At 34.3% G+C, this 144,179-nt stretch overlaps 1 long non-coding RNA gene across 2 annotated transcripts; it reads right to left on the bottom strand.

Moving 5' to 3' along the window:
- Positions 1-56,868: 56,868 nt before the first annotated feature.
- Positions 56,869-134,189, bottom strand: LOC141516068 (uncharacterized). 2 transcript variants are annotated; one of them, XR_012476601.1, is made up of 3 exons: positions 133,713-134,189; positions 82,312-82,467; positions 56,869-56,969 (listed from the first exon to the last, which is right to left on the bottom strand). It is a non-coding gene; the product is annotated as an uncharacterized LOC141516068 (long non-coding RNA). The 2 variants fall into 2 exon arrangements; XR_012476602.1 differs by lacking the exon at positions 56,869-56,969 and adding an exon at positions 78,900-78,982.
- Positions 134,190-144,179: the final 9,990 nt, after the last annotated feature.

Genomic DNA, 144,179 nt, shown 5'->3' with positions numbered 1-144,179 from the left:
ACACTGTGAGTTGATCAACCTCAATAGTTGCAGCTCTTCTCAGCAGTTCAGAGATCTAGGATAGACCAAAGAAATGAGACAATGCTATCCCCATCCAGAGACAGAAAAGCTAAACAAAACAACACAAACTTCTTAAAAATTTTATGAATTTCTTTCTTTTTCCTTAATCCTAATCCCTCATACCAAAAATGACTAATCTCTAAACTTGTTAAACATAAATATGTATGTACAATATTCTCCTGACTATTTTGCTGCTGAAGGGAGGATGGAAGGAAATCATGTAATGTAAAAATATGCATATGTATGTGAATGAATGTTAGAAAACTTTCATAATATGTAATTGAAAAAATAAAACAATATCAATTGAAAAAATAGTTGTCAGAAAGAATTAGCAGGAAAAGGGGAACCAGGAGTGAATTGTGGCAACAAAAGGAGAGATTGAGGAGAACCATTGATTCTACAGACATTTTGCATTTCTATTAACACACTAATACTTTACTCTGTTTTTTATCTTTACATGCATGTTTCTTGTTATCTGAATTTTTGACTTAGCCACAAATAAACCAGCAATGAAAGCAAATAAATACAGATAATAGAATTTCAGAATGCAACTTAATTAGTCAACATTTATTAAAGAAATACTATGTGCCACACACTATGCTGAGCACTGGGGATTGAAAGAAAGCCAAAAGCTAGTCAAGAGCACAGTTCTTCAGGAAGGGAAATGACATGCCAACAACTATAGTCAAATAAGTTAAATTCAGGGTAAAATTGGAAGAATCAAAAGAGTGAAGGCATTAGAATTTAGAATATTGAGAGAAACTTCCTGTATTATGTAGAATTTTTGTGAGGTCTTGAGGGAGGAAGCAGAGATGAGAAGGAACACTGTTTCATCATTGAGGACAGCTGGGGAAAAAGAGCAGAGTCAGAGGATGGAGTAACTTGTTCAAGGAAGGAAAGGAGATCAAAGAGTGCATGGAGGTGAGTTATAAAGTATAAGAAGACTGGAAAGTTAAGGAGGGGGTTATCCATGAGATAGGAAAGAAATACATAAGAGAATTTTTTTTTAAAATTGAGTATAGTTAGGAAGGGTCAAACAGATGATTTTTCTATTTAACTTGGAGATGATAGGGAACCAGGGTAGTGTATTGTATTGGGTAGTGAGGTAATGTGGTCAGACCTGTGCTTTAACAAGATCTCTAGTTGACTAGAAAGACTAGAGTTAGGAGAACCTTTAGACAGGGAGGTCAAACAACAGGCTATTGTATAAGGTAATGAGGTATAAGTTATAAGGTATAAGGTAAAGAGGACTGGGATCAGGGTGATAGAAGTATCATAGGCAAGAAAAGAGTTTATACAAGAAATGGTATAAATATAAATCAGCAAGTCATGTAAGACTGGATTTGATAGGTGAGAAAGAATGAAGAGCTGTGGATGGTGGTATCTTCAACAGTAATGGGAGAATTAGAAGGAAGAAGTTGGGGAGAAAAATAAAGAGGTCAGTTGAGTCTATGAAACATCTAGGTAGTTGAAGAAGTGAGACTAGAGTTTAGCAGAGAATATGGGGCTGTATAAGTAGATTTGAGAGCCACCATCATAGATATGATCATTGAATTCAGGGAAGCTCATAAGACCATAAAGAGAAATAATACAGAGAGCAGAGAAGGCAAAAGAATTTCAATGGATGGAATCAAAGAAACATCAGAGAAAATATTAGATGGTCTGGTCATGTGATGAGAGAGGGAGTTCTAAATTTTATTTCTTTTCCAAAAAGGCATAGAACAATTATGATTTTACCCATAACTTTCTATTAAACAAAGACTTTCCAGAACAGAAGAGGGAACATGTAGAACTGAGGTATCATTATTACCTTTATTGCTAAATTGAGTTAATTATTGTGAAGAAGGGTATTCTTTCTACCACTTAAAATAGTGGAAATTTTGTTCCTTCTATGTTCATTCTCTAAGCATTCCTTCTTGGCATAATGAGTCAGTGCAATGACTAAGTGACTAACAAAGTAGGGGAAAATTTTCCCAATTCTAACTGTAATTCCCAACAAAAAGAAAGTAATACTTAGCAGAAATTACAACAAATCTGTGGACATGGGAATTTCTACCTCACCAAATGTATTCCTATCTTTTGCCCCATTTTTGTTATTTTTATTTTTTTAGCAATAATATTTTTCAAGAATTAGTTTCCAAATTCTCTTCCTCCCTCATGCCCCTCCTCTCTCCATTTAGAAAGCAAAGAATATAATACCATATACATGTGAAGTTATACAAAACTTAAAATGTATATTAGCTATATTGCAAAAAAAGCAAAATCACAAAACAAGAAGATAAAATGAAAAACTACTTCATTCTGCTCTCAGAATACACTTAAATCTATTAAAAGGTGGACAGTATTTTTCATCATGAGTTCCATCTTTTCCTTTAAATGAGATAATTCAGTGGAATATTTCTTAGACTTAAGATGCATTTTTAATGTCTTCTAACAATTTGTTGTATTAACCTTGTAGGTGTTGAACTCATTCATCATCAGCTTCTATTAATGTTGTACCTTTTTCAGTAGTATGCCTCATGCTTTCCCAAAAGAATTTTAATAATACTAAAATATTAGGTGAGATCTAATGTAAAATAGGTGGGAAGTCAGAGGAAAAATATAACAATGATAAACTTGAATTCAAAGAGTTGTTAAAGAGGCATCTGGGTGGCGTGGTGGATAAAGCAATGGCCCTGGAGTCAGGAGGTCCTGAGTTCAAATCCAGCCTCAGAGATTCAATAATTATCTAGCTGTGTGACCTTGGGAAAGTCACTTAATCCCATTGACTTACAAGAAACAACAAAAAAGAGTTGTTATATGAAATATATTGATGAATAATTTTATTTTATTGAGGAAAAGAGCAGCAAGATAAAAAATACTAACTACTTCTGTGATAGGGATAAACAAAAGCAGAAAGAATAAACATTTATATGAGTCACTGTGCCAAAATATTTTATTTAAATCATTTAATAATTCACAGTTTATCTGGGAGAAAGGTAAGTTAATAGAGGTATACTTAGACCTTTGATATGCAAGTGATAATTTCAAGGTGAACTTTAGAGAAAAAAAAGTTATAGAATAAGATCATAGATCTAGAGTTTAAAGGGAGCATAGGGTTCATCTACCTCATTATTATATATTAAAACATATTAGCAAGGTGGGATTGTAGTACATTTTCTAAAGATTTTTCCACATGGTTATCCTACAAGAATGGTTTAAGTGGGATCATGCCTGGCAAATTTCCAGATTAGAAGACAGCTCAAGGTTTCTTGAGACTTAATATTTGATATCTTAGTGGCATTAAACCCTGGGTCAACATTTAAGTATGAAATACTTTTCTGAGACCAACAGTTGGCAATACCTATGAGACATGAATCAATCTCCCTAGTTTTTATTAGCAATTAGACTCATCTGCCTCTTGTTGCAATACTACTTATTGATACAAGTCAGAGTTTATCAGCAGCCTTGCAATCTTCTCCAATGGTTAATTTTTCATAGTTGTAAGGTTCTATCAATAAGAACACTGACATATGAAACACACAAGAAATTTGGTTTTTGTTTTTTTGCTTTCTCCTTACTGTTCTCCCTTTTCAGAACTTTGCATGTAGAACATTTTGAGTCCTTCTATCTCTTCCTTGAATATTTCTAATCTAAAGTCCAGTGATTACATCTTGGCAAAATGTCTAAGCACAGGTCAAAATCTTAGATTTTTTTTTCCCTGGGAAAGCTGAAAATGATGGTCATGTTGAAGATTCTACCAATATTTTATCTTAAAGACCACCTCAGAATTTAGCAGAAAGTATTCAGAACTTTCAAAATAGTCTGATACAGGAGTAAAGCCTGCATTTTCTTTAAAAACTAAATTAATGGACAACAGCAAAGGGAAAACTGTACTAGAACTTCCCTGATCTGAATTAATTCAGAAGTTCTGTCTAATGAAAATTATGAATCATTGGCAATTTTTAAGAAATTTTTAAGAAATACTTTATTTCCTTCAGATATCTATGTTTATACTTTGTAGATTCTTTCTATAGCAGATAATAAATAATTATGAACTTTTGACAGATTGAATGACAGCATGACTTATTGAATGAATGAAGCTAGGTAGGCAAAGATAAATACAAGTCCTTAGAAAGCTGCTTAACTAAATGAGAATAATTTATTTAGCATACTAATGACACATAAATTGGTGTTTCTGAAGTGCTAACTATGCTTTTGTTGAAGAGGAAAAAGAACAAATCAAAAAAAATTTTGAATAACCACAAAAAAATCCTTTCAACTAGCTAATGAAATAGGAATATGGAAAATCAAAGAAGAGGTTAATAAAATTTGGAGCAAAAAATATCCTCAAACAGTGAACTGATAAATAAAGCACCATGCAATTTACCCTCTATTTTTCTTATTTTACTCATCTGTAAAATGGGAATAATAAAAGCTTTTAGCTACCGGGCTATTAAATAATGAGATATTATATGTCAAGGATGGAGCATAGCTCTTGGATTATAGTAAACACTACAAATAAAACTAGTGATTAATATTATGAATGTTATAACTAGGAGTAAAATAAATACCTAAAATTATTTTAGAGAGAAAAATGAAATTGTTTATGGTTAATTTTTTTTTTTAGGTTTTTGCAAGGCAAATGAGGTTAAGTGGCTTGGCGAAGGCCACACAGCTAGGTAATTATTAAGTGTCTGAGGCCAGATTTGAACTCAGGTCCTCCTGACTCCAGAGCCAGTGCTCTATCCACTGTGCCACCTAGCTATCCCTGGTTAAATTTTTTTAAAGATTCAAAATAACTGTAGAGGAAATAATGAGAATATAAAAAACCATTTACATGCTAACAAAACTGATAAATTAGAGGAAAATAAATACTTATAAAATATAAATAAATTAAATTGACAAAAGGAGAAATAGACTATTTAAATGATCAGATATAAGGAAAAGGCATTTCTCAAGCTATAAATGGAATCTCAGATGGGGGAGAGGGAAGAGAGAGAACTCTAGGTTCAGATGAATTTACATGTGAGTGTTAAAAATAGTAATTAATTCCAATATTACATAAATGTCTTGCAAAAGAATAAAATGGGGAGGCAGAGTCAAGATGGCACTATGAGGACAAGAATTTGCAGAAACCCTTTCCCAACAAGCTCCAAAAGCTGTAAAATTATGACTCTAACCGCATTTTAGAGGGACGAATCTCTAAAGAACCCTAAGACAGAGCGAGTGAAACAATTTTCCAGTCCAAGACAACTTGGTAGATCCATAGGAAATGTCTGTTCCACCAGGACAGGGGGTCGAAAAAACCTGCAGTGCAGTTATGCTGGAGCAAACTAGTTCCAGCCTTCCAGGAATAGGCTAAGGGGTACCTGGGTCCCTGGGGGCTCCTGGGTTCCTGGCAGCGGGAATGGTTTGCAAACCTCTTGACCCATGGATTGCTGGGGATGACTTGGAGGTTCTTCAGGAGAGCTCTGCTGCATGAAGCCTAGGCTAGCACTGGCCTCAAGGTAGGCCACAGGAACCTACAAATCCACTAGCTGTTTCCAGAGCACTCATCCCACAGATGATAAGGGGAAAGGGACAGACTGCAGAAGTCTCTATCCTATCCCTGGGGCAGGACTCTATTGCTTTGCCCATACTCATATCAGGTCTAAGTCTGAACCTCCATGGAGCAGGGACCCTCCTTACAGCTCCAGAGCAGAGGGGATTGCTTGTGGTCATCTAAAGACTAGAGCACAGACCAGGAGAGCAGTCAAAACATTTCATAAGAACTTGAAGGAATTAAGGTCTCAGGGTGCCCCCCAAAATCCCCCCAAAACTTTGGAAATGTGTAAATCAGTTATAGAGTAAGGAAATGAGTAAAAAAACAGAAAAAAAGAATCCAACCCTAGAAAATTACTTTGGTACCATCGAAGATCAAAATATACACTCAAAAGATGACCAAGTCAAAGTTTCTATATTCAAAGTCTCCAAGAGAAATAGGAATTGGTCTCAGGCTATGGAAGAGCTCAAAAAAAGACTTTGAAAAGCAAATAAGGGAGGTAGGGAAAAACTTGGGAAGAGAAATGAGAGAGATGCAGAAAAATCATAAAACCAACTCAGCAGCTTGGTGAAGGGATACAAAAACTAGTAAAGAAAATAACATGTTAAAACCAGTTTAGGTCAAATGAAAAAGCAGAACAAAAGACAAATGAGGAAAAGAATATCTTAACATACAGAATTGGCCAGATGGAAAAGGAGATAAAAAAGGTCCCTGAAAAAAATAACTCCTTCAAATATAGAATGGAAGTAAAGGAAGCTGATGACTTTTTGAGAAATTAAAAAGCAACAAAACAAAACCAAAAGAATGAAAAATTAGAAGAAAATGTGAAATATCTCATTGGAATAAACAACTGACCTGAAAAACAGATCAGAAGAGATAGTTTAAAAATTATTGGGCTACCTGGAAATCATGACCAGGAAAAGGACCTATGCTTCATTTTTCAAGAAATAATCTAGCAAAATTGCCCTTAGATCCTAGAAGCAGAGGGTAAATAGAAATTGAGGGAATCCACTGATCACCTCCTGAAAGAGATCCCCCCCAATTTTTCTTATGGACTCATGATTAAGAATGCAGCCCATCCCAGCAACAGAGTATATGATATCTGAACACAGACAGAAATACACTTTTTTTCCTCTCACTTTATTTCTCTTTAGGTTTGTCTATCTTTTTTTGGTGGTGATGTGGGGGGGGGTTATGTTTATTTTCACAACAAGATTATTCTAATAGTGTGAAAATAAAAAATAAATCATTAAAATTTTAAAAAAGAAAATGTAAATTACAAATATAATCTTAGTAACTAAACCAGAGAGAGATGAAGAAGAACAAGAAAACTAGAGATTTCCTCCCAGGAATATTATAGTCAAATTCCAAAACTCCCAAGTCAAAGAGAAAATACTACAAGCATCTAAAAAGAAACAATTCAACTACTATGGCACTAAGAATGAACTTTTGAAAGTTCATAAAGGATTCAATAAGTATAAAAAGTAATAATATATATAATAAACCACATTTTATATATATATCAATATATGCTTAAATGTTTTTGACAAAATTAAACACACATTTCTTTTTTAAAAAAGAATTAAATGATATATGTAAAAGGTTTACATTTTGAAACATTTTAATAAGGTTATAGAGAAAGCAAAGATGTGCAGCATTATCATTATTAGCAGTAAGACAAAAAAGAATTCAAGGGAATAAACATAGGAAAAGAAAATAAGATTATCATATTTTACAGATAAATTTACTTAGAAAATTCTAACAAATCAATTAAAATAGAAGCCATTAATTGAAGCACTAATAAATTTAGCAAATGTCTAGATAAAAAGTAAAACAATATTAATATCAGTATTCCTGAATATGATCAAGAAAATATAAAAGAAAGAACTATAAAGAGAAATTAAATTTAAAAGGCTATAGAACTTATAACATAGTTGGCAGAATCAACACTTTTATTAATCCAATTTCAAAACAATCTTTGAAGAAATACAAATTGAAATAATTATATAAATATATTTATGGGTAAATTGGGTCAAAATGATAAAAATATTTTAACAAAATTAATTAATTTATTCATTGCTTGCCAGCTAAATTACAAATAGATTTATATTTCAAATATAATAATGAAAAATGGGAAGGAAAAGGACATAAGAGGTCTCAAGTTCTACTACAAAGTAATAATAATTAATAAAATTTGTCATTTAAAAATCAGTAGGCTATGTCCTTTTGTTTGCAAAATTAGAATTTTAAGAAGTAGCAACTTTGAATAACTTGAGAACATTGATTATACTGTAACCAATATGATTCCAGAGTACTAAAGGTCAAGAATTTTAAATGTAATAATGAAATATAGAGAAGGAAAGGGATTTAGTCAATGAAACATGTTACTTATATTCTGTCAAGTGATGAAAATATAGAGCAGAATAAGTTAAAAAAGTTTTAGAAATGACTAATGTGAGAATCTGCTGGATTGTTATGAAGATTTTAAAATTTTAACTGGGAAATTAGAATAGTAGGATAAATGCTTTAAAATAAGTAAATAGATACATTTTTAAGATACATGTTCAAACATTGATTTAAATAGTTTCTTTTTCCTCTTCTGATTTGCTTTAACATTTACAACACTTCTGTCAGATCATGATGCATTCTAGATAAGATCTCATTTCTCCACATTGCTTAGCACACAGGAATCTCTTAAAACAATGCTTTTAAAAGCAGTGTTTTAAGAGAATCTTGTGTGGAAGTGTTGACTTCCCATCTTAAGATGGACTTTCAAATAAAAAAAAAGTCTTATAGAAGATCATAGTCCTAGAGTTAAGAAGGACTCTAGAGATTATCTTCATTTAAAAATGAGGAAATCAAGTAGCTTTCCATTTTATTGTGTTAGCCAGAGCAGTGAAAAGACTGTTACACTTAAGAGTTAGAAGCCCTGCATTACAATTCTGGCAAGCTCTTACTTCTATAGACCTTGGACAAATCAATTAAGCTTTCTGGGACTCAGTTTCCTCATATATACACATACATACATGCATATATCTATCTATCTATCTATCTAGATATCAGAGTAAATAACACTTAAGATCTTTTCCATCCCCAAATATATAATTCCTTGATATTATGTCCTTCTGAGACCCCACTCCATCAACTGATGAATAAGGTTTCCATGAATTATATATTTTCCAAAATTAATCCCTACTCTTTCTTCATTTCCTCTCTCTCTCTCTCTCTCTCTCTCTCTCTCTCTCTCTCTCACAGTTGAATTAAAAAATGATGGACTAGAGTTCAGGAGGTTAAGATTCTGATCTTCATCCTTTCATTCTGGGCCAGTATTTTCAGGGAATCAGGAAACTGAGCAAGATAACCTTTTATAATTTTAAGTTTTTATAATTTTGTGATCTGGTAAGTTCAAGAAGCATCAAATATAACCTTGCAAGATGAGTAGGGTAAAATGGTTAATTCCACTTATTTCTGCATACTTGTGACTTAAGTATAATAATTATAAAATCACTACTGGAAGGAACTTTAGGAGGCTCTCTAATCTAAATTCAGCTCTGAATCAAAGATGGATACCTTTGTTTTAAGGCTACATGAAGCAATTCCAAGAATTTCTCTAGTCTACTCAATAGTAGCACCCATGATGTAAAACCATTCCTGACAGGTGAACTATCTGCACTTGTATCCCCTGAAGCTAGTGAAATAACACCAGAAAATGTGCACTTCCACGAACAAAATTATGTGTACATTAGGGAACCGCCGCAGTTTTCCTAACTGTAAAGGCTTTTAGGCAATGTAGCAATGAAATATGTCTTTGACATTTTTAAAAATCCTTTTAAGTAGCAGTCTTCCTCCAATTCCCTTCCCCCAGGACCTCTCCTCAACCTCCCCCTTCCACTCTCACTCTCTAGCTTAATACTATTAAGCAATTCACAGGTATCAATCGTCAAGGGACAAGGAGGAACTGCACTTTAAAAGGATTTTAAATAATGTCTCTAAGAAATATAGCTGCAGTTTGTTTGACAGGGATTACTAGCCAAGTGTGTGCTAAAGGGGGAAGGTTCTCTTTAAGAGATCTTTAAATAATGTTGCAATATTTCTTGGCCACTCAGATATGTTTAAAGAGACTATTTTTTTGCTCAAATTCTGTTCACCATTCTATTCTACATGGCCATGTAGCCACAAAAGAGATATTAATAGATACCTGGGAAATTATTTCTTCATCTTCCTCTAATGAAGGTGGTGCTCATGGAGGTTATAGGCCTTCTCTAAAGTATATGTAAACTAGTACATGGAAATCCTTCTGCACAGAAAGTCAGATAGTCCTTAGAGAGACAGTCTCATTTGCCAGTCACCTCTTGGACAAGTTTTACATTTGATCCATGGATTGATTAGGGACAGCAGTGGTAAAAAATGTTAATCTAATAAGTGGATAAGAATCTTATCCACTATGAAAATTCCCTTGATAGGTATCAGATTCATTGGACTTATTTCTAGTAAAGTCATTGCATTCTTTATCTATTTTACCTGCAAAGGCTTTTGATGAGGTGGCTAGGTTGCTCAGTGGATAGTGCACCGGCCCTGGAGTCAGGAAGACCTCAGTTCAAATGTGATCTCAGACACTTAATAATTATCTGGGTATTTGACCTTGGGCAAATCACTTAACCCCACTGCCTTGAAAAAACAAAAAAAGCAAAGCAAAACAAAAAGGCTTTTGAAAGAGATCTCTCTACAAATATAGGTCATAGCTCTCAACCATACTCAAAAATTATCTCATATTTGTCTTTGACTCTCCAGAATCTGCTCCAATGTTCTACATATAGTTGGGGCATAACAAATCCTGAAGAAAGAATAATTGTTTTTCTTGGTCCATTTTATATCATGATTGGTTAGATACTGCATTCTACTCTCACATATCTTCTATCTTTCCAACCACAGTATTGTTAAAATTGTATTGTTCATGATGATCTAACTTCCCTGCTGAAACTGCTAGGTCAGAACCACATCTTGTAAGACATATGACTGTATTCTGCCATATCAGTAATGAATAAAGCATGGCATTGAAGAAAAGACATTGCCTCTTTTCTTATTAAGGAGATATCACTTGCAGAGATTACTTACAGAGGAGGGCACATGGAGAAAATCAAAGTTTTATTCCTATACTTTAAGAAGAAAAACTTATTCGTAAGAGCAATTCAGCCAAAATATATTAAATCCTTAACTTGTGCTTTAAGTGCTAGGAACAGAGAACTCAGCAAAGGGGAAAAGCTTGTCTTCTAAAAGAGAGGTAAAAATCCGGAAAAAAGAGAAAGTCATGAGTGAAACTGGGAGAAGAGTAAAGGAAAGCTGGACTAGGCAGTTCCTCAAAAAGAAAATTCCAGGAGGAATTCATCAATGGGAGATAGCAGCCACTGAGATTTTGGCCTATACTTATTTTCTTCTAGTTAGCTTTCCAGTTTTTCCAGTATATTTTTTTTCAAATAAGGAGATCTGACATGAGGAGGTAAAATTTGGGGGTTTAATGAAGATAAGTCATAGTGAATTTGCTTCTTTAGGTTGTATTTCTAATCTGTTCTACTGATTTAACTTTGTATTTTAAAATAGTACCAAACTGCTTTAATGATTATGTCTTTGCAGTACAGTTTGACATTTGTTACTCCTAGTTTTTTCTTCCTCTACACACTCCACTAATTTTCATTACTTCCCTTGAAATTCTTGACCTTTTGTTCTTTCATATGAATTTCATTGTTATTTTTCTTAGTTCTATAGCTTTAAAAAGCAATCATTTAGTAATTTAATTGGTATGGTACTGAATAAGTAAATTCATTTAGGTGGCATTGTCATTTTTATTATATTGGCTCAATCTGCCAATGAGCAATTAATATTTCTCCAATGATTTAGGTTTCTTTTTTCTGTAAATCCTGTTTTTATTCAGAATGATTTGGAAATGGAGAGGTGATTGCCTTACCATCATATCCTAGGCATCTGTCTTATCTGGTCACCAGCCTCCTATAGGAAGAAAAGCACCAATATATCATACCAGTTTCCTGCCTCTGAAAGAAGGGGAAAGAATGGTATTCCATCAGGTTTCTAGTTTGTTCTGCCTTAGAGAAAAGAAAGCATCACTATTCTTTCCACTCCAAATTCTTATTCCCTTGCCTGAACTGTCCAAAGCTTTGAGAAGATTCTTCTCTTGGGTCATGTTATTGATGTGGAAAATCTAAAATTTGGATTTCTGACCAGGTTGACAGAGAGAAGTCAGGCACTATTTTAAGCTCTCCTGACTCTCCTTCAGAACTGATATGAATCAAGCCTCTTAATGGCTTCTGGATCCACAGAACCCACAGAAGAGCAAAGCAGAACATCTCCCAGCAAAATCTGTCACAGGAGAGTGTGGACCTGCCCAGAGCAGACAGCAGAGACCCCGTGCAGGGGCAGCAGGATGAGGCTGAGGACTAACCTGAGAACCTTGGCAGAAGTCTTTACTATGTGTGTGACTGGCAGACTGGGGAGGTCTAACACTGTTGCCCAGACATCTAGCTAGCTAGCTCAGCTGGTCTGGAAGACCCGACTGGGAGCCCCTGTGTTGCCAGCAGAGGAGTCCCAGTGCTTCCAGTTTAACCTCCCCCCCCACCATTGTTCCTGTGGGAGGGTCTGACTTTCTCCACCACAGATACAGAAACAGCCCCAGGTGTTTGCACCTTGTTCCAAGGCCCAGTTATGGGCTGCAGCTCTACCCCAGAACTGATTGCTTAGAGAGAGCCTGTGGCTTTTTTAACCTGAGGGCCCAGCCCACATTGTGGGATCCAACCCTAGGTCTACAGAGTGAGCCACTGACATGACCAATATAGACAATACAGAGAAAGCTTCTGGCAATCCTTACTGGTGGGTCCACTGAGTCCCTGGTATTCCTAACAATAGTGAGGATGGCCTCTAGGAATCTCAATACTGAAGGTATGCAAACCATTCCCTTGTAACAAGAAAATAAAAGCCTTTGAAAATACAATCGGACATGCACACACACACACACACACACACACACACAGAAAAACAGTCTCTCAAAAATACAATTGGGCAAATAGAAAAAGGTAAGAACTCCTCCAAAAATAGAATTGACCATTTGGAAAAGGAGATAAAAAAGAAAATGAAGAAAAAGATTGGTAACTGTGGAAACTAATGATTTCAGAGACACCAAGAATCTGTTAAATAAAATTAAAAAAATAAAAAAATAGAAAATGCCTCGTTGAGGGGTTGGCTAGGTGGTGCAGTGGATAGAGCACTGACCCTGGAATCAGGAGGACCTGAGTTCAAATCCAACCTCAGACACTTAATTGCCTAGCTGTGTGACCTTGGGCAAGTCATTTAATCCCATTGCCTTAAATAAAAATTTTACAAAATTTAAAAACTATCTCATTGGCAAAACAACTCACCTGGAAAGCAGAGCCAGGAGAAACAATTTAAGAATCATAGGACTATATGAAAATCTTGAAGAGAGAAAAAAATGCCTGGACTCTGATACTTCAAGATACAATGAGGGAGAACTGCCCTGATATCCTGGAACCAGAGGACAAAATACTCATTGAAAGAATTCATTGATCTCTTCCTGAAAGGGAACCAAAATGAAAACACCAATCTCAGAACTATCAGATTAGGGAAAAAAAAAATCTTGCAATTGGTCAGAAAGAAACAATTCAAATTATAAGGAATTGCAGTCAGGATTACACAGCACATGACTGCATCAAATTAAGGAATTGAAGGACCTGGAATATGATATTCCAGAGTGCAAGGGAGCTTGTATTGCAACCAAAAATTCACTATTTGGAAAACTGAGCCTTCTCTTTCATGGGAAAAGATGTACATTCAGTAAAATAGGAGACTTTCAATCTTTCCCAGAGCTAAACAGAAAATTTGATCTCCAAACAAGAGAATAAAGATATACATGAAAAGGTAAAGAAGGAGGAAGAAAAAAACTGTTATCCAATATTATCAACCTGGTTAAATCCTCACATGGGAGGAAGATTCTCCTAATGGTTGAGAATTTAGCTCTATTAGAGGCAATGCACTTAGGCAGAAGGAATAGATATTTGTGATATGTCCATGACTTTGATGGAATGATTTAAAAGTATATTTCCTTGAAAAGTGGAGACAGTAAAGAGATGGGAGGAAAGGGAAGATTGATTGGGGGTAAATTACATTACATGAAGATGTGCAAAGGAACTATTGCAGGAGAGGGGAAGAAGGGAGAGGAGAACTGCCTGAATCTTACTTTCATCAGATTTGACTCAAAAAAGGATTATCACACACTCAATTGAATTTAGAAACTTATATTACCTTTCAAATATTAAGAGGGAAAAGGGGGGAGGAGGGAAGGAGAGACTGATAGAAGGAAGAAGGGGAAAAGAAATAGGAGAAAGAAAAGGGAGGAGTTTGGAAAGAAGGGGCTAAACACACCGAAGAAGGTTGTATTCAGAAGCAAAATACTGGGAAGTAGAGATAAGTTGAAAAGGGGGGGAAATACAAACTAAGGGGGATAGCATCAAGGACAAAAGTAATTATAATTTTGAATGTGAATGGGATGAACTCTCCTGTAAAATAGAAGTGGATAGAAGAGTGGATTACAAACTAAAATCCCACAACATGCAACTTATACGAAGTAAACAAGTGGAGAAGTACATATAGAATAAAGGTAAAAGCCTGGAGAAGAATAAATTGTACTTGAATAAATTGTACTTCAACTGAAGTGAAAAAAACAGGGAGAATAATCCTTATCTCAAACAAAGTAGCTGCAAAAACAGATCTCACTAAAAGAGATAAGGAAAGAAACACTATCCTCCTAAAAGATGCCCAGAAAATCAAGTAATTTCAATACTAAAGATGTATTCACTAAGCAGTATAGCATCAAGATTCTTAGAGGAGAAACTGAATGAGTTACAGGAAAACAGACAGCAAAATTCTCCAGGTGGAAGATCTCAATCACCTTCTCCCAGAATTAGATAAATCTAGATATAAAATAGACAAGAAAGAAGTTAAGGAGGTGAATACAATGATAGAAACATAAGATATGATAGACCTCTAGAGAAAATTGAATGGAGATAGAAAGGAATATACCTTTTTTTTCTTCAGTACCTGGCACCTACACACAAACACTGACCATGTGTTAGGGTATAAAATCCTCATAATCAAAAGCAGAAAGGAAGAAATATTGAATGCATCCTTTTCAGACCATAAGGCAATAAAGGGCCATTAGAGATAGACCTAAAACTAATTGAAAACTAAATAACCTAATTTTAAATAAGTAAGTCAAACAACAAATCATAGAAAGGATTAATGATTTCAGCCAAGACAATTTCAATAATGTGACAACATACCAAAATTTATGCCAAAACAGTTGTTAGAGGATATATTATATCTCTTAATGTGTTTATGAATAAAATAAAGAAAAAGGAAATCAATGAACCAAGCATGCAACTAAAAAAGTTAGGGAAAGAACAAATTTAAAATTCCCAATTAAATTCCAAATTAGAAATTCTGAAAATTAAATCTGAGATAGATAAAATTGAAGGCAAGAAAACTATTGAACTAATAAATAAACTTTTGGCTAATTAGATTAAAAAAAGAAAGAAGAAAGTCAAATTACTAGTATCAAAAATGAAAAAGGTATATTTACCATCAATGAGGAGGAAATTAAAGTACTAATTCAAAACTATTTTGCCCAACTGTATGCCAATAAATTTGATAATCTAAGTGAAATAAATGTTTACAAAAATATAAATTGCCCAGTTTAAAAGAAGAGGAAATTAAATACTTAAATAACTCCATCTCAAAAAAAAAAAAGAAATTCAACAAGCCATCAATGAACTCTCTAAGAAAAAATCTCCAAGGTCAGATGGATTCGCAAGTAAATTCTATCAAACATTCAAGGAGGAATTGGTTCCAATTCTAGATGAACTATTTGAAAAAATAGATGGACAGAACTCTGCCTAATTCTTCTTTGACACCAGTATGGTAATGATAGCTAAACCAGGATTAGTCAAAAATAGAGAAAGAAAATTAGAACAATTTCCCTAATAAATATGGATGCAAAAATTTTAAATAAAATATTAGCATATAATTAAGCAAGTTATCCCTAGGATAATACACTAAAAGCAAGCAGGATTTATACCAGGAATGCAAGGTTGGTTTAATATTAGGAAAACGGTCAGCATATTTGGCTATATCAATATAACCTAACAAATCTTATGATTATCTCAATAGATGCAGAAAAAACTTTTGACAAAATGCAGCACCCATTCCTACTAAAAGCACTAGAGAGTCTAGGAATAAATGTATTGCTCCTTAAAATAATAAGCAGTATCTATTTGAAACCATCAACAAGCATTTTAGGCAATGGAGATTAGCATTGCTAATAAGATCAGGGTGAAACAAAGATGTCCTGTATCACCACTGTTATTCAATATTGTATTAGAAAAGTTAGTTTAAGCAATAAGAGAAGAAAAAGAAATTGAAGGAATTACAATTGGGAAGGAAAAAACAAAACTCTCACTCTTTGCAGATGACATGATGGCATACCTAGAGAATCCTAGAAAATCATCTTAAAAAACCACTGAAAACAATTAGCAACTGTAGCAAAGTTACAGGACACAAAATAAACTCACATAAATCTTGAGAATTTCTATTTATTGCTAACAAGATATAGAAGCAAGAGAAAGAAAGAGAAATTATATTTAAAATGACCTCAGACAACATAAAATAATTGGGAGTCTGCCTTTGCAGGCAGACTCAGAAACTTTGTGAAAACAACTATAAAACACTTTTCACAAGTAAAATCAGATCTAAATAACTGCATAAATATCAATTGCTCATGGGTATGCAGAGCTAATATTATAAAAATAACAATTCTGCCTAAATTAGATTACTTATTTAGTGTCATACCAATCAAACTTTCAAAAAATTTACTTTGATTGAGCTTGAAAAAATAGTAACTAAATTCATATGGAGGAACAAAAGGTCTAGAATATCAAGGGAATTAACAAAAAAATTGTGAAAGATGGCATCCTAGCCACACCAGAACTAAAATTCTATTATAAAGCATAAGTTATCAAAGCCATCTAATGATGGTTTAAAAATAGAGTGGTGGATCAGTAGAATAGATTAGGTACAAAAGATACAGCAGGAATGATTATAGTAATCTACTGTTTGATAAACTCAAAAAATCCAGCTTCTGGGATAAGAAATCACTATTTAATAAAAAAGGTCAAAATGAGTACAGGATTTATGCATAAAAGACTATTTGATAAGCAATTTAGAAGAATGAGGAATAGCAGGGAGCAGTTTATGACCAAAGAAGTGACAGAGAACATTATAAAAAACAAACAATAATCTCAAATGCATTCAATTAAAAAGGTTTTGCACAAACAAAATCAATGTAAGGAAAGTCAAAAGGAATGTAGTAAATTGGAAAACCATTTTTACAACTAGTGTTTTGTCAAATGACTCATTTTTTAAAATTTTTTATGTATTTCTTTATTCATTCTTATTTTGTACAACTAATGTTTTTATACATTAAAAAAATATTCTTGTTTAAAAGTAAACATAATACACCCACCCCCCCACCCCAAAATATAGACCCCGCAAGTGAGTAAGTAAAGGGGAGAGAAAAAATTAAAATTAAAGCTAAAAAATTAAAAATAATAATAATAATGATCTTAGGTATGGCCAGGTGGTGCATGGACAGAGCACCAGCCCTGGAGCCAGGTGCACCCAAGCCCAAGTCTGGCTCCATACACCCAACAATCACCCAACTGTGTGACCCCATACATGTCACCACAACCCCATTGCCCTGCAAAAAAAAGACCCAAAATAAAATAAAATAAAATAAAATAGTAATAATGGTGGACAGAGCACTGGCCCTTGAACCAGGAGCACCCAGGTCCAAATCCGGCCTCAGACACCCAATAATCACCCAGCTATGCGACCCCAGAGAGGCCACCCAGCCCCATTTGCCCTACAAGCCACCAAAAAAAAGAATAATAATAATAAACATGTGCTTCAGTCTGTGTTCTAACACCACCAGCTCTGTCATGGGTGGATCACATTCTTTATGATAAGTCCATCACAAAAGTTACTTCCATATTTTTCCACTGTTGCTATTGTTGACCGCAACTTCCTCCTTTCATATTTCTCCACTACTATGTACTATATTTTCTCTCTCCTTTCATTCTGACTCTGCTGTAGGGTAGCTGAGTGGTGCAACAGACAGATCCCTGGCCCTGGGGCCAAGAGGCCCCGAGCCCACCTACCACCCCTTAGGCCCAGCATCCACCTGGCCCTATGGTCCCAGAGAGGCCATCCAATCCCAGCCGCTTGCAAGAAGTAAAAAAGAAAATGTGTTATATCTGACCACTCTTCCTCCATGGTCCATCCTCTCCTCCATCACTCCATACCCCCCTTCCCCATCCCCCTTCTCTGCTTCTTACTCCAGATGTCTATACCCCATTAAGTATATGTGCTGTTTCCTCTCCTAGCCACCTCTGATGAGAGCAAAGATTCCCTCATTCCCCCTTGCCTTCCCCCCATTCCATATCATTGCAATAGCTCATTGTAATAAAGAAAAATCTTATTATATGAAATATCTTAGCCTATTTGTCCTCTCCTTTTTCTTTCTCCCATTACATTTCCCTTTTTTCTGTTGACTACATTTTTACACCACATTATAACTTCAAAGTCAGCTCTCCCCTGTGCTTCATCTATAAAAGCTCCTCCTACCTGCTCTACCAAATGAGGAGGTTCATATGAGTATTATCAGTATCATTTTTCTATACAGGAATACATGCAGTTCATCATCATTAAGTCCCTCATATTTCCCCCTTCTCCTCCAATTCTCTATGCTTTACCTGAGTCCTGTATTTGAAGATCAAACCTTTTGTTCAGCTCTGGCCATTCCAACAGGAACATTTGAAATTCCCCTGGTCCATTGAAAGTCCATCTTTTTTTCCCTGGAAAAGGACATTCAGTTTTGCTGGGTAGTTGATTCTCGGTTGCATTCTAAGCTCTTTTGCCTTCCAGAATATTATATTCCAAGCCCTATGAGCTTTTAATGTAGTTGCTGCTAAGTCCTGTGTGATCCTGACTGCAGCTCCACGATATTTGAATTGTGTCCTTCTGGCTGCTTGTAATATTTTCTCTTTGATTTGGGAGTTCTGGAACTTAGTTATAATATACCTGGGGGGTGGTTTTTTTGGATCTCTTTCTTGGGGAGATCAATGGATTCTCTTCATTTCTAGTTTGCCCTCTGCTTCTAAGACATCAGGGCAATTTTCCTGAAGTAATTCTTTGAAAATGATGTCAAGGCTCTTTTCCTGCTCATGACTTTCAGGGATTCCAATAATTTTTAAATTATCTTTCTTAAATCTCTTTTCCATATCAGTTGTTTTTTCAATGAGATGTTTCACATTTTCTGCTAATTTTTCATTCTTTGGGTTTTGAAGTATTGTGTCCTGATTTCTCATAAAATCAGCAATCTCCCTCAGTTCTATTCTTTGTCTGAAGGATTGTTTTCCTTGGAGAGCTTTCTTATCTCATTTTCTATCTGGCCAATTCTGCTTTTTAAAGCATTCTTCTCTTCAATACCTTTTTGAACTGTTTTATCCATTTGACCTAAGCTGGTTTTTAGCATGTTATTTTCTTCAGCATTTTTTTGAATCTCCTTGACTAAGCTGCTGACTTCATTTTCATGTTTTTCCTGCATCTCTCTCATTTCTTTTCCCAATTTTAATTCTATCTCCCTCACTTGATTTTCAAAGTCTTTTTTGAGCTCTGTCATAGCCTGAGCCCACTTTCTGTTTTTCTTAGAGTCTTTAGATGCAGGAGCTTGTGCTTCCTCATATTCAGATTGAGTGTTTTGATCCTTCTTGGGATCACAGGCAAAATATTTCTCAATGGTGTTCCTCTTTTTTCTCTGCCTACTCATTTCCCCAGCCTGTGCCTGGTTTTGGGGTGCTTCCTGAGCTTTTGAGTGTGTGAGGCTCTGTCTTCCCTCCTGGTCTGTGAATGACCACAAGTACACCCCTCTGCCACGGGGCTGAGGCGGAGAGGCCCTGCTGTTCTATGGGGGGCCTAGACTGTGATCAGGATCTGAATGTGGCCAGAGCCCCAGAGTCCTGTTCCAGGGACAGAGGACAGAGCTGGGCAGTCTCTCTCTCTCCACATCCCTCCCTAGGCTCAAGGAGCTCATGCCCTGGGGGTTTCTGCTTACTGGCTTCTCCTTCCTGTTCCTGGATCTGGGCCACTGAGGCCATGCTGCTCTCTGTGTGCCCTGAGGGCTGGGCTTCACATGCTCTCTCTGGCAGAGGTTTCCCCGCTGTTCCCCCAAGTTGTTCCTGATGCTCCCCGGAGTGTAGCTCAGGAAACTCCCCTGCTCCTGTGAGTTGTGGCTCTCAGTGCCCTGGAGCTGCCTCCAGGAGGTTGAAGTTCCTTCGCTCTGGTGGGCCAACCTTCTGACCGGCCACCCCCCTACCCTGTGGAGCCGAGCCTTTCTACTCTTTTCCAGGTTACCTTGGGTTGGAGAACTGCCTCACTGGATCCCTCTGTGGATTTTGTCTCTCAAAAATGTAGTTAGAGTCATTAGCTTAGAAGTTTTAAGAGAGAGTGCCTAAGAGACAATCCTCTCTTGTCACCATCTTGGCTCCACCCTCAAAGGATTCATTTCTAAAATAAAGAACTGAGTCAAATTTATGAAAAAACAAGTCATTCCCTAATTTACAAATGGTCAAAGGACATAAGACAATTCTCAAATGTAGAAATCAAATCTATCTATAATCCTATGAAAAATTATTCCAAATCATTATTGATTGGAGAAATGCAAATTAAAACATCTCTGTGGTAGTGCATCACACTTCTCAGATTAGCCAGTATGACCAGAAATGATAATGATCAATCTTGGAGGGCATATGGGAAATCTGGGCCACTAATGCATTACTACTGAATTTGTGAGTTGATTCAATTTTTTCTGGAGAACAATGTAGAATTAAGCCCAAAGGGCAATAAAAATGTGCAGACTCTTTGATCCAGCAATACCACTACTGGGTCTGCATCCTGAAGAGATCAAGAAAAAAGGGTAAAAATTCCACATGTAAAAAAAAATTTGTAGAAACTTTTTATTGTGGCAAAGAATTGGAAATCAAGGGCATGCCCATCAATTGGGGAATGACTTAACAAATTGTGGCATAGTATATGTGATGGAACACTATTTTTCTAAAAGAAATAATGAGGGATGGGATTTCAGAAAAGCCCAGAAATGGCTTGATGCTGAGTGAGATGAGCAGAGTGAGCAGAACATTATAGAATGGCAAAAACTAGGACTAGACCAACATCTCACACTCTATACCAAGATAAGGTCAAAATGAGTACAGGATTTAGACATGAAAGACAATATGGCAAGCAATTTAGAAATAACTAATAACATGGGGTGATGACCAACTATGATTGACTTACTCTTTCCATAAGTGCAATAATCAGGGAAAATTTTAGGAGATTTATAATGGAGAAGACCCCCTGTATCCAGAGACGGAACTGTGGAATTTAAATGAAGACCAAAGCTTATTATCTTCAATTTTTAAAAGTTGTTTTGTGTATTATGTAACTTTGCTATCTCTAAAGTTTTATTTCTTCATTTTGGATCTGATTCTTCTCTCACAACATGTTTAATTTCAATATATGCTTATCATGGATGCAAATGAAAGACCTATATCTGATTGCCTTCTGTTGGGGGGAAAGAAGGGAAGGAAAGGAGGGTGGGGAAAAATTATAAAACTCAAAATCTTGCAAAAAATGATTGGTAGAAATTACCATTTTATGTAATTGGAAAACAAAATATTTATATAATAAAAATCAAGTGAGGGAAAAATAATAGAAATAAGAATATTTTATTCTCAAATAAAAAAGAAAATATGAAATTTGAAAATTAAATGTTTCACTTAAGCAAATTTTCCCTTAGTGATACCCTCCCTATCCCAATGATTCTGAAACCTCTGAAGGCCATCATTCAACCCTATTCCCAATCCTCCAATCTCCAGTTCCTTATTCCCATTCCTCTCTCTCATTCCCATCCAGTTAAAATCTCAAATAAAAGTTGCCCTTTGGAATACTTGCTTCATAAGCAACACATTTGCTTTCATCTTAAATCGTTGTCTTTCCCACTTTCTTCACCTAGATTCTCTGGCCATTTTTTCTAGCACTAGTTTTTATTTTCACTCATTCCTCTAAACTCATTTGATTGAGGGAGAGGAATTGGAATATTCCTTGCTCCCCATTGCCTTTTTTCATGTTCTCCACCTAATACCGTTATTCAATAACATCTCTTTTTGAGGTTCTTGAAATCCATCCACATCTAACATCTAATCAAAATCCTGGAAACTCTTGTCTACAATCTCCAGGACACTCCCCTTTCTTTCTTAATGAATTCAGTTCACAATCTTTCTCCCTTCTGCAACTCTTGTCCTCATGCTAAGAATCTTCACCATAAGAATAATTCTCTCAAACAACTTAATTTCCTAGTTTTAAAACTTATCCATTTCCCATGATTCTACCCTACCTCAATCACATCCAAAGATCAAAATATGTTGATTATTGCCAACACACACACAAATTCACCATCTCCAAGTTCATGCTCTCTGAAATTCCCTTATCTTATCAAATCTCTTTGTTTTCTACCTCTCCCTCTGTTTTCTAAATATGAAACCCTGATCTTCCAAATCTTGACTACCAATCCCTCAGTTCTCTCCCAAGCCACCACTTGGGGGGCTTTTCTGCCTGACTTCTCCACAATGCCTCAGAAAGTTCATTCCTAGAATAACTCCATCATCAGGCTTGATACTCAACCTCTTCACAAGTCTTCGCTTCTCTGATTGGTGAGTGGGGCCATGAACCCCTAAGTCTGTTATCTTAGGAGTATTTAAGGAGAGAGTTCAGCCCAGACACCTTTCTTGCAATTCTTGAAATTGCATTTCTTCAGTTGGAAGGTCAGTTTCACCCTTGTCACTTCCCTCAAATACATTCCCTTTTCTGCTAGCATTTTGCCATCATTTTGGTACAGCAGTCCCAGTTGCTGAGTCCTAAACTATTATAATTTTCTACTGGTTGATCTTCCTGTTACAAGTATCTTCCCCCCCTTCAATTCATTTTCTTTGACTTGGAAACTCTGAGTTTAAGGAATTCCTTTAGGAGGCGACCAGTATATTCTTTCCATTTTCACTTTTCCTAGTGATTCTAAAAGAGTTGGGCAGTTTCTATTTGTTTTCTTTTAATATGATATAAAAATGTTTAATCATAATTTTCTGATAATTATCTCTTCTTAATCTGATTTTCAAGTCAGTTTTTTGTGATTATGATAAAATTTACAATTTCTTATTTTTCCATACTTTTGATTATGTTTGGATATTTCTTGGTATTTTCTTGTTGGTTACTGTTTTGAGTTTTTTGTGTTTGAAAGAGTGTGTTTTTAAAAAAAGACTTATTGATTTCTGTTTGGTTCACTCTAATTTTCAGGGACTGGTATTTTTCCTCCTCTTATCTAACACATTAGCTGCTTGCCATTTTTTTCATTCCTATATATTCCATTTTATTTTTATTGTTCATTCCTTCCAGGTACTATTATATTATTTTCCCTGAACTAACTCTTTTCAAGATCTCACAACCTAGCTTGACAAACATTTCATTAAATGCATATTGTGTAATGAAGCTAGTTGGAAAGACATTCGCTTGCAAAAAGATCAAAAATAAAACAAGATAATGTGATTAAGTGACAAAATATTTGTCCTTCATTTTTTGAAGAAGATGACAATATCAGGCAGGACATGCCATGACAAGCACATGATTTGGATTTGAGTGAGGGAGTGCTGTTTCTAAGTTATCAGCCTACTTTCTCCTCCAAAGCCATCTGGGACCAGTGGTCAGATATAAATGAGGATGACTGGAGATGGCCTTGCATGCAATCAGGGTTAAGTGCCTTGTCCAAGATCACACAGCTAGTACTACCTAGCTCTACCTAGCTGCCCTACCAAAATGAGATGTACAAATAATAAGCATATTGTTTTTGACAACACAGAAATAGAATTGAATTTGTAAGTCATGTATCCCAGAGGATAGTCAACCTAAACCCCTTTATTTACTAGTCATTTTCATTAAAGGGTTGTTGCCTCTTAGAATAAAATAGATACAGTGATTAGACTATCTATATGTTCAGACAACTTAAAAAAAGAAAAAACTAACAAATTGTAGGTGATTTTTTCTACAAATCATATTGCTTCATTAAAATCATACTGAGGTTAATAATAAAGGGCTATTTGAAGGGAGATTTTAAGAAAAAATAGATGACATCAAAATTAAATAAGTATATGGTTAATTTGAGTAGTATTATAATTTTTATTAGATTAATTTGACCTACCAATGAGCAATGAATACTTCTCCAATTAATTTTAACCTATTTTTATAAAGTATTTTGTAATTACCTTCATATGATTTCCATATTTGTATCTTATTAGTTCCCAAGTTTTTTCATTTATTTTGTAGCTATTTCATATGAAATATTTCCTGTTGAATTTTGTTAGAATTATAAATAAAATGGTGCTTTTGGTAAATTCATTTTATATTCTATCTTTGCCAAATTTTAACTATTGTAATTCATATTTACTTGATCTCTTCTAGCATTCTATTAGTAAACTTTGTATTATCTTCAAAAAGTGATAGTTTGGGGAGTTTTTTTGCTTGAGTTTATTTCTTCATTTTCTTTTTCTTACCTTACAACTATCAGCAGCATTTCTAGCATCAGATCCAAAAGAAATGATGATAATGGAATTCCTTGGTTTTTCCCTTTTTAATCTTATTAAAAGTGCCTCTATTATGTCTTTATTATCTATATTGAAGAAAAATTTTTATTCTTATACTCTGCATTTTGGGCACTGTAAGAAAAAATTTTGATGTAACATTATTCTATAGCTAAGTATTTCTGGCTTGAAATGAGAAATTTATGAACTGGCATAGTCCCATTATACCCTTGGACATTTCTCTAAAAAAATTTTGATATTGCATTTAGAGAAATTTTGAATAAGGAGAAGTTAATAATATTACTAAAATAGGATTAGAGAATAGCATCCCAGAGTAAGAATCATTGCTCATTTATTTATGAGACAGATTTAATTGTCACTACTATTTAACAGTGAAAATTACATTTTAAAAGCTATATTACCATCTGCTTTACTATTATGTCCTATAATTCATGGGACCTTTCCAACTGATATGAAGCTGAAAATTATAAATGTATACACATATATATACACACACACACACACATATATATATATATATATGTATATATTGCTTCCCCCAATAGAATGAAAGCTTTTTGAGAACAAGAACATTCAATTATACATTATTTAGTGCAGGACTTGGTAAATAGTAAATATTTAATAAATTCCTTCCTTGTCCACTCCCCAAAAAGATTCCCCTGTAGCATGAGGATAAAAATTATAATCTTTTCTTTTCTTATTTAAGGCAATAGGGTTAAGTTGCTTGCCCAAGGTCACACAGCTAGGCAATTATTAAGTGTCTGAGGATAGATTTGAACTCAGATCCTCCTGACTCTAGGGCCAGCATTCTATCTACTGTACCACCTAGATGCCCCTAATCTTTCCTGAATAACAGAAAAGGGCTCTTCCCTTGGTAGAGTTATTGGTCAAGTGTTTCAAGGAATAACAAAATTTAAAGAAACTTATATGTGTGTATATATATATATATATATATATATATATATATATATATATATATATTTGTTAGACCTTTTGTGCTTTAATTTCTATACATTTTCTTTAAGGGAAAATATGGAATGTGTTTTAGACTGAAGAAGTATTTATTTCTCAATAATTCTAGAGAAATTTCAAAGAAAGTTTTAAATATGGTTTCTATAATATCTCATTCTTTACTATTTTGAGTATAAATCCATATTTTATCAAACACAGAATCTCAGTATTGAAATATTTAAATCAATGAATGTAGCAAAACAGTATTCTTATTTTTTCCTTGCTTCTTTCTTTTCTTTCTCTTTTACTTGTGGGTGCTCTGCCCAAAGGAATGTAATTTCCATTTGATCACTGAAACCTAGCAAGATATCATGGGATTTAGAACCCAAAATCATATTGGCTCTCATTGATTGGTTAACAATAAGTTCCAGATCAAGCCCCAATTAGTCATTGTTTTAACCCTGATTGATGCAGACTGAATGTAAATAGCAAGTGTTTCTGTTTTGGTCAGAGAACTGAGGGTCTTCCCCACCCAGGACATTGTTTACTTTATTTCTTTCTGATCTAGCCTAATAGTAGGGCAGTTAGATGGTATAGTAGGTAGAATATGGCCCTGAAGTCAGGAGGGCTTGTGTTTAAAATTTGACCTCAGACACTTGTGTGACACTGAGCAAGTTTTTTTTTCTTTCTTCCTTTTCTTTCTTTCTTTCTTTCTTTCTTTCTTTCTTTCTTTCTTTCTTTCTTTCTTTCTTTCTTTCTTTCTTTCTTTCTTTCTTTTTCTTTCTTTTCTTTCTCTCTTTCTTTCTTCCTCTCTCTCTTTCTTTCTTTTTCTTTCTCTTTCCTTCTTTCCTTCCTTCCTTCCTTCCTTCCTTCCTTCCTTCCTTCCTTCCTTCCTTCCTTCTTTTCCAATCACATGCAAAGGTAGTTTTCATCATTCATCTTTTAGCAAGTTCCACACTTTTATATCACCCTCCTTCCCCTCTCCCATCCCCTTGGCAGGAAACAATTTATTTTAATATAGGTTGCGCATATACAGCTGTTTTTGACATATTCCCATATTAAAGGGGAAATCCATGAGAAAACAGAAAATCAAAAAAGAAGTTTTAAAATGTGCTTTGCTGTGCATTCAAAATCCATGGTTTCCTCTTTGGATGTGGAGGGTACTCTCCTTAACAGGCCTCTCAGGATTGTCCTTGATTACTGAACTGCTGAGAGCAGTTACTTCCATCACCAGTCAGACCTTTTCCTGAACTTCTTCCAAGATATCTCCCTGAACAGTTGTTTCACATTTTTTTGTGGATTCTTTCACTTTAGAGACTTTATTCAAAGTTCTTGGGGAAGTCACTTAACCCAGATTGCCTTGCAATCTCCAATTGGCCTAATTCGTATCTGCCCACTGGACCCAGATGACTGGAGAAGAAAGTAAGACTAGTGACTTAGCACAGCACCCCTCACTCAAATCCAATTCACATGCATGTCATGGAATCACTTCCCTGATGTCATGGTCTTCTTTGAAAATAAAGGACAAGCATTATCAAAATTATCATCAAAAAAATCAAGCCTAGTCAAAGAATGGTTCTTGCCTCAGTCAAATAGACCACTTAAAAATTTTAACTTAAAAAAGGTCCTTTGGTACCTGAACTCTTTTTTTCTTGCTACTTAATAGTATTTTTCATGGACCTTTTAGTTCTGTAGTTTGGCTGCAATGTTTAATATGTAGGTTCCTTTCAGGTAGTGATCTGTGTATTTCTGTTTTGACTTATCCTTCTTGTTGTAAGAGAACCAGTTTTTCCTCATTGTTTTAATTTTAGGCTTGGTCTCTATTTCTGACTTTAAGAGCAGAAGTCCAATGTCTATAGTATTTCTCTTGGAAGCTTCAAACTATTTCATTTTTTCTGAACTAAGTTGCTTCACCTCTCCTTATGCAGCCTGAAGATGCTCAACTCTTACTGAAGTATTTAGCACAATGACGCCAGACTTAATGTAGATATCTGATCAGGTTTTAGCCCAATTCTGACTCAGAACTTCCAAACTCATTTGATCAAAAGTTGCAACCTCCCTAGTTGCAAGTAATTCAGTATGATACACCATGTTTGGCTATGATTTGTTGGAAAACAGTATCTGAGCTCTTATTTTCATGGTCATAGGTTTCAAGTAGTCAATTGATTCTTAAATTAACTCTACTGATTTTCTAAGGCAGCTATTTTTTTTGTTTTGATATTTTATTTTTTCAATTATATGTTATGAACATTTTTCACCATTCATCTATTTGCATACTTATAAGCCACACAACTTTATTCCATCTGCCCTTCACCCCTTCCCCTCAATAAAGAATAGTCAAGTGAACATTTTAGATGTTCATTTGTGTTTAACCTATTAACATAATAGTCATTTTGTATATGAGGAATTAGTACTAAGGGAAAAGGAAGAAACCCATGGTATAGGAAGGAAAAGCAAGAGAATTTTTTTAAAAGTGGGCAATGTTCATTCAGATTCTGTGATATTGTTTATTTCGTTTATTTTTGTCATCTGCATGTGAATGGCATTGTCCATAGTTGGTATCCCAAGGTTGTCCTAGCTCTCTGGATTCCCGAGAAGAATTGCATTCGTAATGGTTGATCAACTCACAATGTTATTGTTAATATGTATTAAGTTCTTATGGTTCTGCTCCCTTTGCTAGGCATCAGTTCCTGAAATTCTTTCCATGCTCCTCTAGAGTCTGAACATTAATGGTTTCTTACAGAACACTATACTCCATAACATTCATATACCATAACTTGCTCAGCCATTCCTCAATTGATGGGCATCCCCTCAATTTCCGATTTTTGCCATTATAAAAAGAGCTGTTATGAATATTTTGAAAAATGTGGAACTTTTCCCACTTGTTATGATTTCTTCTGAATATATACCTAATATTGGTACTCTGCCAACTTTGCATTAATGTCACAATCCTCCTACAACCTCTCCAATATTGATCATTTTCCCTTTTTGTCATCTTAGTCAATCTGATCAGTGTGAGGTTGAACCTCATAGTTGTTTTAATTTGCATTTCTCTAATTAATAATGATTTATAGCATTTTTTCAAAAGATTATATATATAGCTTTAATTTCTTCATTTGTAAACTGCCTCTTCATATCCTTTGACAAGGCAGTTAATTTTCAAAATAAGATATATGAAGTAGTGCCCCCAAATGAGGAGCAGTCCTCACTGAGTTTTGTCCTGTTAAAAATAAATATTTATTAACACTTTCCCAGAGTTTGTCCTAATCAGGGTAAATGTTAAACCTAGAGTTTGACCTAATCGGGGGCCAATGCTGCCATCGTATTGACCTTAAGATATAGCAAAACAGAATTAGATTAACATAAATATTTATTGATATTTTCCTAAAACTCAGATTATGCAGGCATGCATAGGAAGGGGGAGTCTAGCTAAAAAGCCAGAGTCCCAAAAATCGGACCCTGTGATGGGGTTTATGTAGTTTTGACTATCAAAAAGTGGGATTTGAAATGTCGCTTCTGGCTAGTTCAATCGAAGAAGGGTATGGTTCCCAACTCAGAAAGAGTCTGGATGGACTCTGGATGAGGTGGGGAACTCAGAATGGGATGGAGTGAATTTAGGACATCAGACATTCTAGTAAAAGGAGTGCCTTATCAATTGTCCTAAAGATCTTCAAAGAAATGGAGTCAGCTTTAGGAGATTTTGATGGTTAAGAGGACGAATCTTTGGTTTATAATTGCGAGAGTTTTCTGTAAGCAACTTTTACCATTGCTAATTAACCTGATTTCCAGGAATCTTTAATATCTATGTGAAAGATGACCTCAACCCACTAACTCTGTTTTTAAAGACCCAGAAAATATATATATATATATATGTATATATATATATATATACATATATATATTTACCAATATATTTGAATATGTTTTATTCATTTATACATATGTATAATACACACATGCTTATATGGACAAATGAAAAGCATATATGAAGGGCAAAATTCACTATTCACAAATAACTTTTTTCCTATTTTTTCCATTCTTTTGATTTTGTTTCAGTACTCCTGGATTTTTCATGAATTGGTAACCTCTTTCTAAATTATTCTAGGATTTCAAGGAATCTGTAACTTGGAAATATTTTGAATGTCTTCTAGCTCTACCATTTCTAAATTTTTCCTCCTGAGTTCTCATTTCATTTCTAATTCTTTCCTCTTTAACTGAATTTGTTTCTTGGATATTCTTGATTCTATAATAGATCATTAATATAAATTTCTTTGTGTTGCTGTTTGATAATTCTTCCTTACTTATTTTTTGATCAACTATGTCCAATCTCTGAGCATTTCTGCTTACAATGTGGAAGACCCAATAATCCTGATGTATATTATATGGTACTGTTGTTATGTTTTCCAGGCATGCTATTGTTTTTCCACTGACTATAGGATGAGCATTTCTTAATGACTTCAGCAGATGCCTAGGCCAGGTCTCTACAAATTCTTTGTGAGCCCTGAGCATATGATCTAGGAAATGGTATGATCAATAACTATTTCTCTGAGATTTAAAGGCTTTTAATTCCAACCTAAATTTTGATAACACAATTTCTTGTTTATTTCTGGTTGGAATTCTAGTAGAATACTTCTGACCCCACAGTCTGTCTGCTTCCTAAAAGGCTTTAATAGTTCAGAATTATAGAGTAAAAACTCTTATCCACTTGGCCTGATCACTGACCTGTAGATTGTTTACATAATCCTACTGTGAGATTTATATATTTACAGCTTCTTCATATCTAAGTGAACCCTTTCCCCACCTCATAATAAATTGTAGTTGCATTGCTTCCACTTATGTGGAATCTCACATAAAAGAGAGAAGTATAAATATCAAACTCTAAGGAAAACACAGGCATGCTATATTCTAACCTCTAAAATATGATTTCTATCTATCTGAAACCTTCAACAAGCATTATATTCAATGGGGAGAGGCTAGAGGCATTCCCAATAAGATCAGGGGTGAAACAAGGATGCCCATTATCACTACTACTATTCAATGTCGTATTAGAAATGTTAGCCTCAGCAAAAAGAGAAGAAAAAGAAATTGAAGGAATTAGAATTGGGAAGGAAGAGACTAAACTGATCTTGTTATCTCTTATACTTTATGTTTCTTCCTTAAGGATATGATTTCTCTCTCATCACACTCAATTTGGATCAATGTACAACATGGAAACAATGTAAAGACTGACAAATTGCTTTCTGCAGAGGGGTAGGGGGAGGGAAGTGAGATTGGGGGAAATTGTAAAACTCAAAATAAATAAACTCTTTAAAATATGATTACTTAATAAATAAGACCAGTTCCTTCCCCACCCAGGATCTTCTTTCCACCAATGTGTAAAGTAACTCATAGTCTTAGGGAGTTCTGTGTATCCCTGACTTAACTAGCATATTGAAGAGACAGAATTCAAACTCTTGTCCTAGGGATTTTGAAGCCAGCACTCCCTTCATACTCTCTCTTATCACATAGAATTGCATAAAAGGGAAAATGTGGGGAAGCTATCTTAAGAATAAGACTAAATAGAATTACTGATTAAAGCTCTTAGAGAACATTAAGTAAATTACTAAACTGGTGGAAGGATGACAACAGTAGAGCAAGTAATATTGAAAATCTTTTCTCTATTGATTGCTCTACCTGATATTCCAGTTACCTTGGACATAAGAATTTTGTCTGGTGACCATCTGTTGCAAAAAAAGAAAGAAAAAAGAGGGGTAGAGATATTAAAATTGCACTGACCAATGTATATCACTTCCCAATAAGTCAAATCCCCACCACCCATCCATAAGCTTTGCCTACAGTACTTGATCATCACCCCCATGTTGCTGTTAGGATGTACAATGTTCTTGTAGTTTTGCTCATCTTGCTCAGCATCAGTTCATGCAAATCGTTCCAGGATTCTTTGAATTCTCATCCCTCCTGGTTTCTAGTAGAACAATAGTATTCCAGAACACATACAATTTATTCAGCCATTCCCCAATGGATGGACATTCACTCAATTTCCAATTTTTTTTTGCCACCACAAACAAAGCTGCTATGAATATTTTTGTACAAGTGATGTTTGTACCCCTTTTTATGATCTCTTCAGGGTATAGACCCAGTAGTGCTACTGCTGGATCAAAGGGTATATACATTTCTATTTCCCTATGGGTATAATTCCAAATTGCTCTCTAGAAAGTTTGGATGAGTTTACAGCTCCACCAACAATGCATTAGTGTCTCAGATTTCCCATATCCCTTCCAACATTGATCATTGTCTTTTCTGGTCATATTGGCCAGTCTGAGAGGTGTGAGGTGGTACCTCAGAGATGCTTGAATTTGGATTTCTCTAATCAGTAATGATTTAGAGCAATTTTTCATATCACTATGGATTGCTTTGATTTCCTCATCTATAAATTGCTATAGTAGGCCTTTATAATAGACTTCAAACTTCAATGTAACATTGACTACTTGTTTATCTTATGAAGCTCACTTGTATAACTATAAGAATGCTGATAAAGATAATTTCATCCTATTTACTCAAATTTCATTTCCAAACCTAACATGGCTGGGATGTCTTGATACTTTCTAAAATTTCCTAACTATATTTTGTACCTCTGTACCATCCTCTCTTGTCCAACATAAGCAGATGACCATATTTTGACCATCTCATGACCATTTTGTCACCAGGATGACTCTTACCTTGCTCATCTTAATTTTTAGCTCTTAAGTCAAATCTCAACCCATGAGATTCTGTATTTTGCCATGCTTCTTTTACATATTTGGGTATCAAACCTGAGAAAAGTAAGGTTCAACAGACCTGGGGTATGTCAGATTGTGAGGAATAGTTGAGATCCACATTATTAAAGGGAATTATAGATTCTTTAATAGGGTACCACTCACTCAGAGCTCTGCCTCAATTTCTTTTATTGTAAATTGGGAAAATGTCAAGAGATAAATTTGAGTCTGTGTAATACCTTTGATTTTTGTATGTATGGATGCCTTAAATTAGTAAATTTTAAAAGTTATAGATCTATATTTTTGTTTTTGCTGTTGGGCTCTATTTTATAAGTCTATGGGCAAAGTGACACAAATAATCCACAAAGGAAAAATCCTCAAATTTTAAGCTATTTCCATATTGCTTCAAAAATTCACTAAAGCTAGAAGGTTTCAGCTAGTGAAAGTTCTTTTGACTTTTTCCATTTAATTTGTCCTCTACAATTTTATAGTTACATATAAATGAGTTGTGGGGCTCAAATGAGATGACATAAAAATGTTAGTGATTATAACTGAGACACAGGAAAACCCAGTCACTAAATTTAGGGAAATGAACTTGGAGTCACAGTATATCAGTTCAAATGCCAGCAACCCTGGTTTCCTCATGCGAAACTAGATTCTAAGCTCATGATCCTGTTTCACTGTGCATAACATTTTAGGCACCTTAATTGAACAGAACTAGAGACACATTTCACTCAGTTGCCTGAGGCTAGGAATTCTTACCCTGTGTTATAATTTCACTCTAAACTGTGTTGGAAGCGTAGTTATCATATATTTGGACAAAAGCAATACTTTCTGTGATGTATGTAAATGGCTTGAAAGTGGGAGTAGAGCAAGAAAAAGACAAGTTAAATTGTACAGTCTTGCCACAAGTTCAAAAGCAGCAGAGGAAGCCACTTTTCCTATTATATTTTGGAGGGGATAAACTTTACAATATGATGTCAGAAAGAGAGAAACATAATTCATCCATATTAGGTGAGAAGATCCGTCTTCTGATATTGTTTGTATCCCATGACTCATATGAATAACATTTTGGATTCATTCTGGAGACTCTTGATAATCCAGTTGGCATAAGACCAGCCAATGCTTTAAATAGATAAGTAAAATACAAAAACTTAAGTCAGTCCTTTCTTGTTATATTAGTTAGTCTGAGTTTCCATGTTCAACTTTCAGTTTGACCTTATTCAACTTCACTAGTGTTGGGAAGCCAAATTGTAGAAGGGTGGATAGTACTATCTCTTAAAATATCTCTGTTGTGTCCTGATGATTAATTCAGAAGCTTGAGCTAGTCTGAATGGTGTTGGCTTGTCTGTTGAAAAAAATAAATACATTAGGTGTGAGTGATGACCTGTAATGGAAAGCCAGACAGTATGCTCAACCTGTTTTCTGTGAGTTGAACAACTTTCCAAAATCAGTTTTTTTCCCATTTCCAGATGTTCCCTGAGTAGATACAAATGAACATTTTTTTAATGTCCATCCTTTCCAAAGAATACTGTTAAGCCATGATATTCTAGCAACTCTACTTCCTCTGGGATATCAACTATGGTCAAACATATATGTCCAAAATAAAGTTATATTTTTATATTGTTTTAAAGATTATAAACATTTCACAAATATTATCTTAAATTATCCATCTCTTAAATATATATATATATGTATGTATATATATATATATAATCAGATTGAGTGAAAAATTGAATTCCATCATGCATATGAGAAAACTGAAACACAGCTTGCTAGCATCATAGAAGTCAGAATGGTGCAAGAAAATTTAATCTATCTCATTTCCTTCATGTCTATCTACTCGGATGGTTTTATGGTCTGTCTCTGTCACCCAATGGTCAATTGATTACTATTGAATTCTAAAGATATATCTGAAGAACATAAAGTAAATGACCTGCAATTAGTATAATCTATGTTCAGAGATGCTCTTCTTTCTTTCCAGACAGAAAAACCAGATACAATAAAGATCAGATCTGACCATAGTAGAGTTATAGGAATTAATAAATTATTCCTAAATAATTGATGAATCTTACTTAATGAAATTATCTGCTGAAAGGCTCTGATAATATTGACAATGAGGTATTCATGTGTCATGCCTTTCAGAATTAGAATGGTCATGAAATTTTGAATGACATATCTTGTGTAGCCATTTTGAATTCCATAAAAGATAAACACCTAGGAAAGACTCATTCTCACATGGAAAGGGTTCAGCCCTCTCAGGCTTTTGTTGGTCAGTACAATTAAAATATAAAGAAGTATGCTCCTTTAGTAAAAAAGGAGTTCTTCAATGAACTTGATGGAATTATAGGGTAGTCTAAAGTAACAACAATAATTTTAGTAGCTCTGAAATGTATTAAGCAAAGCGTTTTTAAGATGAAGTGAAAGGTCATAGCAAAGCTCATTTTCTCCAACATACACTGAGCCTTAGGAATATCAATGTAAAGAAAGAAGAAACAAAATAGAAATAGACTAAGCCAATCAATCTAGAAACTTCACAATAAGACAGAAGAGGGAGACATTACTAAAGGGATCAAAATAGGGTAGTTAATGCCAGTTTAGATAAACTTGGAGGCACCAGAAACTTAAAGAAAACCAATATGAACTCTAACAATCAACCAAAACTCAGCTAACAGACCTCAAGATGACACCATCTCCGGTTATTTTACTGGGTCAAGATATTAGGAGACATCCTGTATTCCAGAGCTAAGGTCCAGTAAGCAAGCTGTGCCCTGAGCTTGTCATAACAATAATCCCTTGTACTAACCTTCTGAATGATCTTATTCTCTGGCAAAATCATAAAATTTTCGTATCATTTTGACATCCTAATTATCCTCATTTGTTGGAACTAACCTATTTCCCAGGAACCTGAAAACTGATACTGCATCTGACATCAAATCAGTCAATACTTAAAGAAATTAATTTATATTATTCACTGGAAGGTCAACTGAACCTGAAGTTTAAATACTTTGATTATATAATGGGAAGACATGACTGATTGGAAATGAACATGATGTTGGAAAAGATTGAAAGAAAAAGGAAAAGGGAATGGCAGAGGATGAGATGAAAATATCATGTCTTGTGAACAATGAACATGAAGCTTCCATAGACTTGAAGATATAAGGAAGGATAGAAAGGGCTGACATGCTTTGGTCCATAGGATTAGGAGTAGTCAGATATGACTAAATTGATAAAACAATGCAAACAAATGTACAAATAAGATAACATACTGGACTTATGCTTGAATGTAAACAAGTGATCCCAGAAGTTCTGTCATCAGGAGGGAGCCATATCTTAGTGAGTACAAGAAGATGGAGTAAGAAAGGAAAAGTTTTAAGGCTAAAAAGCAATTTTATTTCCTATGGAGCAAGCATTCCAGAGTGCAGAGGTTGGACCAATGCCCAACTTGAAAAAGTGCAAAGAAAAGAAAGAAGAGACCACCTGTTATTGGAATCTAAAGTCTATCACCCAGAAACTAAGATAGACATCAAGAATTGAGGCAAATGTATACCAGGCACTCTATCTAGATCAGCAGAGGGCAGAAACCTCCAAACTAAAGAGACAACAGGATGAAATAAAGTACACACAAACCCTCTAAAAGTATATGACAAGACTGGCCAGAACCAAAAATAAAAATCTCAATTCAGGAATTGAAGATGAAAATATAAATGAATAGAAGAAGGAATTGAACATAATGAAGAATTATTATGAGATGAAAAGTATAAGACAAAAATCAATCAATAAGCATTCATTAAGTAGTTATGTAAAACTTGCTGCTAAAGTACCAGTAGTACATGTAGGAAAAAGTCCTTCCTTAAATGATTATTACTGTACAATAAATACAGTGTCTCAGAGGGAGAAAAATGCCTTGGCTACAAGGCTGAACAAGAAGACATGGGGAAAATGAAATCAAGCAAGGGATAAAAATTAAATGAAAGTCCAGTAGTGGGGGAAAGCTTTCAAAAAAAAGTATTATTTTTTACCCAAATGGAAGACTCCTTGAAAAAATAATAGGGCAAATGGAATTCATTGACTTCAGGAGACAATAAAGAATATAAAAAGAAATTCCCAAATTACAAAGGATAAAAAACAATTTAAACATATACAATCAAAATAAGTGATCTTGAAAAGTAATTTGAGAAGATAAAAGAGTAATCAAACCAAATCATAAGAAAGTTATCAAAAATCTATGACCAAAAAGAAAAAAATGCCTGTACATTCTGTTAAAATACAAAAACAAAAATGTAACAAATCTTATATTCTTATAGAATCACAGGGCATCCATTAATCAACTCTTAAAAGAAATCCCAAACTGAAAACAGACAGAAATGATATAAGCACCAACCAGGGCCTCTAAATCAAAAGAAAAAAATATTCTAGATAGCCAGAAAGGTAGAGTACAAGTACCAAAATCAAGGTAACAAAAGTCTTTTTTTATAGAAAGATTTTATTTATTTTGAATTTTACAATTTTTCCCCTAATCTTACTTCCCTCCCCACACCCCTCCACAGAAAGCAATTTGCCAGTCTTTACATTGTTTCCATGGTATACATTAATCCAAATTGAGGTGATGAGAGAGAAATAATATCCTTAAGGAAGAAACATAAAGTATGATATATAGCAGAATCACATAATAAGATAACACTTTTTTTAAAAAATTGAAGGTAATAGTCCTTGGTCTTTGTTCAAACTCCACAATTCTTTCTCTGGATCCAGATGCTATTTTCCATCACAGATAGCCTAAAACTGTACCTGATGGGTGCCCTGTTGATATGAGCAAGTAACAAAAGTCTTAGCAGATATTACTCTAAAGAAGAGAAAATCAAAAAGAAGAGAAAATACAATATTACAAAGGTTTACAACAAAAAAATACCCTGAAAAAAACTATGTATAATCTTGCATGAGGGGGAAAATGGAATTTTAATTAAAGAATGTCCTTGAGTATTTCTGATAAAAATATTGAAATTGAGCAAAAATATTTGAAATGCAAATACAGGAGTCAATGAAATCTGGAAAGGTAAATCTATTTGAGCAAATGGAAGGGATAAAATGATGATAAAATGTTTATATTTTTCTACTTACAATTAATTGTTCCTAAGTAGAGATTTCTCTCTCTCTCTCTCTCTCTCTCTCTCTCTCTCTCTCTCTCTCTCTCTCTCTCTCTCTCTTTCTTCCCTTCTCTCTGTGTTTCTTCCTTCCTTCCCTCCCTCCCTCCCTTCTTTCCTTCCTTTCTTCCTTCCCTCCCTATATCTTTTGTGCTGTATAGTCAAAGAAGCAGCTGATGGTGAAGTGAATAGAAATCTGGTTAGGTATTCCAGCCTTTAATACTTTTTAGCTGTGTGACCTGGACAAGTCATTTAATCACTTCTTAAACTGAAAAAAAATGGCAATAATAATAGTTCCTATCTCATAGTTTATTATGAGGATAAAATGAGATAATAATGCTATAATAATCACCTAGCACTTGGGAGGCATTGTGCTTTCCTGCCACCTTCCTTCAAAGGGAGGTGACTTCTAACTGACTGAAAGAAGGCTAAGTATGACCCTGTGAAGGTTCATAAAGAAGTTGGAATGAAGGTTTGGAGCAGGACATTGCTTTGAGGTGGCTATGAGAAAAACAAAGATGAATGTTTAGATGGCTAAGGGGAATCCCCAGAGCTACAGTCATGTGAAGAAGCTAGTTCTATCCTGAACCTTGACTTAAAGAAACTGATCCTAAACAACAGATTGTCCTTGGAATATTGTCCTCTTTATCCTTAGTTGAATTAACATCTTATTTTACTTTCAGCTAAAGAACTCATTTGTTCCTGTATTTTTTAGTATATTCTCCTCTTGTAGAGGGTTTCCAATGTCTATTTGCTGCTTACTTTGATAATGAGATTACTGATTATTTGTGGTGACCTTTTGTGTGACCAGCACTTAGTGGATCGTTTAAGCTGGTGGTTATCCCAATCCCTTAAGAAAAATTAAAGAATCAAAGGTAACAATCATCAACTCAGACATTCCAACAATAAAAATTGCCATAGTTAAAAGAGATAAACAGAGCTAAACCAACTCTTGGGTAGGTAGTGAATAGAGTAAAATAGCATAGTGGATAGAATTCAAATCTGACCTCAGAGACTTACTAGCTTTGTAATGCTGGGCAAGTTGCTTAAAACTGTTCATCTCAGTTTCCTCATCTATAAAATGAATTGGAGAAGTAACTGACAAATCACCCCAGTGTCTTTGCCAAGAAAACACTAAATTGGGTAACAGAGTCAGACACAACTGAAAAATGACTGAGTCTGAGACCAATTCTAAAGGTCTCTATGGAGAACAGATCTGTGTGTACTTCATCCTTCCCCAATCAGAAAGGGGAGAGAAGGGAAATCACTCCAACTCAGTTGGTACAGATTCTTTTCTCATAGACATCTTCCTCCATCATTTCTCCAAGTCTATCTCTAGCATCTGGGAAGGGGAAATTGGTAAAACTACTTTGATTTAAGCTATGTGGTCTCTTGTTGAACTCCATCCTTGTTTCCAATGATTATGGAAATTTCTGATACTTTCTTTGCAGAGGATGTGAAAAAGAATGTCTTATGATTGCTATTTGAGGCTCTCTATCTAGATTTAGGGGTTGCTAATAAAAGTAAAACTGAAATCAACATCAGTTCAATATTGTGGTTTCCTTGACTACTTAGACAGAATACTGGGTCATAACATATATACTCTGAAATAAAAAATCAACTGAAATCACTCCCATTGCAAACTTTGAACAACATACTTCAAAAGACAATGCAAAAAAAATTCTTTTGCCTACACTTAAGTTTCTTGTTGCTAAAGCTAACATTTCTAATACAATATTGAATAAAAGTTGTGATAATGGGCATCTTTGTTGCATCCCTGACTTTATTAGGAATGCCATTACATATAATGCCTTTCAATGGTTTTAGATAGATACTGCTGATCATTTTAAAAAACAAATCAAGTTTAACAAAAAAAGAAAAATTAAAAGAACACAAACCACACTACAAAGGTGAGATCAGTGTAAAGTATGCAGAACGCTCTGGGTTTACATATTTAGATGGATGGAGTGAGAAAAGATTGAATGAGGAAGGATGAATTGGAGCAAGAAGAATGAGATAGAAGTCTTTTCTCAGGCTCTTTCTTCATTGTCAAGATGTGGTAGGAATGGGAAGTCCAGAATTTTCTCACATTTTGTGTTGATTATTAAAGTCAGATGAAGCTTAACATCATTTGGGAAAAAAACCTCTGAACTGCTCTATCATCTCTGTAGTCTCAGCTACTTTTTAGATATGAGCCTCATTACAATTACAAAATCTCATTCTCTTCCCGACTCTAATCCTTCAATGCAACTACATTTCCTGGAGGGCTATGCAATTAGACCCTGGAAGTTAGCCCTGGGCATCCTTCAGCCTTGCCTCCTGCCCATCAAGTAAAAGGGCTATGCTATATTGTGCTTAAAAGAATCATACATAATGAAATAAAATATATATCTAATATGTATGTGATGAATTGCATAACAACCGAATGTATAGTTGATGATTAAAAAATTAATTAAATCATCAGGGGAAATACAAGCAACACTAGAGAACCTCACATTTCTTTCAGAAATGGGCAAACCATCAACAAAACAAAGGAGACAGAGGAGTCTTCAAACTCATATGAGAAAGTTGGATCACAAAAACCAAAAGAGAAAAGAGCGTAGTATCAAGGAGAAGAAAATAATAATTTGTTAAAGGTTGCAAAGGAATAAAGGATAAGAATTAGAGGGAAAAGCCAGAATTATATGGTGATCAATAGATCATTGGTAAGATTGGAGATAAAATTTATTTATTGGGATAAAGGAGGCAGACTGCAGATACTTAAAAATATAGTAAAAGAAAAGATGTGCAGGCATTAATTGTAGATAATCTTCTTGATCAATTTAGTCCCACACACATACATACTTATATATCCACACAAACACAAACAAAATTGAAAGATGGGATAAAAACTAGTACAGATAGATCAAATGAGGGCTTTTTTAAGCATGGAGGAGATATGACATGTTTGTAGAAGTAGGGAAAAAACATTAGATGGGAAGAAATTTAAGACTAGGGAGAGGGGCGGCCAGGTGGTGTAGTGGATAAAGCACTGGCCTTGGATTCAGGAGTACCTGGGTTCAAATCTGATCTCAGACACTTAATAATTGCCTAGCTGTGTGGCCTTAGGCAAGCCACTTAACCCTGTTTGACTTACAAAAACCTAAAAAAAAAAAGACTAGGGAGAGTGGGCAAGATAGCTGCTAGAGGAGACAAGATAGAATAGGGAATAAATAGACGTTCTAAAAAATCAAACAATAGATTAAATAAAATGATTTACATTAAATGAAAATTTGAATTTTTAAACTAATAAAATATGAAAAACTATTTATTTGATCAAAAAGAGAGGTAAGATAAGTTGCATATATTAAAAATGGAACTAAAACATTTACAATAATGTATTGGAAATAAAAGAAAGGAGCTTTTTTACCCAATTACCCAATGACCAATAAAATGATAAATGGATGAAAATTTACAAATATATAGATCATAAAAAGTACAAAACTGAAAGGTATCTTCTGACCTAAATGCTTCATTTCTTTTAGACTTTGATGGAGCAAATAAAAAGAAATTTTACTTCTCCAAGTAGTGTGCAAAAATTCCTCTCAATGAAATTATAGTGAAACTAAGAAATCATTAACTGACAGAAGAATCAGTCAATACCCGGCAGTCCTAAAATGCATGAAATAAATTCTAACTAATAAAAGACATAGATACATGGCAATAAACACTTTAAATTAAAAAAAATAGTAAACAGTTTCAGAGAGGAAAGAAGAGAAAAACATACCTAGTCAAGGAGATATGGTGATAATACTAGGAAAAAACTTCAACGAAAACTTTGCCAGTACTCTGAGGTTATAGTTCTATAATACAAAATGTCCATTGTACATATATTCAGTTTTCATGTTGATTTTTTCCAAATATTTGGATATTTAACATCACGGCAAACTATATATTTGATTTAATTTCTCCATTTTTATCCATCTTTTTTGCATAAGGTATATGAATGCTGTCAAAAGAAATATATCCTTGGATACCTATGGACTATGTATTACCTGAGAAAACTACAAATTAACATTATATATTGTATTATGCTTTATTTATTTTGTTAAAGATTTCCTAGTTACATTTTAATCTGGTTTGGTCTTGGGAGTTTTGCTCTGTAAGTCTAATGTTTCTGTTTTAGAAACATCCAGATAAAAAATTCTGTCCACAAAGAATGAATAACAAATATTAGATTGAAAGAAATTAAAAACTATTGAGAATGGGCATGATGAAGTATTACCAACAATCATTGTTTTTAAACAACCTAGGACTTGTGATGTAGCAATGCACAAATTTGTACCATCTTTATTACATGATTACATAGTTGAAGAGGTGTGATTATAGAGTAACTGAGTTCAGTGAAGTAGTTACCCTGGAGTAATGTTTAGAAATTATAGTACATGAATCTGACAATCAATTAGGAATCAGTTTATATGCCAATATTGGAATTTTGTAGCAGTTTGGAAACAATTTGATATCAAGTTGAGAAACTACAAGCAAAGTTTGATGTAATTTGCAACATGATCACAAAAATCATTGTACTTACGATCATCATGGTTTTGACTTGTTGCAGAGACGAACATAAAATGCTTTTAGACATGCACATGCTTATTGTAACAGAGGAAAAATATAAATAGTTGGGCAATTGTTTACTGCTCAAGACAATGTAAAAGAATTTTCTATAATTGTCTTGAATCCTTAAAGGGCTAAGGAACTATGACATGAGAACCACTGATCTAATACAAACTATACCTTGTCTCAAATAATAAACTCTTCTCAACTAATACTGCTCAACAAATAGGATGTCATAAATACATCAATAATATAAGGGACAACTTTGTCCCTATTAGTCTAACCACATCAGGACTAACTGTTTTATTTAATGTTTCTTCTATAAAAGAAATGAGAAAAGTTAGAGAAGGTATATTTGGAATTACCATCTCTAAATTTTACTTTGCACTTTTATTTTGTGACAACACAAAATAGTCAGATAAAATGATGGTGTTTACAGAAGATTAAAGTAAAAATATATCAGTGATGACTCTGTAGTTTTAACAAAGTAATCAATAATCTGTTTTTGTTTTGGTATGCAAGCCTACATTTGAGAAAGGTGAATAGTTAGTAACCCAGTTTGACTTACTTGCCTTTTCCATTTTTTAAATCTATGTATTTGTTCCTGATATATGCACTCTCTCTTCCTTCTCTACCACTATCTTATATATTTATATCTTCTATATTTTTGAGGGACAACCCAAATGTCATCTCTACTTTATAGCCTTCTCTGATACCCAGCCTAAAGTCATTTCGAACTCATATGATCCCCATTGTACCTTATTTCCTCTTATCCAGTCAGCATTTTTTCCACTCATATTATATTTATCAATATACATGGTAACATACAGTCTTACAAGGTCATCAGAAAAAATTTGACTTTTTAAAATTAGGTTATTTCAGGGAAATGTTTGGGATCATTAAAGATACTACACACTCTCTTGAAATGCAGTCGTCTACTATCTTCCAGCTCAATTCTAGTCTCAGTTCATTGTTCATTTTCAGTGACTTCTCAAGATATACATATATATATATATATATATATATTATATATGTTTATATTATATATACATATATACATTATATAAGAATATACACATATGTACATAGAAATGAATCAACTCTAAAGACTGTCATTTACTGTAGCATATCAATATTTAAGACTGTGGGTCATTCAAAGGACAAAGGAGTGAACACATAGTAGATGTTGGTAGGTCATAGCCAGGATTTTTTTTTTACTTAAATTGGCGTTTTTATTGGTATAGAGACTTTTCATTGTGGGAAAAAACCAAACTTTCTTCTGTCCTTTCTGACATATTTCCTCTACCACTTTTATCTGCACTTTCTATCTATAATTACTAAATTCACAAATTTACTTTTTCTATGATAGCCATTTAAATGTTATAAAACTGTTAATAAAAGCTAGAGGAAACTAATATTTACAATATTTGTGCTATCTCTGCCAAGCTCTAGAGTTACTTATCAAATTAATTCTGCAAAGTGAATAGAAGAGGGGCTGCTAATACAATGGACAGAGCACTGGCCCTGGAGTTAGGAGTTTAAATCAAGCCTCAGATACTTGACACTTACTAGCTGGATGACCCTGGGCAAATCATCTAACCCCAATTGCCTTGCCAAAACATAAGTGAATTGGGGCAGAGAAGGGGCATCCTATTTAAGCCTAAAAGCACCGAACTCTTATAGCTGGCTTTTAAATCACCAAAAGCTCTCCCCTTCCCTTTTTCTTTCTCAACTTCAACCACAAAATCATTTAATCCAATCATGCTAACTTTGCTAAATATTCTGGGTCCTAATTGAGGCATGTTCAATGACTCAAGGCTTCAATTAGGTTAAATGAAATAGTCATGAACCCCAAAATGCAAAACTAAAACAAAACAGAACAAAAAAACCAATACCCTTATCTGTAACATGGATTAAAATTCATGAATATGATTTAAAGAGATTCCTCAGGACTTTCTCAGAGCCTATTCACTTTTATGTCACACAAATTTCTAACAAGTATTATCCCTAAGTTTTCAAGTGCACAATAGATTATAAGTGGAAGAACTACACTAGAAGAAGACTACTATAGAGAGAGAGATAATTACGAACAAAACATACTGGAATTTATAAAGTTTATCCAGTCAGGACTATTTAACTTAGGGGAAAATAACCCCCTAATAGTTCCTGAGAGTGACACTGTATTAAATTGCAATACCACTTCTGATCTTCCCAGTCATCAAAAAGTGAAGAAAAGGCTAAAATGTATACATTTTTAAAATCTATGTTTTTGTTATATAATGTTACATAATGTTATATAATAGGTATATATACATATATATATATATATATATATATATATTACTTAAAGAAAGAAATATGCCTAATTCATTTTAGGGAGAAGCCTATCCAAAAGGTTCTTTTATAAACTTTAATAATGGCTTTTGTTTTTTATATCATGGTAATTTCTGAATACAATACTAATCAATAATCTTTTCCTTGTACCAATGATAAAATTAAAACAAAACAAAACAACTATACAACCCTTATAGAAATGGCATCTCAGCATAGGTAACATTCTATATATCTTAAACTATGTGTTTTTAAAAGGTTAAAGCCTTAATTATCTATAATATTCCAAAGCAATCATTCCTCCACCCAGGCTTCCAATTAGCCAAAGTTGTATTCTGTATGTACTATTGAGTTCTATATGATGCTGTGGAGTTATCCGCAGTGGAATCATCAACCTGTTGAATACATCTCACTTTGTTAGGCATTCCTAGCTACTTATGAACAGTTAGATTGATTAACTGCGACTCCACTATTTTTTGATGGTTTGCAATGAGACTAGACCTCAATTCATCTTTCTACTATCAATACAAATAGAAATAGGAAGGATGGAAATAATGTCTGAGTGTCCATCAGCCTATAACCCTCTTCCCCGACCCATGATGCTGACTAATATGACTGAAAGTGAGCCTGAGAAGTAAATTAATAGAAAATTAAATTGAAAATGAGAAAAGAAAAAACATAGTAAGTAACATCCATTGGCTCAGTGCTCTATCCTTCAATAAATATATCAGGCTATCAACATATAGGAAGAAAAGAAAGGGTTACATAAAAATACAGTGAGGGAATAAGATCTTAAACAAAGCATACAGGCTGAGTGGATTGTTCAATATTAAACAGCTTTTCAAGTTGCCAGACAAGAATGAAGACTTTGTCACTTTGTTCCAGATGACACGTTGACAGATAGCATGCCTTTGATAGCTCAGTGGAGGAAGAAGGTTTTATATGTCTATAATAAAGACATAAAAAGGTTTTGACAGTAGACAGCATCTTGTACAAACTGCTGTACTAATACCATTATCTGTCCAAATTTGACAACTAATGATAATGATAAAAATTAAGTAAAGGGGGTGAAATCAGTCAGGTTGGAACAACAGTGGAAAATAGAATATAGCTCGAAAGCTTCTATGCCTCAGAGACCTCTGAAAATGCCAATATTTCAGATGTATTGTTGTTAACAACATGTAGAATGTACTAGGCTAAGGACTGTTTCTCCATTCTTCATTCTTTACTGTACTTGCCTTCTCTTTTCCTTCCCTTCCACACAGCTAAAGCTAGGAAGCTTTAAGGTTGTTTTTAGAAAGGTTGGAAAAAAGCTTTAGGAACATGCTGTTAGAGACCATGAAGCAAGACAATTGATTCACATAATGGGAGCCTGTCAGATATTATCAGGAATGAAAGATGGAAGACTAGACAGATGCAATTTTGCTCCCTCCAGCAACCAAACAGACTGAAGTGTTACGTCCATGATTACAGAGTCCTTGAGTTCTGAAATGGACTTGAGAAGCTAGAATGCAATGAAAAGAATGCTCAACTTGGGCTCAGGATCTGGATTTGAATCATAGCTCTAACATAAGTTGTGTAATTTTGGACTAGTCATTTTATTTCTAATAAATTCATCTCTAAAATGATGGCAATAATATGAGAGCTACCTGGTCATTGAGAGAAAAGTTCTTTGCTATCCTCAAAATGCTATATAACTGTGATTCATCACTATATATATATATATATATATATATATATATATATATATATATAATATATATATATATAAAACCTACAAACCAACCCAGTGAACATTTATCATTTGATATAGAAGACTAGAATCTTTACAATCCCCTAATGTATTCTCCCTCAAATGCAAGGATACAGACTTGGCATGTCTTATTGGGTCACCCTGTATTACATGTCCTCGTCCTGACAATTGATGGATAAATATTTGTAAAGAGCCTGCAGTGTGTCATGTCCTTTGCTGATCTCTGGGAGAAAAAGTACAAAAAATAGAAAAAATGCTTATTCCCTGATTTTGTAATCTAAAAGGGAGATGAGAACATAGAAAAGTATATAAAGCATAAATATAAGACTAATAAATCCATTCAAATACATGGTGTATATCTATGTATCTAGACACATGTATGCATATACTCTCAGGTACACACACAAGTGTATGATCATATCCATACCACAATCTACCTACAAGTTGTCCCAAATATGTTAGTACAGTTTAAGCTTTCATTAAAACTTTTGGACTATCTTGTAGATAGATTGTGTGTTTACATATACCTATACCTATACCTATACCTATACCTATACCTATACCTATACCTATACCTATACCTATACCTATACCTATACCTATACCTATACCTATACATATACATATACATATACATATACATATACACATACATATACATATACATATACATATACACATATAGACATCTATACATATCTGGTTTTATATGTATGCACATACAATCTATAAGTAATTGAATATAATTTTAGAAGGAAGGGCACTTTCCACTTGTACTTGTGGAAATTAGAAAAGCTTATACAGAAAATGAAGAGAGGGACTCTATTAAATTCTAAGGGGGTAGCCTATTCCATAGGCATTAGGAATGGTCTTCTCAAAGACTTGGAAACTAAAAAAGTGCTAACTTATGTGAATAATAGAAAGAAGTTGAATTTCCCTGGTTTACTGAATACAGATTAGGGAGTAAGTTCAATGATCCTGGAAAAGTAGACGAGGGCTAAGTTATATATGTTATTTAAAAAGTTAAATATAGGAGTTAATTTATTTTTCATCTTAGAGATTGTGTGAAGCCAATGGAATTGGTTGAAAAGGGAAATTACATGATCAGATCTAGGTAGTGAGTGAGATATCAATACTAATTAAGAGACTATTGCAGGGGTGGCTAGGTGGCACAGTGGATAGAGCACTGGCCCTGGAGTCAGGAGTACCTGAGTTCAAATCCAGTCTCATACACTTAATAACGACCTAGCTGTGTGGCCTTGGGCTAGCCATTTAACCCCATTGCCTTGCAAAAACCTAAAATAAAGAGAGAGAGAGAGAGAGAGAGAGAGAGAGAGAGAGAGAGAGAGACTATTACAATAATCTAGGTAAGAGGTGATTCAGACCTGAAATAAAGTCTTAACCAATAAGAGGAGACAGATATGAAAACTAAAACTACCAAAATTTGTTAACTGTGGAACAAGAGCGAATAGCATAGAAACATTGGAAGATTATGAACCTGAGATGCTATAAGGATAAAAGTAACATCAATACAGAGAATTTTGAAGAAGAAACATTTTAGAGGAAAATATGAGTTCATTTTAAACACTTTGCACTTAAGTGATTTTCTAGATATAAAGGATGTCATATTAGATGATTGGTAATATAGAACTAAAGTCTGGTGCAAGAGACAGAAAGAGAGAGAAAAAGAGAAAGAGAGGAAGAGATAGAGAAACTGAGAGGGACAGATCCAAAGACAGAGAGAGACAGAGACAAGCAGACAGACAAAGAAAGAAAAAGACATAACCTTGGGGAAGACTCACAGGCAAAGAACATGGTGTGGATGATCAACTAGCTAAGAAGACTGAGTGCAGTTTGACAGGTAAGAGGACACAAAGAGGGCAATATCAGTAGAAAACAAAACCTAAAGTCTCAAGAGAATCCAGGAGGGCAGGGGAATCAACACTTCCAGTGCAGAGGAAAGGATGTAAATGATTAGAAAAGATACCAAAAATATGGCAGAGATCATTGGCAGAGAAATTTCAGTAGGGCAATGATGCTGAATGCCAGATTGCAAAAAGTTAAGGAGTGAGAAAAGAGGAAATAGAAAAAACAAATATTAAAAAAATTCTTTTTAATTTTACTTTTGATGTTTTACAATTTTCCTCCCATCTACCTCACATTGGGGGAAAAAAGGGAAAATATTCATGGTCAAGTAAAATCAAACCCCACATAAGTCATCTCTTATTATCAATCTTGAATGCATTACCTTTCTGTCAGAAGATGGCTGCATGTTTTATCATCAGTGCTCTAGCGCCATGTTTTTGGTCAGCACATTGATTAGAATTCCTCAGTTATACAAATTTGTTTCTCTTTTATAGTCTTGTTATTTTATAAATTGTTCTTCCACTTCTGCCTATTGTACTTTCTCCACCAAGGTCCCTGATCCCTGGACAAGTCAGAATGAATAAAGTTCATATGTCTTTCCTGTCTCAGATTCTAGGTGGGAGTGGCTCCTGCTGGATCAATGACTCCTGCAAAGTCTATCTGGTTTAGAAAAGTATACATGCTCTCTTTCTATTTGCCTTTCTACTTCATATTCGCTTCCTGACTGAGTCAGGCAATTCAAATTAATCCCCTCCCAAGACTTCTCTGATCCACTAGGGAGATGTTCAAAAGAATTTGACTTTGATTACTGGTGAGACTAGAAAATATTGTTAAGAAGATGTCAATACCTAGAATGAGAAGAATCTGAGTCTAAACCATATCTGAGACTTAGAAGGATGAAGAACCTTACTATAATAGCAATGTCATTCCCTCTTAAAAAAGGGGAATCATATGATACTAGATATAAGAGTATTTGCAGGGTAAATTATCATCTACAGGGAACAAAATAGAATAATCCCAGGAAGTCATATTTTGTATATTAAATAGGTGAACAATGGGAAGGGATCTGCTATCTTGATCAATTTAATGTCAGATTATTTTCTTGGCATCAAGAATATTATTGTACACGTAAAGAAATATTTTTGATATCTTAAGAAAAATTGGAGAGAAATAAGATGTACAAACTTACCAAATTTTAGAATTAGAAGGAATTTCCAATAATGCAGTTATTCAAGTAGAGACTACCATTTTTTTCTACTTAAGCTGTAGGCTTACCTTTCAGTTATCTATGTCACTGAAATTCATTTATGTCATTTAGCCATTTTCCTCAATTGAAAAGTGAGGACAATAACAACATCCCACTTGGTGGGATTACTACAAGAATTAAATGAAATATTATTTGTAAAATACTTATTCTCTTCCATTCCTCTATAATTGTGACAAACTTTATTAAATCAATTTTTCAATAAACATGTACTATCTTGTAATGTTGAAAAAGATTTTTAAAAACTCAAATGTAAGGTTTTGCATTTATTCCTTTCACTTACATCTTATATGGTTCAATGGATCAGTCAGCCAAGATCTTTTTAGATCCAAACTCTATCAGGAAATGTCCTTCTCAACTTCATATCACCTAGGCTTCATCCAAGTTTTGAGAAAAATGCTAAATAATTTATAGTCAATCATTGAGGCAATTCACTGGAGAACTCTCACTAACTTGATGCTGAACCATTAGCAACCACTCCTTGACTTTGATCATTCGATATCTTCCAAATCCATTCAAATATACTATTGCCCTGATCTATTTTTTCATAATTTCTATAGGAATGGCAAATGATACTTTATAAAATGCTTCACCAAAATATGTCAAATACACACACACACACACACACACACACACACACACACACACACACGCAGACATGAAACATTTTTTGGATCTCCCATCTCAGCAACCCCATCACAAAAGAAAACAAAATTACCTGGCATGAGTTGTTCTTGATTTAAAAAAAAAAACATACCCTTTCTTTGCGATCTGTTTTCCTTTCTTGATGTCAATATCTTCTTAATAATATTTTCTGGTCGCACCAGCACAGAAAGTCAAGCTTATTGGCTTGTAACTTGTCACAGGAGATTCAATAGATAGAGGACTGGCCCAGAGTTAGGAAGACCTTTATTCAAATTTGGACAAAGAAATTTACTGGTTCTTTTACCCTGGAAAAGCATTTAACTTCTGTCTGTCTCAGTTTCTCAATTTAACAATTTAACAATTTCTCAGTTTAACAATAATACCTCCCTCTCATATTTGTTGTGAGGATAAAATAGATAATATTTATAAAGAAATCTGCAAATCTTAAAGCCAATTCCATTCCATCTTCTCCAGCAGATTGCCTCTGACATCATTCTTACTCTCTCACTTATCTTCAATCTCTCTTGACATAGAACATTTAAAGATGAAAAGTGGCTGTTCTCAAGGAGCTTATAAATCTGCTCCTTCAGGTTCCTTTCTCTCCTTTCTGCAGTTAAGGACTTAGTCAACTATCCTTATTGCATTTTTATCCTCAAATTTAAGGTTCCTTGAATACAAAGACCTTGTTCATTATAATTCTATATAGTACCTAATGATTTACTTAATCAATTCTTTTTGTTATAGTGATGTCTTTTACACAATTCTTAGGAGAAATCACAGATGAAAAAGAGTTCTGAAATAGACTCAATAGCTCAAAAATAGTTTGCCTGTAGTTTCTATTATTTTTGTCATTCTGTCTAGAGTACAATGTCAATAAAAAACAAAATAATTTGTTCAGTGGCCTAATTAGATGTTAGCTTTTTGAAGAGCAAAACTGAATTTCATGATTATAGAATACACCCGTTACCCAATTCAGTCAATACATATCTTGATTTTCAAGTGAGTTTTCACTTTTTCTTCACCTTATTAGGATATCTACCAAAATTTCTCTAAAATATTGGTAGTGACCATGTTTCCTCCCTCAGTTCTGTGACAGGGATTAATTTTGCCTAACAGGAATCAAAGATTTCCCTAGATTTGAGTGATCCATGCTCATCATGGAATCTTATTTTTTTTATTTGTTATTTTTAAATTTTTTAAATTTTATTTATTTTGAGTTTTACAATTTTTCCCCTAATCTTCCTTCACCCCACCCAGATGGCAGCTTGTTAGTCTTCACAAAGTTTCCATGGTATACACTGATCTAAGTTGAATGTGATGAGAGAGAAATCATATCCTTAAGGAAGAAAATAAAGTATAAGAGATAGCAGAATTACATAGTAAGATAATGGGGTTTCCCCCCTAAATTAAAGGTAATAGGCTTTGATCTTTTTTTCAAATTTCATGATTCTCTGGATACAGATAGTATTCTCGCTCACATATACCCCAGAATTTGCACTGATGGAATGAGCAAATCCATCAGGGTTTGTCATCACCCCCATGTTGCTGTTAGGCTGTACAATGTTTCTGGTTCTGCTCATATCGCTCAGCATCAATTTATGCAAATCCTTCTGGGCTGCGCTGAATTGCTATCCCTCCTGGTTTCTAATAGAACAATTGTGTTGCATGACATACATATACCATAGTTTGTTAAGCCATTCCCCAATTTAAGGACATTTACTTAATTTCCAATTCAAACCACAAACAGGACCACTTTGAATATTTTTGTACAAGAGATGTTTTTACCCATTTTCCATAATCTCTTCAAGGTATAGACCTAGTAGTGGTATTGCTGGATCAAAGGGTATGTACATTTTTGTTGGGAATATACATGGGAAGATGGCCAGTATACATGGCTAGCTTCTACACCAGCATGGCCCATATAGGCTTGACTGCAAGACACTGAGCCTGGCATTGGGATTTGGAGGAGAAGACAATAAAGGCATGTGACAAGTCCTTTAGGGAAATACAGTACAGGAAGTTTCCCTCTCCTAATCAATTCAAAATAATTTTGTCATTGATATGGCTGTCTAGGTAGGAGATTTTTTTGCTTCTGGGTCTGGACCATTCTGAAGTAGACTGGCCTCTCTGTATCTGGAGAGTAACATGTGTCTTCTATTGATTCCTAATCTATTTGTATCTATGGAGGTAGCAACAACTCCTGCTATTGTTCTCAACCCTCAATCTGTCAGGCAAGCAGTGGCAATGATCTAGCTTTGTGACAATTTCCTGGTGACACTTATCTTTGGGAAGTCTTTCAGAGTTGTCCTTGAACACTCAACTTCTGAGTCCTTCAAAGTTGATCATCCTACAATGTTAAAGTCAATGTGTATTGGTTCTGCTCACTTTTCTCAGCATCAGTTCATGAAAGTCTTTCCAGACTTTTCTGGAGTTTACCTGCTTATGATTTCTTAAATAACAATAATACTCCACCACATTCATATACCATAATTTGTTCAGCCATTCCCAACTGATGGGCACTCCATTAATTTTCAATTCTGTGCCACTATTAAAAGAGCTGATATATATATATATATATATATATATGCTGATATATATAGATATATGTATATATGCATGTGTGTAAACACATATATATACATACATGACAATTTTTCTATCTTTGTGCTTATCACTCTACAACCAAATCCTCCAACGTTGACTATTGCTTATTTTGTCAACTTTGCTAATTTATAAAGTATGATGTGAAATCTCAAGAATTGTTTTGATATACACTTCTTTTATTATTAGTGATTTGAAACATTTTTTCATGATTCTTGAATAGTTTTTAATTCTTTTGAAAACTGTTCATATCCTTTCCTATTCTGAGGATGGATTGTTACTGTGACATATATGATCTATTTCTCATCTAATTTTATATAGTCTTAATATTTAATATTAAGGTCATGTATACATTCAGAAAATACTTTAAGGCATGGCATAAGGTGTTGATCTAAGCTTAATTTCTTCCAGACTGCTTTCCAATTTTCTAGCAGTTTTGATAAAATAAGGAGTTGTTTCCTAGGTAATTTATATTTCCACTTTATCAAACACTGGATTATTGAGTTTCCTTGTTTCTAATTCCCCCTTATTTAGTCTCTTCCATTGATTTCTCTTTTTTTTTTAACCAATACCAGATGGTTTTGATGACAACTATTTTATAATATAGTTTGGAATCTGGAAGTACTATTCCCCTTTTAGTCATTTTCCTTTTCATCATTTCACTTGAAAATCCAGATCTTTTGTTTTTCCAAATGAATTTTATGAGGAAGGAAGAAAAAAAGGAAGGCATGATTAACTGGAAAAAACTATTTGCAGAAACATTTTTATACAATTTACATTTCTAATAGTGTAAGGAATTGATTCAGTTTTATAAGAATAAACTATTACTCAATTGAAAAATAGTCAAATAGTTTGAATAGAGCCTAAAAACAAAATTCAAATCACTAATAATTAGAAAAATGTAAATTAAAGTAGCTCTGAAAGTCTACCTGATACCCATTAGAATGATAAAGTTTGGTGGAGAAAAAAGTCATTGGGGCTGTGGGAAAAGATGACCATTGATGTACTGTTGATGCAGCTGTCAATTGGTTCAGTTCTTCTAGAAAGCAATTTGGAATTATGTCCAGTTACTAAATAGTGCATTCTTTGATGTACTACTAAGCCTATAACCCAACATGTATGAAAATATGTAACACAAGATGTCAGTTGAAAAGAACATTATATTTATAGTCATAGGACCTGCATGTGAATCCTGACTCAAGGGCCTCTGTAACATTTTAACATAGTTGAGTTTTAATCTCCTCATGAGAAGAAGAAAAAAATATATAAACTATTTAAAAAAAATGAAAATGTATGTTTTGGTCTCCATAGTTTTTTTCTCTGGATATGGATAGTATGTTTTATCATAAGTCTTTCAGAGTTGTCCTTGATCACTCAACTTCTGAGTCCTTCAAAGTTGATCATCCTACAATGTTAAAGTCAATGTGTATTGGTTCTGCTCACTTTTCTCAGCATCAGTTCATGAAAGTCTTTCCAGACTTTTCTGGAGTTTACCTGCTTATGATTTCTTAAATAACAATAATACTCCACCACATTCATATACCATAATTTGTTCAGCCATTCCCAACTGATGGGCACTCCATTAATTTTCAATTCTGTGCCACTACTAAAAGAGCTGATATATATATATATATATATATATATATATATATATATATGTATATATATATATATGCTGATATATATATAGATATATGTATATGCATGTGTGTGTAAACACATATATATATATATAACTAAATGATATTTAACACAACCTTCACCTCTGAATCTTTGATTCTATGAGTCTATGAACTTGCAATCAAAGCTTTCAGCTGTACTCAGCCTCCCCCTTTATTTTACTTATTGCTGTAGCCTACAATTAATTTATTCCAGAAGGAAGGAAAAAATGTACACATTTTATAGGCAGAAGGGTGGAGGGGGCAGTGTGCAAAAAAGTAGCAGTAAGAAAAGGCACTGTATATTAGCTTCTGGGAGATCCCAAATGCCCGAAGTAGAAATCAGGGAGACATCTGCCTTGCTTATCTGTTTGCATGTCTACATATTCATGGCCATCTTCCCATACTCTCCAGAGACTCTTGAGTATATAGGAAGAAGAGTTTCAATGTGCAGCCGCCTGCTTTTGCTGATAGGATAGGAAAACTGACTTCTCTGCTGCAGTTTGAGGTACAAATATCTTTCCATCCTTTGCTGACAGAGGTGGGTTTTGTCTACACATGCAAAGTGAAGCAAAAAAAAAAAAGCAAACCCACAAAACCCCAAAACAACCAACCCTAACTACCAGAATAATTTTGATCAAGGCAAAGAAATAATATGTAAACAGATTGCAACAAGAAATGCAACAGTAGATAAAGACATAGTCACTTAGAATTCCTCTATCCTTGGTTTCATTCCCACATCTCCTTGAAAATTTTTTTTTCTTAATTTATCCACAATTGCCAAATAGCCCTGACTCTGCAATTAAACAGTTTAATTAGATAGAAGGAAGGTGATACAATATCAAATGTCCATAAGAATTGACTTAAACTCTTTAATCATCCACTTTGGTTAATCACAAACCACTATCTCCTAAGCACAAGCCCTTCCCTCAGTGAAGTCCCGGGGGGGAGTCCCTGAGGCCCTTTCTCAATATTATGTGAGACTATAACAAGAGGTTAAGAGTGCCCAAAGATAAGTGTCACCAGGAAATTGTCACAAAGCTAGATCATTGCCACTGCTTGCCTGACAGATTGAGGGTTGAGAACAATAGCAGGAGTTGTTGCTACCTCCATAGATACAAATAGATTAGGAATCAATAGAAGACACATGTTACTCTCCAGATACAGAGAGGCCAGTCTACTTCAGAATGGTCCAGGCCCAGAAGCAAAAATCTCCTACCTAGACAGCCATATCAATGACAAAATTATTTTGAATTGATTAGGAGAGGGAAACTTCCTGTACTGTATTTCCCTAAAGGACTTGTCACATGCCTTTATTGTCTTCTCCTCCAAATCCCAATGCCAGGCTCAGTGTCTTGCAGTCAAGCCTATATGGGCCATGCTGGTGTAGAAGCAAGCCAAAAATTGCCCTGATATTGGCAATCCTCTGTGGAAATAAAGGGTTCCAGGACTATTTACCCTATATGAAGTCAAGACAAGTCAATAGAAAATTACTGGCATATAAATAATTCAAGTCACATCTGAGATGTTTGATCAATAACAGGATATTTAGAATATATTTTCCTCTAATCACCTGGATAACTGGGTTGATTCTATACCTCTCTTTTGCAGACACATTCACAATTTTTTTCACTGAACTGAGGAGTCACCATCAAATACTTGCAAAATTCAAGGTCTGTCTAGCCTGTAGCAGTTGAATTGTTCATTCCTATACGTGTGAGTTCCATCCATTTCAGCTTATTGAGATTTCTAAGAACACTTAACTCTTATGCTTGATAGAAAAATTGATTCAAAACAGATCCTACACACACATTTCTCCTCTATAACAATGTCAGATAACATGAAACTGTCTTGAGGAAAGCCTGGTTCAAAAATTGTTGCCTCCATTCAATTGCTGCCAGTTAATGGAGTCAGTCTGATAAACACTGCTTAATTGCTTGTCTCTGATAGTTATCCTATCTAGTTTGTAGCACTGAGAAAAGATGGTAAGCAGAGAGGTATGTTCTTTCTCATTTCTACCTTTCTACCTTTCAGGATCTCTTCAAAGTTATTTGTGAAAATCATCACCAAAGTATGGCCTCTCTTAATTCCTGCTTCCAGAGGGATAACCATGTTGAAACCAATTCTTGCCATTATCATGAATTAATTTGATATAATATATTTTGTAGATTCTTAATATTTACATAAATTGTCTTCTCAAAAGAGAATAAACTCCTTGAGGGAACGGTTATTAAATATTTGTCTTTATATTATATAATATTTTGCATATTAACAGTGGCTAACACATGATTGTTGATTGATATGTGAAATATGTCCAATATTCTACCCAAGCAACTAGAATGTTGGGCTGAAGTCAGGAAGACTCATCATTCCTAAATTCAATCTGGCCTCAGACACTTACTAGCTCAGAGAGCCTTAAGTGAGTCACTTAAGCCTGTTTGCCTCAGTTTCCTCATTTGTTATATGAGTTGGAGAAGGAAATGGAAAACCACTTTAGTATCATTGCCAAGAAAAGCCTCAATGGGGCCATTAATAGTCAGAAACAACTGAACAATAACAATAAACATTTCATTATATTCAGTCTTCTTCTACATTATCTCAAGAATATAGTAATCAATTAAAGAGTTTTTTAAAGTATCACTCATGGAGACCAAGAATTAGAAGCAATTTGAAAGAACCATCTTTCTTCCAGCTAAAGTATTCAAGGTGCCTAGTTATCTTTCTTGCTTTAAAATCTATATCAACTCTTATATTCATCAAATTCTATGTTGCATCTAAGCCACAGTACCATAGGAACATAAATTTAAAGTTGGAAGAGATCAAGTTTAATATGACCTTAGCCAGAAGAGAAGCTGGTATTCTAGAGGTTATTTTTATCCTTGCTTGATATTTCTTTTCTGTTGTTCGGTCATCTTCAGATTGGATGTAATGTCATTCATTCTTTTCTCTCATGAGCTACAGGTTTGATAGATTTTATACATATCACACCTGTATGGGTGGGAAGATGAATAATTATTATTCTAAAAAAATACCAACCAATCTCAGAAATCCTAGTGAACCTCAAAAGAAGGGAGAGCTGATGACCCCTATCAAATTGATGATAAACAAATTTTCATGACTTTTTTCCCCCTCTTTATTTTCCAATTACATTCAAAGATAGTTTTTCAATGTTCATTGTCTTTAAAATTTTTGAGTTACATATTTTTCTACCACCTTCCTTTCTCTTCCCCCCGCCATAACAGCAAACTATCTGATATAGGTTGTACCTTTAAATTATTAACATATTTCCATATTAGTCCTGTTGTAAAAAAAGAATTAAATGTAAGGGGGGAAAGCCATGAGAAATAAAGAAAAAAGCATAAAAGAAGTTTTAAGAAGTGAACATAATATGAGGGCTGTAATTCTATTGGGTCAGTTAAAGGAAGGGTACTTGGAAACAGGGTATGGGTACAAATTGATTATAATTTGATGATGTTTATGGGTCTTGAGAATTGTATTTGTAATGGGAAAATTGGGGGAAAGGTACTTGACCCAGGGTGTCAATATGAATTTATTGTGATATGATGCAGCTAATAAATCAATGAATCAAGTATTGAGAATTGTACTTCTATCTGGACAGATAAAAGGAGCATACTTTTTTTTAGGTTTTTTTTTTTTGCAAGTCAAATGGGGTCAAGTGGCTTGCCCAAGGCCACACAACTAGGTAATTTTTAAGTGTCTGAGACTGGATTTGAACCCAGGTACTCCTGACTCCAAGGCCAGTGCTTTATCCACTGTGCCACCTAGTCGTCCCTAAAAGGAGTATACTTTGACAGAGGGTGTGGATATAAGATAATAATAAGTGGATATAAATAATTGACATGAAAGAGATTAGACCAGGAGAAGAAAACATTAAAGAACTAAAAAAAAAACAGATGAGGTACAAAAAACCTATTATAGTAAGAGAAAGAAGAAAGGATATGAGTACTGAGTAAATCTTAGTCAACAGATTTGACCCAAAGAGGGAATATCAAACATTCCCAAAATGGTTTAGAAATTTATCCTACCCACATGGAAGTGGGGTGAGGAGGGGAAAGAAAAAAGAAGGGAAGGTAGTTGATAAAAGGCAAAGGGAAAGTAAAGAGAAAGTAAAATTTTAAAAAGTGAAATAAAAGGAGAAATGAGAAAGGAGAGAGGGCTGACAGAAGGGAAGGAAGATTGAGAGAGGAAGCAGAAGCAAAACATTGGTGAGGATGGATAAGGGGACAGGAGAGAGAAAAGAACAGAAAGGGGGAGGATAGGATGGAGGGAAATACAGAATTAAGTAATTAATTAACTGCAAATATTAAGAGGATGAACTCACCCATAAAATGGAAGCAGATAGAAGAGTGGATTAAAAACACAGAATCCTATAATATATTATTTAAAAAGAAATACATTTGAAGCAGAGAGATAAATATAGGGTAAAGGTACAAGGGTGAAACTGAATATATTATGCTTCAGGTGAAGTAGAAAAAAAAGATCAGGGGTAGCAAATCTGATCTCAGACAAGCAAAAGCAAAAATAGATCTAATTAAAAGGGATAAGTAAGGAGAAAGACTAAAGCTAGCTCATATATGGATTTGAGAAATTTTGTTAAATACTTCTTCTTTAAAAAATTTAGAAAAGTTTTATTTATTTTTGTTATAGAATTTTTACCCAATATTGCTTCCCTCCTCCCCACCCACCAAAGAAGGCAGTTTGTTAGTCTTTATGTTGTTCCCATAGTATACATTGATCTAAGTTGAGTGTGATGAGAGAGAAATCATATCCTAAAGGAAGAAACATATAGTATGACATATAGCAGAATTACATAATAAGATAACATTTTAAAAAAAAAATTAAAGGTAATAGTCTTTGGTCTTTGTTCAAAATGCACAAATCTTTCTCAGGAAACAAATGGAATTCTCCATTGCAGATATCCCAGAATTTTGCCTGATTGTTGCCCTATTGATATGAGCAAGTCCATTAAGGTTGATCATCACTCCCATGTTGCTGTTAGTGTGTACAGTGTTCTTCTAGTTTTGCTCATCTTGCTCAGCATCAGTTCATACCAATCCTTCCAAGCTTCCCTGAATTCCCATATTCCCATCCCTCCTGGTTTCTAATGTGTTCCATCACGTACATATACCACAGTTTGTTGAGCCATTCCCCAATTGATGGACATTCCCTCAGTTTCCTTTTCTTTGCCACCACAAACAGAGCTGCTATGAACATTTTTATACAGGTAATGGTTTTACTCTTTTTCATAATCTCTTCAGGGTATAGACCCAGTAGTGGTATTGCTAGATCAAAGGGTACACACATTTTTGTTGCCTTTTGGGCATAATTCCAAACTGCTCTCCAGAAAGGTTGGATGAGTTCACAGCTCCACCAACAATGTATTAGTGTCCCAGATTTCCCACATCCCTTCCAACATTGATCAATGTCCTTTCTGATCATATTGGCCAGTCTAACAGGTGTGAGGTAGTACCTCAGAGATGTTTTAATTTGCATTTCTCTAATAATTAGTGATTTAGAACAATTTTATATGACTATGGGTTTTGATAACCTCATCTGTAAATTGCTTCTGTATATCCTTTGATCTTTTGTCAATTGGGGAATGGCTTGTCTTTTTAAAAAAATTGACTCAGTTCTCTGTATATTTTAGAGGTGAGTCCTTTGTCAGAAACACTAGTCATAAAAATTGTTTCAAAATTTGCTACATTTCTTTTGATCTTTGTTACAATGGTTTTATCTGTGCAAAAGCTTTTTAAATAAATGTAGTCAAACTTGTCTAGTTTGTTTTTAATGACATTCTTCATCTCTTCCTTGGTCATAAACTGCTTCCCTTTCCATAGATCTGACAAGTAAACTATTCCTTGTTCTCCTAGTTTGCTTATATTGTTTTGTATGTCTAGATCCTGTATCCATTTAAGCTTATCTTGGTATAGTGTGTGAGGTGTTGATATAATCCAAGTTTCTTCCATACTTACTTCCAATTTTGCCAACAGTTTTTATCGAAGACAGAGTTTTTATCTCAATAGCTGGACTCTTTGGGTTTATCAAACAACAGATGACTATAACCAATTCCTACTATTGCACCTAGTCTATTCCACTGATCCATCACTCTATTTCTTAGCCAATACCAGACAGTTTTGATGACTGATGCTTTATAATATAATTTTAGATCTGGTAGGGCTAAGCCACCTTATTTTGCACTTTTTTCATTAAATCCCTGGAGATTCTCAACTTTTTATTTCTCCATATGAATTTACTTACAATTTTTCCTAACTCATTAAAGTAATTTTTTGGAATTTTTATTGGTAGAACACTAAAAAAGTAGTTTAATTTTGGTAGAATTGTCATTTTTATGTATTTGCTCGGCCTATCCATGAGCAGTTGATATTTGCCCAGTTATTTGAGTATGATTTTATTTGTGTGAGAAGGGTCTTCTAATGGTTTTCAAAAAATTTCTGAGTCTGCCTTGACAAGTAGCTTCCCAGGTATTTTATATTGTCCGAAGTTTCTTTGAATGGGATTTCTCTTTCTAGCTCTTTCTGCTGTATCTTGCTAGTCATATATAGAAATGTTGAGGATTTATGAGGGTTTATTTTATATCCTGTGACTTTGTTAAAGTTGCAGATTATTTCTAGTAGTTTTTAGATGATTTTGGGGGATTCTCTAGGTATAATCATATCATCAGCAAAGAATGAGAATTTTGTCTCTTTCTTCTCTATTCTAATTCCTTTGATTTCTTTTTCTACTCTTATTACTGAAGCTAACATATCTAATATAATATTGAAAAATAGTGATGATAATGGTTATATACTTGTTTTACCCCTGATCTTATTGGGAATTCCTCTAGCCTATCCCCACTGCATATAATGCTTGTTGATGGTTTCAGATATATACTGCTTATTATTCTAAGGAACAATCCATTTATTCCTACTCTCTCTAGTGTTTTTATTAGGAATGGCTACTGTATTTTGTCAAAAGCTTTTTCAGCATCTATTGATATAATCATATGATTTCTCATAGGTTTGTTATTGATACAATTAATTATATTGCCAGTTTTCCTAATATTTCCTAATATGCAACCCTGCATTCCTGGGATAAATCCTACTTGGTCATAATGTATTATCTTAGTGATAACTTATTGTAGTCCTTTTGCTAAGATTTTATTGAAGATTTTTGCATCCATATTCATCAGGGAGATACGTCTATAATTTTCTTTCTCTGTTTTAACTATTCCTTGTTTAGGTATCAGCACCATATTGGTATCATAGAAAGAGTTAGGCAGAGTTCTGTTTTTCACCTATTTTACCAAAGAGCTTATGTAGAACTGGAACCAGTTGTACCTTAAATGTTTGATAGAATTCATTTGTGAATCCATCTGGCCCTGGAGATTTTTTCTTAGGGAGTTCAATAATGGTTTTGAATTTCATTTTCTGAGATAGAGTTATTTAGGTATTTAATTTCCTCTTCATTTAACCTGGGCAACCTATATTTTTGTAAATATTCATCCATTTCATTTAGATTATCAAATTTATTGACGTGGAGTTAGGCAAAATAATTCTGAACTATTACTTTAATTTCCTCCTCATTGGTGGTAAGTTCAGCTTTTTCATTTATGATACTAGCAATTTGGTTTTCTTTTTTCTTTTTTTTAATCAAATTGACCAGAGGTTTATCAATTTTATTGTTTTTTTTCATAAAACCAGCTCTTTGTTTCATTTATTAGTCCAATAGTTTTCTTGTTTTTGATTTGATTAATTTCTCCTTTAATTTTAAGAATTTCTAACTTGGTACTTAACTCAGGGGGTGGTTAATTTGTTCTGTCTCTAATTTTAGTTGCATATTTAATTCATTGAGTCCTTCTTTCTCTAATTTATTCATATAAGCATTTAAAGATATATTCCCTGTAACAGCCACCTTGAGTATATCCCATAGGTTTTGGTATGTTGTAATTAATTCTTTCTAAAATTTTTTGTTTGATCCACTCATTCTTTAAAATGAGGTTATTCAGTTTCCAATTAGTTTTGGGTCTAACTCTCCATGACCCAATATTGCATGTGATTTTTATTGCATTATGATCTGAGAAAGATGTATTCACTATTTCTGCCTTCCCGCAATTGATAATTAGCTTTTTATGTCCTAGTACATGGTCAATTTTTGTGTAAGTGCCATGTACTGCAGAGAAAAAGGTATATCCCTTTCTATCCCCATTCAAGTTCCTCCATAGGTCTATCATGCCTGGGGTTTCCGATAATCTATTTACCTCCTTAACTTCCTTCTTGTTTATTTTATGCTTAGATTTATCTAAATCTGAGAGTGGGAGGTTGAGGTCTCCCACTAGTAGAGTTTTGATGTCTATGTCTTCCTGTAACTCCTTCAACTTCACCTCTAAGAATTTGGATGTTATACCATTGGGTGCATACATATTTAGTACTGAAATTATTTTATTGTCTATGGTATCTTTTAGGAGGATATAATTTCCTTCCTTATCTCTTTTAACAATATCTATTTTTGCAGCTACTTTGTCTGAGATAAGGATTGCTACTCCTGCTTTTTTCACTTCAGCTGAAGCAAAATGTATTTTGCTCCAGTCTCTTACTTTTACTCTATATGTATCTCTCTGCTTCAGATGAGTTTCTTGTAAGCAGAATATTGTAGGATTCTGGTTTTTAATCCACTCTGCTATTTGCTTATGTTTTAAGGGAGAATTCATCCCCTTCACATTCAAAGTTATAATTACTAACTCTTTATTGCCCTCTATGTTATCTTCCCTCTGCTTGTATTTCCCCCTTTTTTTCCCTTTATCCATATTCCCCAGTATTTTGTTTCTGAATACCACCACCTTCAGTTTGTTTTCCCTCCTATATCCAACCCCCCTGTCTCTTTTTTCCCCTCCTTTCCCTTTGCTCCTTCTTCCTTCCCTTCCTTCTGTAGATTCCCCCCCTTTCCTACCCCTCCCCTTTTCCCCTTTCAACACTTTAAAGGTAAGGTAATTTTCTCATCTGTGTCTATGTCAATTTAAAGTCAATTTGATGAGAGTAAGATTCAGGTTGTTCTTACCTTCTCCCTTCTTCCCCTCTATTGCTATAAGTCCTTTTTACCTCTTAATGCAATGAGATTTACCCCATCTAGTCTCCTCCATCCTCCCATCTCTTTACTGTCCTCCTTTTAAAGGAGGTATTGTTTTTAAATCATTCTATCTGAGTCACAGAAAGGTCATGAGTGTCCATCACTTCTGGCTATTCTCTCTAATAGAATTATAATTATTGAGAGTTATCAGAGTCCTTCTCCCAGGTAAGGATATATCTAGTTTCATCATATTGGATTACAGTTTCTTGAATAAGTCATGCTTGTCCATATCTTCTGGCTAATTAAATTTTCTCTAACAGAGTTACAGTTCTCAAGAGTTGTTAAAGTCTTTCTTCCAGGTAGGGATATTGCCAGTTTCATCTTATTTGAAAAGAGTTTTGCCCCTTCCCCCCCTTTATAAATTTACCTTTAAATTTACCTTTTCATGTGTCTCGAGTCTCCTGTTTGAAGTCCAAATTTTCTATTAAGCTCTTCTCTTTTCATCAGGAAAAGTTGGATGTCTCCTATTTCATTAAATATCCATCTTTTGCCCTGGAATAGAAGGCTCCGTTTTGCCAGATAATAGATTCTTGGGTACATTCCAAGCTCCCTTGCTTTTTGGAATATTGCATTACAGGCCCTTTGTTCCCTTAATGTTGATGCTGCCAAATCTTGAGTAATCCTTACTGTGGCTCCTTGGTATCTAAACTGTTTCTTTCTGGCTGCTTGTAGGATTTGCTCTTTTATCTGATAGTTCTGGAATCTGGCTAGCTACAATATTCCTTGGTGTTTTCATTTTGGGATCCTTTCCTGGAGGGGATTGATGTATTTTTTTATAACTATTTTGCCTTCTGATTCCATGATATCCAGTGATATTCATCACTAAATCCTGTAATATTGAGTCCAGGCTTTTTTTTTGCTCTTCAAAGTTTTCAGGAAGACCAATAATTTTTAGGTTATCTTTCTTTGATCTATTCTCAAGGTCAGTGGCTTTGCTGAAGAGGTATTTAACATTTTCTTCTATTTTTTCAATTTTTTGGTTTGGTTGAACAAATTTTTGTTTCCTCATGAAGTCATTGGTTTCCATTGACTCCATTTTTTTTAGGGAAGTATTTTCTTCATTTACTTTTTGCAACTCCTTTTCCAATTGGTCAATTCTATTTTTGTAAGAGTTTTCCCTTTGATCATTTGAGGGTTTTTTTAAGTTTTTGGTTTTTTTTTGTAAGGTAATTGGGCTAAGTGGCTTGCCCAAGGCCACACAGCTAGGTAATTATTAAGTGTTTGAGGCCGGATTTGAACTCAGGTACTCCTGACTCCAGGGCTGGTGCTCTATCCACTGCGCCACCTAGCTGCCCCTTCATTTGAGGTTTTGAGAGAATTATTTCTTTTTTGCATTTGTCCAATTGTATTTTCCAAGGATTTGTTTTCTTGTTGCAAGGTATTAATCTTCTCTTGGTTTTCTTTTCCCAAATTTTCCAAATGATTTTTAAACTCCATCCTGAATTTCTTCAAGGAAATCTTTCTGACCAAATCATATTCTCCTCAGGGGTTCTACATCTTCCTAGTTAGGGTCTTTTCTTTCTAGGAATTTTTCTATGTTTCCCCCCCTTTCTGGTGGCCTTTCTTTATTTTCCTATGATGTTGTGTTGGGGGAGGGGCCGGTTCACAGAGGTTTGATGTTGGGATCCCTAGAGGCTTTACTCACTCAGTGTAGTATCTTCAGCTGGCCAGTAGGGATGCTGGAGGCTTTGCTCCCTGACTGTAATATCTCCTCCGGTCCAGTAGGGGTGCTAGAGGCCTGAACCTTCTCTCCAGCCCTTCCTGCAAGTCCCAGATTGAGTCCCCCGGCCACGCCTCCACTCTCTGGTTGTTTCTCAGAGTGAAGTGGCTCCCACAGTGAACCCCCCAGGGCTGACCTTAGATGAGTCAGCTCTGGCCCCTCCCCCACCGGCTGTGTGCACTTGAACTTGCCACACCCCGGTCCCCAAAGACAGACCTTGAAGTAACTGTTCTTTTCTCACTTCTCTGTCTAGGTTTTGTCAATACGACTTCCATTAAGAGGTTTGTTTCATATTCTTTATGAGGGAAGATGAGGAGACCTGAGCAGAGGGACTGTCTTCTCTTCACCATCTTAACCAGAAATCCCCCTGAATACTCTTTATAATTCCCTTTAATTGGGGAATGGCTTTAAAAAAGCTATGCTACATGAATATTGGAGAGTACTATCTTTTTGTAAGAAATCTGAGGCTCAGTGAACAGAACCAGGAGAACATTATTCACAGTAACTTTGTGAGATGATTAACTATGATGGAAGTAACTTCTCTCAGCAGATTAGTGATCAACAATCTTGAGAGACCTGTTAAAGGCAAGTATCATCCACATCCAGAGAGAAAACTATGGATTCTGAATGCAGAGCAAAGCAGATTATGTTCGCTTTCTAAAACTTCTTTTATGGTTTTTGCATTCTTTCTCATGACTTTCCCCCCCTTACCTCTAATTCTTCTTTTACAACACGATTAATATGAAAATATGTTAAATACGATTTTAAAGGTCCAACCTATATCAAATAGTTTGCTGTCATGGGGGGAGAGAAAAGGCAGGGTGGTAGAAAGTGTGGAATTCAAAAATTTTCAAGAAGATGAATGCTGAAAAACTATCTTTGCATATAATTGGAAAATAAATAAAGGGGAGGAAGTCATAAAAATTTGTTTATCTTTCGTCTTATAGGAGTCATCAGCTTCTTCGTCTAACATTCACTAGGATTTCTGAGATTAGCTCATATTTTTTAAGAATAATAATTTTTCATCTTGCCACCCATACAGGTGGGTTATGTACAAAACTTATTGAACCTGTGTCTCATGATAGAATAGAATGAATAGCATTACATCCAGCCTAAAGATGATTCAACAACAGAAAAGAAATGTCAGGGATAAGAATGACCTCTAGAATACCAGCTTCTCACCTGGCTAAGGACAGTTCTCAGATTTCATATTGCAATGGTGGATAGATTACCTTGACAAAGGTCTCATAACCACGTATGCGTATATATTACATTAATACATAGACATATATATACATATACATACATATACATATATATACATATACATATATATATATACCAACACACACATAAAGATACACAGTTCATTAAAGAACCCTGAGGTTTCTCTGAAACCATCCTCTTCATTATTTCTTAAAACACCATCATAAACCTATGGAGCAACTTATTTCAGTCATTCTGCAACTGTTGGGCATACCTTCAATTTTCAGTCTTCCAATCTTCCAATGAAGAAGAGTTGTTAAAAAATGGTGTTGTATTTTGAATGAATTATTTTTTTTCTTTCTTTAATTTTTGGGGCACTAGACTTAGTGGCAATATTGCTGAGTCAGAGTATGTATGGTTTAAAAACTTTGGGAGCATAGCTCTTAATTGTTTTCCAGCTCTGTGTTGATATATCTGTTTTTCCACAGCCCAGCATTTGTCTTTTCCCTTTTTGTCATATTCTTCATCAGTCTGATAGATGTGACATGGCATATGAGTTGTTTGAATTTGTATGTCTCTAATTATTATAAACAAATCAATTTTAACATAGCTATTGATAATTTGAATTTCTCTATCCTAAAACTGCCTATTTATATGCTTTGATTTTATAATTAGACTACAATTCTTATTCTTATGAATTTGAAATTTTATGCCTCTCTCATTTTAGGGAGAATAGATTTGTATTTTGTGATTATATCTTTTAAAGTAAATATGTTTGTGTAAAATTTAAAACTCATTATTTATTGATTGAGGGAGGGGCATAGAGTATATTATCCCAACTTCCTCAAGAATAACCCTGCTCAAATCTCTTTTTAAAATGAGCATCAGGTGCAAAATCATATCTCATCAAACATTTTCCTGCCAGATTCAAAACCTTGTCAGATAAGGAGAATATGAAAAATAAAAAGATGTCAGGTAAGGAGAAGATGAAAAAAAAAGAAAAAACAGCAGCAAGAAATTTTAACATTTTTATAATAGCCATAAAACTTAACTACAGGTTCTGATTTTTTGAAAGGAATTATTTTAGAAGGAAATAGAATCACAGTAACATTTTCCTCCCAGTGAGAATTATAACAATAGAATTAAAATATATTTAACTCTTTAGAGAATACTGGTCTATCTGGATATGTGTTCTCATATCATTGACTCAGGATTACTCAGTGGCAAAAAGTCTTTACATAAATTCTAATGTTGTAATTTCCCTAAACTAATTAAGTTTAAAATACAGATAGCTATATATACATAAATGTATATATATATATATATATACATAAATATATATATATATATATTTTGTACACACACACATATGAGAGAGAAAGAGAGAGACAGAGATCTAACCCCTATCTCACTTTAACTTCTGGAATCTGCACTTTGGGAGTCAGAAAATCTGCTTGGTAATGATAATTTTTAATATTTATAGTAATATTCTCTGATTTGGGACAATTGCATCATCCAAAATCGGAAGAAGAGATCTTTTGAATAAGATTTATTCAAAATGGAAAGAAATAAGGATGGGGATGCCCTTCTACTTGTTCTCTCCACTTAATCAGTGAAGTTTGTTTGGGTTATGACACATTTAAAGAAAGGAACAGAAAGTTACAATTTGGGATTGGTGAGAAATAAAAGGAATACTTCTAAATAGAGGAATCTTCCTCTCCACAGTCAAATAGGTGGGGTTCTGTAAATCAACAGCAGGTGGTGCTGTGAGGTCAAGCTGCTCCCACTCTCAAGATCTCTTCACATCTCTCAGACAGGTATGACCAGATCCCATCAGGGTCATTTTGTCTTCCAATCTAATTCTATCTCTTCTTGGCAAAAAAAGAATTGATCATCTTCACTTCCCCATGCATTCTAATTTTCTTTTAGTACCTTATAAATCATCCAGCTTCTCTTTTTCCTTTGGTGAAGGGTTAACTATGTAAACTTCATGAGAATTCACTTAAAAACTATTAAAATGACTCTACCCCCATGCCATAAATAATGTTATCTCTTTTCCACATTCATGTGACTCAAAAGACTACATATTCATATCATGAAGTACATTTACTGAATGGTGAAGGAGAATTATATTAGGCAATTCCATCATATCAAAATCACTGAGTGGAAAATGAAGTAGTCTTACCCTATGGTGAATGGGCAACCACATCCTGACTTCTCTAGGGCGGCCTTTGGTTACATGACCAATTTGAAGGTAACACTAGGTCACTTGAAGTTCTCACTGCTTCTAAATCAACTTTTCTTCACCATGGGGCAGAGGTTATCTGAACCTCTTCTAGTATATATTACAAAATAAATTGACTTTTATTTTGTTAAATTTTTATAGCTTTTTATGTCAACTTATTAATGTAAATATCCCTTCCTGTCCCCTATCCAAAGAGTCCTCCCTTATTGCAGAGAGAATTTTTAAAAGGGAGAGAAACAAAAAGCACCTCAGAAAAAGGAACTAGGTCTCCAACTAAGTATGATAGTATATGTGATATTGTATCCCTGAATTCTATTGTCTCTGAAAAGAAGGGAGAGAGGTCCATTTTCTCAACTCCCCTCCAGGGCCAAGCTATGTAAACATTATAATTGTTTCAATTTCAGCTTATTTTTTTTTTCATTTAGGGAGTCACAGCATTGTGTATATCAGAGCTTTCTTGGTTCTGCTTATTTCATTTTTCATCAGTTCTTATAAGACTTCCCATAGTTTTCTAAATTCTTCACATTTTTAAGATGTAATAATATTTCATTATATTCTTGTAGAACAATTTGTTTAGCTATTCCCTGTTTTGTTTATGCTTCTTAGCTACCACAAGAGGTGCTACATTAAATATCTTTGATGAATATGGGACCTTCTGTCTTTGATATTGGAGTAAAAAGGTCTGAATATATTCATGATCTTTTTTTAAACATAATTCTAACTTAACTGTCTTTATTTTAAATGTTCCACTTTGGAAGAAATTACATACTTTTTTTAGTTCTTCCATTTATATTAATTTCCTGAGATTTTACAATATATTTGCATTTCTTTGATCCTTTCAAAATAGGACTAATGCAGGAGAATTAAGAGAAATGGAAACCTAGAGCAAACATAAGTAGTTTTAAATATAAATTATATTAGATCCATAATATACATAATAGAATAATTTTCAGGAAAATTCTAAGATCTTAAATGTTGGGGAAAGTATTCATTGTTTGATTAAACTCCAAAGAAAACCAGAAAGCATTCTGGCATCAGTTAAGTATAAATCTACATCATGCAACATATGCTAATATAAACTTAAAATGGATACTTGATAGATATGAAATATTTGTTATAAAGCAAATCAGAAGAAAAGAAATGAAATAACTTTTCCAAGTATTGATAGGAGAATTAATAACCAAAGAAGGAAAAGAGAATCAGAACTGATCCAAATGGTCAATTCTCATCCTATCAGTTTAAAAAGGTGGAAAACCAGTGTACTTAAAATTAAGATAAAAATTAACTCAGGGAAAAATCATTATAGACATTTCTCTGATAAGAGTCTAATATCCAAGTTATATAAGAAACTAATTAATGCATTATTCCCAAACTGGGAAACAGTCAAAATAAAAAAAAGCCCTATAGAAGAAATTCAATTAAAAAAATCATATAGGACAAAACAGAGAAATCTCTAATCATTAGATAAATTCCAGTAAAGCAACTTTCAGATTCAAGGAAGCTTTGAACATTACGTGGTGACTGTAGGTAACACCTAAAAACTCATTAATTTGGATTCCCCTACAAATCTGACTATTAAAACTGGGTAATCCTCATATTACCTAGTGGGGAAATTTTACATATTAAATTCATTATAGACTTTAGACAAAAGGGTACAAAGAGTAGAACTAGGATGGTAGAGTAAAAGGAAGTCATGCAGCCCAGATCCCCTCTGCAAACTTCTCCTAACATATCTAGAATACATGCCTTATTGGATATTGTTAGAGAAAAAGAATAACTCTAAAACATCTACAGGCAAAGTTTCAAAAAAAACATAGCTTGGGTATAAACTCAAATAGAATTTCTGGGTGAAGTAAGAGTTAAAATAATTTAACCATGTTTTTATAAATAGAATGAGAATGCTTGGGGAGGGGGAAGTGGAAAAGAAATGAAAGTTGTGGAAGAAAGAATTGGAAAGAGAATTAACATCTTAGCATAAAAGAAACACATTCCCTGAAAGTTAGAATGAATCAAACAGAAACAATGACACTATGATACAAAAGAAATATTAAAATTAAATATAAAAGAACAGTAGAAGAAAATGTAAAGTATCTCAGCAAAAAAACCCAACAGATTTGAAAATCAGATTAAGAAGAAAAAAATTAAAAAATCATTAGATACTCTATCAGAATGTTATGACAAAAGAGGGAGCCTAGACATATTTCAAGAAATTATAAAAAAAATAAATAGAAGCATGTTTAGTATGCTTTTATCTACTATCCATAGCAAATGGTATCCTTCTCTAGGTCAGGTGGGGAGGAAGGGAGAAAAAAATAAAAATAAGAAGCACACAGTTGAGAAGAAAAGAAAACTCAAAAGGAAACATAAGAAAAGGAGAGTAGTTTTGAAAAAAATGTAGGATGTTACATAGTTTTTCAAAATAAAAGTTAACTAAGGGTGGCTAGGTGGCACAGTGGACAGAGCACTGGCCCTGGAGTCAGGAGTACCTGAGTTCAAATCCATCCTCAGACAATAATTACCTAGCTGTATGGCCTTGGGCAAGCCACTTAACCCCATCTGCCTTGAAAAAAACCTAAAAAAAAAAGAAAAGAAGTTAACTATGAATAGGGTTCATAATGAATCTTTTTGAGTGCAATGTGTACATGATATGTTTTTTGAGGGGTCTTTTTTATTTAAGTTCAAAATGAGTAAATAATTTTTTAATTAAGAAAACTCAATCTGCACATAATAGAGATAAGTTTTATTTGCAGTCCTATTTTTTTGTTCTAGGTTGTATATTTTATTCTATGTCATATACTTGTCCATTTCATTTGCTTTAATGTCTATTTGTTAAGTGCAGGATTTGAAAAATAATATTAAAAGCAATCCACTAATTCCCTCTGGAATATTTATTAAATGTATTATACATCCTAGGTTTTTCAAGGTGTGACTTATTTAATCCTGGTCAGGGAACTGACAGGATGATTGAAAGTTTTCTAGGTATAAGATTACTGAATATACTCTCCAGGATGGTAACAAGGTGAAGAAGGTGCTGTCTGAACCATAAACACTGGCTGAAATGTAATATGCCAATTTTATTCCCACAGAACAGCAACAATTAGCAGAATTCTGTACCTAGCCAAGAAAAAAATAAATTCAAATTGCAAGAAAAAATGTAAATGCCAATAAATAACCTGATCTTGGATATGAGAAAAATAATTATAAGGACTTTAGTGGATAGAGTATTGGCCTTGGAGACAGAAGGATCTGAGTTCAAATCCATCCTCAGACATTTGGTCCCTCTACGACTCTGAGTAAGTCAACTTAACCTCGATTGCCTCCATGAATGAATGAAAGAAAAGTAATTGCAAAGAAAATAGATAAACTGGCATACACCTACAATCCCTGATTTTAGAGAGTGAGATTGATGGATGACTGACTTCAAGAGTTCAGAGCTTCACTAGAGCTGAAGTCGATCAAACTTTTGAGCTAAATCTGGCACCAATACAGTAAATTCCTAGAAGTGATGGGTCACCAGGCTGCCCAAGGAGGGGTCAACTGACTCAAGTCAGAAATGGAGAAGATCAAAGCCTCCACTCCAGTCAGAACTGGGATTGGACTTGTGAGTGGATGCTGTACTTTCAGCCTAGGAAAGATAGAGAGATCCATTCTCACAAAAAGGGGGAGGGGAGAAAGAGAGAGGAGAGAGGGAAGAGGAAAAAGAAAACATACACAAAGAATATCTTCCTTAAGTGTGATCTTCTTTCATTTGTAATGCCTTGTTCTTTCCTCATTCATTTTTCACTTTCTGTTTTCTGAGCAAGTAATTTCCAAGAAAATACATAACAAATATTTGTAAAATCTGTAATTATTTACCCTGACATCCTTTAGCATTTTATTTTGTTGTCCAAGAAAGCCCCAAATTTAGAGAGAAAAAAAGTGCAGACCCTTTTAAACAATTTGGGTGTCTCTAGGGCAAAGAACTGTGTTGATTATTCCCATAAAAATGCATGGGCAAAGTGCAGACAGACAAGATAGTTATTGGAAGGCTTGCAGACAAAAGAGGTGTTATGTGTAGTACAACTATTCACTGCAAAAGGATTGTTTAAGTGGAGATGACTGGTTGACATTAGCACAAGAGGGAGCCTTCATACTTAAATAAAAGCTGGCTGCCTCGGAAACCCCTCCATCTGTTGCTGCTCATCAGTTGACTCCCAGTGTTCTGACTGGGCTAATTGAAAACACGTATGGATGCATCCCACATGTTCACTTTGGAATCACCCAGGGTTTGTTCTCATATAAGAATGGTTTCAGATGGAGTCACTACTCTCTTACTTACTGGGGATTTTCTAACTAGCTTTTTATATACCCCTTTTATTTCTGAAGTTGAGTCCCAAGAGTACCACTCCCCCTGAAACACTGCATACTCTCTCTCTCTCTCTCTCTCTCTCTCTCTCTCTCTCATATTCCTTTATCCTAATTAGAAACATCTTTTGTGTAACATTTGTTAACTTGTTCAGCTCATGACTTTACCTTTAAAGTCAAGAATTGAGAGTAATGCCTGGGACCTTCCCTGTACAGGGACTTTAAAATGGAAAATGGCTATTTATTCAGCAGCATTTCCTTGCCCTTTCTTTAGAGTGCAGCTACACTATTGACAAAGAGAGTGACAAAACAGCCATTTTCCATTTCTCTAGCCAGAGTCTCTTCCAATCCTTCCACCAATTCATCAAGCATTTAAGTACCTACTATGTGTCTGCTGACGTTGAGAAATTAAGTACAAAGAATGAAACAGTTTCGCTTTCAAGTGACCTTGTATTCCAATGGGAAAGACAATAAGTTCATACAAAAATATATCCTGCATTAATATAACATTAATAAAAATATATGCAAAATAATTTTGGGGAAAGGCTCTAAAAGCTGGAAGTAATTGGGAAAGGCTTCATGAAGAGAAGATGGCATCTAAGCTATATCTTAGAGGAAGAGACAATTGAGGTAGTAAGAGAGAAGGCGCCTTCAGAGTTTGGGGAATAACCAGTACAAAAGCAGACTATGGGCCGAACGATGTCTTTTAAGTGACCAGAAAATGTGTTTGAGGATTAGATTTTGTGAGGGCTTTTAAAATTAAATAGACAAATTTGTATAATAATTGATCCTATTTGAAAAGGAAGCCTTTGGATTCTGTTGAATAGTGGATTTATATGATCAGATCTTCACTTAATGAACTAACTTTAGCCACGGTCTATAATATGACCTGGCAGGGAGAACAGTTAGGAATTCCTGCTTCTGTGTCATAACAGTTATCTAGGGTAACAGTGATGGCTCAGACAAGTTTGTTTTATTTCACTTTATTCCAAGAGTTTTCTGGTACCCTTAGGTAAATTGCAAATATGGGTTTTCTCTGCTACTGCCTCAAATTTCTATCATTTATATTTCACCATATTAGTTGTCTCAGCACCATAGTTCCATTTAACCACTTAACGAAGGAATATTTACTTCATATGGAGAGCTAGTTGGTACAGTGGATAGAGCACCAACCCTGAAGAAGACCTATGGAACACAGGAAGACCTGTGTTCAAATTTGACCTTAGACACTTGATGCTTAATAACTGTGTGACCCTGGACATGTCACTTAACCCTGATTGCCTTGCATCCAAGGCATCTCCAGTCATCCTGATCCACACCTGGCCACTGGCTCCAGAAGACAAAGTGAGGCTTGTGACTTTGCACAATACCTCTTACTCAAATCCAATTCATGTGCGTGTCATGGCATCACCTTCCTGATGTCATGGTCTTCTGGAACCACATGGCAAAGAACTGGAAATTAAGTGAATATCCATCAATTAAGGAATGGTTTAATAATATTAAAAGTAAATAATATATAAATTAAATTAATTAAATAATTAAATAATATATAAATATAGAATATAAATAATGGAAAGTAATAAAATATATGTGATGGAACACTATTGTTCTTTTAGAAACCAGAAGGACTGGGAATTCAGGGAAGCCTGGAAGGATTTGAATAAAATGATGCTGAACAAAATGAACAGAACCAGAACATTGTACACCCTAACAGCAACATGGGGGCAATGATAATCTTAATGGACTTGCTCATTCCATCAGTGCAACCATCAGGCACAATCTGGGGTATCTGTTATGGAGAATACCATCTATATCCAGAGAAAGAATTGTGCAGTTTGAACAAAGGCTTTAGTCTATTTGGACTATTACCTCTAATTTTTTTAAAAAACTGTTATTATGCAATTTTGCTGTTTTTGTTTTATTTTTGCAATTGCTAGATTGCTTTATTTTCCTTCCTTAAGGATATGATTTCTCTCTCATCACATTCAACTTGGATCAATGAATACCATGGAAACAATGTAAAGACTAAAAGACTGCCTTCTGTGGGAGGAAAACAAGATTGAGGGGAAAATTGTAAAATTCAAAATAAATAAATTTAAATTTATAAATTAAAATAAGTAATAAATTTAAAAGGTAAATTTAAATAAAAAATAAATAATAATAAATAAATTTTAAAGTTAAAATTTTTTTTAAAAAGGGCAGACCACAAAACAACAGCAAGAACAACATAAAAACATTCCAACAAGTTCCATGAAGTATAATCTCCCCTACTCCTTCAGCCTCTAGATAAGACAGGAGACTATGTTCACAAATGAACTTACTTTTCATATAGTCAGTCCTACCCAAGTTCTTTGTCCAACCCTGTAGCTCTCCCTGCCTCCTTGTGTATTGAGACCTTGATTTCTCAGAGGTTCCTGTTGGACTAGCTGTAACATTTGGACTTCCTAAGTCTAGTACGCACCTAGAACTGGAAAAGGACAAATGCCATAAATCAAATTCCCAAGGCCATTTTTCATTCATGGGGTCTAAGGAGAGGGGAAATTGCCCTCCAGTTCTTTCCCAATTACTGTAGTCAGTGAGTGAAAAACTTCTTGGGTCTTTCATCCATGGACACTGTTGGAATAGAGAGACAGGGTCGGTCTGATAGATTTAAAAATATCATAAGTTTCAGCTATTCCCCCATTGGAAAGACACAGCTCCAATTTTTTCTGTTGCAATTCAAGCTATCTCTCCCAGAAGCAGATCCCTGGCATCTCCATACACCAAAGCTCTTTTACACAAAGTAAGAGGTGATGACTGACCTTAATTAAAGTGGTAGCTTGAGTGAGTGGAGAGAAGTCAGATGTGAGAGAAATTGGGAAAGGCAAAATTGGAAAGATTTGGCAACTGAATAGAAATATGGGTTGAGAAAGTAAGAAGACCAGAATGATACTCACGTTAGGGAACTGGGAATCAAGAAGGATGATGATGACTTCAACAGAAATAGGGGCATTTGGAAGAAAGAAGGACTTATTTAAAAAAAATATAATGAATTAATTTTTGAAAATTGTGAGTTAATATCCTCAAGTCTATTAAATTTATTTTTATTTTTTTGCAAGGCAAATGGGGTTAAGTGGCTTGCCCAAGGCCACACAGCTAGGTAGTTATTAAGTGTCTGAGGCCAGATTTGAACTCAGGTACTCCTAACTCCAGGGCTGGCACTCTATCCACTTCGCCACCTAGCCACCCTAGGGCTATTAAATTTAAAATATAAAATAGGCAATTGGTGATCTAAAGTTGGAGGGGGGTGGTTGAAGCTAAAGATATAAATTTGATATTTATCTGCAGGAGAGAGAGTTAACTTTATAGAATCTAATTATAAATATACAACTACATATTTACACACAAACATCCATGTACATAAATACGTATGTGAGTTATATTATGCATACTATATGTGTGTGTGTTAAATAAAGGGAAGGACAAGAACTAAAACTTTCAGGGACTTAGAGAATATGATGTCAATGAGCCAGCCAGCAAAGGAGATTGAGGACATAAGTAGGAAATGAAAAAGAATTGTCATGGAAATTAATGGAGGAGAGGTGGTCAACAACATCCAGTAGACTGATAGAGAAGGAACATCATCACATTTGGCTTTGGGGAGGTAGTTTCAATGGAATGATGATGTCAGAAACCAAATTACTTGAGTTTGAGAAGCGAGAATCAGAAAGTGGTGGTGAAAAATATAGAAATTTAAAAAAACGGAATTTAGCTATGAAAGTCAAGACAAGATGCAATTATGAAGCACTTACTATATGACTCAGCACCTTCTTTGAACTTAGAGTCATAGAAAATTGCAAATAATCCTCATGTGTTCCTAAAAACATTGGTTTGGTACAAATATGAGAAGAAGTATGGCATAAAGAAAGGGGAGTCTTCCTTGCAGTCAGGAATATCAGGTCTCCTGATTGATAACTTAAAGTTCTTAGCCCTGTTGTATTGTATAGTCAAATTAATTGTTTGTATATGTCTCTGTGTCACAGGTATTCTGAAAGGCTAGGAAAACATTCTCAAAGAAAGAAATTTTTATTGTACCTATATTTTCCTACCATACTTTTGGAGAAGTCATTTAAACTATTTGGGGTTACTGTCATCTGAAAAAATAGAATTACACCAGTCTTCCACTCACACAAAGATAATGTCTTAGATTTCTATAACTCTTCAAGCTTTGCAAAATGCCTTCCTCACAGCCACTCAATGAGGTAGGTCATCTATTTTACGGATGAGAAAATTGAGGCTTCAAGAAGAGTCCTCCATGATTTCCCCATGACCAAATGTTTATTGGCATTCTGAGATGGATTTCACACTCATATCTCTAACTTCCATCCCCAATACTCTTTTTTACTATACCTCCTTTCTTCATCCCAGAAGGACATAGAAGATATTAATACATACTTAAATTCAGATTACAACTACACCCTGATTAATTCAAATAATGAATTCTCTGAAGTGGTCATATTGTAATTAATGCTGCCTATTCCCATTGGGCTTTAACTAATTACCACATTTTATGTAATTATGGCTTAAATAGTACTAATTCAAATACATGAAGCCACTTCAGGGATTTGGGGGTCTAAAAAGAATTGAGTTGCAATAAATAATAATAACAATAAATGATAATATGATATCCATTATATACTAAGTAATTTGCTAAGCATTTTATAAATATTATCTTATTTAATCTTCACAGTAAATCTGGGAGGTAGATGCTGTTATCATCCTCATTTTACAATTGAGAAAATTGGGGCAGACAGAGGTTAAATGATTTGCCCTTGTTCACATAGCTAATAAATATCTGGATGAAGAAATGAACTCAAATATTCCTGACTCTAGACCTGGTATTGCAGCCACTACTCTGCCTAGGTACCACCACAAACGAATTCTTAGGCAGACAACAGAGAATGATGCCCTCTTGGTAGAAAGATGGAGGAGTTTTGATAGTGATGCGATTTCTCTATTTGTCAATTTTGTTTGACTTTTTCTTTATTACAAGAGAAAGGGTGGTTAGGTGGTGGAATGGTGGAGCACTGGCCTTAAAGTCAGGAAGACAGGAGTTTGAATCCAAGTTCAGTTGTATGACCTTGGGCAAGTCATTTAACCCTGATTGCCTTACATTTAGGTTTATCTCCAGTCATTCTGATTCATATCTAGCCTCTGGACCCAGAGGGCTCTGGAGTAGAAAGTAAGGTCACTCACTCAAATACAATTCATATGCTTGTCATGACATCACCTCCCTGATGTCACAGTCTTCTTTGAGAATGAAGGACAACCTCATCATTACAAGAAAGGATTCAACTTTTGGCATATAAGGAAATGCTGGCCATTTTAAAGAAGGGCATACATTTGAAAATGTGATCAAATAAAAAAAAGATTGTATATTGACTTGCATATATTTTCTGGCTCTTGTTATTTAAACTTATTTTGGACATATCTTAGAATACTGGTCACTAGATGAAAGAAATTCAAAGAAGAAGCTAAAGTAGAAGCAGCATCAGAAGTGATGCTTGACATCATACAGACAAAACGAAACGACAGTTTTTTACCATCTCTTTCGTGTCTATATGCTAAATTAGTGGCAGGAAGAAAATTTCAAATGTCTTCCTTATAGAAAAATATCTTTCAAGCTTTGTTAAAGAATAATTGAAATTTTAAAAGTATAAACATTTTGGATTTTGGACTTGGTCTCTTTACAAGTTTGTCCTATTTTAAAGAAAAATTTAAACAGTGGAAAGAATACAAGTTGCACTCTTAATACTTATTTTATATGACCATAGGCTAATCATTTAATCTGTAAAATCTGTAAAACGAAGGGTGTAAACTTGGTCCCTGAGAGCTTATTTAGTTCTAGATTTATAATACTAGTAATTTATTGTTGCTTATTTTATCTAACATTCTTCTATAAGGCAACATTTGCTTCATTGAACCTAAGAACTTCAGAATTGTCCCTCCCTTATTTTTTTTCTCTTTTTTAAATAATAAATTCAAATAAAAATTGGTATAGTAGATTTTGATCTTTTCCAAGGTACTCGTAACTCTTTGCTTAATTTCTTCATGTTTTCATTTTCCTCCAAGTTTCACAATGTCAATAAATAGACTTAATCCAAGATAAAAGTAGAAACAAAGTGGGTAAATTGGTCCTCTGTTTATTTTGATAAGGGCAGTGGGTTAATATGCAAACGCCTTTGTTGATGTCAGCATCTAAAGCCAAAGATAAACACTGCCAGGCTGCACTCATGACACATTTGGATTACAGTTTCTTCTAAAAATATTAATCATTCCAGCTTCAAGAAGAATTTTTCTTCCCTATGTTCAAGAAAAAAATTATTTTCATATTTGTGTTCAGGATTCTATTATTCTTTTTACTTTAGTTCAACTGTTATTTCTTTCTAATATATTATAAACTTTTAAAATGACTTCATGTTTTCCTTATTTTAAGGGAAAAGTTAAAATATTTAAATACATGTGTCTTTTCCTTATCTCAGTCTTTTGAAATCATATATCCTGCATTTTAAATTATCCACATTTTAAATGAGTTCTTTACTGTGTAAAAGGATAGATTTATTTGCAGGTGTGAATTGTTAAGAAAACAAAATTTTATGACTATGTCTCTATGGACTTTAAAATTGTGTTTTCTTTTGTTTGGGTCAGATTTACTTTGCCACTGCTTTGCTGTTTTAAGAGTAAAGGAAATCCAATCATTTTCTTTTTAAAAAGATATTAATATCCATATCATTGGATTTTAATACCACTTTGATGATTAGAGCAGGGTCCTTATAATAATACTTGATCCTACATTCACAAAGACTCTTTACCCCCATATCTCAAAGCACTTAACTTGGCTCTCTCTATTTTAACTTGAGGCAGTTAGGTTAGTATGGTAGAAAGAGTACTGGATCTAAAATTCAGAAAGAATCATTTTCTGGAGTTCATATATGACTTCAAATAATCACTAGCCATGTGATCCTGCCCAAGTCACTCAACCCTGATTGCCTCAGTTTCTTCATATGCAAAATGAGTTAAAGAAGGCCATGGCAAACTCTTCTGGTATCTTGACCAAGAAAATCTTAACCAGACACCGGCCTTGGAGTCATGAGTACCTGGGTTCAAATCCGGTCTCAGACACTTAATAATTGCCTAGCTGTGTGGCCTTGGGCAAGCCACTTAATCCCATCTGCTTTGCAAAAACCTAAAAAAAATCTTAACTAGAGTCAAGAAAAGTTGAACACAATTGAACACAACAATTCTACACAGTGGAGTGTAATGAAGATTACTCTTCCCTCTTCCCCTTTAGTCACTGAAGGACACTGGTTCAAAAATATATCTTCAATTAAAATCCAATCAGTAGGTTAACTATTAAAATTAAAACAACTTCAGTCTCCTGAATTCAAGTGAACTTTGAACATGGCTGTGATTCAGGAAAGATAAAACCAGAACCAAGAATTGGTTGTTCATTCTTTCTACTGTTCATAGAAAAGAGAGTTATTTTTTGTTTTGTTTTATATTAAGCTGTGAAATTCCTACTCTCTGAAGGCAACTTAGGACCCTCAACTAAGTCCCTAAATTTGCATATAATTTTTCATGTTTGGGACCATTCTATTTTCAAACCTGGAAGTTGGGTTTATGCTCAGGACAGAATATTGGCTAGATACCATCATTAGTTATTGATTAATGTTTATAAATACATTTCTGGAAGAAAAGATCTGAATTCAGAGATGGAGAAACAGAGAAATTTGTTTTTTCCCTCTCCCCACACCTACACTCATTCTCCTCACAGTGCTTTACCCTGGGTCCTGAAAAATACATGAACAGCTTGGGGGAGGGTTAGCATATCATTTCCTTGGGTCCCAAAGCATGAGGGAAATGGGGCTAACTACCAACTGACCCAGCTGACGAATTTCATTTCACTACAGTCAAACACATCTCACCTAGCACAGACAGATTCTGATTTTATTTAAATCCAGCTCAGAATTAAATCCCTGAAACATCAAGCTGAAAGACAGCCAGTATCGAAATGTAGAGGGAAGCAGGTTATTAACTTGATAAGTCCTATTGAAATGGCATAGAGTGAGGTGACTACTAAGTGACTAGGAGGAGAGGTAAAGATGAATAGTCTTGAAAGGCACCAAGGTACCAAATCACCATCAATTTTAAGCTGTTAAGGGTGGAGAAGACAAGAAGTTTTTTTGTGTTTTTTAACTATTCATATGAATCTGAGTCATTTTGGCTAGTATAATTAGGTCAATTATTTATTTCATAAAGAAACCTTAAGTCAATTATTTGAAGGACTGTAAGATTTGGGACTAATATGGTCAAAATGTTTATCTAGACTAGGGTATTGAACATAGTGTCTTATGGTATATGGGTTATAGTTAAAGTTTTCACATTTGTCAGGATCTAGAAAATTGTGATTTTGTTTTTTATCACCAATTGACTCCTATTTTGTTGCCCTTTCCCCTTCTCTGTCATTCCCCTCCACCATAATAAAGTGCTCTCTTCTTTCCAGTCACTCAAAGAATGCCATTCAAAAACACTCAGTCCCTTTTATTTCTTCTAAAATAACATCAAACTCTGTTCTCAGAAAAGAATCCAGATCTGATGTACTCATTCACAATAAGGCAAATAAAACTGATAAGACAAGAAGTTAGCATTCCCAGTATTATGTGCATTTTTAAAGGAGGCAGTAGAGTTAAATCACCTGCCCAGGGACATCATTATTAAGTATCTGAGATTGGATTTGAATTTAGATCCTCTTAAATCCTAGTCTGGTGACTATGTGTATTTTGGTAAACCTTATATCAAAAGAAAGAATCTATAATTGTGGAATTTAAGAACTCATTTGTTCAGATAGAGGAGATACTTCAGTGTGGATTGGTTAAGTCTTTCCTAAATGTAGAGGGAAGCAAGTTATTAACTTGCTAAGTCCTAAAGCATTGAAATTATGACATATAGTTTAACATCTTTTCCACTTATTCCTAGGCACAGCCCAAGTGCCTAAGTAGATGATGGTCTCTATTTCAGAAGCAGAATTTTAACATTGACCCAGAAAAAGAAAAGAATGATGGAGTATGTCTATCAAGACCTATAGGGGAGCAACTTAGATAACCAAGGTTCTTTTGCTACTGAACTGACTTAAGTAGTTTTCATTATCAACTATATCCTGATCATTGTAGAATACTATCAGGAGGACTCCTTGGATATTGAAAAGGAGGAGAAAAATATTTGAAAATCCATTGGTATTTTTGAGATACAAGATAAAGCAACCCTGGATCAATTAAGTAGTATAAGAGTCAGGAGAACCTGATTTCAAATCTGATCTCAGACACTTGACACTTACTAGCTGTGTATACTTGAATAAGTCACTTAGCCCTTATTGCCTCAAAAAAGGGGGAAAAAACCCTAAGGGGGAAAAAACCTAAGTCTTCATAACCCATTTGCAGTAAAGCACCTATTCAATGGGGCACCCCACTTACTAAAGGATTTAAACAGGGAGGATAAAGGGTGGGTGAGAATCTCATTTCAGTGTTTGGTAGGTGATAGACACAGAAGGGAGTTTTCATTTGGGAAATCACAGGAATACTTAGGGGAGCTGTTATGTGTACAGTGAATAGTATAAGATTTGGAGTTAGAAATACCTCAGGTCAAATACTGCCTCTGCTGTTTAATTTTTTTTATGACCTTTGGCAAGTCACCATGGACAGCTCATCATTAGGGAAGAAGTTCTGAAGCTGAATGAATCGAGTCCCTCAGGGCATAGCTTCTGTAATCCAGGATTCCACTGGGTACCATAACTGGATAGATAGAAAGAAAATGATCAGAGTAGAAAGCTAAATAAAAGAAAAATCCAAGTTCAACCCTAATCACTTAACAAGACATTCTTACTTCCTTACTTTGCTTTGCCCCTTTCTTTTTTCCAGTGTCACACACTTATTACCTCTGTCTGTATGTTAAAGTAACCATATCTCTAACTAGCCAATTGAATATTTGATGGATCATAGATTTAGAGATGGAAAGGACATTAAAGGTCATCAACTCTGAAAACCGTATTTTACCTCTTCCTCTGCAAAGATAGTACTTTGTCTCTGTTATTTTTGCTTATTCTGCTTTAAGGCAACCCCATTTTTAGCTTTGTTCCTCTCACCTTGGAAGCTTTTACTATCCCATCAGTCACCTCTTTCCAGTTTTGCAATTTTTCTTAGCTTATGAATTCCCTTTTATTTATTATCCAAAGAATTTTAGAAATTCTAAAGACTAAGACTTTTGAGACACAGTATTTAAAAATATTTTTCTCCTCCCCCTTCAAATAATTTGCTTGGGGGTATTATGATATTTTCTGTGTCTTTTTCTAAAAAAAGGATTTTCCCCTTATCTTTTTTTTTATTTTTTTAAATTTATTTAAGGCAATGGAGTTAAGTGACTTGCCCAAGGTCACACAGCTAGGCAATTATTAAGTGTCTGAGGTAGGATTTGAACTCAGGTCCTCCAGACTCCAAGTCTGTTGTTCTATCCACTGTGCCACCTAGCTGCCCCTCCCTTTATTATCTTCATTAATTCTCTTCCTTTTTATGTATTCTAGACTTCTCCCCCTTTGATTTATAACTTTTATATTCCTGTTTAATCTGTATATTCCTCAAGAAATTAAAGCAGCTGAGAAAAGTATTTTGGAATTCCCTCTTCCAAATAGTTGCTGTTATTGCCTTGTGAATCTTGACCCTAGACCTATTTTTCTGCTGTGCTTTACTTTTTAAAATACCAATTCCTATAGGTGATAGATGGGGCAGTTAGGTGGTACAGTGGATAGATAGGGTACCAGTTCTGAAATCAAAAGGACCTAAGGTAATCTATTTCATTTCCTGTCCCTTCCTTGATTGTTGTATTGCTTTCATTTCTTATATTTCTGTTGTTTAGGCATTTGCAAAGCAAATTATTTGCTCAGGTTATTTCTACTCTATAGGAAAGCTTTGAGTGTTGCTCTTGGGTTCAGAGGATAGAACACTGGTCTTGGAATCAGGAGGATGGGAATTCAGATCCAGCCCCTGACACTTGATCCCAACGAGCTGTTTGATCTTGAGCAAGTCATTTAACCCTGATTATTGCTTCATATCCAGGATCATCTCCAGAAGTCCTGATTCATATCTGGTCCCTGGATCCCTAAGGCTCTGGAGGAGAAAGTAAGGTTGATAACTTTGCACAGCATCCCCTCCCTCAAATCCAATTAATGTGCCTGTCATAACATCACCATCTTCTTTGAGAATGAAGGACAATAACATCTTTTTTTCGGTAAGATTAGGCTCATATTTGCATAATATATCATGTTGGATTTAAATCTGAGTTTCTTTGCTCTTTGGAACATATTATTCCATTCCCTCCTGTAATTTCTAATAGATACAAAATAGTTTTGTCTTTCAGTTTTTTCCCTTTATATTTAAAGGTCTTTCTCCTGATGTCCTGTAGCATTTGTCATTGGAATTTTAAAAGTTAACTACTGTCTCTCAGGGTTTGCAACTTGGTGTTTTTCTTATATTCTTATTTGGTTTAGAGGCATTCTGTGATTTCTTTCAATTTTCATTTTTGTTTTTGACATTCATAAATACTAGGTATTTCATATGGTATTGTGATGAGGTATATCTTATTTTGTCTCTGTAAACTGGGGTCACTATCATTATGTTTTGCTTGTAAAGAGATTTTTCTTTTAACATTATTGCCTTTTGTTTCTTTTCTTCCAAATTGTCTTTCACTTCTGTGTATTTGCATTCTCTTTTGTTTCATTGCCACCATGGACTGAAAAAGTGAGACATCTTGTATGTCTGTAGGCCCCAAAATACAAATCTATCTGCCCTTTGTTCTATCTATGGTCCTTCCTGAAAAATTTGTTCATTTCCTTCTTGAATTTATGGTTATCCATTTTGATCCAGAGTCTTAAGAAGGCAGAACAAATTCCCATAATTCCAGGCTACTGGTTTTAGAAAGCATTAAACATTTGGGATAGTGAGCAGGACCAACCACAGTTTTGTGGTTCTACTACCTTTAAAATGCTATAGAATTGTCTGTAATTATCATAATACAACTAATGCTTCCTGTGTGGTTCTGAGAATTAAAATGTCTATTTTTTCTGTCCCATAAGGGTACAGTAGAAAGAGCACTGAATTCGCAGTCAGAAGATAGATTAAACTTCTTATGACACTTACTATCCGTGAGATCTTGAGTAAGTCACTTAACCTTTTGGATATGTCATCTAAACCCCAGTTTTCTCACCTGTAAAATAGTGGAGGACAGACTGAATCACCTCTGCTCCCTATTCCCAAACTGGCAGATGGGATAATTACACTAATCACATACTAGACACAGATGGACACTGTCAGTTTGATGCTCTTTTCTAGTCCCCTACCCTTATTTAATCCCAAACTAAGCACTTAATAGGTTTCACTGAAATGATGTCATAACTGCCTCAATCAAGGTCATTTTGTAACAATTACATTTAAGGCCTTCACGTCATTAAGCCTAGAGTCTTTTTTTCACTATGAAGACAAGTATAACATTTCATAATTCATCAATACTCAAATTAACTTACAAGGACTTATCAAGGAAGACACCATCTGGATCCAGAGAAAGAATTGATAAATAGAAGTATGTATAGATTGATTTTCCACATACACACACACACACACACACACACACACACACACACACACACACATATATTTGTATCTAATGGTAGCTATTGGGGCAAAAGGGGAGGGAAGAAAAAAAGAAAGTTACATGATAATTTTATTATATATTTTAAATATTATTTTAAAATTTAATTTATATTTAATTAATTTTAATTTAATTTTTTAATTTATTTAAAATTTAATAAACATTTCCATATCTACTATTGACAATTTGCTATTCATTCCAAATATATAACAAAATTATCATGTTAGTTTCTTTTTTCTTTTTTTTCCTTCTCTCCCTAACCCTAATGTTGGCTACTATTAGACACAAATAGGGGCACACAAATAGGACACACACACACACAAACACACATACATAGGTATAAATCTATATTATATATACATGTAAAATTGCAAAATTATGTATTTAAAAGATAAATACATAATAGGTTTGCAATTTCATATACAAACATCTTTTCTCCCCTATTCTACTATGTTATGGAAATATTTTTTTTTCTTAAATTCAGAATAAAAAATTTTAAAAATTAAGAAACAATGGCCAAGTGTGACAGGTATTAGTGGGAACTTGACAACCTGGAATCTTTGACAATAACTTGTACCCTCTCTAGATTGCCCAAGAAATAGTCTGCTGCTTGGTCCATTATACAAGCACCACATCAGTAGATCTTACATAGATAACTAACTTAGTTAATGTAGTTAAGGTGAAGAATATTTCATCAGGTAGGAGGGTCTGTTGCCCATCTGCCAAATGTGTAATTTCCTTTTCATTGAACAGCTATCAGTGTTGCATGTAGCTATATTGTTATTATCATTATCATCATTATTATTATTATTAGGTGTACCAAACTCCATCAGAAAACAAGTGGCAGGCAGATGGCCTTAGAAATGAGAATGTCCCAGGGTTACATTGTGTGTAACTGCTTTTATTCAGCCTTTGTCTGAAAACACTTCACAGGGTTAAGTAATGCAAAATAAGACAGAGAGAGGGGGAAAGCTGTCTGTAGATGAGGGAGAAGTTAATGACCTCTGAAGTGGTCTGTGAAAAGCTATTACAATTTTATTGAGAAGAGAAAAAATAGCATTCTAACTTAAATAATATAGCCTTGTGATAGCATTGCTATCTGGTCATTGTGGTCCAGATGACACTTTTATTCTAAATTCCTAATTTCCATCAGATTTCTCACCCCCCACTCCCTAAATTAATTGTTTCTAGCTCAACCAACAGACTCAGTTTCAATTGAGTAATGCACTTTGAGAAGCTACATTTTTGAGTTACATGTTTGACAACTGTAAAAAACAAAAAAACTTTATACTAATTCTTATTAATATTTTTAATACTTTGTCTTTTTTTGCTGTTTTTAAATGACAGTTCCTTAAAACTAATTTAGATAATTTTAAATGTATATTATATATTATTATAATAATATATATTATTCATGTATATGTGTACTTTGTATAATTTAGGATTGGAGGGGGCATGCGAAGTAAATAGAAGACTATAACCTAAAATGGAAATTCATGACAATTCCAAATAGACCCTAAATGTGTGTTAATTTTAACGTTTTTGTTTTATAATCCAACTCCAATTAGTCGTCATTCTTTTCTTAAAATAACACTGTTCCAGTATAAGTTCTCAATTAGTTCTTAATAGAGGAGATCACTTTGGACAAAAGCATCTGGGTTCTTTCTAAGTCCTATTTGTAACACTAAACATAGTAGCCACTCACATTTACAAAGTATTACTTTAACATATATAAAATGCTTTCCTCATAACATTTGTGAAATTAGTGTTGTAGTTTCTTTTTCCTAATGATAAAATTCAGAACAAGACAGTGATTTGCCTAGGATCATACAACTGGTCCATTTCTAAGTCCCTATGTGTTGCAAAAATGGTTGGATTTCAAAACTAATGCTTTTTACACTATACTAAGCTCTGTATGAATTGGTAGTCAAAGACTTGAGAAGGGTTGTCTATGTTTATTGACCTTTGCTAGCAAAAAAATGCTTTAACTTTTTTGTTGTATTTATTTTTGTTTATCTATGACAAAGATATCAGTAGTATCTTTGGGTCAAAGGACATGAAAATTTTAATTCCAAATTGTTTTCCATAATGATTGAACTAATTCCTAGGTTTATCTATAGTATATTAGCATGGTGGTCCTTTCCACAATCCCTCCACCATGGATGATTCCTCATTTTATGTAATCTTTGTCAATTTTTTAAGTGTAAATTAAAACCACAGAATCTTATTTTTCTTGTTATTCATGATATAAATAATCTTTCATTTCATCTATATAGCTTGCTACTCTTTTATGTTCTTGGTCTTTATTATAAAATTCATATATATGTGAACATATACTTATATGAGTTTATATGTATATTGGGGGCATGCATGTGTACACACACACACACACACACACACACACACACACACACACATATATATATATATATATATATATATATATATATATATATATATTATATATCTTGCATACCTGACCCTTAACAAAAATTTTTGATGCGAAGATTACCATGACTATTGAGTAGAAAAAATCTAATTAGACATTAGGAAAACTAAATCCCTTAATTTCTTAACAACATGGGATAACCAATTTGAAGATAAAAAAAGACTTGCTTCTGTGTTGTGCAGTCATGTTTTAGTCATGTCTAACTTTTCATGATCCCATTTGGTTTTCTTGGCAAAGATACAGGAGCCACATGCCATTTCCTTCTCCTGTTCATTTTGGAGGTGAGGAACTGAGACAAGTATGGTTGAATGACTTTTCCTGATCTAATAAGAGTCTGGGACCAGATTTGAACTCATGAAATTGTCTTCCCTTCAATCTATTTACTGTGCCACCTAATTACCACCTACTTTCCCCCTCCCCTTTGATTCTGTAGTACTCTATATTTCTGGCTTATACAATGCCTTCCAAACTCCTTGGTTTATTATTTTCAAAGGAAATTTTCCTTTGAAAATAATTTCCCAAATGAAGACTAATACCCCATCTGAAGAAAAGCAATTCTATAGGTCACTGAAGATTGCATTTGAGAACTGGACGTGTATTTCATTCCAAGATGGCTACAAAGAAAACATGATGGCAATACACACAACACCAACAAACTTTGGTATAGAAGAACTGGGTTTCAGTCCTGGTCTCAAAGTCAGAAAAGCCCTCTGTTGCTCAATTTCATCTGCAAAAATAATAACAATAATAATAATAATGAAAAATTGCTGATCCCATCTCTTATAAAATCTCTTATAGTTTTAAAATTCCAGCATCTTTGAATCTAAGTTCTCAATTGTGTATTTGTAAATGTTTATATATATTAAAGATTTGGAAAAAAGAAAATAGGCCAAACTTAAATCTATCAATCAATAAATAGTCATTTAGGAGCAGTTAGGTGGTGCAATAGAAAAAGCACTGGTCCTGGAGTATGGAGAACCTGAGTTCAAATCCATCCTCAAACACTTTAATAATTACCTAGTTGTGTGGCCTTGGGCCAGTCACTTAACTCCATTTCCTTGCCAAAAAAATAATAAATAGTTATTTATTGAGCACCTATTATATGCTATGCAGATGCTATACCAGGCACTGGAGATTCAAAGATGAAAATGAAACAGCTGGTCCTAAAGTAGCTAGCACTGAATAAAAGGGAAAAAAATTGTGAAAAAGTTCAAAAAAAGTTTTAGAAGAATTCACCCATCCAACTGAACTTCAGATTTTTAACAACTCAATGTCACAGAGGTGCCTGCGAACTTAAATTAACATTATTGCTTATGATACTTAACAATAGGTAATAGTATAAGTAATATCATCTAATAAATCTGCAACTTCATATGGCACCTTAGAATATAAAAAACCTTTCTGCCTTATTTCTAAGCTTTAAAAAGACTCATCTAGGAATGCACAGGTCCTCACCCATCTTCTAACACTGCTAAGCTCATTCTTTTTCTAAGGCTTTTCTCTATTCTCTTGTGGTCTCAAAACCTTCTACAATGGATTTAATTTAAAATTTTTTTTATGTGACTAGTTGATATATACTATAATCTGTTTTTTTAAAAAAAATCTGTTATTTCATCAGAGAACAATCTCCCTCCCTTATCCAATGAAGTCCACCTATTAATGGATAGAATGAAAATTTCTTAAGGGCCGGAACTGTTTTCCCAGCACTGTATTTATATGTTTGTCCATGTATTGATATTATAGATCTTTCATGCAAAAATTACAATAGCCAACAAATCTAATAACCAAACTTTTGGGAACTGGATTCTCTTAATTTAATGAGTTCTACTGTGTGTAGTTCATTACCATGTCCATACTCAAACTAACCCATCTATATGGTTTCATTTTCCTTCCATGTTAGGAATTGCCAGACATTATTCTTTGAGGCTTTTTGACCTTCAAGAAGCCAAGATTTCCTCTATGTTATTTTAAAAATTGTACCCTATTGAATTAGAATATGTGCATTTTATATGGATATAATCTTTACAGTATCCAAGAATACCATTTTCTATTGATTAAATACTGTTCATGATCATTTTCATTAAAAAAGTTGGGGGACTGATCCCATAGTCAAAATTTAATTTTCTATGTTGACAGTGTATCTGAGAGAAATTCAACTTCTAATGTTTTACCTTAACTTGATACAAATTCCAGGTCAGTCTATACCTCTTAAGTTTCCTAACTCTCCCAAGGTGTCATCTTTGTAGGGCTGGTAAGTATGGGGTAGAAATGTTTTGATCTTTTTAAGAATGAGAAAATTGTTTTGTGATTTGATTGTTTCTTCTAACATCAACAAAGCTTATTTTAGATAATGCATGTGATATTACTCTATATCTTGTCATCATATTCATAACTTAGTCACTATCATGTATAAACTTATTTAAACTTCAGTTAACTCATCTATAAAAAAGAAGCTTGAACCAGATGATCGCCCTGCTCTTCCAACACTAAACACTATCGTTCAATTCATTATCCTGGTTGTTGTCATGTATGTTTAGAGTAAATTTTGGATTTGGAAAATATACTACAGGAATAGCCCTCTGGTCAAAGCTCCTAGGGTTCAAATGTAAAGAAGGATGCCTTTTTAATCCCCTATGAGATTTATTTAGCTATAAGTTTTTATTTCAATTAGGTTCATATCCTCTTCTTTCCCACTTAACAGAGCACTAACATTCAAGAGTATTTCTTCTATGAGCAAATGTTAAGTATAGTGTCTCAGAAATGGATGTGTTTAGGAGATGAGACAGTAGAGCAAAAAGTATCTTTAGTTATTGTTAGTTGAAGATGAACTATCAGAACATCTATCATGGAAAAATAACCCAACTGTATTAAGTCATGAGAGAGACACAGTCTGGTGTCAATAGTATAACTATCTTTGGAACAAATGCCTAGAATGTCAGATTATTCATTGGAAGAGGCAGAAATAATGAGCCAATGACAGATCTGTGAAGTAATGGAGGGGGGGAGGGGAGACAGTTGATGGGGTTGAAGCCTTTGAGTGTTAACACATGGTCCCCTATCAATGTTCTGTATATGAAATTCAGCTGCTGAAGTGTCAGAAGATTTAGAGTTGTTCACATACACTTCATTAAAATACCAGCAAAAATCCAAGTCTGAAATCCCACAGTTTGTGTTAGTTGATAAAACTCAATTGCTTCTATTTACTGTTAGTACTGTTTTAAAATAATATTTTGTTGTAATAAAGGTTCTAACATGACAACTGAGAGTTGGCCTGTATGGGATCACACAAGGAAAGATCTCACCACTAGGCTAAACTCATTTCCCTGAAACTCTAAGCATCCAATTGGGGAAAGTTTAGGGGAGGGTGACCACACTCCAACTAGGTTTCGGGATACAAGCATATCATCCAAAAACTGAATATTTTCCAGTACTTTTAAGAAGGAAATCAGAGATGAAGGAGAGTTGGAAAAATTGTGGTGATAGAAAAATCAAAAGATCTGGACATAAATAAATATATTTTAAAATGTGAATCAATCATTAAGTTAAAATAAACTAGGCATAGCTATATTTTTCATTGCCTTTCCTCTCATTATATGCCCTGTATATATCTTCCTTATTATCATCTACTTCCTTACCTTTTATAAAGGTTCTGTGATATTTCAACAATTGATAAAGGATTATATTCTCTTAGTTTTATCCTTTTGCACTTTTTTAGGAGGTTATCATCTTGATTTCTATTTCAGAAATTGTATATAAACCTAGTGATTTATACCATAGTTTGATTATGAGGGAGGAAAAGAGGTGCCAGAATTAACAGTGTTAACATAACGGAAGATGAGCAGTTGTAGAGTAGATAAGGATGGAATTTTGAAGTTGCAGGACCTTATTTTGAATCCTGGTTCTTTTACTCATTAAGCTAGTGATCTGGGGTCAATCAATTATCTCTGAGGGTAAATGAGGGAGACTTGTCCACATAATATTTACAATTCATTTTAGCTCTTGAAGTCCCCAAGATTTATAATGCTAGCCAACATTCATAGAATCCTAGGATTTCAGAATGGAAATTACCTTTTGAGATCTAGTCAGATGCCCTCATTTTATGTGTTATGAAACCAAGGTCTAAAGAGGGGAAATGAGTTTCCCAAAGTCCCATAGTTACTTAGTATGGAGTTAGACTTGGGATCAGGATATGTGGTCTTATTTCTTAAATATCCCACAGCTGCCTAAATTGTTAGCCATTTACTAGGACTGAGAGGTGTTGAGTTTCCTCATCTTAACTTGTTCAACAGTAGAAAACTCTTACTCAAACCTGGAATCTAACGATAAACTTTACTAATGAGTTGAGAACATAGCTGTCTTTGCTCTTACCTACCCACTAATATTTCTTGTCCTAAGGAATGGCAAAGTCAAGGTTGCTGGGAAAGATGCAGAAGGTTGAAAACTAAACAATTTGACAACCAAACTTCCATCATCTTTTAAAGGAATCATTTAAAATTGGAGAATTGCTTCTTTAACAAAATATTATAATCAGTTCCCACTGCCCTTCCCCCCCACACCCCAGGAATAAGAATAGTACATCAATGAAAATAATTTCTCAAATGTTAAGAATGCAGAACAGAATCCTTATAAAATTCAAAGAAATAAAGAGAGGATGAGGCAGCAAGGTGTAATAAATAGAGACATAGCCTAGGAATGAGAAAGTTCTGGTTTCAAGGTCCATCTATGAGATATTTTTACTGTGATCTTAGGCAAGTCACTTAACCTCCCACTCCTTTCAACCAGCTTCAAACACATCCCTCCCATTATACAATATCAGTGAGAGACAGAGAGAGAGAGAGAGAGAGAGACAGAGAGACAGAGAGACAGAGAGACAGAGAGAGACAGAGACAGAGAGAGACAGAGACAGAGAGAGACAGAGACAGACACAGAGACAGAGACAGAGAGCTTTAGATAAAGATGTCTTTCCTACTCTTATTCATTTCATTACCAGGTAAAAAAGTGGTAACCTTCCATCTCAATGACTTTCTCTAGCCCTCTAAGTTACAATAAAGGTGTCAATAGAAGGAATTTGTTCAACAGAGAGCAAGACTTAGTTTTTTCTCTTCTTCCTTCTCAAGAAAAAAGGAGAGGGTTTTCAATCTCTATCATGATGAAATGAGTCGATGATGACCCTGATTAAATGTTGGGGTGAGAGAACCAATACCTGCCAGGTTTCTTTTCCCCCTCCACCCCCAACATGGGTGAGGCTTTCCTTAAACAGATAAAGCTGACACTTGACCATCCTACAACTGGGGCAAGATTCAAACTGTACTTCCCTTAATATAGCTTCCTGGAGGAGTTTGGCTATATTGATGTCTTCCTGGTCGCCTAAGGGCATCAAAAGATCATCTACAATGTTCCCTTGTGATTGGTGATTGTCCCAAGATGACTACAGACACCATGCTCTGAAAACCAGATATATTTCTATATGAAGAAAAGGGCCCAGAAGTGCTCCCATATCCTTGTGAAGTTTCATTCTCTATGTTAAGGCTTATTAAAACTCCTTTTGTTAACTGTTCAGTGGCCTATGAATATCTCATTTGTTCTTTGAAATGGAAATGACAGGAAACTGGCTGGGGCTGACCTGCCCAACAGTTAACAGTTGGTAAACCTCAAAAGCATCAACCAGGCATGATAAAGACCCTGAGTCACACTTTCATCCTTTGCTTTTAGGAACAAGACTATTGTGTATAGATGAAGTGAAAGAATTTATGTTGGGGGCAACTAGGTGGCGCAGTGGATAGAACACCAGTCATGGACTCAGGAGTACCTGAGTTCAAATCCGGCCTCAGAGACTTAGTAATTACCTAGCTGTGTGGCCTCGGGCAAGCCACTTAACCCCATTGCCTTGCAAAAAAAAGAAAAAAAATAATTTGTACAAGTTGCTTTGTAGATCTAAAGATGTGATTGGGTATGTGCCAGCCATTATTATTATCATATCTCTTTTGCCTGTTAAAGGTGTTCAGATGGCAAGTTGCTATCCTGCTATTATTTGCTTAAATTACATGTTCTATTGTCTATTGAAAAGGTGAATAAAATAACTGCTGAACACATCCTTATTCAACTCCAGTAACAAATGGGACAACAAAGGGATTGTTTTCTCACATTATTTTGTTCTCCTTACTTTTCCCGTTCAGTCGTTTTTGGTCGTCTTCAACTCTGTTACTCCACTTTGGGGTAATCTCAGCAAGGATACTGGAGTGGTTTACCATTTCCTTTTCTAACTCATTTAATAGATGAGGAACAAAAGCAAAGAGGGTTAATACAAATCACACAGGCTCACAAAGCTGCTAAGTGTTTGAGGCCTAATTTGAACTCATGAAAAGGTTTCCTAATTCCAAGTCCAATGCTTTATCTAGTTGGCTAGTTCATTTTACAGCAGAGGAAATGGAGGTAAATGGTGTTGAGGGAAAAGGGCAGGGTTAGATAGCAAGTACGTATTTGATGTTTCAAAACTGCTGATGCAGAACTCTATTCCCTGCACCACCTAGCTACTCTTTACCTTGGTCTATATATTTTGAAAATGTTTTATTTCATTTAACTTGCACTTTTAGCAATGAAGTACTTTGGTAGTCAATAATAAGGCATCTTACCCCTCACTCCATTTTCCGCTTTTGCAGAGAAACTAGAGTTTCAGTCATTACCCTTGATGAAACCCTTTTTATTATACAAACTTCCTGTTTATCATATATGACTCATTTTTATTGTGTTGCACACCTTGGGACCATATGGATGAACAGAAATTGTCCACATCCTCCTCCTCTTCTTTTAATTCTCTCTGGCCTCCAATTTCTTCACTATTCTTTCAATCAATATTAAATTGGTCATTTTATTCTTCTAACTGTTTAAACTCCTTTCATAATTTTAGTCTTTTTTGACTTTTGGTTCCAACTCTTAGTTATAGGGGTATAAAATTTCTGATATGTTTTGCTCTCTGGATTTCTTTACATGATTATTTTTATCACCCCTCATTGGGCAACATGCTGTTGAAATGCTCTATTGTATACCCCATTTCTCTTAGTGAATTTGACTCCTATCTTTATGGCTATTACTTTTTTTTTAGTTTTTTTGCAAGGCAATGGGGTTAAGTGGCTTGCCCGAGGCTAAACAGCTAGGTAATTAAGTGTCTGAGACCGGATTTGAACCCAGGTACTCCTGACTCCAGGGTTGGTGCTTTATCCACTGCGCCACTTAGCCACCCAATATGGTTCTTACTTAATAGTTCTGCCTTTCTCCTCTTATAATCCTTTCTATAGCAAAGCTATCATATATTCTGTTGATTTGGCTTCTGAAATGTTTAATATTTTATGTCAGATAATATGAGTTTGGTTCAATTTTGCTTTGTTATTTAGCAGATATTAGGTTTCCTATTTCTTTGGCATCATGGCTCTGCCAGATGGACTCATGCCATCATGCCATATAAGGACTTTTTTTCAGAATTCCATACTTGGAACATTTTATTTTCAGATTCACTGGAGCAATCATTAATGTTTTTGAAATTTGGTTTGTTATTAATTTCTAAAATTTGCATTAATTGAAGATTTTCAATGACATCATGGTATTTTTCCCCTATTCAAATTGGAGTGTCATATTTTGTCTTTGTCTCATCCAGCTATCGGGATAACATTGTTTATTAGACAGTGACATGTTGCCATATGACTTAGAACTGAAAGATAGAGGAAGGAAGGAAGAATGGAGAGTGAGGGGAAGGAAGGAAGGAAGGAAGGAAGGAAGGAAGGAAGGAAGGAAGGAAGGAAGGAAGGAAGGAAGGAAGGAAGGAAGAAGGGGAGAGAGGGAGGGAGGGAGGAAGGAAGGAAATAATATGATGGTAGAGTGTTGTTTCCAGTTTTGCACATGCCTAGGAATAAACAGGGGTTTCTTGGTTCTACTTCACAGAATTCTTTTTTAAAAACTTTAAGATTCAGTTTAATTATTATCTCTCTCTTTTAAAAATATTTTTTATTTATTTTATAAAATATTTACAAATTACATTTAAAATTAATATCCATTTTTAAAATTTGGGGGTTCCAATTTCTCTCCCTTCTACCTAATCCTCCCCCCTTCTTAAGAAGAAAATAAATTTGTCATCTTTATTCACTATCTCCTCCATGAAATCTTTCTTGATCCTCCCAATTGCAAGTACCCTCCCAAGCAACCTTATATTTAACAACTTTGCATTTATACCTATTATCTTTTTTAAAAAATTCTTTATTCTGTATAGATTTAAATGTATTTTAGTCCCTCTCCCTTTGCCCCAGAATTTAAATTTCTTAGTGTAAAAATTATATTCCTTGTATTCTTTGTATCTGTGTCCAGAGTGTTTGTGTCTACAATGCTTAACACAATTTTTGACCCAAAGGAGATAATAAATATTTGCTGATTGACTGATTAGACAAATCAAATGCAATGACCATGGCTTAATGAAGAGTGATACTTCCAAAATCATTCCTGCCTCCATTTCAGCCATTCTCATAGGCTATCAAAATATCCATCAATCCTTTTCCTCCTTTTTTGATGAGAAAATGTTCATCTATATGTAATGATCTGGTAATATAAAAACCTTTTCATTCACATTGTACATATTTTTTGGTTTGAATGATTTCCATGTCGCTTATTTTCTATTTGAAAAAGTCTATATTAAGACTGGTATAGGGGTGGCTAGGTGGCACAGTGGATAAAGCACCAGCCCTGGAGTCAGGAGTACCTGGGTTCAAATCTGGTCTCAGACACTTAATAATTACCTAGCTGTGTGGCCTTGGGCAAGCCACTTAATCCCGTTGCCACCCCGTTGCCTTGCAAAAAAGCCTAAAAAAAAAAGACTGGTATTATGTAAGTATGAATTGCTTTGATCACTTTTCTTCTCATTGCTTTGAGCTTACGATGTTAGTGTGTGAATACATTCGTCTATACATATATGCATGCATATATAAATATATATATATATATATATATATATATGTATATACCTGTATGTATATTTGATCTTTGGTTTTAAACTTGAAAACTTTTGGTGTCTTTTTCCTAGATGCATATTAAAAATTTTAATGGATTTCAATTGGATTTTTTGATAATAATAGTAATAGGTTTAAAGGAGCTGGTGAATGAGTCTTTTGTGCAGTCATGTAATTTTGTCATCTGTGCACACTGAATGAGATGTTTTTATTTGACTCTTTCTTTATTTTGAAAGCCAATCTTAGTTCCATTTAGGAGCAATGATAATGGATTTAAAGCTAAGCATATCCATAATGGGCTTAGACTGTCTCACTGGATAATGCCACATTTTTTTGTAAGTTGTTCTTGTCATTGATGTGGCAATGTCATGCTTTAAATAATGAATAGTTGTTCATGTTTATGTCAAATACTGTAGTGTTCTCACATATATCTATATAGATATAGATATATGTGTGTATATTTGCAGTTAATAAACCATGAATGTGGAACTGAGTCAAAGGATCTGCTATCATCTATAAAGACAGTATAAATGTTATGACACTTTCTGAAAACTTGTTCAATAATTCCCAAATAAATAATAAAGTACTCTTCTTGGGAACTTTTGGCACCACCTTTTTCTCCTCAGTCAGCATATTATCTTCTGGTGTTTAGAGATAATTTTAAAAGTGATACAGACTATGAATGTTTTATTCATATACACATAGAATGTAGATGTAACATATATATATATATATATATATATATATACACACACACACACACTTATATGTGTGTAACTGACCTATATTTGGAGGAGTCAGTGGGAATCTCACCTTTTTATAATTAATATATAATGCCTTCTGTTAAGAAAGGTGGTAATTCTGAGAGCAAACTAAAATTACTTTATCATTGTGAAATGGTTTAATCAACATATATGAATCTTATCTAGCTTGTTTTATAGAATCAGAATAGAAATTCAATAATTTCCCTTGAAAAACTATTCTGATCTCCATTACTTTAATAACGTGTAAATTTTCTGTTTCTCAATTGATCTATCTTGTATTTTTTTGTGTTGACCTGACTGCAACCATACAGAGGATCAGAAAATTTCCATATCCTCCTCCTTCGGGGTTTCTCTCTTTGCCTTTGATTCCTTGCTTCTTAAACCTCTGTAATAGAGTTTTTGATAGATACTGAATTGATGATTTCATTTTCCCCCTACTCTGACTCCTTTTATTCCCATGATCTTTTGACTTTTGCTTTCAATTGTTGAATGGAGTAAAACATAAGTAATCTTTTATAACTGTTATTGTTTTAATTAGGCAAGACAATCTTCACATTTTCTTCTATATGAATGAACTAAAAATATAGAACTTTTTACAGATTTGATAGCTTTTTCAAAATCATGTCTTCCATTTATGGAAGTGTTTGATGCTCATTGTGTTCCTTGAAACATCCATCTTTCTTTTACTGTTTCTGAGCATGACAGGGATAGCTAGGTAGTGCAGTGGATAGAGCACTAGCCTTGGAATTAGGACAGGAATTCGAATCTAGCCTCTGACACTTACTAACTGTGTGATCTTGGGCAAATCACTTAACCCTGATTGTCTTGCAACCAGGGTCAACACTAGTCATCCTAATTCATATCTGCTCACTGGACCCAGAGGGCTCTGAGGAGAAAGTGAGACTTTTGACTTTGCACAGTATCCCCTCACTCAAATCCAGTTCATGTACTTGTCATGGTTTCACTTCCCGAATAGCATGGTCTTCTTCAAGAACAAAGGACAAACATCATCATCTGACCATGGCAATGGAAGAGCTAATCATATCTATTGTAACCCCCTGTCAAACATTGTAAAAAGGAATGTGTTCTTTCATGATGGTCCTGTTGTTGTTCAGACTGCTGGTCTAGGGTTGGAAGCCTGAGAAAAAGTTATAGCTCTTCAGGTCCTTGTTTTTGTATTTAAGTGACAAGAAAGATCCATTAACAACACTGATAATAGTTCCCCATGTCAATGACCATTGCAATTCCTTTCAAGGAAAAAAAAACACTTAACATGCATAGGACTATTGTTATCACTGTACTTCACCCCTGGAAGGCAAGATCCTAAAAGGTATTTTAGAGGACATTGCTCACATTAGAGAAGTACTAGACAATTTGATCATGGGGGTGCAAGGGAAACTAGTATGGAGCTGGAAGGTGAAAAGAAAAATTAAAATGGGAAGATAGCAAAAGGTCAAAGAAAAGTTAGCAAATGATTAAACAAATACTGAGGGAGTGACTAGATGAATAAGAACCCAGACAAGAAATTCTAGATTTAGTTGTCCACTTTCAGAACTGACTCTCAGACACAGGGTAATGTAAACAAATCTCTGCCATTCACAGTGAGTCCCCCAAAATAAGATTGTGATGATGAGAATATATCCATCAGGCCTTCAAGAAGATCAACACTACTTTCATCATGGTTGTCTTGGGTAACTAAGCTTTCTTTACCTCCTTGGATTCAGTTTGCCTCAGTCCAAGAGTCAAAACTGAAAGCTATTTGCCAAGATTTCCTTCTAGTGGGGAGTAGGAAAGGATATCAAATCTTTGCTCCATTAGTCTTTTTTATAAAAACTATTCCCTTTCCACAGCATCTGGGTATACAATTTCTGTAGCCCCTGCATTTCCAGAAAGCCAGTCAACACCCGAAATTGCAGCCCTGATCCATGTAAGCCATATTTTAAAAAAAGTTACCCAATGACCATTAAATAGTAAACTGTTAGTAATGTAGAAGAACCTTATCAATTCCAGATTATAATAAAAACAGACTACCCTTGGCTAGCCTTTGCAAATATTTATACCAGTGCTCATTATGCTGGGGAGCACATCTTCCCCTGATTTAATACTCCTTTAATACTAGCAGTCCTCTGGCACTGGTAGGCCCACACTGCTTTCCACCATTGCTTCTGTTGGGCAATTTTTTTCCTTGAAAGCAATTGAAATGGTCATTGAGATTTATTTGTCTTGGGGAACAATTATCAGTGCTGTTATTGCAGCTTCCTTGTCACTTAAATACAAAAAAACCCAACTACTCAGTTATCTTCTACTTCTATGGCTGTTGCAGATGCCTCTCCCATTCCTGGGCCTTGAATCTGGCTCTTGTGTTGGAGCCTTGCAAATTAAAACCATTCTGAGGTAGCACCACGTACCTACAAAAATGGTCAAGGCTTGAAAGGATAAGGAAAAATAGATACATTAACATACTTTTGATGGAGTTGTGAGCTGGCCCAACTATTCCAGAGAATAATTTGTAATTATATAACCCAAAAGCCTATAAAAACTGTACATATTCTTTGATCTAGCAACTCCTCTACTAGGTTTGCATTTGAAGTGATTAAAGAAAAAGGAAAAAAAGACCTCTATGAGTAAAAACATTTATAGGAATTATTTTTGGTGGCACACAATTGAAAATTGAGGGGATGCTCATCAATTGGGGAAACGTTGAACAAGTTGTGACACATCATTGTGATGTAGTACTGCTATTGAGCCATAAGAAATGATGGTTTTATCAAATTATGACAAACCAACTTGAACTGATGCAAAGCAAAATGTGCAGAACCAGGAAATATCTGTACATAATTAGTATCACTATTGTAATGATAATCAACAGAGAAAGAATTTGGATAAATATAATGATTCCAAGATAAATTCAAATGATGAAAAAGGTTATCTACTTCTAGAGAGAATTGATGAACAATAAATTTGCTAATCAATACCATCTTAGGAGTATTTTTTCATCTGACACTAAATAGCTTTGATTTCTTCTGAAAATTTCTGGATTATGCCCTTGACAACTTCTAAATTGAGGAATGGAACTTATTTTTATAAATTTGACTCAATTCCCTATTCCTTCTCATCTTTTTGATGGTGTTCAAATAGAAACGGTTTTGGAATAAATTGTTATCATAGAATTTTTTTAATATTTAATGTTCTATGATCTCTTACAAAGGTAGATAAAATAATAACTTTCTGCAATGAAATAATAGTATTAGTATGCACATTCATTCCCTATAAGTTCATTGAAAGTATCCTTGGTTCAACCCAACAGGGATTACATCCCACATCCTGTTGTCACATTATTTTATCTTCTTGTTCACTATTACATTTTTTCATTCTATGAGGGTTTTTTGATTACATTATTGTTAGTGTTGTTTTGAAAGAAAAAAATGACACTAGATTCTATGGCTGTTGCAGATGCAAGCATTACCTATGTTAGATGCTGCCAATGCCTCTTCATCCTGAAGAGACATTGGTTCTTCTCCCCTCCCCTCTCACTTATCTAGGGAGGAATCAGTACCTGAATCTTGAGTGTTTGACATGATAATGACACTGAGGAATGATTAATATTAATGGATGCTGAGATGTCTTTAATTCTTCTAAAACATTCAAAGTATTTTGAAGAGACCTTATTCATTCAATCAATCTCCTTTTTACTAATGAGAAAATTGTTGTTGTAACCCATCTTATAGGTGGTAAAAAAAAATAGAAGACACAGAATAGTTTGGAAGTTTGTCCAAGAGCATTTGCGGATACTGCTGCTAAAGTAATATTAGAATTCTGTTCTCCATAGTCAATTCTTGATGTACAATAGTTGGAACTAAGACAGTGTAATCTGTTGATGATAAGGATGATAATTATATGTATATGTATATAAATTTAAGGTTTGTGAAGCACTTTACAAATATTATTTCATTTTATCTTTATAGCAGTCTATGGGAGATAAATACTGCCATTATTCCCTTACATAATTAATAAGTGTCTGAGGCAGGATGTTAACTCAAGTCTTCTTGACTACTCCAAGTGCAAAGCTAAGCCACCTAGATGTTGATTGCCTCACCCAACAACATTTGGACCAAACTTTCTTCCCACATTGGTCCAGAGACTATCATCTCTGTACCTCATAGTCGCAATCCAGCCCATATCCCTCATAAACTCAGGGTGGATGAGAAAAGGAGCTTGGGGGTGATAGTCTGGGTCATGAGAGAGAGAACAAGACACTCTCCTGTCTCACTATTTGACTTTTCCTCCCACAGTTAGATGCTATCATTAGCCTTTTCCCTCCAAGTATATTTAACTCAGCTATCAGTTTTTGTGATTATTCTACTTAAAACTCTGTTGGGCATTATACTAGTTTCATGGCTCTAATATCATCAGTGTCCTCTTTGAAGGCTAGCAATGAGTTATGCTCAACTGTGTTCAAACAGTCAAAAAAAGAAGATGAAGGGGAAGAGGGATATCATGAAGTAGAGTAAGGGGCAACCTGTAAGGAGGATTAAATTAGAAGAATGTCATACAAAGGAAGAAGGAAGAGAAAAGAATAAGCACATGAAATGAAAAACAACTGAAGGTCTTTTTGAAGAGGCAGCTGTATACACTGAAGAGAAAGCAACTTATTGTTCTTCAATTAATAAAGGTATAAAGTGATCATTTAGGGATACCCAGTAGAGATCAAAGGAAGAGTAGTATTTCTTCCAGGCTGGGAAAAGGCAAAATTATGCAGCACCCATCATTAGATGTTCCAGGGAGCTATAGTGCACAGTTTGGGTTGAGACTGAAAACTTTGAAAAGCGATCCAGCCCCCATGTCTGTTCTCAGCAAATTGACTGGGGATACAATTGGCACTTTTGTCCATATCCTCAATTCCATACATGTCTCAAAAGCTCTTGAAGAGAATTAAACATTGTTCTGCAAGCACCTCCCTTTGATGGCTTACAACAAAGAATCACAGCAAAATTCATGTGGCAGAATTCCATATGACTTCTTAAATGCCAAATTCAAAAACAAATGTCCTGGCAAGAAGTCAGGGGTGCATTTTCTATGGCAGTCCTAGTCCCAATTTCAGATCTTTGCCCCAAATTCAAAGTTCTTCTTCTTGTCACAAGTTCAAAGCAGATCTCAGGGGAGGCATAAACTTTCACTTGCTTCCTCAGTGCTAGTTAGTAAAGTCTCAAAACAGTCAATGATGCAGGATCATATATATCCCATATGTGCAAATGAAAATAACAATTATCCACAAATATGAAGTTTTGCAGATTCACCAAAATAAGAATTTCAAAGTTCACCAAGAGCTTTCTCAATCTATAAACTGAAGAAAAAAAGAAAGACAAAGAAACATGGCTTCCCTCTCACAAAGAAATCAGGTGCAAACTGAGTTTTCTAAACCACACAAAGTTCCTTTCAGAGAAATTGGGACCTGGAGTCAATTTGACAATATAATAAGCTGATGCTGATAACTCTACAACATAGCACAAAATCTACATATTGAAGGTATTCACCCATTTTCAAATGAGAGAACCCTCCTGGATTAAAACAAATCTTTCAGCGATTTTCTTAGTAAATAATGCTATCCAAATGGGTTTTGAACAATATGTTGCTTTCTAGAGAGGACACCACAAAACTCTCTAGGAATTCCATTCTTTTTTCCATTAATAATATTTTATTTTTTCCAATTACAAATATACTTTTTAACATTCATTTCTGTAAAAAATTCTGCATCTCTCCTGCCTCCCAAAGACAATATGGGGCAAGTAAGGACCCTGGATCTTATAAGAAATTTTTAGCCCCAAAATTTCAGCAAACACAACTAAGTAGGGTAAAAGTTGTAATTGATAATGTGCATATAAAAGCACTACTAAAGAACCGGAAATTGAGGGGAAGTTCATCAGTTGGAGAATGACAAAACAAGTTATTACTAAACATGAATGTTATAGAGTACTATTGTCCTATAAGAAACCATGAATGGTTGGACTTTAGAGAAGCATGGGAGGAATTACAGGAACTGATGCTAAGTGAAGGGAGCAGAAGCAAGAGAACACTGTACACATTAATAACAGCATTGTCAGTTGATCAACCCTGATAGATACAGCTCCTCTCAGCAATTCAGAGACCTAGGACAATGCTAGGAGACCCTACTATCCACATACAGAGGAAGAAAAAGAAAAAAACAAAACAAAAAACCTATGGAATCTGAATGAACACTACATTCACTTTTTTCTTTTGTTTTTTTTTGAAAGGCAAAGGGGTTAAGTAACTTGCCCAAGGTCACACAGCTACATAAGTATTATGCATCTGAAGCCAAATTTGATTTCAGGTACTCCTGATTCCAGGGCCAGTGCTCTATCCATTGCTGTCCTTTTACATTTGCCTTTTAAAAAATTTATCTTATGTCTTGCTTTCCTATCCCATGGTTTTCATTGTTTTCCCTTAATCTTAATTCCTCATTCAGAAAATGATTAATCTGTAACTTTGTTAAACATAAATGTCTATATACATTAGTCACCACTGAGGGGAGGGGGTGGAAAGAAAATGTGTAACTTTAAAATATGCATATGTATGTGAATGAATGTTGAAAAACTTTCATAGCATGTAATCATAAAATAAAATAATTCCTTCTTGTACATTTGTATGATAAAAGTACCAGCAAATCTTTGAAATTGCCTTCATTATCTTTTTATCTATATATCAAATTGTATAGTTTCTGTGTTTAGATATTACCATATGAATATATAGACATCCTACAAATTATTGCTGTGATTATCATATCAAATATAAATATACAGATTGATCTCTACTTATCCAACTGGCTAGCTATTTCTTTCTATCTAATTTCTTGTATTTATTCATCTGTGAACATTTGCCTTCCCAAATTCTTATAATGCATTTGCTGATTTAGGCATGGAAAAGATATAATCCTTGCTCCCATGGAGTTTATGAATTATGACATATATATATACATATATATACACATAGATACAACTCTGATTCAGACATATTATGACAAATCCAAGGCTGAGATAGAAACAACTCAAGAAAATTTTCAATGGAAGAGAACTTAAATCTAAGAGACTCAGGGAAGAGATGTAACCAAAGTTAAACATTGTGAGAGAAAGATGGCATATGTCAGACTTGAAATGAAGAAGGAGTGAGTGCAGTACAGGCTTGGGAACAGGCTACACACATACCCAAAATTTGAAGATGATAAATGGAGTTTAGTCCTGTATGATTGAAATAAAATTATACAACTACATAAGTATTATGCATCTGAGCCAGATTTGAACTCAGGTACTCATGACTCCAGGGCAAGTGCTCTATCCATTGCTGACTCTTTACATTCTAGTAGCACTAAATAATTTAAAATAAAATATGGAATGAAAGAAATAGTATAAAAAAGAACAAAAAAATTGGCATTGTAAATACAGATTTAGTCTTATAGTCAAGAAAACACAGTTTTCATAATACTGCCTCTGTCATATACTGAAGAATATAAAACCTCTCCATACTCTAGGTAACTCTAAATCTCCCAAATTGAGGGGGAAGTTCATCAGTTGGAGAATTACCTATCTTTAGGACTTCCAATTCCAGTAATTCCTCAGATTCAGTCTCTATCTTAAAAGTGATTACTCTAATTAACATAAAAGTATCTACTGACATGACCTGTGATTGTTGCTTTGTGTAGCTTTCAAGAAAAGACCTTAAAAATTTATATATTTGACTGACTACATAAATCAATTTAACTGAATAATTACTAAAACTATTATTATTTATGTGTTTATTCTATCTTCAAAGATTATACAGAAATTTTCTTAAAATAACAAAGCTCACAGTCATATTTTTCTTGCTAATATTTTAGAGGAAAATATTTTGCTCAATAAATTAAAATATTTTAAATGGTTTATTTCATATTTTAAGTCCAATTTTATGTGCATATAATATATAAATTACCCCCAAAATTATTTATAGGAATATACTGTCAAAACAGTTTGGAGAACACCTGGCCTAAAGTACTAGGTGTTTCTGTGATTTACCCATGGTTGCATAGTTAGCATCTGTCAATGGCTGACAAGCTCTAAGTCAAGCCGCCTCTCAGTATCTCTTTAACATGGGGGTTCCTCTTCCATCCCCACCTCTTAATTATTGTTTGTACCTACAATGATCAGGGTCCTTCAAAGCATAGGGCTCTGTGAGGTGGAAACCTTCGTAAGAGTCCATACTTGACTGAGTCTAAGGATGATGCTGTAATCATCAGTCTCTTCTTGCTGAATGGTAATAAGTCTGTTACTCTCCAATCTGTCAGGTGCCAGCAGCACCTCATTTCTGGAGGCATTAATCACCAAGAGCATCATCAGAAGCTTGATGGACAATCCAGGCTTCACTTCCTTTTAAGTGCCTATCTTCCACTTCAATATAATAATTATATTCCAAACCGGATGACTATGCAATTGTTCTGGTCAGGAATTGTTCATGGTAAGCTGAGGATTGATAATGGAACAAAATGATCCATAAACAGTTATTAAACAATTAGCATTATACAGTTAATAAAAGGCAACGCTCCTTTTTTGCATTATTCACCATTTTCTACCATCCAGACGTCAAAAGGTTCCAAGAGTTTTTATAAGATTGCTTTGTACCCAAGTGACTAAGAAGCAATAGTTTCCCTTTCCAAGTCTTTATGTTAGTCTTTGTATCCTTTAAGGAACAACTAACCTAACTTGCAAGAGGTCAGGGGGTAGTATATCATTTCTACTACAGGGCTGAAAAATTCAATCCTGAAGATACAGTGACACTATTCTAATATGAAAAAAATATATAATTGTTTTCTGAGAAAGATGTGGATGCATAAAGAAATCAACAATTTTAAAAGATATGTACATAAGATAGAAATAAGATAATTGTCTAACAGAGGTAACAGAGGATGATTATAAGGGTATGGGAAATCCTGTAAACGAATTCTCACAATGTTAAGGGAAATTATGTATAATTTAAAAAGCAAGATTTTGTTTTTTTCTTCTCTTGTTTTATTTTTTTACTCATACTAGGTGATGCAAATGAACCAAAGAACAGTTTGAACTATAGCTTGGAGGGTTGAAATGGATGGGATGATGATGATAACTGAAAATAAAGAAATTAAAATGCTGCTGAATTCTTATTTTGTTTTTTTTCTCAAGGAAGAGTAACTTTTTCACTGTAAAAGACATAATAAGTCAAAAAGGGCTAACAGGAAACTGCTAACAATCACACAAGCTTATCTGTCACTGCATTGAACTCATTTCAATAGGGCAGCATCTGTAAGCAACAAGAGATAGTAAGCCTCTGAACTCTCTGGACCAAGCGTTCTCAGTTTTAGAAGTCACTTCACTCCCCTCCATATGTACAGAAAGTCATGGAATATAGAACCAGAAGGGGAAGAGAAAAAAGAAACTTGGTAATTGTCACTGTCTGACTTCAAGCTTCCATTTATTCCCATTACTATCTCAAAGATTTCCTTCCCTGTCGGTCTTTCAGGGAAGACAAGGGACCATTAGAAAGACTTGGCTTCAAATGTATCCTAAATTCAATTGAATTAATTATAGAATTATAATTTTAAAATAATTCTATGACTGACCCAAGTGGTTATTATAATCACTAAATAATTATAGTAATGAGATAAGTGTAGTCTTTACAAATTCTAATTATGAGGTCTAATGTTCCCTTGTTGGATCCATATTCCTTTTCCTTGTATCTAGGTCTCTTCCTTTTCCTGTTCATCCTTGCTAAGTTGTATGCTTGACATTTTTCATTGTCAATATCTACCTAGTTTTTTCTCATTCCTGCAAGAGAACCCAAAATTCTTCCTCAGAGCCAGTTCACAATGTCCTCAAAGACACCTGAAGTAAAACTCTTCTGAAAATTCCTTATAGCATTAATCTAACAAAGTTGAATGAAGAAATGGCCCTTCAATCATTTCCACAAGAGCAATAAGGCATTTTATTGAGTCACTTGAATATGGAGATGCTATGGTAATATGATTTTCTTGAATCACATCATTTGCAGGATTTATTTCCTGCACTGGTCCTCATTCATTCTGAGCACCTGATTTAATTTTGGTATTATTAATAGACCTGAGTCATAACTGCCATGATGGAACCTGGAGAGTTTCTGAAAACTACACTTGGACTTTAGGGAAGTACAGTTCCTCTTAAGAAACATAACTTTCCAGGCAGATAAGTGGCACACTGAAGAGAAGATCAGAATTGGAATCAGGAAGACCTGAGTTCAAATCCAACCTTATACTTGATATCTACTACCTGTGTGACTCTGGGCAAGTCATTTAACCCCAATTACCTTACACAAAAAACATACATTTCTTTCAATTCAATGACTCTTAGCTTTAGCTTGAGAAAACTGAGAGTAGAAAAAATAGCAGGACTCAGAGAACATTTATTGGTGATACTGTAGCTATAAGAGGAATTGTGGTATGGAAAGGTAGTGAGATACCATATGAAATACTGTAACAGCAGTATTGGATAGCAATGGGCTTCTCAGAGGCTCACTCTTAGAAGATTCTAATTAATAAATTTGTAAATGTTTATGGTTCTTCAAGATAAATAAGATAGTTATTCAAGGAACTTACAATTTTGAAGGGAGAAAAATGCATGCACAAAATAAATATAATACAAAATAGAGTATCAATGTCCTTCAAAAACATACAAAGAATTATGAGACTTCTAAGGAGAGATCAGTCACCTCTATCTGGAGTGGTTGGAAAGTCAAGAGATAGAGAGCTAGGTAAATTAGTAAACAGGAAAATTTCTCTCCAAAATAGAAGAATGAGGAAAATCAAAGAACCTTCCTGGGAAGAATATGTCATGAAATGGTTTTCTTGGTAGATAAATATTTTGTATATTCCTTGACCTTCTTGCCCATTAGTTGCACAACAGTAATAATTTCCAAGATTAGCATGTAAGTCTCAGATTCCTTATATCCCTTCCAAAGTTTAGCATCTTTGTTACCATATTTAACTCAAGTAAATATTATTTTCTAAAAAATGTCCCTTAAATTAGGCAAGTTTCATTTTACTATGGTTTGGGTATCTATTAAACACACACACACACACACACACACACACACACATGAATTAATTACTCCCCATTTAAATCAGTCTTAAAATTAGTGTACGGTAGGGAATGGTCTTAAAATGAATTGCCAGTCAATTATCAGTGAAGAAAAATCGCATTATCATTTCATTATTCAAGAGACATGAAAAATTCTTTATCACATCAGCAGATATGATTGAACAATGAGGTCTTGGTTGAAGTCTTAACATGATTTCTGCAAAGGAAGTATTTAGAATTCATTTGGGATAATAATCTTATCTCATCCCTGCTCTTCTCAAATGCCTTTATTCCTTTCAACATACTTTGATATAGTTTCTTTATTTTGTAGTTTTGCCATCCCTTATTATTTTAATTTTTAAATCTCTTTTATTTTAATTTATGGAATAAAACAAGCATTTCCATAAAATATAATAAAAAGATGATTGTACATGAAACTGCATACACATTCCCATTTGATGAGCATTCTCACAATTTCCAACTTTCATGCCACCACAAAGAGAACTGCTATACATTTTTAGAAGACATAGGTTCTTTTCATTTTTCCCTAATTGTTTTTGAAATAGGCCTAATACTAGTTTTATTGGGTCAAAGGGTATCCAAAATATCTTTTATAACAAAGAAAAACATGCTAACAAAGTCCATTGATAGAGATGCCATTGGAGAATATATTCACCATTCTTTGTGGTCTTCACTTTTCTGGTGAGAAGAGAAAGATGTTACCTTATCAATTTTTAATTATAATTTGTCAGAACTCAGCTGCTTCATGGTATTATTATACTTTATATTAATGAAGTTATAATTCTCTAGGTTCTTTACATATACTATATTTGGATTAGTTTTTCTAAAATACAATATGTGTTTTCTAGAATATAATATGTTATCCATCAATCATCCATGCCTAGAGCTTCCTAGCAATAGCTTCATAGTGCAATGGACAGAGTGGTGGACCTGTAATCAGGAAGATCTAAATTGAAATTTGACCTTACTTATTAATTGAGGCCAAGCTTAACTTATTACATGAGCAAGTCACTTAAGGTCCATTTGCCTCAGTTTCCTCAAATTTAAATAAGGATCATAACAATAGCCTATATCCCAAGTTTGTGAGGAGCAAATGAGTTAATATTTGAAAATAAATTTGCATAGTTCCTCATACATTGGCTGCCCTTAATAAATGCTGTTCCCTCTCTCTCTCATCCCTTCTTCCAACTTATCCTTGGATTGTTGTATCTTCACACATTTATCACTTGTAATCCTTAGTCTACATCAAGGCTTAACCCAAGAAGCTTCCTCTGCTACCAATAGAAAATTTGAAGCCCATCCAAATTAAATTTCTTTACACTTGCTTTTTATGTATTTTATATTTTTATAAGTGTAAAAGTTGCTTCTAATGTTAGGAGGTTAATAATTCTTTCATTTCTGTTTATCTACCCCAGAGTTTATCATAATGTCTGGTACATACTAGGCACTTAATATATGCTCAGTACATGGATGCATTATACAAGCCTTCCCATGTTTCTCTGAATAACTCATATTTGTCTTCACTTATATTGCATTATAAGTGCTGGATAGACTAAACATTTTTGTAATCTCCTTTGGACCCCCACTGAAGTAAGGCAATTTTTGCATATCTTCCTAATTGATCCATTATCCCACCATCCAAAATCACTTTTCTAAACCTTTTCTTACGACCTCAAAGCTTTAATAGTTCTCCCAGTTACTATCCTCTCAGCTCTTAACTTTGCCTCCTTTTTCATTGAAAAATGTGAGCTCCATGAAAGCTTGACCATGATCTCCCTCTTCATCCCTCTTCCTCTTCTTCCCTCTTCCTCATCTGACATAATCATCTCCACCACCTTCACCTTTGTCTACCATGAAATGGCCTTTCTCCTTGCCAAGACAAAACCATCTGGGTCATTCATCACATCTTCTCCAAAAAATTTCCCCCCTATCATCACCACTGTCACATTTACCTTCAAACTCTCCCTACTGGTTGTTTTCCTACTGTATTCAAACATATTCATATCACTCTCACCCTCAAAAAAAACCTTACTTGATATAGATAGATAAATAGATAGATAGATAGATAGATAGATAGAGATATCTATTCCATTAGCTATCATGTCATATTTCTCCTCCCCTTTTTCTACTTGAGAAGATGGTTTATAATAGGTGCTTCTAGTAACTTTTACTTTCTTCTCATTATTCAGCTGAAACTGCTCTCTCCAAAATTGCTAACAAATTAATGACTTTTTCTTAGTCGTCAATCTTTTTGACTTCTCTTCAGTCTTTGATATTATCTATTAACCTCTTCTCCTTGATGCCCATTCTTCTCTATAGTTTTGTGATATTTTTCTCTCTTATTCTCTTTCTATCAGCACACCCATTCCTTTTTTTCCTTTAATGGATCTCCTAAATCTCTACCTGGGTCAGAATATATGCTGGCAAGGAATTCCTATACTGAAAATTACTTTACAATACTTTTGCAACTATGATTGTTTGAGGTTGGGGAAATTTGTGCTTACCAGGTGAAAAATTAATCTCCAAAATGATATAACCTCTTTTATTGGTTTTGGCCAGGTATAAAAAGATAATGAAGGAAAATTTTCAAAGGTTTACTGGTACTTTTATCATCCAAATATATAAGAATGAATTAGCAGTACTCTTATATGCACATATCAAGCACAACTTTCATCCTACTTAGTTGTATTTGTTGAAATTTTTGGACCAAAATTTTTTTATTAGATTTGGGGTTCTTGCTTGATCCATATATCCAAAATCATAATGTTGCATTTTCATAGCCACAAAACAATGCACCTAAGATAGCATTGACTGCTGCTGATACTATATGTAGAATGTGGTGCTCCATTGAAAATTTCCAACTTCTAACATTGTCTCAGTGGTCAGACCAAAATATCACTTACTTGCACTTTTAGTATCATTTGCTTCCTTCTTGTCATTTCTCACTCATCTCAGTCTTTCATTATCTATCTGATCTTGCTGCCAGTAATCCACAGAAATGTGTTATGAACAAGAAATTGGATCAATGAAGTAAGTGTCCCATCAGTGGCCAGGACACCATCTAGTAAATATCCCAAGGTCTCAACTATATTTCCACTAATTTGTAGTCCTTCTTGAATATCAAGTATAAGCTTCATATGTTCCTTTGGTATCACTATAGCTACCTTATCATGTTATTTGAAAGAAGTTTCATGCATTCTCATTGCTCTTTCCTAGCATGTGCCACAAATATAATCTAAATGAACTTTGCTGGTGTTTTTACCTCTCTCTAGCATGCAGCATCCAACCTGGTCAATGGATTGTTGGCAATCCAAACTTTGAATTTTGTTTCTTCTACATAAAACCACTGTCCATTTAGCTGAAAACCTAGACCCTTCTGAATCCATGGAATAGTTTACTAGTCCACTTAAGGTATTTCTTTTAAAGTCTAGATGTTTTCTTCTATTTGTACCTTTTCAACGTTTTTTGATATTATCTCACTGACACAAATGGGCTGATGGACTCTAATGATGATATTGACCAGTAACTCTTTGAGATGCTTTCTGAGACTTACACCATGGATAAAGAATCTCCCTATATCATTTCTCAAATGGTCATGAACTACTCTGGGTCCTGCATTCCTTAAGGTTCAATTCATATTCTGCTTATACAGTAAGAGTACAACCTGTCTTCTTGCTAAACTTACTATCTTGGGGAGGTAGGTGAGTTGGAGAAAATTTTGCAAAATTTAAAGTTAAAAACTATATGTGTAATTGGAAAAAATAAAATATTGTTAATTGAAAAAAAAGAATTGAAATCCTAGAGAATTCTGGTATGTCCCCTCAAGAAAGCAACATATTTTGTGCAAACCCCACTGAAAGACTGGTTTATACCCAGGACAATTTTCTCATTTGATAATGGATGATTACCTTCTATAGGTAGGTACTGTGCTATGTTCTAGTATTACCTGCATCAACTTATTATATTGCCAAGTTGACTCCTCCATATTCCTCTGAAAGGAACTTCTTGTACCTTAGAAAACTTAGTGTGGACCTGGTTTCTCTTTGAGAGGAAAGTCAGATTTCTTTGTCTTTCTTCTTCTACTGTTTATGAATTGAGAAAGGTCTTATAAGCAAGCAAAGATAGCTGATAAACTTTGAAATTCTTATTTGTGGAATCTGCAAAACTACATATATATTTGTGAATAATTATTATTTTAATATATGGTATTTATATGAACCTTCATCACTGGCCATTTTTCAGACTTTACTGACTAGCAATGGGGAAGCAAATGAAAGTTTATGCCTCCCCTGAGACCTACTTTGAATATGCAACAAGGAGAAGAAATCTGAATTTGAGATAGATCTGAATTTGGGACTTAGATTGTCTTAGGAAATGCACTACTGACTTCTTGCCAAGACATTTGTGTTTTTTTTAATTTGGCATTAAAGAAGTCATATGGAATTCTGCCACATGAATTTTGTTGTGCCATCATGGGAGTACTTGAAGAATAATGCTTAATTCTCTTAAAGAGTTTTGAGATATTTCTGGAATTATACCCCAACATCTCCTTTCATTCTTCTGATACTAGGCAATCACTGAAATAAAATACTAAAGGATACATTACCAAGTTTGAAAAGTCAATGTTCACTGTACCCACCTATTTTCATTTTCCTATATGTCTCTTCAAAGGCTTTATTATTAATCAAAGTAGGCAGGCATTGAGTACCACCAGCTTATTGTTTGCAATATTCTGCTAGCACATGGAATAGACCAAGAACAGACAAAATTGTCCAATTAATTCTGACACTTGAATATATTGATGTGTTTGAATATACCAGGGCCAGTGTCTACCTTTCTATTGATACCAACAAATCTTTGGAGAATGTTATGTTCTCAAATCTCAGATATGAATAGTCTTTATCCTAAAGCTCACTATTTTATATGTTTTCATAAACTTTATTACAAAGTCAAGTTTTTTCTCCTTTAGGATAAATAATGGAATTGATAAATGTGGTCTAGGTTTTCTATGGAATCTTATCAGTTCCATACTATGTCTTTATAATATTGAGCCTTAAAAACTTCCAAAAAGCCAAGAACTGGCCTTGTGAGATTCTCCGTCAATATACTTACCTTTTGTGCTTCTGTACCTGTAACATAAGCCTTTTAATTTTTTGTCATAGATTATATATTTACTGCCCTGAAAAGTCCAGAATTCAGATCTGTCATAGTCTTTATGTCCATAACCTTACCACCTGGGGAATGTCATTTTCAGAGTTTAATATGACTTATTTTCTCTGTGATAATGCCCTCTTTACTTAGTAGGGTTCTCATTTTTTTGGCATCTTCTCCTCCTCCTCCTTTTGTTGCCTAGTGATAAGTTCACAGGTATTAACTATCTCTTGCTTCAGTACATCTAAGATACTTGAATAATTCTAGAGCATTTTCTGAGTGAGTTCAGGGGACTTTATGCTTCTGTGCATTGTCTGAAATCCTCAAATTCTTTCCCATTCCTTTGAATTTTTCTATATCATTGGGTCTATATAACCTGAATCACTTTTTTTAACATTTTATTTTTCTAATTATCTGTAAAAACAATTTTAATATTCATTTTTAATTTTTTTCAGTTCTAAATTTTCTCCTTCCATCTTTCTTTCCGCTAATTCCTCATTTAGAAGGCAAGTAATTGGGTGGCTAGGTGGTGTAGTGGATAAAGCACCGGCCTTGGAGTTAGGAGTACCTGGGTTCAAATTCAGTCTCAGACATTTAATTACCTAGCTGTGTGGCCTTGGGCAAGCCACTTAACCCCATTTGCCTTGCAAAAACCTAAAAAAAGGCAAGAAATTGATAGGTCATATATGTGTAGTCTTGCAAAGCATATTTCCTTATCAATCATGTTATGAAAGAAAACACAGACCAAAAAACATAGTATGTTTTGATATGCTTTCAGACTCTATCAGATCTTTCTCTGGAAGTGAATGACATATATCTTTATAAGTCCCTTGGAATTGTTTTGGATACTTACATTGCTGAGAATAACTAATTCATTAACAATTGATCATTGTACCATCTTGCTGTTACTGTGTACAATATTCTCTTGGTTCTGCTCACTTCACTTTGTATCAGTTCATGGAAGCCCTTCCAGGTTTTCCTGGAAGCATCCTGCTCATCTTTTCTCATGCACAATAGTATTCCATCTCAATCATACACCTCTGCTTTTTTAGTCATTCTCAACTAATAGAAGCAGATAGAAGAGTGTATTAAAAATCAAACTCCAAAAATATGTTGTTTACAAGAAACACACTTGAAGCAGAGAATCATAAACAGAGTAAAGGTCAAGGATTACAGAAATATCTGTTGCTTCACCTAAAGAAAAAATTCATACCTGTACTCTCTATCCATGTATACATTTGGTAACTACTTTTAAAATTATAAAGTTCTTAGGAGTTACATATATCACCTTCCCAAAAATGAATGTAAATATTTTAACCTTATTGAATTTTTTATAATTTTTCTTTCCTGTTTATCTTTTTTTCTTCTCTTGAGTCCTATATTTGAACATCATAATTTCTGATCAGTTCCAATCTATTGTCAAGAATATTTAAAAGCCCTCAATTTCATTAAATTTCCATTTTCCCCCTAAGAGCTTATATTCAGTTTCATTGGGTAGGTGATTCTTGGTTGTAATCCTAAAACTATTGTCTTCCAGAATATCATATTCTAATTCCTCTGAGCCTTTAATGTAGAAGTTATTAAAACTTGTGTTATCCTGCTGTGGCTCCATGATAATTGAATTGTTTCTTTCTTGCTGCTTACAATATTTTATCCTTGACCTGACCTTTGAAATTTGGCTCTAATATTCCATGGGGTTTTCATTTGGGGATCTCTTTCAGGAGGTGATTAGTGGATTTTTTTTTAATTTCTGTTTTACCCTCTGCTTCTAGAATATCAAGGCAGTTTTCCTTGAAATATGATGCCTAGTCTCTTTTTTATCATGGCTTTTTTTCAGAACTTTAATTTATTTTAATTATTTTATTTTACTCATTATTGATTTTTAATAATTTACTAAAGTATTTCTCCATGATCTTTTTCCTAAGTCAGTTGCTTTTTCAATAAGATAGTTCACATTTTCTTTTCTTTTTTCATTCTTTTGATTTTGTTTTATTTTTTATTAATATTTCAAATCATTAGCTTATACCTGTTCAATTTTAATTTTTAAGGAATTTTCTTCATTCAGCTTTTCTAACTACTTTTCCATTTGGGTAATTATACTTTTTAACTGGAAACCTGCTTCTTGACTTTCAACTTTATCTTAAAGTGGGTTTTACTCCTGGAGTGGAGTAGGACATTCTCCCAAGTCTCAGATTCTTTGTGTTGTTGTTCTCAGAGCTAATTCTCAGAGTTAATTGCAGTTCTTCCAAGGTGGTATAATCTAAGAAGAGGTGTGGTCACTGCTCTCCTAGCCTGTGCTCTGCTCTGTGAGTGACCGCAAGCAATCTTTTCCACCCTGGAGCTGTAACCAAGTCCCTCTCTTCTAAATCAATGAATTCTAGTGTACTAGTCCTCTTACTTACATCTTTGATCTGAGAGCTCAGAAATCAATCAGTTGCCACTGCTGATTCAGTTTCCTCTGAAACTAGATATTGGACTATCCTCTATTCTCACCCCAGTAATATAGAATTTTCTTATCAACATTCTAAGTTATCTTGTGTTGGAAAACTGTTTCACTGTCTTTTTATTGGTTCTGCCATTCGAGAATTAATTTTAAATTGTATTTTAAAGTTGCTTGGATGGGAATTTAAGAAAGTTTAGACAAGTCTACACCTGTATTCCACCATCTTTGACTCTATCCCTGGCCTAATATCAGGGGTTTCTTAAATTTTCAGTTACTATAAAAGAATAATAAAATTCAACTATTTTGACAATCATAGTTTAAAAATACTCCTACATTTTTAAGAAATTCCACATGTCAGTTATTGTTAACATAAACAGAAAGTATGCAAGACTGTTAGAGGATACCATAACAATATGACCATATGAAACTAGTAGATATGCAAACAATATCAGTAGAATGACAAATAGCATTTTTATATATGTTAACATAGAAGAAATAATTATCCAATAAGCATGCAATGAGTCAATTATAGTTATAAACAGAGAGCATATCAATGAAAATCATCATAAACATTTTTTGTAACATTTTCATGTGAGAAGCAGAGAGATTATGTGAGAAAGACTATCTGGTTCTGGCTTAGTAATAGCATACAACAGAATTTATTTCTTTTTAATAAACAGGATTTTCCTGGAAGAATTGCAATAAAATTAAAGGGAAATAATATGAAAATATAATAAAATTATGCATCCAGAAGAATGAAAATACAGAAAAGCATAAAAATGCATTCAAAGGTCACTAGACAAAATTCTACTTTTTTAGTAGGGAAAAGTAAAATTGAATTTTCCAAAGTGAGAAAAGGGGTGTGGTAAATCCCTTTTTAAAATGCCAAACATATAATAAAACAAAATCTAGACTGGATTAAAATGTCCCACTGGAGGGATAGGGAGAATCAAGAAATCGGCATAGACATATGTTAAAATTAAACAACTGAGATGGGATAAATGGGACAAATTTTAGCCAGAATTTTTAAAAAAATTATCTGATTTAAGAATCAAATTACTCTCAAATCTATTAACAAAATTTGTATAGGTGTAAAGAATTATATATAAATATGTATTTACATGGGTGTGTATATATATATGAGTATATTATATACCTATTTCAAACATCTATTTGTACACATATGTATAATATATTTTTATGTTTATATGTAAATGTGTTTATGACTATATCATTTATATTTTAATATGTTTAATTCAATTTTGTATATTATATTTTTATATGTAAGTGTGTTCATATTTAACTATGACATTTATTTTTTTAATATATGTATATATGTGTTATATATATTATATGAGGTACCTAGGTGACATAGTGGACAGAGTGGTAGGCCTAGAGGCAGGAAGATTCTTCCAGAGTGTAAATCTGGCCCCAGACATTTAATAGCTGTGGGACTCTGCATGTCTCTCATCTGTAAAATGACCTGGAGAAGAAAATGGCAAAACACTTCAGTAAGTTTGCCAAGAAAACAACAAATGAGGTCACCAAGAATTGCACACGAAGGAAATGATTAAACAATAACCATGATTTGTTGATGGAGTCATGAACTGATCTAATCATTCTGGAAAACAATCCGAAACTATATGCAAAGAGCTATAAAAATGTCTAATTCCCTTTGATCCAGTGACACCAATACTAGGTCTGTATCCCAAAGATATTTTTCTAAAAAACAAAGAGGACCTATATGGACAAAGAATTGGAAATCAAGGGAATGAGCATCATTTGGGAAATGGCTGAACAAGTTGTGGCATATGGCTATGAGGGAGTATTTTTGTGCTATAAGAAATGATAAAAGGGGTGGTTTCAAAAAATATGGCAAGAGTGAAGTAAGAACAGGAAGAACATTGTGCACAGTAACAACAATGTAATGATGATCAATTGTGAAAGACTTGTCTATTGTGATCAATACAATGATCCAAGAACTCATCGTGAAAACTATTATCCACTTGTAGAGAGAACTGATGAACTCAGCATGAAGTGAGTTTTCTCTTTGTTTTTCTTGTGGTTTTGGGCATGATATGACTAAGATGGAAATATGTTTTGCATGATTTCAAATTAATAATTGATAGCATGTTGCTTGCCTTGTCAGTGGGGGGTGGGTGGGAGGTCCAATCCATGCACGTTAAAACTAGGGTTTTTTTTGCTTCAAAAATATTAAAATTTTATTTACGTGAATTTGTCTCAGGCACTTAAGGCTAAATCTATTGATGTGATTTCCTGAGCACTTGCTTACAAAAACAGCCAGGTTACAAGAAATTACAAAGAGACATCTCACGAGATCTGAATGCATATTGAAGAAAGATGCTCTCACTTTATTTTTCTTGCTTTAAAAAAATATGGCTTTTCTGAAAATGTGCTGCCTGATTTCACATTTATGATTTCTATTATATTACTTGTCTTCCTTGTGGGTGGGGGTGAGAATAAGAGACAATTTTGAATTCAACATTTTAAAAAAATAGGTAAAAATAAATAATTTTTAAAAAATAATAATTTCATGGGGCAGCTAGGTGGCGTAGTGGATAAAGCACTGGCCCTGGAGTCAGGAGTACCTGGGTTCAAATCCAGTCTCAGACACTTAATAATGACCTGTGTGGCCTTGGGCAAGCCACTTAACCCCATTTGCCTTTGCAAAAATAAAAAAAAACTAAAAAAATAATAATTTCATTTATGGTGAGCATTGTTCTAAGTTCTGGGAATATAGAAATGATAAGAAAGAAAAATAGTCCCTGTCTTCAAGGGACTTATGTTTGAATGAGTGAAAGTGAGCCATAAAAGGAAATTATAAAGTGGGGGGGGGCAAAGTTGGAGTGATTTACTTATGAGAGGCATGAAAGAAAAGGTCCACAGAGTCTGGAGAGAAATCATGAGAGGAATGGAGTCCTAGCTGAATCTTGATTTTTGAAGGGCTTTGAATGTCAAATGAAAGAGTTTTATAATATCCTAAAAGAAGTGAGAAGCCATTGAAGTTTTTTGAGGAAGCTTTATAAATATCAATTTGGTGTGATTTTAAAATTAAGAAATAGCAAAATCTTCAAAAAATAAGAATAGTGAGTGATCCCATGAGAAAAGGGCAAAAAGGAAAATGAGAAGCATACTATTAGATATAACTAGGAATAGAGGACTGGATTTGTGATTTCATTGATAAATGTCTCTTCCAAAGAAAAAAATTTTATTGACCTTATCCACAATTCAAAAATCTTTAGAGAATCACATATATCACTAAGGATTAGGTGATTTATCCAAGGTCTTAAGGACTGTTTGAATCAGAGAAGCATGATTCCATAATCTCTTGACTTTGAAATTTGCTTTTAATCCATTATGCTATCCTGAGAGGCTTTATAATTGGAATTCTTTTACAAAGACTCATTGATGGACAAGGCTGGTGCCATCAGCCACTTTATTTCTAGCTCCAATAGTATATCAAAGTGACTGCAGTTACAAACTTTGAGTTGGATTTTGGGATCAAACAAGAAAGTGACTTAGAGCAGTGAAAGGTGAACTAATTTGCCCAGGGTAAGTCAGTCAATGTGTCAAAGGAAGGACTGAACACATGGCTTCCTGGCTCAAAATCTATTTTTCTATTCACTAGACCATCATGTTTCTTCTCAACTATGACTTACTTTCAAGAAATTTTATAAAAAAGCATCACCCAGAAAATACTGGATTATAAAAGGCAAGCTGATAATTTAGTGAAAAAAAAGGAAAATGAATGGACAATTTTGCACTAGTATCTGTGAAATATTATAGTGCCTCCTAGGCATCAGTTAGATCCTCTAAGGAAGAAGCATTGGAAGACAAGGAACAATATCACACCAAATGATATAGAATAAATACATTACAATTAGCCCTGTTAGAATGACTACATGTCTTAATGAAAATGAAGAAACTTTAAAATTATTAAGGATAGACTGAGAAGTGAAATCTCTATTCTACAAGGCGAGAAAAAGAAAGAAGTTCTCAATTACATAAGAAAAACATAAACTCTTTCCTTAAATGGCAAAGGTAATAATCTCTTATATGGAAAATATAGTTTATGATTATTGTTTGAGGATACATATTTTTGATTTTGAAATTGTTTAAAATCAGCTTCATTTATTTTTTTAAAATTATACTATACTGTTTTACAAAGGTGGCCATTAAGTTTTCCAGGTCTTGGGATAAATTATACTTTTAAAAAAAATTCATTTAAACAAAAGACCACAAGTATCTTCTATGTGACTCTTTCCATACCTAGAAATAATAATATTCATTGTATTTTTTCTATTAGCCTGTAAAAATAATTTTCAATCTTCATTACTTGTAATATTTTGAGTACCATATTTTCTCCCTCCCTGTCTTCTCCCCCCATAACAGTGAGAAATCTGGTATTGATTTATCATGTACAATCATGTTAAATATATTTCCATATTAGTCAGGATTTAACATCCATTTAATGAGTCTAGGCTCTTGTCCAATGGTTTTTCTTAAACACAACAAATTTTAAATTTGATCCAAGATTCTGACAGGATTTTTAAAAAAGGCAGAGTTAAAGGAAACACCCATTTATATCATAATTGTCAAAGAGTAATGCTGATCTCCAAACCAGACTTCTATATTAACTAATTAATATTCACAGACAATCCTGCAAGCAACCATATAGAGAACAACATCCTGAGGGGAAAAAAGTATGATTTCAGTTCTCTTGTCTAAAGGACAGAGAGCAATTGATCAGTCCATCACTAATATGTATTGGAGCAGCAAGATGGTGCAATGGTTAGAGAGCACTAACTCTGAAGTCAGAAGACCCGAGCTCTAATCTGGCCTCAGAAACTTGACCTGATTAGCTGTGTGACACTTAACCCTGATGACCTCACATCTAGAGCCATCTTCAGTCATCCTCATCCATATCTGGACACTGGACATAGTTGATTCCTGGGAAGAAAGTGAGACTGATGACTTAGCACAGCCCCCCCCCATTCAAATTCAATTCACTTGTTTGTCATGGCATAGATTCCCTTGGTCTTCTTTGAAAATGAATGACAAGGGGCGGTTAGGTGGTGCAGTGGATAAAGCACCAGCCCTGGAGTCAGGAGTACCTGGGTTCAAATCCAGTCTCAGACACTTAACAATTACCTAGCTGTGTGGCCTTGGGCAAGCCACTTAACCCCAATGCTTTGCAAAAACTAAAAAAAAAGAAGAATCTTTGATAGGCAAGGTGGACAGGGTATGTCAGGTGGGGGGGTGGGAGAGAGGGATAGAGGAAGAAAGATCTGGGTTCAAATCCTGTCTCTATCACAAGCTGGCTCTATGATGCTGAGCAAGTAACTTAACCTCTGCATGCTAAAAGAAACTTTTTAAGACTCTAAGTTGGTAGAGAAGGGACTGACCTACAATGGTAGAGGTGAGTTACTTACATCAACAATCCTATCCCTATTAAGTATCAGTCTGCTCCAGATTTCAAGGATAGAACTTCAAAAGCAAAATAGTTCTTGCTCTCAAGGAATTTCTATTCTATTTAAATATGAATCTAAAATCTATCAATCTTAGTCTAGAGAGAAATACCATTACAAGAGATATAATGAAGATGGAATGAAGCTGTGTGTGTTTATGAGTATGTGTGTGTGTGTGTGTGTGTGTGTGTCTGTGTTTGGATGCATATGTGACTATATGGGGACAGATGAGATAGAGATAGAGATAGAGATAGAGATAGAGATAGAGATAGAGATAGAGATAGAGATAGAGATAGAGATAGAGATAGATAGAGACAGAGACAGAGATAGAGATGATAGAGATAGAGACAGAGATAGGGATAGGGATAGGGATAGGGATAGGGATAGGGATAGGGATAGGGATAGGGATAGGGATAGGGATAAAGATAAGGATATAGGTATAGGTATAGGTATAGGTATAGATTATAGATATAGATTAGATATAGCTATAGCTATAGCTATAGCTATAGATATAGATATAGATATAGATATAGATATAGATATAGATGTGGATATAGATATGGATATAGATATAGATATAGATATGAATATACGTATACGTATACATATACGTATAGGTATACTATAGGTATAGGTATAGGTATAGGTATAGGTATAGATGATATAGATATAGATATAGATATAGATATAGATATAGATATAGATATAGATATAGATATAGATATAGATATAGACATTCAATCACATGCATATATATGTATTAACAGTTGACAAATACTTTCCTACTTGAGATAATATAGCAAGAAAAATAGAATGCTGAACTTAAAAGTTAGGAAGACCTGGATTCCTTAGTTTTCTCTCCCCTTTGACTAGAAGTTTTAAATTCGGAATACCAACCTTCTCCTTTTGCCTTCTGTTTTATAGAATTGAAACTGGACTTTGGATCCCTCAGTTCTTCATCTGCTGCTTTGCCTCATTTCCTTCCACTCCACTAACAAGAAACCCCAATGTTGGGAACACCCTGACTTCTCCCCCTCCCATTTTTGTCTCCTTTTGTGTGTTGTCTTCCCTATTAAATTGTAAGATCAGGGACTGTCTTGCTTTTTATTAATTGTATCCACAATGTCTGGTCCATAATAGGTAAATTTTGGGGGGGATTTTTTTATATCTGACATTTATTTGCTCTATGCTCATGAATGCTACATTTAACTTTTTTTTTAGTTTTCCCAAGGCAATGGGGTTAAGTGGCTTGCCCAAGGCCACACATCTAGGTAATTATTAAGTGTCTAAGGCCGATTTTGAACTCAGGTACTCCTGACTCCAAGGCCAGTGCTCTATCCACTGCACCATCTAGCCTTCCTGCATTTGACTTTTCTTAAGTCTCAGTTTCTTCATCTATAAAATAGAGAAAATCTGCCAGGAACAGCTACCATGTAAAGTTACCCAAGACCCAAATGAAATCATGTATGTAATCTGTTACATAAATTGCTGTTATTATTTAAAAATATCATTTTGCATGTTAAAACATAATAATCCTTGGAAAGAAGTTAGTAACAAACATATACTGTTTTGTACATTCTGACCTTTAAAAGCAAAGAGAGTATATGTCCTATGGTGGATGCCAAGAACTACAATACTACTGCAATTCTAATAATACTAATACTTGAGTTTGATTTTAATATCTTATCATATAATTCTAATAATGCCTTTTGATGGAAACAAAATTAAATATTTGGTTTTACTTTCCATATCTCTTTTCCTTATATAAAAGCTAAATTTAGACACTGTCTTTTAGGTGGTATGTGGGTAGTAGCTGTTTCATTTTTTAATATTTAATATTGGTAAAGTATTTAATAGAATTTAATATGGATGATTCAATATACTAGGTGTTGTAAAAGTCAGAATAAACAATTATTTCCCATCAAAGGAGGATTTTGATTTGAGAAAATATATAGAAATAAATAGAATCACAGGCAGCTGGACAAACATCTAACAGATAGTTGGATCAAAAAATGTATCAGTAACAGTTCTACATTTTACACAGGCTGGAAAAATATAACGTATATATATATATAAATTATTAACATTTTATCTTTCTAAAAGATATGCATGTATGTGGATGGCTTTAAACTATTAGGAACAAATTGTATAATAAAAATGCTGTATTTATAATAGTTTGTGGGGTAAGAAAACAAGAACTCCATTTCGATTGAAGTCCCCAAGTGCCAGAGGAAAACCCATAGTATAGCTGCAGTAGCAAGCACCACTTATTCAGCTGAACAAACAAAACCAAATATTGAATTATTTTCCCAGGAACTAGAAAAACAACTACTTCCTTATTAGTGCCTCTTTCTAAAACAAAAAATTCTACATCTTCCTTCATCATCCCTTCACTATATTTTTCAAAGATATGCTTTATATGTTTAGTTTTTGCTATTTTCAACTATTTAAAATTGCTTATGTAAATTAATAAAACTACAGATAATGTGATACTATAATTAAAAAGAAACTATAAAATTTAGCCCATAAGTCAACTTTTGATTTCAGCATTGTTATCTCTTAATTGTTTGCTAATAGATCATCCACACTATAGTTTATGCCGGTTCTATTGGGGTGCAGAACTGACCAATCACAAACTGGATTAAGACTGACTTTTTCCCCCATGCTGCCTGGGTGGCCTTTCCTCTTTTGGTCATGATTTTTGTCACTTCTTTTCTGAAGTCCTACAAAGTCTTATCTGTTTATTTGTTTTATGTCTACAGAGGATCTGACCAGGAGGAAGATGGTCAAGGTTAAGAAGGTTAAAGGATGAATCCAAATTTCCAGTTAAGGTAACTATATGAAAAAATGCAGAAGAGCCAAGATCTTTCACATATAATTCAAAAAAGCTAGGATGGGATAGACAAGTGGTCATCTGATGAAATTCCCTATCTGAATCAGAAAAATCAGGGTTGAAGAGATGCACACAAAGAGTTAAGCCTAAATAGACAATAAATTCAATAGGGAAAGAAGAGGGGAATAAGGGGGAAAAAAATCTTAGAGCAGATAGGAACAAACAAACTTGAGCACTGAGGATGGATCAAAAAAGATAGAATAAATGAAAAGATAGAATAAATGAAAAGAATTTATCAAAATAATAAGAACCAGATACTGAGGTATGACCAAAGTCAGTGAGGAAAAGCACTAGAATGGGAACAAACCCCTCTAATTATAGATTAATAGTGTTGGTTACATTCCTTCACTTTTACCAGAATCTTTTTTCGTAAAAAGGGGAACAGGAAATAAAGAGAAGGATAGTATGACTTAATAAAGGAAAATACACAATCAACAATCATAATTATAGATGAAAATTATGAATGCTCTTCATTTTCCACCTGACTACATTAATTTAGGATATCTCTGACTTAACCACCATTCCTCCATAAGTTCATCATTAGAAAAATCCATCATCCTGCAAATCAGCCTTGATCCTCATATCTCACCATTATTGTCTACCCCTATTATTGAAGGGTAGAGATATGAGCTCCTAAACTTCTATTTTAAGGATAGATTTTAGGTTATATATCTCATTTCCAATACAGTTCCTCTACTTTAAAACTTCATCATATTCTCTTTTCCAGGTAAGCTTCTTTGGGGGTATATTCTTTCTTGGTTTGATTATAAACTTCTTGAGGGCAGGGCTGTTATTCTTTTTTCATATTTGTGCCTTGCACAGTAGGTTCTCAATTAATATTTATTGACTTATTGATTGACCTAAATGAGATAAACCCATAAATAGAAAGAGAACAATGGAATGGATTTGGGAAAAAATGGACAATATATTTATGAGAGACTTGAAACATAAAGATTCCTACTGACAAAATAAGGCATAGAATTTATCATTTGTGTGTACATACATACACATACAAATCACAAGTGGCCTAGCATCTAAATACAGAAAGAAAAAAAAATAAAAAACAACTCATTGGAAAGAAATATGGAGCAAACAAATAACATCTATAGACCTTGATGTGCCCCTTTCATATCTAAATAAAAATGACAAAAAGGAGAAGTAAGAAAGAAGTTGAGTTCTGAACAGGACTTAAGAAAAATTGATTTATATAAACCCCCTCGAGCAATTACTGAATGAGAACTGTCACAAATATACATTTATTTCAGTTATGCAGGGCAAGCCCCTTTATAAAAATATGACCATGTATGTGCTAAGGCATTAAACCACAAAAACAAATAAAGAAAAACAGAAATATTAAGCATATTCCTTATTAACCATAATCAAGTAAAATCATAATCAGAACTTTTGAAGCATGAAGTCAACATCATTCGATACTAAAAAAAATCCTAAGAATTGATAGGTTGAAGCATAGAAATAAAAAGAAAAAAGAAAATGAGATAATATACCTAAAGCATGATATGCATCCTGGGGTGAGGGGATGGGAAGAATTAAATTATTAAATGCCTTCATTAATAAAACAGTAAAAGAACAGATTAAAGAACTTGACATAAAACTTTAATAGCAATAAATAAAAATGTAAACTAAATAGAAAGAGAAAATTATAAATTAAGAAAAGAGTTTAATTAAATTGAAAGTTTTTTAAAACCCCTCAACAGGAGCTATTGTTTTAAAAACTAATAAAACAATCTATTGCTTAGATTTATGAGAGGAATTGCATTATGTTGTTCAGGGTATTATCCCAATCATTTGCATTACCAAAGTCAAATTGAATGTTTCAGAGTTTTTGCCAGACCTTCACAGCTGCCATAGCAATCTCAGGGTATATGACATCTTAAACGTAAATGGACTTGACTGGCGTGCCCTTGATTTTTCCACTGTACCATGTTTTCTCCCATAACAAGAAGTAATAATAATGCTAATCATTATATATAATATATGTGTATATATAATACATATATATATGTGTGTATGTATAATATTGCATAAATATATACACACAGGTTTGCATATATGTAAATGCACATGTGCATATGTACATGTATATACATGGAAATTTATATATACATATATTTCATAACTCTCCAACTTCTCCAACACATATGAAAATGATTTATATATAATTATATCAGAACAAATTCCCTCATTGAAAAAATACCTCTCAGTTTCCATCTTTAGTCTATTACTTCTGGCTGAAGATGGCTAGTATACTTCATGAATCTTCTGAAAAAGTGGTTGGCAATTACACTGATCAGAGTTCTCAAGTCTTTCAAAGGTAGCTGTCTCTACCATGTTGTACTTTTTGTATAAATTATGTATGTATTTCACTCTGCATTCATTTACACAAGACTTTCTAAATTCCTTCAAAATGATTGCTCTTATATCCTATGGCAAAATATTAATCAATTTAGGCAACTAGGTAGTGCAGTGAATAGTGTGCCAGCCCTGGAGTCAGAAGGACTTGAGTTCAAATGCATCTCTGAGATTTGACATTTACTAGCTGGGTGACCTTGGATAAGTCACTTAACCCTGACAGGCTCTTATCCAGGGCCATCTCTGCTCATCCTAATCCATATCTAGCCACTGAACGCAAAATGGTTCTGGAGGAGAAAGTGAGGCTTGTATCTCAGCACAGTTCCCCCTCACTCAAATTCAATTCATGTGCTTGTCATGGCATCACCTCCCTAATGTCATGATCTTCTTCAAGAATGAAGTGCAAACAGCAACAGCAACAAAAATCTATAAGCATTAATTAAGCACCGACTTTGTAGCAAACAGGCACTGTGCTAAGTTCTGAGGCTACAAAAAGAGGCAAAAGAAATTTTCTCAAGGAATTTACCTACGGGGAGAAAATATGCCAAATATATATAAAACAAGTCATGTTCAGGACAAGTAGTAAATGTTTAAGAGAGGAGAGGTACTGGAATTAAAAGGATTTAGGGAAGGCCTCCTGGGGAAGATGAGACTTCTGTTAGGATTTAAAAGAAGTCAGGAGGTTTAGTTGTCACAGCAGAGGTGGGAGACCATTCTGGGCATGAAGGATAACTAGAGGAAATGTCCAAAGCTGAAAGATGGAGCGTCTTCTTTGAGGAACTGGAAGTCACTGTCACTGTATCAAAAAGTATATGTCAAGTAGGAAAGAAGATCTGCATGAGTAGCTGTGATGTCAGAGGAGGAAAGGGTGTGTATTTAAAAGATGCTGAAAAGACTGGCACAAGATTGACCATGGGGGGGGGGGGGTCCTGCAGGAATCTGGAAAAACTCCAAGTTGAAAACTGGAAGCAATAAGAGGATGATAATGCCCTTTAGAGTAATAGGGAAGGTAGGAGGTAGGGAGGGTTTAATGAGGAAAATGAATTCAAGTTTGGACATATTGATTCTGAGATGTTTATTAAAGATCCAGCTGAAAATATTTTTAAAAGTTGTCTTATTATGTAATTCTGCTATATCTCATACTATATATTTTTTCCTTAAGGATATGATTTCTCTCTCATCACATTCAACTTAGATCAATGCATACCATGGGAAAGATGTAAAGACTAGCAAACTGCCTTCTGTGGGGGGGGGAGCAAAATTGGGAGGAAAATTGTAAAACTCAAAATAAATAAAACCTTTCTAAAATTAAAAAAATGAAATAAAAGGCAGTTACAGATGTAAGGTTGAAGAGATGCAGAGAATCTGGATCAGGATAGTAGGATTTGAAAATAATCAGTGCAGAGATGACAATTAAAACCATGAGAGCTTATGAGATATCCTGTAATCTATAGACAGAAGACAAGAGGGTCCAGGATCAAACCCTGAGGAAAATTTTAAATTAGAGAGAGAGAGAGTGGTCTGGAAGAGAAACCAAGAAAAGTAGAAAGAAAAGGATCAGTCAAAAGGATAAGAGAAGTTGGAGAGTTATGTTCAAAACCTAGAAAGAAGAGAGCATCAGAGGAGAGAGTGATCAACAATATCCAAGGCTTCAAAGAGGTTAAGGAGAAAGAAGATTAAAGAAAATTTGACCATGGGATTTGGCAACTAAGAGATCACTAATAATTTAGGAGAGGGGAGTTTTGCTGTAATTATGAGGTTGGAAGCCAGACTGTAAGATGTTAAAAGGGTGAGAGGAAAGAAAGTGGAGGCAAATAAATCATCAGGAGAAACTATGGCATCCATAACTTCTAAAAGGGTCCAAACAGCTCTGAATAAATTTCATGTAACAGAGGAAAATGAAGCAACATCTAATAATGATTGTGAATTCACACAAAGCATGGATCTCCACAGCAGGATTTTCCTGAAGGGTTCAAGAGAGAAACAAATATTTTGAAAGAAGAATTTATGGTCTACACATCAGAAATACTAAGTCTCCCTGAAAAATCAGAAAGAACATGTAAATGCTCAGAAGTATAAGACAACCTAGTAGATAAAAAAGATCAGTAATGATAGAGAAAGAATCAACTCCAACTAAGTAAAGCCGATTGATATAGTTTTCCCAAAATAAGAAAAGTTTAAAAAATTTCATAATACAAGAATAAAGCACCAACCTTAGAGTCAGGAGGACCTGAGTTCAAATTTGATTTCAGACATAATAAGTCTAGACAAGTCACTTAACCACAATTTCTTCCAAAAATGACAGAAATAATACAAGAAAAGTATTCACAATTTCTGAATGCAGAAAATAAAATATTCATAAGAATCCATAATTTGATTTGGAGTGGGGGGGGGGGAGAAGGTGGGGAACAGAGAGTAGTAAAATAATAATTCCAATGACAAATTCTGCAAGTTACCAGGAAAAAGATTTTCAAATATAAAGGAAAGAAAATTCAAATTCTTGTCATAAGAATATTCTGCTCTCATAAGAGACCTCAGAAGAAATAAAATGATGTATTCTGAAGAATTCTAAGATACTCAAGATGTAATCCAAGGTAAAATTTCCAGTAAAATTCAGAAAAATAATTTATGGGAAAGATTGATGTTCAATAAAAGTGATGCTTTGGGACACTCCTGCAAAGAAAACAGGTGTAAACACATTGTTTGCTTTGAAAACACCTCAGAAAACAGAAGCACAAGAAAGACAAACAAATACAGTAAGCAAAGAAGGCTCAGATCATGAAATAAATAACTCCAGTAAAATAAAGGGGAAAAAACTAGAAAATTATCCTTAAAACATTTATGAAGTTAACATATAATAATAACATAGAATATATAATAATAACATAGAATATGATAATAACAGAATATAATAATAACAAAAATAGAGGAATCATTGAGGCATTTCTTTGTAATAGTATAAAGGAAAATAAAAGTAAAAGAAGAATTTAAATTGAAGTGATATTGGAGGAATGGGCCTTAAATATATTTCATTGTCTAATAAACCAAGACCTTGCCTATAGGTTCATTAATGTGTATGGAAGTGAGGGGAAGATGAGGCACTAAATGGAAGGATGAGAAGATTCTTAAAGTGATAGGGAAGGAAGGATGGAAAAATGTGTGCCATACCTTATTCAATTAGTGCTAAGCCATCAAGAGACAGTAACTCCGGAGACTCTTCTTAGAAGAGGAATGGATTAGGTGACAAAGGGAGGGACTGGATCAGGGAGAAAGAAAGAAAAATCTCAATTCAGGAGCAGAAATGGATCCCACTAAAAAATACTCCCATAAGAATACATAGAATGAAATAGAGAGATAAGGGTACTAAGAGAGATAATAAATAAAATAAATAAGGGGAAAGAGAGATTCCATAATGGGCAATGGAGATCTTATAATGGTAGATTCTTCAAGGATATGGTACATAGTTAGCAACTACAAATAGAGCTAATAGGTTTTAAAGACCATGAACTGAAGACCAAGGGGCAATTAATGGAGCTAATAACTGCGCAAGTGAAGGGAAGTCTACTGATAGGAAAGCAGGGGAAGGACCAAGATCCCCAAACCAGAAACACACAGCTAAAATTAGAGCCATTAGATGAAAGAATGATTATATCTATGGGGAAGAGACTTGAACTTCCCATTCCTGGTAACACAGTCCAGGTAACACAGAGCTTACTCTTCCATTGCATACCTAAGTATGAATTTCTCAACTGGGGAAATGAGAGTGGACTGTCTTTTACTACAAAGGAATGTTCTAAATTATAAAATGGATTCAAACAGTTTGCTAATTAAGCACAGGAGAAATAGACAGTTCTCGAAAGCATGGTCTAATTGATCTACTAAGGAGATTCCCTCCGCAACAGAATTTCATAGATTTGGAAACCTCTCTGAGAACTTAGTTCTATACTTTCAATTAAATCAATTAGAAGCTACAGACAGGCTACCATTTATCCCTTTTAGGCTACTGAGGAAGACTATACCAGGACTATATACATTGTAGTTAGGACCTTAATGTGGAAGGCTTGAAGTTCCTTATGGGAATGGTACACAATAGATTGTACCCTATGATCCATATGCCTCATATGAGGGAAGGGCAGCTCAGGTCCAATTAGTTCCCATCTTCTACATGAAGCCCTGCTAGAATGGAGACAAACTTTTTCCATAGGTCTTCCCTGCCACACAACCAAATTAGCCTGGGCAGATCAGCTAAGCAAAAACTAAGCAGGAAATCAGGACAGCAATGATAGAGCAGAATAAAACTATGAGTCTGAATGGGAACTCTGAGGTTGGTATCCTCATCCTCTGTCCTGCCAAGTACACAAAAAGTAATGATATCCTCTATTAGAAGAAACTTTGGAATATTCATAGCAGCCCTGTTTGTGGTAACAAAGAATTGGAAATCAAGTGAATGGCCATACAATTGGGGAATGGCTGAATATATTGTGGGGTATGTATGTTATGGAACACTATTGTTCTATTAGAAACCAAGAGGGATCCAACCTCAGACATTTAATAATTACCTAGCCATATGGCCTTGGGCAAGCCACTTAACCCCATTGCTTTGAAAAAAACTAAAAAAAAGAAAAAGAAACCAAGAGGGATAGGAATTCAGAGAAGCCTGGAAAGACTTGCATGAACTTATGCTGAGTGAGATGAGCAGAACCAGAAGAATATTGTATACCCTAACAGCAACATGGGGATGATGATCAATCTTATTGGACTTGCTCATTCCATAAATGCAATAATCAGGGATAATTTTAGAGCACCTGTGACAGAAAATACCATCTGTACCCAGAGAAAGAACCGTGGAGTTTAAACAAAGACCAAAGACTATTACCTTCAATCTAGAAAAAAAATTAACCTGTTATCTTATTATGTAATTTTGCTATCTCTAATCCTTTATGTCTCTATTACCCTCAACTTTTTTATTAAAGAAAGTATCTTGGGGCAGCTAGGTGGCACAGTGGATAGAGCACCGGCCCTGGAGTCAGGAGTACCTGAGTTCAAATCCAGCCTCAGACACTTAATAATTACCTAGCCGTGTGACCTTAGGCAAGCCACTTAACCCCATTGCCTTGCAAAAACCTAAGAAAAAGTATCTTATGTACTACATAATTTTGCTATCTCTAATATTTTATTTTCTCCTCAAGGGTATGATTTCCCTCCTAACACATTCAATTTCGTTCAATGTATAGCATGGAAACAATGTAAAGATTACCAGACTGCCTTCTGTAGGGGATATGGGAGGAAAGGGAGGTTGGAAAAAAGATTAAAAAATTCAAAACCTTACAAAAAATGATGGGTAGAAACTACTATTGAATATAATTGGAAAACAAATAAAATATTAATTTAACAAAAGAAGAAACTTTGGGTATAGTTTATTAACCATGGCATTGACATGAAAATAATTGATTAGTAGTATAGAAGATGCTAGTGAAAAAATATAACAAAATCCAGGACAGGAAGAGTAAAGCTCCTTTTAGTTCCTTACAAGTTTAAGACATTTTCTAAGCTACTAATAACAGCTGGCTATCATGAACCATTCAAATCTTTCTATTCAAATCTGAGGGCTTTGGGAATAATTTTTACTAGGCTTTTTCTGAGATTCAGATCATCCTAAGCATAAGGATACAGGAAACTATGTTCCCAAATATAGGAGGAGAAGGGATACCAAACATACCAATGGCTACCGAACACCAGTAGTCAGATTACTATAATAGCCAGGACCCCAAATAAATAAATAGAGGCACTTCAGTTTCTGTAGAGTTCAGAAAGCATTCTTGCTTAAGGCAGAAATGGGTAGAAGACTCCAGCACTCCTGAGGGGTCAAGTTGTGATGACTAAATAAAGGGTCATCTGCAAAGGAAGAATGCCATCTGCATCCTGAGCAAGAATTCTGGGGTTTGAACAAAGACCAAAGACTATTACCTTTAATTTTAAAAAAATGTTGTCTTATTATGTAACTGTGTTATAGCTCTGCTATAGCTCATATTATATGCTTAAGGATATGATTTCTCTCTCATCACATTCAACTTAGATCATTGCATACCATGGAAACAATATAAAGACTAACAGACTGCCTCCTGTGTGGCATGGTGGGGGGAGGGAAGCAAGCTTAGGGGAAAAATTGTAAAACTCAAAATAAAACCTTTCTAAAATTTTTTGAGAATAAATAAATATAGGGTCATACTGTAGTAAGGGATATCATGAGAACTTGTCAGTACTCATGGGGACCTTTTCAGCAAGCTCTATGGGTGCCATTGTGGGTAGATTCAAATGATAAAACTTGGAGTAGTCTGAACCATTCCATGTGTTAATATTGAACAATATTAGAGTCTTTGCACCAGGGGAAGAAAAAGAATAAAAGATATTTGTCTCTGGTGATGGACATGAAGGAAGCTGGAGAACTTTTTTACCTGAAAGTCCCATTCAATAACCCAGGGTAGCTGGTTAAAATGGCAGAAGGTATTTGATAGCTTAAAATGTGCCATAGGGAGCTGAATAAAGTTACCGTGGCCATGACTGTAGTTGCTAATGACCTTGTCAATGTGGTGGACCAGCTAGGTAGCTCAGGTTCAGGGTCAGTGATTTGGGTGACTGACCTTTCCAGTGCTTTCTTTTCAGTTCTTCTAGTTCAAACTTGTTATATGATTTTTCTTTTACCTGGAAAGGAGTTCTGTATTCCCTTACTATTTTTTCCCCAGTTCTACCTGAACACAGCTTCAAATTGCCATTGTCTTCTGAGACCTGAGAGAGGTTTTCTCTTCCTGAAGGCATTGGAGTACACTACTAATTACACTGAAGTTGATTGAGCCAGAAAAGACCACAATAGCAAAGGCCCTGGATAGTGATCTATTTTCAACAGAGTCTTTTTGGACTTTTGAGATTTTGGAGGCATCACATTCCCTTCTTGGGTAGCCTGTTGGGCTCCATTTACTGAATGACCTGCAAATCCATCTCTTGAGGGAGATCAAAAATAGGCTACACCTCTAAAAGATGTAAAGCAAACCATTTAGCATTCTCTCCACTTATAAAACTTTGAGTTCATTTTTTAAAAGTCTCTGTATATAAAATTTGGATAGAGTTTCCCCAAGTGTACTAAAAGACAAGTACCCAAAGATGGCCAGACCAAATGAACTAAAGATTTACAGGGTCAAAAATCCTGAAGCATCCACTCCCTGTACCACTGAATGGATGTCATAAGGCCATTCTGTGACCTTTCACCCAGAGTTGTCTTATGAGTTGAATGATATAAGATGAGATCTCTAACCAGATTAGTAGGACACAAAAAGCTTCTGTTGTCAAATGGAAGCCTGCTCAAGCCCATGAAGTATTAGTGCCCTTCACAAAGAGGTTGTAATTCTACTATAGACTGAGGTCTTCAGCCCAATAGACCCCTACCTATGAATACCTGATTGCTGAGGAATACTATATTTCCTATTTTACTGATGACTCTGCAGACTATGGGAGATAGACAAAAATTGGACTTTAGCAACCATTAATCTGATAATGGGAGACTCGGAGGAACTGGGGTCATGACAAATCCTCCTAGAGAGCTGAGCTATGAACTGCATGGTTGGATTCTGAAAAGACTTTGAGGGGATGGGACAGATAAGATCTTAATTTACATAAATTCCTGGGCATTGTCTATGGGACTGACAAAGATATCTGGTGCCTAGGAAATACACTACTGTAATAATTTCTGCCCTTTGTGGTCAAGACCAGTGTAGGAATTTTGCTGATGTCTCCCAGTGCATTCATTTGCTTATACAGGATGTTAGTGCCCATCAGAGATAGCATATGCCCTCAGGTGAACTGAATAAGCAGATTGATAGCTTTATACAAACAGTAGAGATTAAGGAGTGGGTCCATTACCAGCTGGGACACAGAGGCTGTGATGCCATGTTTCAATGTGCTCTAATAAGGAATGAGATTGCTTCTCTCCCCAGAATGCTTCTCATGCCAATCAGTGTCCACTTTAGAAATACAGGAATAGCATGATTCCCCAAGGTTCCTGACCTGCCTCTGCTTGGTAAAATTAATTCTATTTTCTCTCTTCTGCAACCTCAGGGCAAGAGGTTTGCCCTTACTTCAATTGAAAACAATTCAGGTTATAGCATTATGGTGTCAGTCAAATTTGCCACTGCAGCAACCAGCATCAAAATTCTCACAAAACGTACCCTCCTTCATCATGGCTCCTTACTTGCACCATCATCTCTTAGCAGATGACCCAGTTTAGCCTGAAGGAAACCTGTAATTGGTCAGGTAACATGAAGGATTTTCCATCCTCAGGAAACTGGCATTGTGAAATTATAGGATATGATTTTGAAACAATAGCTTCATCTTCATGCCCCTGAATATCATTGTTGGGTTACCCACTTCCAAAAGTAATTTCCCCATAAAAAGGATAGCATGCTCCAATCCGTCTGTTTCTTGTTTCCAGCCTTGAGGAAGATTTACAGATTGCACTCCAAAATGGTTGGAGCAATTCACAATTCCAACCAACAATGAGTTAGTATCCCATTTTTTCCCATATTCCCTCCAACATTTGTTGCTTTCCCTTTCAACCATGTGAGTCAATCTGGTAGGTATAAAATGATATCTCAAAATTGTTTTAATTTGTATTTCTCTAATCAAGAATGCTTTAGAACATTTTTACATATGACTATAATTGCTTTGATTTCCTCATTGGAAAACTGTCTGTTCAAAGCCTTTGGTCATTTATCAATTAGTGAATGACTCATATTCTTATAGATTTGACGGGTCTTTATATGTTTGATATATGAGACTTTTTCTGAGAAATGCCTATAAACATTATCCCCAATTTTCTGCTTTCCTTCTGATCTTAACTATACTTATTTGTACCAAAACTTTTTATGTAATGTAATCAAAATTACACCTCACTATGCTCTTTATCTCCTGTTTATTTATATATTGTTGGGCTACCAATATGTTCCATGTTCTTCAAATTTTATTGTAATATCTCTCTTTATATCTAGGTCATATGTCCATTTTGACCTTATCTTGGAAAATGGTATAAGATATCTAAGCCTAGTTTCTGCCCTAATGCTTTTTAATCTCCCCCCAAATTTTTACCAAATAATGAATTCTTATTCCAAAATATTGTCCTTATACTTATCAAATACAAGATTACTATAGTTATTTGCTGCTGTAAATTATTTGTATACTTTGCTACATTGATCTACCTTTCTATTTCTTAGCCATTAACAGATAGTTTTGATAATTGCTGCCTTATAATATAGTTTAAGAGCTGGTATTGCTAAACCTCTTTCCTTTGAAAGCAAGAAAATGGAGAATTGGAGGCAGCTAGATGGTGCAGTGGATAGAACACCAGCCTTGAAGTCAAGATGACCTGAGTTCAAATGTGACTTCAACTTAATAATCTTGTAGGTATGTGACCTTGGGCAAGTCACTTACATCCACTGCCTTAACCAAAAACCAAAAAAGAAAAAAGAAAACAAAAGGAAATAGAGAATTAGATCAGGTAAAGAGAATAAGATTCAGAAACAATGGAACTCAATGAGTCCATGTTCAATAAATATAAAACATAAATCACTTCAGAAATAGCTCCCTATTTGGTTAAAAAAATAATTATTGGAAACCTTGATAATAGGAAGAAATTAAATTTAGATCAACACTTGTACATTAGTCTACAATACATTCTAAATGTACATATGATCTTAACATTAAAAAATCACAGCATAAAATATTATAAGTTTTAATATCTTTCACAGTAATAGATTGGAAATATATTCTTCAACAAATAAGAAATACAGGCAATTGCAAAAAGATTAAATATATAACTTTAATTACTTGAGACTAAAAAACACACAACCAAAAATAATGCATCTAGAATTAAAAGAGAATTCACTGAGTAAGAAAAAATATTGTGTACAATTATCCAATGACAGTTTAACATCAAAGCTATATATATATATATATATATATATATATATATATATATATATATATATATATATAAAACACACACACACACACACACACACACACACACACACACACACACACACACGGCTATTCCCCAATAAATAAGTTGTCAAAGGATTTAAACATTTCTTAAAAGTAGCATCAAAAGCTACTAGTAATCCTATGAAGTACCACTTCAAATAGCATATAATAAGAGAAATTCAAATTAAAAACATTCTTAAGATTTCATCCATCTCACATCTAACCAATTGGCAAAAATAACCAAAATTAGAATAGTCAAAATTGAAAAGTTATGGGAATATAGACATACTAGTATGATTCTGGCACATAAATGCATGAATACAATCATTTTGAATAGCAATTTGGAATTAAGCAAATGTCTTTGACCCCAAAAATAACAATACAAGGAATATATTTCAGAAAGAATTTTTATATGAAGAAATTTCAATGAAAATACTTATTAGAAGAATTAAAGTAAATATCTATTGATTGGCATATGGTATGAGTAAAAGAGTAAAAGAATTATGAAATATTAAGGCAATGGAATTTGCTATATGGTCAAAAAATGATTAATATATTAAATACAGAAAATCGTGAAAAGACTTAACTGATCTAATACAGAGCAGTGTGAAGAAGATAATGTATACAATGACTAAAATAATTCAAACAAAATCACTAAAAATACAAAAATTGAATGTTGTAAAACTTCATAGAAAAATCATTAGTCCAAAATTAAGATATGAGAAGATAATTCCTTCCCATTTCTTTAAAGAGATGAAAAGACTAGAGGTGTGAAAATTGCATTTATTTTAATTTTTATGCAATGATTGACTTCATAGACTTTCCCCCCTTTTTTCTTTGTTTTACTTTGAAAATATTTTTGTTATATAGGATGACATTTTTGAAGATTTAGGGAAAGCATTACTGAAAGAAATTCTTTTAGTTTATATAATAAAATATGACAAAATGTAATTTGAAAGAAACAAATGATTATAACTACATAATTCTAAACATTTTTGTAATAGTATCTTTTTTAATGTACAAATTGTTCATGGTGTCTATGTACTGATGATTCAACAAAAACTAATGAAACCCTGGTGATTAGCTTTATCTTTTAGCCATTATTTGCATGTGTTCTAGTCTTTTGAAAGTCCATCACAGTCTCTGAAGTGAAACTGGTGATAATAAGAAATTGATTTAAGGTCCCAACTAAAGTAAAATAATGATTAATTGACATTTGTAGCACGTTAATGTAAGTGTGCTGGAAATGATTATTATCCTTAATGATTAACTTACTAATTGATTATTGATAAATGAAAAGACTTTAGAAGTCAGGAATCATCTCTCATCACCTTATCACCTGAAGAGGAATGATGTTCTAACTCTTTTTATGACCATTAAGTGGTAAATAAAGAAGCTTAAATGCTTCATAATTTACATATTAAATATCTTTGATCATTTAACTACTGCTACACTGGTAGTAATAAGGCATCTGGATAGGGCTAACAGACATAAAGAAAGCTCAACATTTTTTTAATTTATTTTCTTTTGAAAACTCAACATTTATACTGCTGAGTTCATTCAAATTAATTTTTTTATTCAATGAAAATATGCCTTCTCTCCCTCCCACAACCACATTGTTAGAGAAAGAAAAACAAATTTATAATCAAGATAATTCCCTTCACTAGCTATGCCCAAATATATACATATATATTATGTATATATACATACACACACATAGACAGAACTTTATACATATCTATAATTATAAACTGCCTATCACATATATACATCTATTTAAATCTGTCTATATATATGTATATATATATATATGTATATATATATATATACATATATATATACATATATATATATATATATATATGTTTACTGGATGTGGGTGTATATGTGTGAGTGGTGCAGTGGATAGAGTGGATAGATTACCAGACTGGAGTCAGAAGGACCTAGTTCAAATCTGGTCTCAGACAATTGATACTTACTAGTTGCAAGTTGGGCAAGACATTGAACCCTGATTGCCTCACATCCAGGATCATTTCCAGTCATCTTGATTCCTATCTGGGCACTGGATCCAGATGACCCCAGAGAAGGAAGTGATATTGGTGACTCAGCACAGTCCCCCTCACTCAATTGTGATTCACATGCTTGTCATGGCATCATCTCCCTGATGTCATGGTTTTATTCCAAATTCTCTTAGCAGTGGTATCTACTTAACCTTGCTTGATCATTACTGTGCCTCCTGAGTATTTGAATTCTATCTTTCTGAAGATTAACCATATTTTTTTTTATTTTACCTGGAAACTCTAGATTTTAGCAATAACATTTTGGGGTATTTTTCTCAGAAGGTAACTGAGGAGTCTTTGTATTTCTACTTTGCTCTCTACTTTTAAGGAAGGCTCTTTCAAGATTTCTTGCAAAATAATGTGCAACATCCCCTCACCTTTTTGTGTATTTGCTTTTAGGTAATGCAATCTGTTTTCCAGATCAGGTTTTTTGGCTATATTCTATTTTTTGCCCCATCTATATTTTTGATTTCTACATTTATTCTATTTTTCTATTGTCTATATTTGCTAAACTCTAATTTTTTTCAGTCTTTTTACTTCATTTTAAAATTTTCTTGTTATCCTCTGAGGTCTCACCCATCAGAATGGCTAATATAACAGAAAAGGAAAAGGATAAATATGGGAGAGGATGTGAGAAAAGTGAAACCAATGCATTGTTAATAGACTTGTGAACCAATCAGGAAAGCAATTATGAAACTATTTCCAAAGGGTGAAAAAACTGTAATTCCATAATACCACTACAAGGTCTATATCCCAAAGAGATTTTTTTAAAGGGGAAAGAACCTATTTGGACAAAAATATTTTTATTATCTCTTCTTGTGGTATCAAAAATTGGAAATTGAGGGGAACGCTCATCTATTAGGGAATAACTAAATTACTTGTGGCATATGACTGTTTGGAGCATTTATGCAACAGGAAATAACAAGAGGTGTGGCTTCAAAAAATATGTAAAGAACTATTTGAACTGATCCAAAGTGAAATAAGAAGTGCAAGAAGATCATTGTGCATAATAATAGTGATACTCTATTAATGATCAATTGTGAACTAGTTAAAGAATATTTCTTATTGTCTCATGAAACCATTATTTTTCTACCTGACCAATTCTAATTTTCAGGGCATTTGACCCTCTGGTTAATTCTGTTAATTCTCTTTCCAATTCTTTCTCCCATAATTTTCATCCCCTCCCCCCCTTTTTTCTTTTCTGCTCTCATTTCTTTTAGAAAAAAATAAACTTTTATATTAATTCTTCCTTTATCTTTTCTATAACTAGACTTGTTCTAAATCATTATTTCCTTTAAGACTCTGCTAGTATACATTATGAGTTATTTTCTTCTAGATTTGTATCCTGTACATTCCTGGAATCATTGTTTTATATTGGAATTCTTTGTTTTTTCTCATTCTTACAACCTAGATTCTGACTATAGACTTTATTTTGTGTTATGTTACAACTCTGTATTTCCACAGGGATGAACTCAGATCCTCTGTGGGACTGACTCTGCTTTCTTTGGAATATTGTCGTTTTATTCCAGTATCTCAGGGACAGTTTGTGGGGACATGAACATTTTCAGTTGTCTCAGAGATATGGCTGATCATTGCCCTCATGTTCTAAACTGTACAAGGTTCAAACCTTTGTGTATGAATAACATCACTGTGGGCTTGCTCCAGGTAGGAGTTCCAGTAAAGTGCTATTGAACTTATCTACTATCAGCATCCTAGAAAAATCTACTGATTCAGAGTGACAAAACTCCTGGACCACTTTAGTCTGGGATTCCTGTCCTCAATATTTGATTGTATATTTATGTCTCATTTTGAAAATTATCCATCTTTGAAAAATAATATTTAAACAGAAGAAAAGTACAAAATATATTAAGTTCTTCCATTGTCTTCCAATATTCTTTCTGTTAACTTTTTTTTGCTTTGTTTCTCCTATACTTCACCATCTCACAATTTTCTATTCATTTTCTCCTCCAAAATCATCTGGGTCCAGTGGCTAGATATGAATCAAGATGACTGGAGATGCCTTGAATTTGAGGCAATCAGGGTTAAGTAACTTGCCCAAGATCACACAGTTAGTAAGACTCAAGTGTCTGAGAGGGGATTTGAAGTCCCATCCTCCTGACTTCACAAGCACTTATCTTGGTGTCAGGAAGATGGGAGTCACTTAACCCTGATTGCCTCTCCTCCAGGCCATCTCCAATCATCCTGAATCATATCTGGTCACTGGACCTAGATGACTCTAGAAGAGAAAGTGAGATTGATGACTTAGCATAACACCCCTCACTCAAATCCAATCCATGTCCTTGTCATGGAATCACCTCCCTGATATCAAGGTCTTCTTCAAGAATGAAGGGCAAGAATCATCATCATCATCATCATCATCATCATCATCATTATCATTACTGAGAGCTCAAGAAACCTATTATTCTCATCTTTGCCTGCATCCTATCTAGCTACACCACAAAATATAATAAAGTGTAAAGCATTTTGTTAACTAAAGTTCCACATGAGGCCAACTATTTTAATTTTTTATTATTAGTATTATAATTATTAATGGTAATATGTCCTTGAATAAATAATCCTATAACCTCATCTGGTAGCTGATCAGCTTTGTTACATTTTACTTTCTCCCCAACCCTTACCCTCAAGGGTTGCACTTAGAAGCTTCTCTTCTCTACTATAGACTTGAGTGTCCATCAAATGTTTCCCTCATTTTTAAGGACTCTGTAATTAGTACCCCATTTCTTAACTAACACAAGATTACTTTTTTCAAAAGAATGCTTACTTTGAAACTAGCAAGAACAAAACATCTATATTTTCCCCAAAATCTTTCTAAGCATAATTCCTCCTCCAACACACACACACACACACATACACACACACACACACACACACACACACACACACACACACACACACAACAAACACTACTTCATTTCTGAGTTGCTCCAAGTCCAAAGATCTACTGAGTTAATATCCCACACCTTTCTTCTTAAGAACTTTTCTGCTGGGTTTGGTGCAATTCTTGATCTGATTTCTTGGACTCTCCTATCTCTATGACTTGAGCTACTCCTTGCATGCCTTCCTAGAAATGAAAAAATATTAAGGAAAAGGACAAAATAGATTCATTTCTTGGGATCATTTGAACAAAGTAGGAAAAGAAGGAAGAAGGCAGTCATCAGGTCCCTTCTTCCTGATCACAGGGCCTCATCCATCACCCTTAGGTTGGGTTTCTGGATTTTTTAGGTTTTTGCAAGGCAAATAGAGTTAAGTGGCTTGCCCAAGGCCACACAGCTGGGAAATTATTAAGTGTCTGAGGCCGGATTTGAACTCACGTACTCCTGACTCCAGAGCCGGTGCTGTATCCACTGCACCACCTGGCTGCCCCTACCCTTAGGTTTGAATGCAAAGTGAGAAGTCCCAAGGTGCTGGGTCAGGATGTTTTGATGATGTGGACAATTCTAGCTATCAAAATCAAAAGAAACACAGCTTTCAACTATTAGGTAGTTCTCTAGTATTTGCAGAATCTAGTCTCCTAGCATTTCCCACATGAGTGATATGATCCAGATTAAATGGTTTAGTTATATTTTTATTATACATAAAATGGGTATAATCAGGGAAATCCATCTGATTGACTCAGGAAAGGGTCTACCCCCAAAAGCATATGCAGAGTTGGGCCCTTTTTAGCACCCCACATGTTGACTTTACAGCAAGGCCCTTCTAGCAATATATTTGACTGGATTTTTCTAGAGTGCCTCTGATAAAAGACAGGCATAAACAGAAGTTTCTATTCATGTCCCACATGGGGTAGAATGGGCAATGTATTACATAATATTGTCCCCTGAACCAGAAACCATTGCACTCTCAGTAGTCATTAAATGATAAACTCTGCCTCCAGTTAATCTTTTCTTTAATGTGCCTCAGCATGTGGCTTGGGATCCCTCTATGAGACTTCCCATGACTAGGACCTAAGGAGTTGACTTCTTTTTGAGCTTATGAACATGTATGCTAAGTGAGACTAAACTTGGACTTCAGGTCCCTTGTGTGTCTTCCATTTTTGTATGTCTTTCCCTGAGCTCAAATTTCCATAAAAACAATCTTAGATCATCTTTTCTAGAATGATTATATGGGTAACTTCTAAAATTGCAATCCAATGAAACTACTGTATCACTCCTGAAAGGAGAAGATGATCATTGCCAGGGGAAGATGAGTCAAGTTCTGGCCTGGTTTACCAGAAGGCAAAGAGCTAGAAGGAACTATTTGGACAGAGAAGAGCTAAATTATAAGTGAAATGACTATTCAACAGTTCTACATGTGGTTACATCTATGTATTTATATATACATAAGTGTATATTTATATGTATGTATGTTTATGTACATATGTATGAATATGTATATATAGGATTATTTGTATAGATACCATTCAACAGTACATATATATTCACATTCATTTACACACATTATACAATAATGCATATTATATAATAGTTGCATAAACATGCATATCCTTTCTACTTTCCATCTGTAACCCTGCTTGGTTTGAGCTTCAAGTAACAAAATATTCTTCCTGGAATAAGTTGATCACCAGAAATCTCATCATCATGTGGTTTCCCTCAGCTTTGGCTATCCAAGACCTTCCCAACTCCCTTACTCTCCCCTCTGCTCTGATCAGAGAGCTAGAAGGCAGGGCACTAAACTTCTTCCAAAGCTTTATGGAGGGTTGGATCCTAGATTCTTCAACTAACACTCCCCCTTTCCATGTGCAGCAATTCTGGATTTGAACATGATGCTCCTAGGTTGTGAACCTCTTTGTGGCCACACAGCTCTTCTTTCCATTTTCTTTTTATTTGCTATTTTCCTCCAATACACTCTTTAAGGGCAGGATCTGTCTTTCTTTTTATTTGTGTTCTCAGCACTTAGCATAGTGCCTACCACTATGGAAGTAGGGGAGGAACTTGCTGAGAACTTCATCCTAAAGCATCTTGGCTCTGGTACCTTGTTCAAGGCAAATGCTATGCTTAA

This window comes from Macrotis lagotis, chromosome 3 (genome assembly GCF_037893015.1).
Source record: "Macrotis lagotis isolate mMagLag1 chromosome 3, bilby.v1.9.chrom.fasta, whole genome shotgun sequence".
NCBI classification, from domain to species: domain Eukaryota; kingdom Metazoa; phylum Chordata; class Mammalia; order Peramelemorphia; family Peramelidae; genus Macrotis; species Macrotis lagotis.
This window is presented reverse-complemented; position numbering and strand designations above follow the sequence as displayed.